Genomic DNA, 144,179 nt, shown 5'->3' on the forward strand with positions numbered 1-144,179 from the left:
CCAGGGCCCCAGTGAAAGGCCGGTGTTGCTCAGCACTGTGTCTCCAGGGGAGTCTAGGTGCTATAGGTAGAAATCCACCCAAATAGCTTAGTCCTGGGGCTGATCCAGCCCGCCTGCCTCTCCTGCTTTGCCAGGAGCTGAGACGGCCATGGCCGTGTGCCCAGCAGTGCAGGGCATGCCTGACCTCTGACCGCTGCCAGGAGCCGAGAGACAGGCAAGCCTAAGAGGTGTCCACACTCCACACATCACCACGATGTCCCTGTAACAAGAGTTAGAGGCTGGTGGCAGAAGACAAATGGTAAAAAACTCACAAGCCAAAAAAGGAAGAAACTGCCCACAATTACTAGCTAAAAAGGTGTTTTCCTCCCATTTTATTTGATAATACATTTTCACAGAAACATGATATTATTTACAAATATACAGGTAGGAGACTGCTGGTCAAAAATTTTAAACTGAAAATGTCATCAAAAATTAATTTACAAAACCCGCCAACTGTCCAAGGGAGCCGGGGAGGATGTGGGCGGGGCTCTGCGGTGGTCTGTGCAGAAGCGTGCTCCTCTGCTCCGCCGGCTTCTGGAACCTCCGACGCTGGGGCCCCAGGCCCAGCCCAGTCGCCCATGGCCCTGGCCGGGCTCAGGAGGCACTAGTCTGCATGTTTTTGGAAGCTGCGAGCATCGCTCTTACTTTGGCCATGAGGTCCTGTGCAGGGAGAGACAGGACATTTCCAGGGGCTCCGTTAAGACTCCGGAAGCAGATAATCCATGCAGTGAAGGCGTTTGCAGAAACGTTAGCAGCTAAAAACTGAGGAGACTTGGGGAAACATGTTGGGTGACTGGGAGCACGTCCAAGGGCGGGGCCGTTGCAAACCTCACTGTGGGGACCCAAGGAGGCTCAGAGGCAAGGCCTGGGGAATGAGGGGCGTGGCTCCAGGTCGCTCGGTTGGTCGCAGGGGACCGGCCACCCCAGGGCAAGACCCACACCACTGTCTCCAGGCGAGCAGCCCAGGACCCCGTCAATCCATGAGATGAGGGGCCAGGAAGTGAACTTAAGCCCTTTATAAAAAAAGGGCAGCGAAGAGAGGCCCACTCCCACTTTACCTGAGTGATTTTGCTCTGCACAGAAGAAACAATTGCCGAGGAGATCTGACCGTCTTTTTCCTGAGAAACTCCCCTAATGCAAGTAGAGACAGAGGTCAGGGGCTTCAAAAATACTTTAAAAAGCTGCTTTATTTTACTTGTTTCCAGTTTCTTTAGAAAATAAATCACCCTTATAAATACATTTTATGTTTATATTTTATGTAACACATTTGAAACATTTTAAGTTTTATAATTTATACATATGCTAACTCAAAAAATACTTTCAGATAAACACTATATAAGACACATTAAAAAAAAAAAAGAGAGAGATGGAAGAAAAAGACAAAAGCACCAGAAAGCTGGCACTGCACTCCCTGACTGGGATCACAGCCTGAGTGGCGCCTCCAGCTCACCCTGTGCACTTGTGGGGTGTGGACACCTCACACAGCTGACGGGGCCTGGATGAGTTAGGTGTCACCTTGAAAGAAGCCACATCTTACACCTGACCCACCTCAAGTGAGCTGTGGTTTCTGCTGCTGACATGCCTACAACTCCAGTCTTGCGGGGCGCCCGTGATTCACACTGATGGGAGCAAAGGTCTACAACCAGGAATGGGAGACCCTGATCCCCAGTGACCCTGTACCTGCCCAGGGTCTGGGTGGAGGGGGCTGTCTGGCAAAGCCTGTTGACAACACTGGCAGCCAGTCAACAGGGCAGACGTCCCACAGCCTGTGCAGCCTGGGAGGGAGGGCCTCACCCCGCACATCCGACTCTAGTGCCTGCCCCTCCCTCGATACCCGTGTCTCAGAACCATCCTCCATTTCCAGCTTCTGCTCCTTTAGAGCCCGAGTGACACATGGAGGAGGATGTGAGGAGCAGGGCCCAGGCTGGGGTGCTCCTAGCCCACCCCTCTCACCGGCCCCTAAGAAGGGTCCTGTGACCCAGAGGTCAGGGCAGGGTTACCTGGAGCGCTCCTGGCTGGAGCCCCGACTCTCCACAGGAGAGATGCTGGCCGAGTGCCGGCGTGCGGCCTGCTTGCTCGGGGAGGCTGGCTGAGAACCGGCCTTGGACTTGGTCCGCGACCGTGAGCGCCTCTTCTTCTTCTTCTCATGGGGGCTTCTGGAAGGAAAGCAGTTTTAGACAAAGGTACACCACTGACTCTGAAGGGCTCTCGGTGCTTTCCAAGGGATAAGCTGGAAACTTCACCTTTCTACACACATGAACTCCTTTCAAAAACTACACATTTTATTCAACTCAAAACTGATGGTAACAAAAGTCACACAGAAGTAAAATGGAGACCACCTTCTCAGCAGAAGTCCTGAAGTCAGATGCCTGTGGGGTTTAAAACACGATCAGCACTTCATGTGCATTTAAAATACCCAAATGCTGTTTGTATTGCTTGTTCATTTATGCTGACTTAATGGGAATTTCCAACAAGAAATGGAAAATTATTAAAATCCAGCATCATGTGCACAGAAGCTCAGTGCCCTTCTGGCCTGCAGCTGGCAGGCTGAGGCAGAATGAGTGGGTGCAGTCCCAGGCTGCCGGGTTCGGCCCCCCACCCCCATCCGGCCCCAACCCAGGCCTCACTGACCCTGAGATTTCACGTCAGGAACCCCCCACCCAGTTCCTTCTCCCCTCCAGACCCCCTGCTGCACTTCACCTGAGCCCAGCCGCCTACCCCCAAAGGAGCTGCCCTGAGCGTCCCGCAGGTGTCACTCCACACCTGCCCTAGAACAGCGAGGAGTGGCGCGTTGGTGGTAAAAGTGCTGAGGTGCAGATGTGTGCTGAGCCCTCCCCGATCTTGGCACCCTGAGGTCCCTCTTGAGAGGAACCACCTGTTACCTCCCCTTAGAGCTCCCACCCGCACACACAGCACGGGCGCCGAGGATGGTCTGCGCTTCTGCTTTAACTGAGTACCTCCTGGAGATTCCTTGCGGGGATGTGTCACCACTCATCTCGTGTTTCTCTTGCTTTCCCTCCCGTCCTCCTGGGCTACAAGTGCTGCAGCACCCAAAGGATGAATCCCCTGCCCCACTGTCCGCTGCAGGGTGAGGGCACAGGAACTGGCCTTGGGAGACACACCCTGGCCGTCAGAGCAAGGCTTGCCCTCCAGCGCTAGGTCTCCTGCAATACTTCTACTGCCCTAAGGCAGATGTCCTGAGCCTGCACAGCTCAGACTCCTCTAGCTCCTGGGGACTGAGGTGGCTGGCATGGCCCTTCCCAACTCGGAGATACCCCAGGGCCTGTCCATTTGACTGCTCATCCCCAAGACCAGTTGCCCTATCACTCCATCAGGGCATTTCCTTGGAGGCCCCGCTCCCCCCCACCCCCGCCCCCGCCTTGTCTGCAGCATGTGGGCTCTACACTGGGTGCCTTGCCCACCACCCAGCTCCAGTGCCGGCCTTGATGGAGGACGAGAGGCTCAGCAGGGCTGCCCAGGAGGCTGATGGGGGCTCCTACCTGGGTCTGGGCCCCTGGAATATCAGAGTGCTGGGCTAGAGAAGCAAGCTGATACCCCGGCCTGGCAGGGCCCAGCTTCCCAGCTCTGCCTTAACAACAAGAAGGACCTGGCCCCAGGGGCCAGCAGCTTGGTAACTTAAATTCTGCTGTGGTGAGTATCCCTGGTGAGCTGGGGCTGCTGGTGGGTGGCCCAGGGTGCAGGCCAGGATGGAGAAGGGAGGTCCATGAACAGAGAGGCTGTTCCCCCTGCTGAGTACAGAAAGGTAGAAACCACACGCAACAGACCTATTTCCTACATTCAGAAGTTTTGTGAATTTTTATGTCTGTAAACCATACAACTAGGATTTCAAAGGAAGCAGCAAATAAATATTTATAGCATGAGACATGTCCAAATGATTTCAGCCTCATATCTGGGTGAGTTCTTTAGGTTAGCAATCCTGAACTGTCAATCAGATTCAATTTCACTAATACTTGATCTCCCGACAAAATTTTTCAAGCATTTGCTGAAGAAATTAAGTACCCCTCCCTTTAAAAACTTTAAATTGAGGTGCACTTTACACCAGTGAAATGCAAATGTCTGTAGCACTGTTTGATGAGTTTTGGCAAGCTGCACAAAAGGTGATACCCAGACCCCTGTCACGATCAGGAACACTCTGTCACCCAAGAGGTTCCTCCATGGATGCTCATGGTTATCTAGACACCCCCAGCCTCCACCCCCCCAAGGTCCCCACTGCTCTGACTTTTATCACGTAAGTGAAACTTCAGATAAATGGGACCCTGCAGGCTCAGTCCTTTGTGGCTGGCTCCTTTTGCCCAACAGAATGCTTCTGGGGCTCTCCTGTGAGGTGCTGTATCACCAGGCTGCTGCTTCTCACTGCCAGGTACCATTACGCTGGGTGAACCAGCCATCAGTCGTTCAGGCTCTCCTTTGCTAATAGGCAGTTCCTGGCAATCACACATCAAGTTGCTTTGTGGTCAAACGTTTATGGTGCGTGAACGCCTGGGACTAGCACAGCTGGGCCATGGGGCAGTAGGTATTTAACTTGGCAAGAAACTACCAAGCTGTGCCCTAAGTGCTGGACCATCCTGCACACCCTCCAGCCATGTTTCGGGGTTACAGCAGCTTGCACGCTTGTCAACAGTACCACTTGTGTTGTTTACTTTGAGCTATTCTGGTCAGTGTAAGGAGCACCTCATTGTGGTATTTATTTTTTGCTTTTTAGGGCCACACTCGCAGCATATGGAAGTTCCTAAGCTAGGGGTCAAATCAGAGCTGCAGTGTTGGCCTACCCCACAGCAACAGCAATGTGGGATCCGGCCACCTGAACTACACTGCAGCTCATGGCAACACTGGATCCTTAACCCACTGAACGAGGCCAGGGATCGAACCCGCATCCTCATGGATGCTAGTTGGATTCACTTCCGCTGAGCCACAATGGAAACTCCCTCACTGTGGTTTTAACCTGCATTTCCCTGAGGGACAAGTCACGATGCTGAGCAGAATCTTAGCATAGGCTGTCTTCACTGGTTATTTAAATATACTCTCTTCTGAGTGTCTTTCAAGTCCACTGCCTCCTAACTGGGTTGTCTTTTTGGAATTGACACAGGCCTTTGTCAAAGATACACACTGCAAATCTCTCTCCCCATCTGGGGCCTGCCACTACACTTTCTTTTTTTTTTTTGGCTGTGCCTGTAGCATGTGAAAATTTCTGGGCCAGGGATCGAGCCCATACCACAGCAGTGACAATGCCAAATCACTAGGCCATCAAGGAACTCCCTCGTATACTTTTTTTTTTGGTCTTTTCTAGGGCCATACTCGCGGCATATGGAGGTTCCCAGGCTAGGGGTCCAATCTGAGCTGTAGCCGCCAGCCTACGCCACAGCCACAGCAATGCCAGATCCGATCTGTGTCTGCAACCTACACCACAGCTCACACAAACGCCAGAATCTTAACCCACTGAGCGAGGCCAGGGATCGAACCTGAAAACCTCATGGTTCCTAGTCAGATTTGTTAACCACTGTGCCATGACGGGAACTCCTTGTGTACTTTCTTAATTATGCCTTTTTAATGAAGTCTTTAATTTCCACAAAGTCAAATTTATTATTTTTTCTCTTGGGGGGGATTTCTGTGTCCTCAGAAATCTCTGCCACTTTCAAGGTCACAAGGGCACGCTCCTTTTCTTCAAAAAACTGACTGGTTCTAATTATCATGCTTGCGTCTGTGATCCATCCTGAGTTAAACCTGGCATATGGGGGTACAGATCACTTTTCTTTCTGACATCCAGGTGTTCATAAGTTTTGTTTAGAAAGACTTTCCTCAGTGCATTGTTTCAGCTCTCTGTCTTTTTAAGGTACAGCTCTCACACTGATTATTGGAGCTTTCCAGGAAGTCTTGCATCAGTAGTAAAAGTCCTCCAAGTTAGTTTTCAAGGTTGTTTGGACTGCTAGTCAGTTTGCCAATTTCTATAAGAAGTCCATGGAGTTTTGAACGGGACTGTATTGGATCTACAGATCAATCTGTGGAGCAAAGCCATTTGAATAATGCTGGGGCTTCGAATCCAAGAATATAGACTTTCTCTCCATTTACTTTTCTTAAACACTTTCTCTAAAATATTTTGCGGTTTTTAGGACAGAGATCTTGCACATATTTTCTTACCTTTATCCGTAAGTAGTTTGTTTTTTGATATTGTTATGCATGGCATTGTTTGTAACTTCATTTTTCAATTGTCCTAGGCTAACATATGGAAAGAAACTTAGAGAGTCCTGAAGATTTTACACAGTCATGTGAAGAGAGAGAGTTTTACGTTTTCCTTTGTGATCTTTATGCCTTCGACTTCTTTTTCTTGCCTTATGGTTGCACTATGAATTCCATTACAGAGCAGACACCCTGGCCTTGGCTCTGATCTCAGGGCAAGGCACCAGCAAGTGTAATGTTAGCTGTGGGTTTTTTAGAGATGCTCTTTATCAGGTGGAGAAGATTTCCTTCTAGTCTCGGTTTGTCAAGGCTTTCCCCTTCTTTTTCTTTTGAATGAATGGGTGATGAGTTGTGTCAAATGCCTTTTCTGCATCTACTGAGCTGTCGCATGATTTTCTTCATTTACTCTGTAAACACTGTGAATTACACAATGACTGGTTTTTGAATGTTAAAGAACCCTGCATTCCTGAGACAAACCCCATTTGGTGCTGATGTATTATCCTTTTAGTAAACTGCTGGACTCAGATCAGCTAATATTTTGTGAAGGATTTTTGCACTTACATTCCAGAGAGTATTAACTTGTGAATACCCACATGCATGTGCAAGTGCATCCACACACCTCCCAGCAAACACACCATACAGAAGTGGACGCAGCCACACACACTGCTGCCCATCTGCTCTAGGATGGTCACATGAGGTGAGCTGGGAGGTGTCCCTCTTCTATTTCCTTTGAAGTGTCTATAAGATTGGTGTCCCCCTTTTCTCGAATATTTGTAAGACTCTACTGATAAAAGCCATCAGAGTTTTGTGGCAAGTCTTTAAATTATAAATAAATTCAATGTCTTTTATGACTGCACCTGCAGTATATGAAAGGGATCAAATCAATCTTGGCCAGGGATCAAACCTGTGCCTCCACAGGGACCCAAGCCACTGCAGTCAGTCTTTTTTTTTTTTAAGGGTTGCACCCATGGCATATGGAAGTTCCCAGGCTAAGGGTTGAATCAGAGCTGCAGCTGCTGGCCTACACCACAGCTCAGGGCAATGTCAGATTCTGACCCCACTGAGTGAGGCCAGGGATTGAACCTGCATCTTCATGGATACTAGTCAGATTCGTAACCTGCTGAGCCTCAATGGGAACTCCTAGTAAAGCATTTTAAAGGTTCTCTTAAACATTCTCTTTTGGATTTTTAGTCTTTATTATTATTATTATTATTTTATAGTGGTTGCCCTTGAGAATTATGACAGGCACCCTTGATAGTCAAAGCCTACTGGAAATTAAGAACACTTTACATGTGATGTGCGAATCGTGTAAGAGCAGTATATATATATATATATATATATATATATATATATTTTTTTTTTTTTTTTGCTTTTCAGGGCTGCACCTGTGGCATATGGAGATTCCTAGGCTAGGGGTCCAACTGGAGCTAAAGCCGCCGGCCTACGCCACAGCCACGGCAATGCCAGATCTGAGACGTGTCTGCGACCTACATCACAGCTCGCTGCGACACTGGATCCTTAACTCACTGAGAGAGGCCAGGGATTGAACCCGCAAACTCATGGTTCCTAGTCGGATTGTTTCTGCTGAGCCACAACAGGAACTCCAAGCAGTATGTTCTCATTCAGTCACTCAATGAGCATTTACCGACATGTTCATCACAGTGCTAAGCAGTAGGAATTCAATGTTAAAAGTCCCATAACCAGTCATTTACTATTTAGTGTCAAAAAGTAACTGGGATTTCCTATTGGAGTGTATGATTTGGATAAACATTGTCATGAACTTTACTTTTAAAAATATTTATTACGGCCAGATCTGGATTTCCAAACACTAAAAGGAGCCAGGATTCCTAGGAGAAACGGCTGATCCCAGGTCTGGGGCAGGCAAACCACCAGCTACTCCTGGAATATCTTTTGCCAAAAGTGACAAAGTGCTCAGAGAACAATGGAGCCAGATGTGAGACAATGCCACCATCAAATAGAATATAATGGTAATAGATTGTTGAACCATGAATAAAAAACAAAGCCCTAAAACCCAAAGTCCACACTGATACTAAAACAGAGGGTGGGGGCGGAGGGTCTTGAGAGAAGAAATGAGGAGAAAGCTGCTGGCAACAGGACATTCACACTGTCCCAGTGCCACCCTATACAGATTACTTGTTAGTTCAAAGAGGAAGAGGTACAATTACACAGCAGATGCAACTTTAACCAAGCGATCAAACAGCATCACTGGCAATGGGACGAAAGAACACTGGTGTGTCTCCTGGTGTGATGCAATGGGAAATAAAACAACATCATCCATAGAGGATTTTTGCTAAAAAGTCTTGACAAGAACACAATCAAGGGGACACAGTAAGACAAATCCAAAGTGTGGGACCTTCAGCAATACAGCTGGCCTGGACCTGTCAAACTCATGAAACACACACCCAAAGGACACAGGGAAGAAGAGGAGGAGACAAAGAAAGGCAAATGTGGCAAAATGTTAACACCGTGAAAAGAGCTATAGATTTCATGCAGAGAGGTGTTCACTGTACTATTTTTAAACGGTAAGTTTAAAACTTTCTAATAAGTTTTAAAAAACCTTAAAAAAAAAAAAGTCAGTGAGAGCATCACTCAATGTTCAGCTTGTGGAAACAACCCTTCAACTCTGGCAGGAGGCACTTTCCCCTCAGTTGGGGTGATGTGATGGGGTGAAAGTGACTTGGTGGCTAGTCAGTCACCTGCTGCCACACTGAAGCAGAGACCCCACAGCTACTTTGCGTACCAGGGTGGAGGGAACAGCCTGATTGCTGGGTCAACAGAACTCATCTGCTAATAGAAGATATTCTGGAATTACAGACAACTATGGATTTATAATCTAGAGCACAAAAGTGACCGGTAATCGTGCACATGTTCACCACCACCGAGCTCCTCCTGAATCCACCACCGGCCTCAGCCCCTCAGAGTCAGGTCAGGGTGGCTCAGGCCTGCAGTATGTCAAGTCTTAACTTCTTTTGTGTGACTTATTAAGGTTCCAATGATAACACAAATGCTGATGAATCCTAATATGACCACCATCTTCTTTAGTGACATCTCTTTTAACGCAAAGGTTAATTTGAGGGCAAAGTAAGAACTCTTCTGTTAGGAGAGATTTTCTGCTACAAGGAATTAATTTTAGACCATGCCCTTCACATATACCAAATGTCAAACAATTACTTGCATAAGGAATAAAATTTTAAATGGACTTCAATTTTCCTTATATTATCCTGGAATAGTCCCGTATGCTTAGTGTGGGAGTTCTAAGGCACAAAGTGTAATTTATAAACAGATGGAGTAAGTTTGTACATGAAGCCTTTGCTGAAATCTATCAGCTTTACAGCTCCTTTGCTGATTTTTCTGTTTTACAGGAAAAAAAGATGACATTTTTATCAATTAATGGAACTACAGCCTAACTAGCCAGACTGCAGGAACATTTTTCAGTTAGAAACGCCTTTCAGAACTATTCCTGTTAAGGGCATTGCTGATGAAGGGGCATCTCTGAAGCAGGCTGGGGTGATGACTAGGTTCATTTGTCCACGAATGGTGGACACTTGGAATTCAGATCTGTCCCCGGAAGGTTCTGGAACCCTGAGTGTCCTTACACAAACACTCAGCAGTGTAATGTTATGAAATCTGAGATTACTATGTATGACAATTGCATCTTGTCCTTTTCTGGGCACCCAAGTCACTGGGAGAGCAATGCCCTTATCCACCTACCAGAGCCAGGCCTGCGTTGACTCTAGCGTGGGGACACAAAATTCAAGGAGCTCTCATTGTTGGAGGGAATGGAAACACACAAGCCAAGTGATGTAAGGTATTCAGGTGGCATCACCCATGCTAGGATGATCCCCATACAGTGCCCTTCGGCTGCGAAGGGGATGCCCACTGGTCCACCAGCCATGGTCCTGGTCTGGGTCCTTGTGTCTCCTCAAGTGAGTGGTGGTGCCAGGGCTTCTGGTGTGAGAGGTCAGCCTTGGCACTCTCCCGGGGTGGGGGAGCAGGGACCTTGCTCAGTGAGCTTCAGAGGCCCAGACTGGGCGCAACAGCCAGGCCTTCCCCTTTAAGAGGCCTGGGAGCCGGCCTCCCTCGTTCTAAACTGTACAAGTCTCTCCTAGTGGTCAAGAGATCAGAGGATGGACCCCCTCTCTGCTCTGAGGCCACACGAGGACCCTATCACCCTCTCCTGGGAGCTGCATCTGTGGCCTGACCATTCAGGCAGCAATAGGGATCCACTTGAGACTTGAACTCTGATATTCCTTGTTGCTCATCTCTACACCTCCTTTCCCTTCTCAACAGGTGACAGGTAAGGAGCTGAGTATAGGGGTACAGAGGGGCAGCTGGACCTGGGGGAAATGTGACCGCAAGGGGGGCGATTTGCTGCAAAGACAGAGGGCCCCCGATTCCAGCACAGTGGGGGTAGGGATCCTCCGCTTCTGAGCCCCAAAGCAGGACAACTCCAGACTGGCCAAAGCAGTTGCCTCTGACTACCCCCAGCCCTGTGCCGAAAGCTGAGCACAAACCTCTCTGCCTTTGCCACTGCAGCTTCTGCAGTATGAAGGCTCAGTGCCTACCTGGACCGGGTCCGCTTCCTGCTGACGCCAGGGCTGTTGCTCATCCGGTAGGCGGTGGGGACACTCCTGTCCTCCCGCCGTCGCTCGGGAGAGTGTGCTCGCCTCCGAGGGGACCGGGACCGGGACCTGGGAAGAGAGAGGCAGGCATGTCAATCCTGTGTCGGAAGGATGAGGAACACAGCCACCACGAGGCGGGCCGCCCCTGGCCTGGATTCCTGTTCAGAGGCAGATGCCTGTTACAGCGATGCTGAGCTTCTAACCGGACGGTCAGCAGCAGCCAGCCCCCTGGACTAGGTCCCTGCAGTTCATGGCCAACACAGGTCTGCTGCTTCTCCTCCTGCCTCCTCCATCTGATCGCCCTAACAATGTTCAGCTCATTGATATTTCCATCAAAATTAGTTGAGAAAGGCAGTGAGATTCAAGTCAGTTCTTCCTATTTGTTTTGAATACTGGCAAGAGGAAGAAACGATAAATTCACGAAACTGGAGGATTACCTGGAAATACCTCTTATTCACGCTAATCTTACGGACCTCTTAGCGAGAGGATCAGGCTGCAGGCCCACTGGCATGAAGCCTCTACCTTCAATCCAATTCAGACTGTGCCATTCCCATGGAAATTCTGGCTAAATGCTCTGCTAATGAGGTTTCTTGGACATAAAACTACCCACTGATATTTGATTCTTCCTTTTCGTGTGCCCGGCAAAGGACTACTTTCTTCACATAGGGCTGTGAGCAACATGGGCAGCCAAACCCACGGACACCAGCACTCGGAGCTCCAGCTTGAGACCCTCGCCCACAGGGTCAAGGTCTTTACCAAAGGCCCTATAACAATGGGTTTAGGACTCTTAGTTTTTTTGTTCATTCAGTGAAACTACTGTTTTGGGAAGACCTGAAATAAGCAGAAATCTGGGGAAAAAAATGGATGTCTTTTTGTTCTGTATCTATGACAACCCACTCAAAAACAATATAAAGAAGGGATGTTTGACTTTGCCATCTAAAAAAATTCTATACTGAATCATTTTAGCTACAATAAAATCCCCCAAACAGCACACGCTGCGGTTGGCAGAGATGAGTTTGTAATTACATGCCACCCTCTGCATCTCAGGAAAACCCCAAGTCATTCCTGAAAAACATCCCAGCCACCAAGTGAGCCTGCTCCGGGTGAACTGTCCTCTGCTCGGGGCTCCTCTCACAACCGCTTTTCAGCTTGGACAATGGTTTTGATTTTTTCCCCCGGACCTTTCCTAAGATTTAGGTAACAGATTTTAAAGGTGAGGTCAGTCAGACACCTTGACATTTTATGAGATTTTCCCTCAAAAGAGCTCTGGGAGTCAATCTGTTTGTGGTTGAAGCTGCCTGCTAACTGTCTCGCTCTGCTGCTGCCGAGCTGCTCTGATAAGGCTCTGTGCTTGGGGTTCCTGGGGAGGCTGTGGCTCTGGGATATGGAGCTGCACACCCCTCTTTCAGAATAAAACATGATGGGCTGGGCAGTTACTAGAACCCTGAAGAACGCTCTGCTTAATCAAAGCTACAGCACCTAAGGCATGCTTAACCGCAGGACCCTACAATGAACTCAATAATCAGGAAAAATAAATTACTTCTTAATGTCTGCAAATTCATAGCTTTGAAACACAATACCATTTTGCAGTGGCTATTAGATTAGATTTCTTTAAAGTGAAGTGGCTGTTACCAGTAGAGTTCAAGTTATCTGGGAAAAAAGCCCATCTCAGAATTAAGGGTTCTAAGCTACATCAGATAATATTTAGGTTTTATTTTAATTAAAGAAGCTCTAATGCTTTTATTCTGTTAATTAGGCTCTTAATATTGCTACCATGACACAGTGCAAGAAACAGGAATTCCATTTCATGAGTAAATCATCTGTATAATGTGGCCAGAGGCCTTCTTATAAAGAAGATGAAATAGCCTGAATTAAAAAAAATTTTAAGCATAATGCAACTCAGATATGTTTTTCTTGAGTAATCTTAATGGCTGGCTTTCAAATAAAGGCATAATGAAACTTTTCATCTGAATAATGGTGATATTTACAAACAGCTTCTTTCCACTGACATTGAACCATGTCATCGAAGCCGCACCCTCCCTTCCTCTTACTTTACTGCTCTCGGTCCTCAGGGAACTGCTGCCCCGAAAGCCTGAACACCAAGAGGCTCCTGACTCCATCTAGTTCCTCTCAAGCCTGACCTGTGGAGCCAACTTTACCCCTAGTGCCCCCTCCTCTCTGGAGGGGCCAATACCTCCTGCAGCCCCCCACCGACCTCCCACACTGTGCTGTCAGTGTGTGGCTCTGGGGTTATGATTTACTCCTTGGATGCCAGCGTGCAAACGTCACCTCGTGAGAAATGGCAAGCGTCCTGACCTTTTTAAGGATCATGATCTGGAAATTAAACCAATTGTAAACATGACTGGTTTGCTGTGCAGTTTATCAAGGTGGAAGCATGAGGAATTACAAATTCCAAACTAAACTACCACCAAATTTTGCCCGCCTGAATTCTTTCTGAACATTAAATATAACTATTAGAAATGCCACATTAACCCCCAGCTCTCATGCCCCTCCCCGAGTGAAAGCCTCAAAACGCGGGGGTACAAAGATCCACCTAGAACCTCCCCTCTTTAGACACCAACTAACCAATGAAGAGACACCAAAGGTGATCTTAGCAGGAACTTTCAAAGTTAACTGAATTTCAAGCTTTTTAAAATGCCTAAACTGTTAAAACTCAATTTTAATTTTAAGCAGTAAACTGTATGAGTACATCTTCATCACATTAAATAAAACCTATTGTGATATAAAAGCAGAATAAGCAGAGAAAGAAATCTTATACTTTAATCAATGTTGACTTAAAAGACACTGAATACTTCCTTGTGTTAATCACTATGCTTTCTGAGAAGCAACAGACTGATTTCCAAAACCAAAGATTTTTCTATGACTAATTCATCACTGGAGAGCCAGAGTCATCTGTAATGTAGACATATTAGGTAAATGGGACCTCGACTGTGTGAACATTAATATATAAACATAAAAATTAGTCATGATATAAAAGGGCTTTCTAATCTTAACTTTCTATATTTTATATAGGACTTTAGTAATTTAATATGCAAAAGAAAATATATTTCAACTGCAGTATCCCATGACAAGTAGAAATAACAAAAGTCATTTTACTTGGAGCTGGTAACAGTCTTTGTTCTTTTTGGCTGCACCTGTGGCATATGGAAGTTTCCAGGTTAGGGATCAAATCTGAGCCATAGCTGAGATCTATGCTACAGCTGTGGCAACACCAGAGCCTTAACCCACTGTGCCAGGCTGTGGATTGGATCCATGCCAGCAGAGAGACAATACCAGATCGATTTTAACCTGCTGTGTCATGGCAGGAACTCCTGGTAACAGTCTTTTTAAAACAATCAATTAAGTTGTGTCAGGCCCAATAAACAAGTCTGATACATTCTATGTAGATCTTACATCTGTAATGGGGTTTTTCTATCTGAAAAGATAGATAAAGAAAGAATTATGGGAGTTCCTGTCGTGGCTCAGCAGAAACGAATATGACTAGGAACCATGAGGTTGTGGGTTCGATCCTTGGCCTCGCTCAGTGGGTTAAGGATCCAGCATTACTGTGAGCTGTGGTATAGGTCACAGATGCGGCTTGGATCTGCCACATTGCTGTGGCTATGGTGTAGGTCGGCAGCTACAGCTCCGGCTAGACCCCCTAGCCTGAAAACCTCCCTATGCTGCAGGTACGGCCCTAAAAAGACCAAAAAAAAAAAAAAAAAAAAAAAAAAAAAGAAAGAAAGAAAGAAAGAATTATGACAGCATCATTAGCAACTTCAATATTTTGGCTATGTAGTTCCCAGTGTGGCTCACCAGAAACAAATCCGACTAGGAACCATGAGGTTGCCGGTTCAATCCCTGGCCTCTCTCAGTGGGTTAAGGATCTGGTGTTGCTGTGAGCTGTGGTGTAGGTAGCAGACTCAGCTTGGATCTGGCATTGCTGCGGCCTGGGTGTAGGCCAGCGGCTACAGCTTTGATTCGACCCCTAGCCTGGGAACCTTCATATGCCATGGGTACGGCCTTAAAAAAAAAAGCAAAAGAAAAAAAATTTTTTGGGCTAAAATTTAATTTTTTTTTTTTTACACTTCAAACAATTCTTATTACTGAGAACACCAACCTCTCATTTTATAACTGCTTCATTCTTTTTTTTTTTTTTTTTTTTTTTTTTTTTTTGTCTTTTTGCTATTTCTTGGGCCACTCCCGCAGCATATGGAGAGTCCCAGGCTAGGGGTCTAATCAGAGCTGTAGCCACCAGCCTACACCAGAGCCACAGCAACACGTGATCCGAGCCGCGCCTGCAACCTGCACCACAGCTCACGGCAACGCCGGATCATCAACCCACTGAGCAAGGGCAGGGACCGAACCCGCAACCTCATGGTTCCTAGTCGGATTCGTTAACCACTGCGCCACGACGGGAACTCCCTATAACTGCTTCATTCTAAATCCAGTTGGATCCCTAGAAATTATTAGTACCACCTTGGACTGAGAAAGTGGGCCTATAACCAGCTTAGAAAAATAAAACTGACTCTGACTCTTCAAATAAAAGTGTTATCAAATAAAACTCACTCTTCTCCAAAATGAAAGCTGAGGCAGGATTCTACATAGCGAAAATGACTTATCTGACTTACGTCCCCAGAACCCAGAGACAAACCACAGGACAGCTGGCCTCTGCTCCAAACCTCTGATCAGAGACCTACAACCCATCCCTGGCCCTGAGCTCAGACGGGGTGTGATTTCAAGGAGCATCACTACCACGTATTACCTCTTAAAGCAAAACTTCCTGGACAAATACTCTAAAGGTTTTGCTTCTTCTTCGTGTTATTTTTTAGGGCTGTACCTATGGCATATAGAAGTTCCCAGGCTAGGGTTTGAATCAGAGCTGCAGCCGGAGCCTACATCACAGCCATAGCAACACCAGATCCGAACCATGTATGCGACCTACACCACAGCTGACCTACACCACAGCTCACGGCAACACTGGAGCCTTAACCCACTGGGCGAGGCTAGGGATTGAACCCACATTCTCATGGATACTAGTCAGCTTCAAAACCCACTGAGCCACAAAGGGAACTCCCATATTAGTTTAAAAAAAAATGTTGTAAGTTGCATTTTGTCTTGATATCTTAAACTGCAAAACACAAAGATCTGTCCTGTTTAGTGAGCTTAAGTCAGCTGACTTAACTAAGATTAGAAGTAACACATAGATACTACTGAGATTTAAAAAAAATTCTGAGTTATAAAAATGCTCAGCTCTCTTTGCATAAAATATTCAAATTAAGGTAAGATTGGTGGTTTGCCATCACAGAACTCATACTGAAGATTTTCTAACTTAATTTTTTTCTTTTAACAGAAAATTGCAAACTAAGGATTAGGATTTTGCTTCTTGCAGTTGTCAGCAATGAATATATGAAAACAATACAAAATATACTTGTATATAAAAAACACACCTCTAAATCTATTCTAAAATAAAAAATTATTTAAAAAGTATTAAAATAATATATAAAATGACTTACTCTATTATATAGTCAATAAAAAGCACATAAATCCTGGAAAGTTAAAATTCCAAATATTTCATGAACACTTCATGAAAATTCTGAAAGACCAATCTGGGGAAAAGTCTGTGGCCCTTACCTCATTCCTTTTCACAGAAGAGATGGCTACATTTCACCAGATAACAGTGTCTACTGTATTTGCTGAACACTCAGCATTAAAATGAAACTCACTTGTTACACTAAAGAAATGATCTAAGGAGGCTTTATACTTACTAGCTCCCCCAGATGGCAATTTATGAATGAATTATACTTTCTTTTGTTTGAGCCCTGTAATAAAGGACAATTGGGAAGAATTTTACTGGGTATATAATTACTCCGAGGGCTTGTATAGGCCTACATTATTTATCTTTGCTATATATCATAAGAGATTTTTCAAATAAGAAACTTTAAAAATGTTTTGATATATACATCTGAGTTTCTGGGGACTTTCAAAAACTGAAAATATGTCAGCAAAGTTGTTCATTCAATTAAATCGCAACAAAGGGTGTGTATGTGTGTATGTGTATGTGTGTAATGATGGAACTTCTAAAGAACTACCAAAATGGGAGTTCCCATTGTAGCGCAGTGGAAATAAATCTGACTAGTATCCATGAGGACTCAAGATCGATCCCTGGCCTTGCTCAGTTGGTCAGCGATCCAGTGTTGCTGTGAGCTGTGGTGCAGGTCGAAAACTGGCGTGGATTTGGTGTTGCTGTGGGTGTGGTGCAGGCCTGCAGCTGTAGCTCTGATTTGACTCTTGGCCTGGGAACCTCCATATTCCTCGGGTATGGCCCTAAAAAGCAGAAACAAACAAACAAATAAAACGAAAAAAACCTAGCAAAAATGTAACTAGCCAAAGATGAGATTTATCTATCATGGAGGCAAATCTAATTTCCTTGTCTGTAAGTGTTCACTGTAGACTTGTCAAGCTTTTAAGGTCTGGTCTGGGCAAAAATAGGGAAAGCATGCTGTTTCAGGATATATTCAGAGAGGCATATGTGTACACATGTATACTTTTTTCCCCCCTTTTTAGGGCCACACCTGAGGCATATGGAGGTTCCCAGGCTAGGGGTCAAATTAGAGCTACAGCTATTGGTCTATTCCAGAGCAACGCCAGATCCAAGCTGCGTCTGCAACTTATACCACAGCTCATGGCAACGCCGGATCCTTAACCCACTGAGCAAGGCCAAGGATTGAACCTACAACCTCACAGTTCCTAGTTGGGTTTGTTAACCACTGAGCCACAAAGGGAACTCCTACTATGACTTTTTCTAAAAAAACTAAAAAAATAAAAAGTACAGGGCATATGCACTCTCCCCATGGAAAAGAGAGAACTAACTGTGGAAGAAAACTAGATCGATTCAAGTGCTACACTAAAGAGAAACAGAAAAGTCCAGTCAACATTTAATAATAAATCAGAAGGTATGACGTAAGTTTTAAAACCTGAAACTTGCTTTTCTGAACCTCCTGTAAGCCAGGTGCTTAAACAAAACAAAACAAAACAAAACAAAACACCAAACTGCTTTACTAAGCAGTAAATTCTGTGATTTCCTAAAGGTTTTCATTTTTATTACGTCCATTGTCTGAAATGTTAAGTTGCTTTCTGAAAAGCTGGCTCCTCGTGAAGGTGGCTTTTGGCTGAACAATGACTCTTAGTGGGAGGTTTGGAGAGGCAAGCTAAATTGAGAAAACAGGTTTGTGCCACTGTGTTTCCTTTTTTCCACGCTCTTATAAGTGCTGTGCCAGGAAGCTGAGCATGGCCACAGAACAGATTTCTTCTGTTTTGGTGTTCATGCATTCAAGACGAATTAGCCCGGGCAAGTCTACTCATTCAAACCAAAGACCCCCAACCCTGTGAATTTTTTCACACATTTCAGCAAATACACCATTCTTGCTTCCAAAATCAGTTTAACATTTAGATACATCTATTAAAAAAAAAAAAACCTGGCAGTAGTTGATGAGTTTTAAAAAGTTAAGTTTAAATATTTTGAAAAGATCTTATTTCGGTTTGCAGGATGCATCTCTGCACAAACACATGGGGGAGCATGGGTCTGTGTTTACGGGGAGCTGTGCCCACACCAGACGCATGGCCGTCAGGGCGCCCTGCACACCCACCTGGAGCGCCGCGCTGTTCGATAGGCACTGGGAAGACAATGCTTTGCTTTTGAGTGGGATCTGGACCTGGACTTGGACGACGACGAGTGGTACTTGGGAGACCGTGATCTTGTTCGAGACCGTTTTTTGTGCTTTTTCTTTTTCTTCTCTCTCTCCTCTTCCCTTGACAGGTCTTTGCTTTTGCTGGAGGGCCCCTCTGGAGGCTTAATGTCTAACGTGGGCAGAGGTCTGCCTCCGGCCAGTAGAGGACAGGACACAGCACTGGCTTCCTGGGGACAGAAGCACATGTCTGGATGTCAACAGGGAAAGCTTGACATTTAAAAATGTGTATTTGTGAAATTTCGACTTTGGGGCCCTCTTACCAATAATGTATCAACATCCCAGAGAGTGGACCGTACCTCTTTCTGTGACTCTGAAACAATCACCCTGGCATCTCAGGGAGGATGGCTCCTGAGGGACCACAGCATGAACGGTGGCCAAGCCTTCCAGTGCAGCCTCTCTCCCAAGCCTGCGCACTGTGGTGGCTGGATCTGATAGAAGGACTGTGGCATTACAGGGTGTGCATCAGAAAGAGAGCCACGCCTGTTCTTTCATAAATAACTGCTGACTTCCTACTGAAAAGGTGATTTCTCAAACCTCCAGCACTAGGTTTTTATGAATCTCTCTGTGTTGCCTGAACTAAAAGGTTCCTCTTTGATGTTTAAAAAATCTTGTCACAAGAAAAACACATTTGTTTTTTTCTTTTTTTAGGGCCACACTTGCAGCATATGGAACTTCCCAAGCTAGGAGTCGAATCGGAGCTGCAGCTGCTGGCCTACCCCACAGCTCCAGCAACACCGGATCCTTAACCCACGGATTGAGGCCAGGGATCGAACACATCCTCATGGATACTAGCTGGGTTCATTACCGCTGAGGCACAGTGGGAACTCCCAGAAAACACATTTCTTTCGTTCTTTTTTTCTTTGTAGCTATATGAGGTGATGGATTTTTTTTTTTTTTTATTTAAAAAAATTTTTTTTTATTTTATTTTCCCACTGTACAGTAAGGGGGTCAGGTTATCCTTAGATGTATACATTGCAGTTACAGTTTTTTCCCCCACCCTTTCTTCTGTTGCAACATGAGTATCTAGACATAGTTCTCAATGCTATTCAGCAGGATCTCCTTGTAAATCTATTCTAGGCTGTGTCTGATGAGGTGATGGATATTAACTTACTGTGGCAGTTATTTTGCAATACATGTAAGGCAAACCATGCTGTGCATTTTAAATATGCAGTGCTTTGTGTCACCTGCTAACTCAAAACTGTCACTTGCCATCTGCTTCTACAAGGATGAAGTCACCAGCCACTGCAGCTGCTGACCTTCAACACCCCCTGGAGTTCAGGGTGGAGATCAGGAGTGAGGCTCTCTGTGCTCTGGGAAAAACCAGCAGAACAGGCCTTCAGACATTTTCAGAAGACTTTATGAGCCCAATTTCTTGCATTTTCTCTCATCTAGAAAATCACCAACATGGTTAACGGAAACATCTGCTCCTGGTGACGAGCAGCATAAAAGGTGAGCTTAGTTGCATGCATCGTCCTTCACCAAAATCACACCCACACTGCCCCCCTGCCCGCACATCTCCGGAGCAGTTCCTATCTGAGAGGCTGTCTCCTAGTCCTCATTTTGCCTCAAATTCACAGCTCTCGCACTGTACATTTTTTTTTTTTTCAGTCAAAGTGGGTATATCTCAGTGATACTGAAGGGGAAAAAAGCCACTAACGGGAATCATCAACAAGATAATCCTATCAGCACATAACAGCTTTACTCTGCATATATTAATTCAGCACAGTACTGCACTTAGTAAGTATCGGTCATCATAAAAAAAAACCCTCTTTATCCGACTATAATAGACACACAGAAGAGTGCAACAGGACACTGCCTACTGAATTTTCACAATGGAACACCAGCACACAGACCAAAGAACTGCCACCCTCGCTCGGCACTGTGTGTCATCCAGAGCAATCCCATCCCTAGGAATTTATTTTAGGAATTTATTTTAAAGAGACAGTCAGGTAAATGTGCAAGGTGCACGCCCCAGGACCACATCACACTTTATGATGAAGAATTACAAACTGCCTGAATGACCAGCAAAAGGGTCCTCCTGAATCAACACGGTCCATGCAGGCAGTGAGTTAGAACTCGACTGTGGAAAATGATGTGGTCATCCTATTTTTACTGACACTGACATTTGTCCATGTCACTCTGGAAAACGAAAAAATGAATTTACAAAAAAAGAAGAGAAAAACCCTAACAACCCCCCAAATTCCAAGAAACCATCACCACTATTTTATAGCTGTGGCTGCAGCCACCCACCTTCCCCTCGTCCTGAGAAAGGCCATTTCCTTGATTCACTTTATTAAAAAAATTTTTTATTATAGTTGATTTACAATGTTCTGTCAATTTCTGCTGTACAGCAAAATGACCCAGTTATAGACTTCTATACATCCTTTTTCTCACATTATCCTCCATCATGTTCCATCACAAGTGATTAGACAGAGTTCCCTGCGCTATACAGCAGGATCTCATTGCTCTTCCACTCTAAATGTAATAGTTTGCATCTACTAACCCCAAACTTCCAGTCCACCTTGATTCACTTTAAATGAATTTTAACTACAACCAGTAAATACCACACTTTGTAATATACTGAGAAATTGGCAATTTCATTTTGTGCCTCAGAGGCTTCAGCTGTAAGGTTTATGGAAGACAAGTCTAGGCAGGGGCTGTGGTGTCAGTGCTGGCTGCTGGCAGGGTTGGGCTCCAGCGGGACGGCCTCCCCTCTCCCAGGGTCCGTGTGATGAGGCCAACTGCACAAGGGAAAGCAGTGCTCTGAGGTTTGACAGAACAGCGGTGGGGCTCTCACGGGGCGGGCTCCAAATGAAGATGCTCCCCTCAGTCAGGGGCTGTGACTATAGAGCAATTTCTCCATCTTCCTGCCGTTTACAATGACTACACACCTGTTGTACATCCTTCACTCACTGTGAACTGAGGCTCAAAGGCAGTGAGAGGCAGCAGGGCTGAGAATTGCTCTAGAACATGCCTGTTCCCAAAGCAGCTGATTTCCACATAAATACCCCTAGTGACCCGCACCCCTGTGGAAGGGTGTACAGACACCTAGTGCTCCTGTCTGGCCTCCATGTCCACGCTGCCCAGCTCACTTCTAAGGCTCTGCCAAACTGTCTTCAGGGGACCCATTTCATTGCGAGATAGTTTTTATCAAAAAGGTCTTTCTCGCTTCAAGCGATATTTTCCAGGTTAAAAAATTAAAGTAATTGGCTATTAAACAGTTTTAACATGTAGAAAGCAACCTTTATCTAAGAAGACCGAATTCCCACTCTGGCGCTCCATAAGCATACATACTAAATGATATTTTAAGTTGAGACTAAAATAAATCAAGTGCAGTGAGCTTCTTAGCTTTAGCTAGAGGAAGGGAAAGGCTGGCTGCTCCCTGGGTGTGGGCACAGCCCACTCAGCTGGCTGGTAGGGAGCTCTGCTGTAGCTGGAAAAACCAGCTTTTAGTGCATTAAAAAAATCCCAATAACCGTGGCCTCTAAATTAGGAATATACAGTGCATGAAAAAAGGAGATGGAATTGGGGGTAAAAAGGTGCCACTGAGCATTTTTGTGCAGCACGCATGGGCCTCCGCGAATGCAGTCAGGACCCCATGAACTACAGGGCAGTCAGGGCTGCTGCGGATAATTTCTGCAACCAGGCCTGGGGAATCCCAACGAGAGAGCCCATTTTGGAAAAACTGAGACATATCTTCCATCCTTTAGGTGATTGGAAATACAGGATGGCTGGCTTTCTCCCTTGGGTTCTCACGGCCTCCACACTCAAACAAAACCCTGGCACTAATCAGGGATAATGTGCAACAGTCAAAGGTGAGAGATGGGAAAACATGTCCCCGGAGGACACCCCCCTAAGGACAAGAACCAGGTTGGGGGGGCAGTATGGGCGGCCGGCCCAGGACAACGGGAGATGGTGAGTGGCAGCTCAGTAGACAAGTTCCTATTTATACTGTGTCGCCAACCTGGTAATTTTATCTCTGAACTTTACTACTGCCTCCTTCGCCTTTATCCTTAGGCCTGTCATTAGTAATAACTTATGTCACCACTGCAGTTACAGCTTAGTTCTCCCTTTTGAGGCAAGGGGATAAGCGAATCAATATTTTCAAAATACAACTTGTAGTCAAGTTATGGGGTCGATTTATTCTAATAAAATGATCGATTACCATTCACTATTACAGTGAAAATCAGCAAGTGAGAAGAGCCTTTGCTGGGCTGAGTTAAGATGATGCATTGTGATGACCTCATGTTTTTTTTTTTTTTTTTGTCTTTTTGTCTTTTGTTGTTGTTGTTGTTGTTGCTGCTATCTCTTGGGCCGCTCCCATAGCATATGGAGGTTCCCAGGCTAGGGGTTGAATCGGAGCTGTAGCCACCGGCCTACGCCAGAGCCACAGCAACTCGGGATCCGAGCCGCGTCTGCAACCTACACCACAGCTCACGGCAACGCCGGATCGTTAACCCACTGAGCAAGGGCAGGGACCGAACCTGCGACCTCATGGTTCCTAGTCGGATTCGTTAACCACTGCGCCACGACGGGAACTCCCCATGTTTTTTTCAGCTTAAAATACTAAGAGTATACTAAAAACTCCAGCAGTTAAACTAGAGGATTAAAAAAAAGGATAACTCATGCCCCATGCCCAGTCGTAGCCCCCGACAGTGACTCCAGCAGGCTGTCTGTGCCAGCATGTCCCCACTTCTGAGAAACTCCTTGGCTCATCCTATACCCCAGGGCATGCTCTTAACACAGTCAGCGCCAAGAGGAAAGAGGCTCAGGTGAGCCCCTCACATGGGGTTATGGCGGAGCAGGGAGGAGCCGAGCTGCCCGCGTCCAGAGAGCAAGTGCTGGCACAAGAAGCCTGTGAAAATGCAGACCCAGAGATTTCTAGGCCAGCCTTCACTGCCTGGACAGGATGGTCAAATGCTGGAGTTCTAACCAAACACACGTGGAAGGGCAGGCTGCCCGGGGCCACAGAGCTGCTCAGGGTAGGGCGTCCACCACCTCCAATCTCGGGGTTCAGCCCAGCTCCTGGGACACGGGGGGGACGGGAGTGCACCCTGGCCTCTCCTCCTATACTGTTCACAGCTGTAGGCAGGAGGAGGTGGACTCAAGCAACACCAAGGGACAGGCTCAAGTGTAGAAAGCATTTGTCATGGCTATTTATTACACGAGCCATAGAACTATTTCAGGAACACATAAACAGACTGTTTAGAAAAGCACAGGGGACACTGCTCTCTCTGCAGTCTGGCCCCTCCCCTCTCCACACGTGAACCCTGGAAGAAGCTCTCCACCTGAGTAGTCATCTATTGAGGCAGATGAACCAGGACCTTCCACTCTCCCCGGCCACCCTCAGGCTACTCTGGGGGAAGGGCACACGACCCAAGTCAGCAAGATTCAACCCCAGGACTTGTGCTGAGCAGGGCCAGGGCGGGGCTGCAGAACGATGGGGTGACTGGGGCTGGAGGGAGCAGAGCTGGAGGACGCAGCCAGCCAGGGCAAAGCTGAGCCTGAGGCCGGATCCTTGAGAGCTTGTGAGCCCCACACAGGTGGTGCCACCCTCACCACTAGAGTGTGAGCCTAATCAGTTACTGGTTTTGCTCGAGCCCATAAGGGCGGTGCGTAGGTTTCGAACATGTGTAATCAAAGTAATCAAAGCCCTGACCGATATAGTATCTGGACTTTCAAACTACTGGATGAAAAAAAAAAAAAAAAGAATTAATACCCAACTAGCTCTTTAATCCAGACCTTGCTGCAATGACGGACATTCTGTTTCTGCACTGCCCACTGCAGTCAGCTACTAGCCATACGTGGCTGCTGAGCCCTTGAAATGTGGTTACGTGTGACTGAGGACCTGAATTCTGAATTGGAGTGAGGTTAAACTGAAATTGCCACATGTGGCTAGTAGCTACTATAGCACACAGTACATATCCTGAAAGATAACCACTGTCAATGTAAATGCTGTTTCTGGCTTATCTAGAGCCAACTGTCCTGCTAATTTATATTATAAATTATACAAATGACCTGGAAGACAGACCGTCACTGCCGAGTCAAGAGCTCCCCTCCAGTCCCACACCTTCCGTCTGGATTCTGAGGGTGCCCGGCTGAGCCCCTGCACATAGTGACCCGTGAGCAGCTACCTGTGATGCCTGCAGAAGGCATGGCAACAGAACCGTGTGTCAAGCAGTGGCCAACAAGCAGAGTGGTCTTTTGGGAGTGGAATAATATTAAATTATTACTATTACTATTCCAGCAAAAATGATCTGAGCACAAATCATCATGGGGGAGGGGAGCACATGCGCAGGTATGAGTAGTGAATGGGTGAAATCAGAAAGGAACTTTGGTGAAATCAGTCATTTATAAGAGTATTTAAAACTTGCGGTCCCTACTTTGGTAATGCTGGAAACTACTCTTTATCAGTCTTTGATCACAATGAAGTATTGGCCAACAAATTAGCAAACTAACTAGCAACTACTATTTCCTGCCATGGGAAAATGAATTGCTCAAAAACAGATTAACATATAGTTTAAAATGAAATCTTATTTCTGAAGTAACACATAAACTGTGAAATGGAATAATTATACAAAAGACTCAGGTTTTTACATTTGAAATCAGACTTTGAAAACTGCATCCTCTAAAACTGCATTTTTGAAATCTCCACCCATGCATGTCATTCTCGAGTCACCCAGGCATGACCTCCCAAGGCCTTGCGACTACCCAGATCTGACTGCCGCCACCTTTTCCAGATGACTGCAGTTCCACTCTGCGGCATGCTCTCCTCCCACCTAATCAGCTGTGCCCACGTGGAGTGCTATTGCTGGCCTTTCTGCCTCCACCATTCTATCTGACAGGAGGCCATTCTATCTGTTCTTTCCGTGGAGATGCTGCTTTGACCTGTCCAGCAGTTCAGCCTCTCCCAACCTGCTCTGCATGGCCATTCTGGCTTTCCTTCCCCTCCAGAGACACTTCAGTGCGCGGTGGCACTAATCACTGCTCCACAACTTGTGGGGTCTCTGGCCCTTGAAGGCCTGGCTATTCTGTCACCTCTCCAAAAGGTTCCTAAAGGCCTGGCTCCAAGCCCTGCCCCCTACCAGAAGCCCCGGGGGCCATCGCTCACATGCTCCAGAGCTGCTCTGTGCCCACAGGGCCCGTCCTGGTGGAAATGTTCATGTGCAGACGCCAACTGCACAAATGTGATTTCACGGTCAAAGGATAAGAAACAGCCTTCTAATTCACATCCCAAAGTGCCCTGAATTATAACAGAGGCTCAACAAACATGGGTTGATTTTTGTTCCCATTTCCTTTTCAAACTCTTGTTGGACTGTAATTAGGCAGGGCTGTTAACTTGAAAAAATTACTGTTATCTAAACAAATGTCCTGAAGTCTGTTGTTACCACATAAAGGATGACGTAATTCAATACGGGTTCAATTCAAGACTTCTGTTATCTCTTCAACTTGAATTAAGAGCTCACACACACAAACTCACACCAAAAATGGGATGGCATATATACGGATTCCTAAGTACTAACTGTGTATATGCTTTTACATATTTTATATACTGCTTAAAAACTTAACATCCTGTTAACATCTGTTCATGTCAATAAACACACTTTAAGATATCATTTAAAGTTATACCAGAATATGTAAGATCATCTCCCCAACCAACAGATCAATAGAACTGAACAGATAAGAACGTGGAAACAGGAGTTCCCTTGTGGCAGTGGGTTATGGATCTGGTGTTGTAACTGCAATGGCTCGGGCTGCTGCTGTGGCATGGGTTTGACCCCTAGCCTGGGAACTTTCACAGGCTGTGGGTGTGGCCCTCCCTCCAAAAGAATGCAGAAATAGGGTAAATACAACTAGGAATTTGGTATATAATAAAGGAGGCCCTTTAAGCTACTGGGAAAAGATGGGTGATTTAGAACATTGTGCTGTGTCTAGCTACATGCTCCTCAAACGGAAATAAATTCCATATGAGGAAGATTAAAAGGACAAAGAAGAAAATGTTAGTAATACTGGTGACACAGAGCTAACAGAAAATGGCAGAGACAAAGATGGGGAGAAAAGTAAAGGCCATGGAGGTAGTTCACAGCTGGGGAATAAAAAGGCCATGAAACCAGAGTAAAGTTACTCAGTATCATCTGTAATTAAAATAGTTAAGTTAAACTTCACAGATGCCATTTTCTTCCACTTATCAGACTCGTAAGAATTAAAGGCTGATGATAATCAATGCTGGCAGGGGCATGACGAAATTATATTCATACACCATGGAGACAAAAAACTAAAACAAAACTCCCCCCGAACTGCTATCATCATCTTAGGGGCTAATTTAGCAGTAAATTAAATTTAAAAATTTTAAATCTGGAACTTAAAAAGCAATTCCAAGGTCAGGGATTTTCCCTGTGGACACACTCACTGCAGTGAGTTCATAAGACACAGGAACCAGGCTTAAAGCAGCACTGTGGGAAAAATAAAACCCTGGGAATGCCTTGTATTTCCATCAGAAGGGAGGGATGAGCAAGCCACAGTATGTGCAGACAGGGCTTGATTTAAGGGCTGGTACACGAAAGGACTGATAGTCACTCATCCAATAAATATTTGCCAAATGTCTATTACATGTCAAGCATTACTCTGATGTTGATATGGAAAGATCTCCAGTATAAGTGAAAAAATCGAGATATCAGAATAATGTGTAGTGTATAATCCTATTATTGTAATATTTAAAATCTATATGTGGATAGTCTTTTCCCCCCCGAGAATGCACAAGACACAGAATGTGGGGTGTGTGTGTACATATACGCATGTGTGTATATATATATTTTCAATGGAGTATTATTCACCTTAAAAGGGAGAACATTCTGTAACACGAAATAAGCTGGTCACAAGAGGACAAACACTCTATGATTCCACTTATGAGGTCCCCAGAGTGATAACATCAGAGACAGAAGCAGGCAGGTGGGTATCAAGGGATGGGGGGGGTGTTTAATGGGGACAGCGTTTCAGTTTTGGGAAGATGAAGAAGTCCTGGAGAGGGATGGTGGTGATGGATGGATGTAATGTCCTGAACTTCGTGCCTTAAAGGGTTAAAATGGTAACCTGTATGCATGTCTATTTTACAAAATAAATAAGTAAATTAAATAATAAGTAAATTATGGAGGTATTTACTGATACTTCCATAGGAATGAAGACATTCTATACCTTTCTCTAGCATCTGAACTTTAACTATTCCATGTAGACACCGCCTCTACAGAAAGCAAAGTGAAAACAGAATGTGCCTCTCTCTGAGGCAGATCAACTGCGAAGTGACAGCAAAATCCTGCCAGGTTCTGAGCCAGGCCTTCTGAACAGCATCCTCAAGCATCTCCTTAGATGGATCTGGGGTGCCACCCCTCCACTCCCCACTAGGCCAACCCCACTGAATGGCAAGTCCCTTGACACTAAAATTCTACATCTGTGCAGTGGAGCCAGGGTGCCTGCGCCTGCAAGTCAGTGCACAAACAACAGTCAATGAAGGCAGGCTCCCCAATTCCAGAAGCTGCTCTAGGCTGAAAATATTTGCAAGTGTGAACCTCATCTATGATAATGGCCAATTTAACTCAAGTGTTTCTGTTTCAAAGCAATTAAAGACATTTATCACCATCTGCTCCTGCCACTCCCTTTTTGTTGAAGCAGTTAAGTAGCTACAATCTTTCCCACCAGGTAACCAGGAAGACTGACCCAGTGATTTAAACAAGCACACTCATTTCTGTGTTACAGATTTAAAATACATGTTTGAAAAGAAGAAAAGTGGGAGATGCCAGGTTTAAAGACAAACAGGATCACAGTGTAAGCTGCAGTCTATTTTGTGTTTCAAAGGAAGTGATTCTGGTACTTGTGATGAGGCAATACAGTAGACTGAGAAAAACTGTGGGTTAATGGTGAATGATTCTGGCTGTGACTGAAGTTTCATTAAAACACAATTTTATTAGAAAATATAGATGCAAAGATGTACTATAATTGGTTAAGTATCTATATGCATATGTCTTTTAATTAAGCCCTTTATTCACTGCACAAATGACATCAAGGCAATAAAGGAAATTAAAAAAAGCCCACTCACACCCCTTCCACTGTGGCAGCTCCCTTGCTTTAAGTTCCCTGCCCCACCCCCCACTATATGTATAATCTTTATAGCTGCGACCATAAAAGTGGAGCTATTCCATATGCTGTCTCTTCCCCTTTTTATATCTGAAGTGTTTTTCTCTGTTAGTGATTAGTTTTAGCTGCTGTGTGTTTTAGTCCTGGACTGCCACAGAGGTCCTTGCAAAGCCAGGCCATGACTGCAGGTGCTTTTCTGGGCACCTGCATGAGCACCTGTTGGCCTTGGAGTGGGGGGCCCTCCCCAGGCAGGCCACCTCTGAATCGCCTCAGGGACGCATGGAGGCAGCGTGGCCTGGTGGGGCGCACACCCTGAGGCTGGTGGGTGCTCACACAGGTGCCTGGGGCCCTGGGGGACAGGTAGCAGCGCCCAGTCCACCAGAGGCAGCCCCCAGTCAATAAGCTCTCACAGAAGATGACACTCTCTGCACTCCCTGGTGTACCCCAGCTCTATTTCTCAGGCCTCCTGCCAGATGTGACAAAATTTCACACTGATTCCTGACACGAGCAAGCTGATTCGACCTCCAACAGAATGCTGAAAATCTGAACTCAGAATGCTGCTTTCTGCGCAGAAAAACAAGCCAAGTGGCTACATGCAGCAAAAATCAGTTTTGAATAATGGCTCTAGACTATTAGAAATGTCAACATAATTAAAGTTTAAAAAAAAAAGCACAGGGCTCGTTCTACATTATAGGGAAAAGGCAGCTGCAAAAGACACATTGGGTATACTTGGAGAACCAGTGCTGGCCCAGTTTTGAGCAGTCCATCCCTCCCACTTTGGGGAAGAAACTGGCAGGGGCAGAGATGACTAAGTCCTGGTCCCATAGCGTAGGAAAGAGCTGGGGGGATCTAACCTGACCCCTTTAAAAGAAGATGGTGGTGACTATACCTTCCTTTTCTCTTTGAAGCACAGACACCAACAGACACCAACCATGGGTGCGAGCTCCAGGGCGGCTGTGCCATAGGAGCATCAGTGCTCTGTGAGTCTATCCTGGGCCCACGTGGTCAGAAACCTGTTTCTGAAGCAGTCCCCGGTATTTGCTGTCTATGTGCACTTATGGGGAGTCCTCATCAGATGCTTTCTGATCCCAGCTGTACAGTATGGGCACAGCTCATCTTAGTCTACTTCACAGACACTGAGTCTTTGACAAACTGAAGGTTCGTGGCAACCCTGCATCGAGCAAGTCTATGGGTGCCATCTTTCCAACAGCACTGCTCACTCGTGTCTCTGTCACATTTCGGTACTTCTCATAACGTTTCAAACTTTTTCATTATTAGATCTTTAATCAGTGATGTTACTATTGCAAAAAAAGACTGTAACTTGCTGAAGGCTCAAATGACGGTTAGCCTTTTTTTTTAAGCAATAAAGGATTTTTTAAATTAAGGTGTACATTTTTTAGACATAATATTATTGCATACATAATAAGACTATAGAACAGTGTAAACATAGCCTTTCTATGCACTGGGAAACCAAGAAATGTGACAGATTCGCTTCCCTGCCATGGTCTAGAACTGAATCCATCATGTCCCCAAGGCCTGTCTGGCACACATCCCACTGGGAGAGGGGCGGGCAGGTCTGCTCACAGCCCTGATGCAGGCTGAGGGCCGAGTGGCCAGAGGAATCCACACTCAGGTACTTTCACCAATTGTGCTTCGACCAGGACACTGATGTGGGCCTTTTTTTTTTAGGCCACTCCTGCTGCATATGAAGTTCCCGGGCTAGCGGTCGAATCAGAGCTGCAGCTGTGCCATAGGAGCATCAGTGCTCTGTGAGTCACCACAGCCACAGCAACACCAGATCCTTAACCCACCTAAGAGAGGCCAAGGATCGAACCTGCATCCTCACAGATACTAGGCAGGTTTGTTACCACTGAGCTACAACGGGAACTCCTGATGTGGACCTCTTTACACTTACCTCTGCATTGAAAGTACTCTCCTCAGCTTTCCCGACTTCTGCTTCTGGCAGAGGATTTTTTAAGGTTTGTAAAAATAAAGCTGCTTTCCTTTTACGTTCTGCTTGAAGCTGTTTCTCCTTTGATTCCTTAGATGCTTGGGCCAGCTTTTCCCTGGCAGCAGCTGCCAGTCGGTCCTCCAGCTTTTGCTTTGCTTAAGGAATAAACAAAGAAAAAAGTGACGTTTAGAGCAAGCAGTACTTTATAAATATCTATCTTAATTTTCACAGGCAGCAAAAGGGTCATGAAATACAATGCAGTTATTTTAAAAGATAAATATGATATAAATTTCAGGAAAGGAAAATAAAACTGGGCAAACAGAAGTCTGAGAGAATTAGTTTATAAGGTTTATTATTAGTACTTTTCATATTTGACTTTCAAAATTGAAGTCAGAAAGTTGATGGGATTCCATACCAGTGAAACCTGGAATGATGAAAACCTCAGAATGGTTCTCATAAACATGTGCCCCAAATAGTCACACCAGGTGATGAACACTCTATGAGAAGTGTTTTACTCCAAATAACCCGACACACTGTTTAGTTTACAGGCAGTAAATGCAGATTCAGATACACATGCATGAACACAAGTGTGCCTGGGGAGAGCGACTACAGCACATCAGCACAATGCAGGTTCCCGAGAGCGAGGCATCCTTTGGTTAAATAATTACCTTCTATAAATGTTGCTTGATCTGTGTGTGTATGTTCAGAAAAAGTAATTCACAAAAACCAGTTAGCACAGATAAAAACTGCAAACGCAATTGTTAATCAACTACTTTAGAGCAGAATATAACTTATTTTGGAGGAGGGGTAGCACGCGACAAGATGTCCCCCACAAACGCTGGGGCTGCGAGTCAGAGGCAAGCGGTGGCCACGCCATGACCCGTGAAGATAAGCCGCAGCCTGGAAACCGGCTTGGGCCCCGTCATCTTCAAGGGTCCGACAGTCCTGCAGGGAGAGAGCCTCACAGAAGGGCATCTCCAAGCTCGGTACATTAGCCCGAGCTGGGACATGCTGAGCGCTTGCCCCAGGGCTGCCATTAAAGCACTCTCAGCCAACTCTCAGCTCCTTCTCGGAAAACAAATTGCCAAGGGCGCTGCAGCTGAGCTTAATGAAGAGCAGTGCTCCTCACTCCGCGGAGAACTTCTCAAATGAGCAAAAACATCGCACAGCTCCCAAATGGGTCTGATTTCCAAAGGCTGGAGATTCTAGTTGGCAGTCTCAGTATTTCCGGCTTAGTAGGTTAATCTTTTATTTATGTACTTTTTTCTTTCAAGAAGTTTAAAACATATTGACAAACCTTGCTTTGCTTCTAGCTCCTCCTGGGTAAGTTGAGGCCGCTTCTCCTCAACAACTACACAGGGTGGGGCAACTGCCGGGTTAGTGTTTGTAGCACTACTAGAACTTTCTTGGCCTTCTTTGCTTTCTTCATCATCATCACTGTCATCATCTAGCTTAACACGATTTTTTTCCAGGGGAAGTAGATCATTTTCTTTGGCCTTGATTGCAAAGCTTATTGGAGCAAATGAGGCTATTGAGAAAAGGTGAAAATGGTAACATTTTTAGGTAACCGGAAGCACAGAGCAGAAACCCTCATGGGCCCCACCATCCACATGAGCCGCAGCTGGTGGGAGTAACGTCTGAGTGGAGCCACATCTTACGCAGAGGGAGGTTCTAGGGGCAGCAGGTAGTGTCTGTGACGTCAGAGGGGCTGGTCCAAAGCCCGTCACATGTGCTGAGCCTGAGGGAGGGGGCCACACAGTGCTGGCTCCATCCCAGGCCAGGGCAGGGTGCATGCACTGAGTGCAAGCTGGAGTCACTACTTGAGTAAATGGTCAATTTTCGTTGGTGTTTTCCTTCTTTTTTGGGGCTCAGCATATAGCTGAATTTGTGTAAGTAAGCATATGATGCGACTCCACAATTAAAAGGTACTTCTAGAAAATCCCAACTATATAAAGTTGCCTTTTCTAACAAAGCAGAAGTTACAGAGTCTGTTCCTTTGATTAGCAAACATTGGACTGGGGGCCTACTTTGTGCTAGGCATTATGTCAGATAATTCTCTACAGCTCTAAGAAAAATTTAAACCTAGTATAACAAAAATTTTGGTGGTTCAATTTTTCTCTCCAAGCGTATTTGGAAATTTTAATTTACGAGAACTACAAAGGCCCCAAAGGAAACAATCTTCTTCCCCTTCCCCCAACCACTTAGCACTCACTCACTGAGTCCCCTTCTCAGACACTACGGTAAAAGGCTCTAAACAACACCTAACTGGTTGTAAGAAGACACTTTATAAAAAAAAACCATGAGTTATTACTTATGAAAAATATTCATGTAAACCACAATGAAGGGCAACTCTAAGAGAAGTGCAAACCAGCTGACTCTGACAAAGGAGGTGGATTCTGAGTTGTTGACAAAGGTGGGTTCTGGAAGAGGCTGGGAGTGTGTGGGTGAGCAGACCTGGCTGGCCCCAATGTTTCCCCACCGACTGTTCCAAACCCAAGTGTGACTTGAAGCTTGTAAATAACCCAGATCTTTGAAATGTAACAGTCTCTTGTCAGTAATCACCTCAAGCTACATAGTGCACCCCAAGATGTTAAATGCTGGTAAAGTGGTCTTTTATTTATTATTTATTTATTTTTTGCTTTTTAGGGTGCACCTGAGGTATATGGAGGTTTCCCAGGCTAGGGATGGAATTGGAGCTGTAGCTGCCAGCCTACACCACAGCCACAGCAACAAAGGATCCAAGCTGCATCTGTGATCTATACCAGCTCATGGTAACACCAAATCCTTAACCCACTAAACAAGGCCAGAGATTGAACCTGCATCCTCATGGATACTATTTGGATTCGTTTCCGCCGTGCCACCATGGGAACTCCAAATGCTGGTAAAGTGATATTTTATAAGATAAGTCAAAATGACAGGGGAGCAAAATCAGTCTCTGTATTGATTATACAACATCATGCACCTGCACACTGAGGCACCGAGGTCTACCTTTATAACAACCCCTCAAAGATTCAACATGGGATTAAAAAGATGCTTTGCTGGGAGTCAGTATTGACATTTTTACTGTGATTATGTTAAGAGCAGTCCTTATCTTTTGGAAATACCTGCTATCACCCTGATGGATAAAATGCCATGATTTTGGGATCTGTTTCAGAATATTCTTGGGGTGGGCTGGAGTGAGACTTATAGATGAGATTAGCCCTGAGGTTGGCCATGGGGCTGGATGCTGAGCTCTTGCTTGTGGGGTGGGATGTGATTATTATACCATGCTCTGTTTTCGTACTTTTGTAATTTTCCATAGGAAAAAAATTTCATAATATTAACCCTTTATTGCCTTTAGAAATATGGTCTCTTGAATAGAGTCAAAGCAACGTTTAAAAGGAGAGAAAAATCCAGTGAAACAAAATTACTCAAGATAACTTGGGCCAAAGTATTATATCACAAAATAATTGTAAAATTATTACTCCTAAACAATCTCTTCCTCCAAAAAAAGCATGCAACCAACAAATATATTAAATGAGAACTTCTGGAACACAGTGCAATGCACACCAACTACAGTGCCAAAGAGCACCATTAAATGATATATACTTTTTTTTTTTTTTTTTTTTTGGTCTTTTTTTAGGGCCACACCCTTGGCATATGGAAGTTCCCAGGCTAGGGGTCGAATCAGAGCTGCAGCTGCAGATCTACACCACAGCCACAGCAATGTGGGATCCTAGCCGCATCTGTGACATATGCCACAGCTGAAGGCAATGCCGGATCCTTAACCCACTAAGCAAGGCCGAGGGTCAAACCCGCAACCTCATGGATACTAGTCAGGTTTGTTAACTGCTAAGCCATGATGGGAACTCCAATAAATACTTTAAAGTGATTTAACAAAAAACTGATATGCAGAGTCTACAGGTCTCACCTCACTTAGCATTTGCAACCCCAGGAGGAGACTAATACTATTAGGCCTCCCCATTTACAGTTAAGGAAACAAAGGCTAAAAAGGGCAAGTAACTCCCAGTGTAGCTCAGTGAGAAAGCAGGGGATTTGGATTATTTCCTTTGTATAATTTTTTAGTTATACCACTACTGCTTCTACCTAGAATCTTATTTGAAAATCACATCACAACACAGTAAAAGCACTTCCTAAGCCTTCAACCATTTCCCATGGTGTTAAGGATGAAGCCCAAGTCCTGGCCCTGCCCTTTGCCTGGAGCCTTCGCCCTCTTCTTAGGCCTGGACTTTCTCCCTCGTGGAGTCTCATCTAGATGAAGCCTCTCCCCAGGCAGGCTCTGCAGGACTAGCCAGCTGATGGGGCCAGGCCAAGGGGGACTGATGTTCAGGGAATAACTGTGACTAGTCCTACATCTTCCCCACCAAATATACTTCCATTCTTAAGGGATTGAGTTTTATTACTTCTAACTTCTAAAGTGATATATGCTCTCTACAGAAATTTTATTTTCCACAGCTCATCATGCAAACTTTATTTTTTTCCTACGGGAAATTGTAGAAACATAAGGGAGCAAAATGAAAGACCAACTGCAATTCAGATACGGGGAAAAAATGATCTGAACATAATCAGGAGATTCCAAGACATGGACCAGTGCGTGTGTACAAGACACGAGAAATGGGACCATGCTTTACAGTTTTAGAGCCTACTGTTTTCACTTAATAAGCAACATCTTTCCATGTCAACATGGATCATTTTAATAAACGGCAGTATTATTTTTTAGTATGGACAAGCCAATTTATTTCAGTCTCCATCGCTGTTCCCAATTTTATGTATTTTTTTCTTTTCTTTTTCCTTCTTTTTAGGGCTGCACCTGTAGCATATGGAAGTTTCCAGCCTATGGGTTGAAGTGTAGCTACAGACCTATGCCACAGCCACACCAGGTCCTTCACTCACTGGGTGAAGCCAGGGATGGAACCCACATCCTCAAGAACACTATGTCAAGTTCTTAACCTGCTGAGCCACAACAGGAAGTCCCCAACTTTATATTTTTAAAAGCTTGTAAGCCTTGTGATGAATGAATACTTGGTGGAGACACCAAGGTGAGCCAGATGTTTCTAGGAGCAGGGGGGTGTGTACATTTAGTTTGGTACTCTCATCGGGCTGCCTCCTCTAAAGAGGCCTTGCCAACAACCCACAAAGACGGATGTGTGAGGGTCCTGCTGCCCACACCCTATTACTTTAAAAAATTTTCATAGACCATCTACTTTTCATCTTGTGTGAACTATCTTTTCATGTCCTCTGTTTTTCTGCTGCAGTGGATTTTTTTTCTTACTGATTTTTAAGAACTCTTTCTATAGCAAGGATTTTGACCTTCTGTTATATTAGCAATCACTGCCATTCTGACATCTGTCTTTCAACTTTATACAGGCCCAGCTCCCATCAGACCTATTAATCGTTCTTTATCATTTACGGCTTCAATTCTTAGAAAGTCCTTTCCAATTCCAAGACTAGAAAAAAATTACTTTAATTTCTTCTACTTTTAGTGTTTTATTTTTTGCATTTAAATACTTTATCTGGAATCATTACTATTGTCAGATGTGATGTAACAGTCTTATTTTTTTCAAAATGGAGAGCCTGTTTTCCCAACATCAAATGCTTGTCATACTATAGAGCCTTTATCATAAACATCTCAGGAAATGCTGATGCTCTTCCAGCATCTGTTAACAAGACCGACTGTGATGGGAAGTTTTCTGGTGGGATGCTGTGTGGGGGCTGCTGGAAGAAGCCCACCCGCTCATCCCTGCTATCACTATCTTTCTAAACTGGCTTCAATCTCAGGTACTAACATCTTAATTTCTCAGTGACTGTGGCCTGTGGAGGCAAAGCTTTGTGGGGTTAAGGTACTGGGGCTCAAGAGCCTCCTAACTTTCTACCTGTAGGCTCTAGAGCAGCTTTAATCACACAGGCTTTTTCTCTTTCTTGAGGAAAATTACCTTCACCATGACTGTCCTGGCCTGCCTGGTTTTCAGAGGTATTTCACTGACCAATATTTTCTCAATTCTTTCAGGCCTACAGGTCTGTCATTTTACTGTCTCTTTAGAGACAATTTTACCAATTTATATTTTCTTAAACAATTTTTTCAGTTATTTTCAAGTTTATTCAAATTCAGTTATGTATATTATCCTTGTGTACTTTAAAATACCTGTTTTTTCTTTCATTCATCATGTTGTGTATTTGTATTTGCTTTTTTTCTATAGTAAACTTGTACAACGATAGTATGTTTTACTAGTCTTGTATTATCTTCTCACTAATTTCTGCTTTTTTACTGATTCTCCTCTCCTGCTTTCCTTAGATGCATTTTATAGTTTCTTCCTAGGTTCTTAAGTTGAATGCTTGTTTTGTTTTTATTTTTCTTTACCAACTTAAGAATATAAGGATGTACTAGGTTTTTCTTTTAAGTTTTCACTGCATTTGATAATTTTTTAATAAGAAATAATCTCACTGTCCTCACTTTCTTTAATTATTTCAGAGTGTCGACGTGTCTACAACAATCTTTTTGCTCCAGCATTTAGAATATTTTCATTCAAAAATTCAGGCAGACCTTCATTACCTGGCATTTAATGCAAGAGATGTAAGTCTGATGTGCCAACCTGCTTTTTCTCCCCTGTGGAGGACAACCTGCCTATTTTTCTATCTGGATGCTTTTTCTTCCATCTCTATCCCTTTCCTTGGAAATCTGAGGAAAACGTTGAACTTGTCTTCTCATCCAACTAAATTTTAGTGCTTTCATTATATTTTAAAAGTTGGCAGTCTTTTTCTGAATAGTCTTTTCCAGATGTCAGACTATCGGCTACACTAATTTCATATCTTTAATTCTGTGAGAAGACAAATTGGAGATTAACAAAATTCTCCTGGAACTTGGTCACCCTATTTCTAAGGGGCCCATGTGCTCCAAGGCTCAGAAGTACATCCCTCTGAATCCTTGCCTCTTGGCAGGTGCTGTGACTCTGCCTCCTCAGCTTGATAGAAGATGTGCAGCCCTCAGGTGTCGCAGGCACAGACAGCAGGAGGAGGGTGGCCCTATTGCTGTTTCAGCTGCCTACTCAGAGGAAGGTCATGGGAGTGTGGAGGGAGCTCTAGTGTGGCCACAGCCCTGGCTGAGAAGCTGGCCCATTGCACCATCCACACCCTGTGGGGGTCCTGATGCTCCCTGGCTGCTCCTGACTTTCCTGACCTTCTGCCCACCCCCTTCTCTGGCTGACAGTGGGTTCCCCAGGAGGTCACTGCCACTGAGTTCCCGAATGTCTTTCTCTCCCATGTGGGAAGAGAACTAAATTCCAGGGGGGCTGGCTTGTCCTTCTGAACATGAAGAGTGCCTCTCCCGTTTCTGTTCTGTCTGCTATTCCTTCAGTTATTTCACTGAGAGTCTGAAGGTGGCTGGGAAGGGTGAGAGTAAATATGTGCTCAGGTAACTCCTGGACTGAGAGGCTCAAAGATACTTTGATGCTTTCCTAAAACAATGAAGTTTGCTAGTCATTCACCTGGGCCATAGGAATTATTCCTCATCACTATCTACCAAAAAAAGGCATCTCTATGCAAAGAAAAGGGCTTCTCACACACAACCTCAGCCCATCCCTCATGATGCTGCATCTCCGCTGCCTTCCCTTTACCCTGGGTGCTTGTCCTGCAGCACCGGACAGTACTGCCCCTTTCCTGTCACAGCTCTGCTTCAGGCCTTCTGCTCCACCCAAAACCTCACACATGGTTCCTTGGCCTCATCCCTTCACACTCTCACCAGACTGGATAAGGTGGTTCCTCTGATCTAACCTGTAAGGTGTGTAGTTCCCCTGCTGGAAGCCCCAAGACCCGCTGGGAGGGCAAATCCCCCATGAACTGGTCACAGCAACCTTTGCATGTGCACCCCACTTCACACCAACTGAGTCCCTCAGGCCACTTCCTGTCTCTGAACTTGCCACTTGGCTCAGATTGCACCACCTCAGCTTGGGAACACGTCTGTCTCTGGCTCAGACCTCTGCCCTGCATGGCTGTTCCTGTTCCCGCCAGGGGACTTGTGTTCCTATACATGTCCTACTATATGGCTCTCCGACAGCATGCCTGTGTCAGCTTTTCTTCCTTTCTGTTTACGTTTGCTGTTTTCATGTATGTCCGTCCTGGTGGATGACACTCCCCCCAGGAACACAAAAGGTAACTGAAATGCAGCAGCGAGTGAAGTGCTACCTTGTAGAGTGAAGTACAACCTGAAGGGACTTGCTTTAATAAATAAAGAAAACTAATTCCATTGATACAACAGTTTGCATACAGTTTCAGAAGTCCGAGGGGGTCCGAACATTATTTGAAAAATTATAAACACTCCCATTAAAATTGCTACAACAGGCTGTTAAACAAACGTATACCTAGATAAGCTGATAACCAAATGACCTCAAACTGGAAATTAGGAAAGGACTATGCAGTAAGCAAGTTTGGTTACAGCACCTTAAAAGGGGCAGCCCTTCCCTCCTGCCATGTGGTTAAAGGCAACTGACCTCAAGGGGTCCAGAGGTCTTCCTTGCTAATCTGAAGTGCCACCTACAAGGTACAAGGTCAAGACTGGAACTCAGCAGCAAGGGCAGCGTACCTTTCACCAGCTTCCCGTCCGGGACAGCTTTGCTAGTAGATGATGCCTCCTTCTTCCCCGAGGAGCTGCTTCTGCCCCCTGCATCGGCCACGTCTTCAGACACAGCATCCTCCCCAGTGTCACTCGGCTTTTCAGGGGCAGACTCTGCAGGAGCCTCTTCTGGTGCTGACACAGACTGCAGAGAGGAAACATGACTGAGCTGTCCCATGGGAGATCATGCAGAGTTTGTCAGAAAGGATGTGCAGGACACATACAAGCCTACGTCACTCTCTACCAAAATAGGTTTTAAAAAAATATTAGAGGAGTTCCCGTCATGGCACAAAGGAAATGAATCCGACTAGGAACCATGAGGTTTCAGGTTTGATCCCTGGCCTTGCTCAGTGGATTAAGGATCTGGTGTTGCTATGAGCTGTGGTGTAGGTCACAGACGTGGCTCGGATCTGGTGTTGCTATGGCTCTGGTGCAGGCCAGCAGCTAAAGCTCCGATTAGACCCCTAGCCTGGGAATCTCCATATGCCGTGGGTACGGACCTAAAAAGATAAAAGACAAAAGAAAAAAGACCAAAAAAAAAAAAAGTGTCCAGGTAATGAGAAGATGAGAATACAGGCAGAAGAAAGGATTATAAGGACTGCAAGCAATGCTTCTAACAGGTACCTAGGAACCAAGTGTAAGGAAATGTGCAAGGAAGAAAGACGTTGGGGGAGCTGTTGGCAGGCAGTGCTAGAGGACAAAAGTTGGACAAGTACAGGACAAATGGTGCAGCATCAGCACATCAGCAGGGAGCTCCCATGGGCACACTTTCTGCATTTAAGTACATGTTAATACAACAGAATTATAGGATGCGGCTTCCTTCAAAGGGAGTCAAAAATTAATACCCAACCAAAACATCAAATACTTGAAGAGACAGGGTTTGGTTTTTTGTTTTTTTTTGCTTAGAGCATGTTGGACAAATGATTATCAATGAACTATGAATATGGGTCAAAGATTTCAACAGATCTAAAGCAAGAGAGACAGGGAAAGTTAAATTCAGCAAGTATAGGACATATATTACACCTAAAAGCAACAAGCCCTATTATTACACACACTGCAAATAGACAGTTCTTCCCAGACAAGTACCTGTGCGCTCTCACCCCCTTCTTTCTGGAGGAAGAACTGCTTCTTAAACTCATAATAGGCATTATACTGGTGCCAGGGCTGCAGGAACTCGAACCTGGGAACAGAAAAGGGGATAGGTCAGCTAACAAGACATACTCGCCTGCTGCAACACACCTCGGCTCCGAGTGACCGTGCCTGCTGCTAGCAAGACGCTGCTCTAACTCTTCAGTGACCAGCCCTAATGGTCTCAACAATCTCTCGCAGGAGCTACGACCACCCTTGCCATGTAATAGGCCTCAGAGACTGAAGTGGGGAGGTCAGAGCGCTGGTCCTCGGTCACACATTTCACGCTGCAACCCTAGCATGAACATTCTTTGATTAAAAAAACAAAGTGAAGTGTGTATCTGAATTTCCAGTCTGCTTGAAAAGCATGAATTTCAGCCTTTTATTTTAGGTAGCTTCAACATTTAAAAAAAACCAAAGCAAAACCAACTATACAAACAAAAAACAGGAAACACCAACCAAAAAAAAAAAAAAAAAAAAACCCCACCAGCTCAGCACTCTTTTAACATAAGAGTTAAAAATATTTTTAAAAAGAAAAGAATTATGAGGCTCAATTAACCCACATAAAATCCTTTACCTCACCTTTGATCATTCTTGGCACGAACGCTGGTCTCAAATTTAAGGCCGTTCCTGGCCACGTACTCAGCCAGCTTGTCAATCACGGGCTGGATGTCGGGGGGCGGGGGGATGATGGCAGCCACAGGAGCAAGTGCACTGCAGAGAAGAGCTTGGTCACACCGGCAGCACCAGGCCCTCTTCCAGATCCCCGCAGGCAGGGGGTCGGGCCAGTGGCTGCTGCAGGGGGCCCTCACTGTCTCAGTTCATGCTAGCACGTAAATCACACACAGACAGGGAAGCTCTTTATCCGAGAGGACTTGTGCTATAGAAAACTAATCAAAGTCAGTCTATTTGAAACAGGGACCGAAACATCATTGCCAATGGTGAAAACAGTGGCTTTACTCAAAATGACAAGTAAGGACATGAAAACAGGTTCATCTTTGTCTTCCTCACATTTCCCTCCAATTGCTAATTCTTAGAAGCAACCAAGAATAAATCAAGTGTGGGCTGTTGTCATATAAAAAAAGAAAAAAAAAAAAAAAAAAAAAAAAAAGAATGCTGGCTAGCATGATTCATCACCCTTCGTTTCACATTTGACTTTCTCAGCCTGAACAGAAAGTAGGTCATTTTTGCAGATGCCCACGTGTCCTGTCTTAACTTCTTGAGCATCTTTGCAGCTGCAGACAGTCCAGTGCCTCTGAAGTGCTCAACACCCAGAAACTCAGAGCCCAACTCCATGCCACCCAGGGCAGGTGCCAGGGGTCCAGTTCTGGCCTTGCTGGCTCTGACATTCAGTGTTAGCTGGGTTGATGGCCAGATCTCCATCTGCCAACAGCTTATGAGATTCACTTGCATCAATTTTATGAAATCCTGCATTTTTTTGCAAATAACTTGGCTTCACTTCACACTGCTTTTGCCTGCTCTGCCCAACTGAGATGTCAACACAGCATAAGAACAGATGAGGGAAGCACTGAGGGAAATGGTGCAGGGCGCTAACTGGGCATGAATTTTCTAAGTGGGTAGACTCACTGCTGCAAGTGTTTATGTCATGACCATTTCTGTTGCCCTATTAGCCCTGTAACCTAGATAATAAATATTCAGAGAGATAACAGATGCCCTCTCTGTAACCCACATTACAAAGATGTGGGTATCTGCAAACCACAAACACAGGTATGCAGGTGACCACAGAAGTGACATTGTTGTACCTTGTGGTGATGGTGGTGGAGGTCACCCCACTACTCGTCTCCGCTGTGGTTGGGGGCGGCGGTGGTGTGGTCCCTGGGGGGGGCGGGGCAGTGGCTGTCACTCCGGCAGAGCTGGACACGGCCACCCCAGCGGGCAGGGTGCTATAGTAAGTGGCCACATCAACCCCCGGAGGGGGAGGTGCCAGGCAGTAGGTGCCGTCTGGCAGCATGTAGTAGCTGTAGTACATGGCGGCCACCGTTGCTGTGAAAAGACACATTTGGGGAGCGTGAGTGTGGCACATGACAGGCTAGTTGGTGAGCATCCACAATGCAATGAGAAGGGACACATTTCTGAGTGCAATGCCACTTCTGTCCGTGGTCAACCACATCATTTTCTATATCTTTCTGATATAAGAACAGCTGCCCAGGTGACCCACAATTTGGAAGAATCAGCCAATGTCCAGACACACACCCAGGGACACGGGAAAGTGCACGGGGACACTCAAAGCAGCCCAGTCTGGACCTGCCAACACAAATGGATGTCCTCCCTAACTTCAGCATGTGCAGATCAGGACTAAGTACCCTCCCTGTTCAGCAGCCCCAGCTTCCCCTTCTGTGTGGCCTGTGAGGTGATCTGAGTTGAGGACTAAACACTGTTTGCTGGTTTCCCCATTTGACACCAACACTCCATTCTCTACGCCCCTACTTTTCTCATTTAAACATTCATCTTGGCATAAGTTGTAGCAATGTTTTTTTGATGTCAGTCTCCCAAGACAATAGAAATAAAAGCAAAAATAAACTCATGGGTCCTAATCAACTTACAGGCTTTTGCAAAACAAAGGAAGCCACTAACAAAATGAAGAGACAACCTGCACACTCAGCGAAAATATTTGTAATTGATGTGATTGACGAGGGCTTCGTTTCCAACCTATACAAAGACGTCATACAACTGAATTAACGAAAACAAACAACCTAATCAAAAAATGGGCAGAAGACCTAAATGGACATTTCTTCAAGGAAGACATACAGATGGCCAACAAGCACATGAAAAGATACTCAACATGATTAATTATCAGAGAAATGCAAAAACTACAATGAGGGATCACCTCACTCCAGTCAGAATGGCCATGATCAAAAAGTCTACAAATAACAAATGCTGGAGAGGGTGTGGAGAAAAGAGAGTCCTCCTACACTGTTGATGGCAAGGTAAACTGGTGCAGTTGCTATGGAAAACAGTAGGGAGGTTCCTTTAAAAACTAAAAATAGAACTACCATGTGATCCAGTAATCCCCCTCCTGGGCATCTATCCAGAGAAAACTATAATTTGAGGAGATCCATGCACCCCTAGTCACAACAGCCAAGACACAGAAGCAACCTCAATGTCCATCAATAGATGATTGGATAAAGATGTGGTTCATCTATACAATGGAATATGTAGCCATAAAAAGAATGAAATAATGCCAACTGCAGCAACATGGATGGACCTAGAGATTATCATACTAAGTGAAGTTAAGTCAAAGAACAATAACCATATGATTTTTGCCCATATGCCTCTGCCCAAGGGGTGAGAAGAAAGACCCCGGGAACTTGGTTATCTGAGGGTCTGGATGGGAGCAGTGACTCCATTCTTCCCTTATGTATGGAATCTAAAATATACAAATGAACTTTTAACAAAACAGAAACATACGTCGTGGCTCAGTGGTTAATGAACCCAACTTGTATCCATAAGGATGCGGGTTCAATCCTTGGCCTCGCTCAGTGGGTTAAGGATCTGACACTGGCATGAACTGTGGTGTAGATTGCAGATGTGGCTCAGATCCCACGTTGCTACCGCTGTGCTGTAAGCCGGTGGCTGTGTTGTAAGCCAGCAGCTGCAGCTCCAATTTGACCCCTAGCCTGGGAACCTCCATAAGTGGCAGGTGTGGCCCTAAAAAGACAAAAAACAAAAACAACCCCCCCAAATTAGATATACAAATGAACTTTATGCAAAACAGAAACATACTAACAGACATAGAAAACAAGTTTATGGTTACCAAAGAGGATAGTAAGGGGCAGAGGGGGATAAATTAGGAGTTTGGGATTAGGAGATACAAACTATTATATACAAAATAGACAACAAGGTCCTACTGTGCAGCATGGGGACTATATTCGGTATCTTATAATAAACCATAAAGGAAAGGAATATGAGAAAGAATATATATAACACATATATTAAGTGAATTTGATATATGCAATATAAATACATACATACATATATAATAAATATCTGTATCACTCTGTTATACACCTGAAACTAATATAATCAACTAAGCTTCATTAAAAAAATAAACAAATATTCACCTTGGACATCACCACATCTACAAAGCTGTGCTGCTCTGTAACCATGCACGCCCCCACCTCAGCATGCAGATGTACTGCAATTTATTTAAACACCACCTGGAGTTCCCTGGTGGTACAGCGGGTTAAGGATCTGGTGCTGCCATTGCTGTGCCCAGGGTCTGATCCCTGGCCTGGGAACTTCTGCCTGTTGAGATGCAGCCAAAAAAAGAAAGGGGAAAAAAGTCTCGATGGATTCTGAAATCGTTTTGGGACTTTATTAACAGTGAAGTACAATAACTTCCTATATGTTTTGTGCACATACGCAAATGTCTGTAGGATGAAGCTCATTTTTTTAAACAATCAAAAGTTGTCTAAGTTTACTTATTTTTTATTTTTGGGAATCAAACCCAACAAAATCATGGATGATCCACTGATCTAGTTAAGAATTTAAATATCTGATCCTGTTGTAGATAAGCAACTGGTTCTGATGACTGAGATTTATTTTCTTCTTCATTAGAGGATGGTGAAAGATTTTTCTAATTAAGGAATTTAATTTTGATTTCGATTTACTTTGAAACAAAAGCATTTACAAACAATGAAAGCTCTGCACTGACCATGGTTTCTGGTAATGCATGCCATGTGGGGGAGGTATCATCAGCACAGAAACTTAAAATTTCTCATTAACAGCCAGTTCCCGTTGGAATGACTGCATAGCTCACATGTGCTGCAGGCACATCCACAGCTGCCAACGACTCAGTTTGCATTAATTATGCATGTCTGAAGTCCCAAGTTGTGACTCTGGCTCCATGCTGTGCCCTGACCACCATTACACATGAACAACATCATCCCACATTTTCAAAGGAAGATATGTGGCCTCAACATCCTCTCTATGTGATCTTGGGCACAGAAACATTCAGATCATATCTCTGAAGGTGGCAGAGATGAGACCGTGTGAGAAGGCAGGAGGCTGCCATCAGGAAAGGCAGTAACCCCAGCACTTAGCACGCAGAATCTACCGGCTAGGGTGGGGGAACAACTGATACGATGGTTCAGATAATAGCCTTTCCTGCCCTAATAAATTAGGCATTCAAATATGAGCAGAGGCCTCTGAGAGATCCCACATCATCCCTGGAGGAATGAAATCACTATTTCCACCCAGCCCCTTCAGATAACCAAGCTCCTGGGGTCTTTCTCCTCACCCTCCTGGCAGGGGCACCCCCCGCCAAAGGGAGGAGGAAACAAGGTGGCATCAGCAAGAGCAGAGTGTGACCCTGACCTTCCACAGAGAGCCTCCCCCCCACCCAAGTCCAAGTCCCAGGAGAGGGAAGAGCAAGTGCTGCCACTGGCCAAAGGGTCACAGCTCAAGGAAGGACCAATACTCCACATCCTGGCCTGGACTGGCAGCCTTTTCAAAAAACAGCCCAAATAAATTTAAAAACTGTAGCCACAACTGAAACATATGAATTCAAAAACAATGCAGTTTACAATTAAGTTTCAACTAATACTATGCATTATGCAACTGCAATTTAGTGCATTCTTCTATATAACAGAAGTGAATACATTATTTTCAAAATTGAGTATCACTCCTCTGAAAATACGAACATGCAGATTAACCATCAGTCTATGGCATTTCTGAACTCCCATCACATTAAATAAAACAAAGTGCTAAAAATAGCCCTGCCAGCAAGACAGCAGATTTAACTCAGCTCACCCATTAAAAATATCTAAAAGCATTTGCTGAAACAGAAAAAAAAGTTAAAAATGCACAGCTGAGCTCACAAAAAGAAAAGGCTCCTTCTCCTAAGCCTTGAGCCACGTCTTAGGTGGAAAGCAGGGATTTCCAAGATAGAGACAGAGGTGTGAGGGGAGAGACACATGGACGGATGGAATACACAAGACGCCTTCTCCCCTCTTACCCACGTGCTCTGAGTCCCTTCCAATAAATTCTAATTACACCCGGCAAAGGTGAGTAAGAATTGGAAAGTGACCCTGAAGGCAATGAAATAGCCATGGCCTGATGAGCTTAGAATGCAGACATCCTGCTGCAAGGCACAAGCAGGGCACCACTGTAGCTGGGGACCCAGCGGCGAACCAGTTACCTTCCCTGTTTCTCCCAGGTCTCATGTCATGTGTGGAATGGCACAGATGAAAAGATCTCATGGAGAAGGTTCTTTCTGTCCTTTTCCCCAGATATGGAGGCCCGAGGTGGATGTGACAGTGACAGAGCCAACCTTAACCTGAGACCCAGCCTGGCCTGCATCCCTCCACCACCCCATCAATGGTAAGTAATGCTGTGCCCCCTCATTTTCCACCCTGGCACCTCCAGACAGTGTCTTCTGCTCCGTGAAGCCCCTAAGTTTTACTTCCAACAAACAACAAATGCCGGTGAGGGTATGGAGAAAAAGGACCCTCATACACTGGTGGTGGGAATGTAAATGGGTACGGCCACTGTGGAGGTTGGTATGGAGGCTTCTTAGAAAACTAAAAATAAATATATACCCAAAAGAAATGAAAACACTCACTTGAAAAAGTATGTGCACCTTAATGTTCATAGTAGCGCTATTTACAGTAGCCAAGGCATGGAAGCAACCTAAAGTGGCCATCAACAGAGGAATGGATAAAGATGTGGTATGAATGTACAGTGGAATATAGTATTTTTTTTTTTTTGTCTTTTTGCTATTTCTTGGGCCGCTCCCGCGGCTTATGGAGGCTCCCAGGCTAGGGGTCGAATCGGAGCTGTAGCCACCCGGCCTACGCCAGAGCCACAGCAACGCAGGATCCGAGCCGCGTCTGCAACCTACACCACAGCTCACGGCAACGCCGGATCGTTAACCCACTGAGCAAGGGCAGGGACCGAACCCGCAACCTCATGGTTCCTAGTCGGATTCGTTAACCACTGCGCCACGATGGGAACTCCGGAATATAGTATTAATGGAACACTACATTGTAGTAGTAGTGGAATACTACTCAGCCATAACAAAGAATGAATAATGCCATTTGCAGCAGCATGGATGGAGCTGGGGGTATTACCCTTAGTGACTTAAATCGGAGAAAAACAAATATTGTATGATACCACTTATACATGGAATCTAAAAAATAAAATGAACTAGTAAATATAACAAAAAAAGAAATGGACTCAGATACAGAGAACAAACCAGTGGTTAGCAGTGGGGAGAGGGAAGGGGGGAGCGGGGAGAGGCAAGACAGGGGTAGGAGATTAAGAGGTACAAACTACTATGTATAAAATACATAGGCTACAAGTATATATAATACAGGGAATACAGCCAATGTTTTATAATCACTATAAAGGGAGTATAAACTTTAGAAATTGTGACTCACTATGCTGTACACCTGTAACTTATATAATATTGTATAGCAACTATACTACAATTTTAGAAGTTTTAACCTCTAGTGCTGTCTTGCAGCTCCTGCAGGCGTGCATACACCCTGGGGCAGTTCTCTGCAAACAGGGCACAGCTACTGCCCCGAGGGCAAAGCATCTTAAAAACAGTGACAGGTAACCTGCACAGCTCCCAGGAAAGAGCAGGCAATAGCTAAGTGTTAACAAGTGTAGCCAGCAGACAGCAAGGGGCTAGGTCTTCTAACACCCAGGTGCTGAGATATTCTGCAAGAACAGGAGCTGACACGCCCACACTACCTATCAGGGACCCGCTCTGAAGGGGTGCACTTGTCACTGCAGTGGGGCCTCTTGAAATCCTTGAATTGGAAACCCTTAAAATGATCACCAACTAGCATATCTGTGTTTTTGACGTCAGCTCCCAACTCAGAAATTCTCAAAAATACTAAGTTTTGAGGACTCCTGGACCAGACAGAGGAAAGGACAGGCAGGGGTCTGGTTTTCCTGAGTTCACCACTGAATCCCAGACATGATGGGGGGGGGGTGATGTGTGTGTGCCCCCGCGCGCACGTGCATGCGTGCAGTGTCTAAAGGCACCTGTGGTTCCGTCTTCCACTGGGCATCCATGACATAATACTCCTGACTAGGTATGTCACTGTTCTTAGGGTTTTCTGTTGAGGATCTTCTGAGAGGGGACTGGGTTTTACATTAAGTGAAATGATGATGTGACCTTTTTTTGGTTATTTTTTTTGGCCACGGCTTGCAGAACTTACCAGGCCAGGGACTGAACCCACGCCACAGCAGGGACCTGAGCCACAGCATGGCAATGCCAGATCCTTAAATGCTGACTCCAGATAAATCCAAGAGAGAAATTTCAACAGGAACATACACTGCCTAAGGGAGGCACAGGTGTATAGAGAAATCAAGCTGCTTAAAAAGCACAAGGCACATCCTTAAACACCATCCCAATACTGTGTGTACAATGGGAGGTCAAGCCTGCCTAATTACCTTCCAAAGCCCTTCTATTCAACTGGTTTCTTGCAAAAACCAGAGCCAATTTACTGATATTTCTATGCGATCTTAATCTCATGTACATCTAACTCTCAGTTGAGACTAAGAGCACTGAAAGGGGTCCTGGAGACTAGAGGGCTGGTGGCAATCTCCCTTGTCAATCCAGGGAAGATAAACATGTGTTTGCATTAAGAATGAAAATAACTGAGTTCTGTGGAGAAAAATAAGTATACTCTTTAAAAAATGGATCTATTTTATTCACAGGAGACGGTGAAGAAAGAAGGTGGCAGGGCCACTAGCTGGGCAGAGCTGGGGAGCAGTGAGGCCCACTTCCTGCCTCTGTCTGCCTGTATCCCTGGGACTCTTCTAATAAGTCTGATGGCTTTAAATCTTATTTATATTTGATGACTCTAGAACTGCTACCTCCTGCTCTGAGCTGAACTTGTATATCAACTGCCTACTCAACATACACACTGGGACATCTCAAAACGTTTCAAATGGATCGTGCCCAGAACAGAGCTGTCCCCACACACCCGCTGTCTCCCGGCAAGTCCTGCCGTCTCACACCCCGCCTCCTCACAGTGAGTCCGCCTGGGCATTGTGGTTTCTCTCAGTTCCATAGCCGACTCCCTGGAATCAGCTCCCCTCTGACCATCGCCCTAGAAGCTCCAGCACCCCCTTCCTAGGCCACACACCGTCATCCTTCTGCCAGGAACCCTCCTGCCTCAGGTCCTAGCCTCGTTCCCATTCTGTAGGCACCTGCCTCGTATGCCATCGCCCCCACCCCTCCCTCCAATGGGACTCGGCCTCCCTGTCTATGGCCACCAGCTCTGCTGACCGCCCACAGACTCTTGTCATTTCTGCGATGCCCTACAATGGAAGCATCTCTGTTCACAGCTATTCCCAGCATGGGATTACGGCAATGCCAGTCTGCTGAATGAATGTACAAGTCACGCTCAGAAGAACGGGAACTGCAATGGCATAGGACTTCTAAGAGGTGGTGGCCTAGAACCTTCCAAAATCTGAGGGACCACTATTCTGGGCCCACCCAAATTACCTACCATGCCCGAGGGCAGAATTAGGGCATTTTCAGACATTCTAGGATTTTAAAAAACGGTCTTCCTGCATACCCTTTCTTGGCAAACTCCTGGAGGATGCGCTTAGGCAAAACACAGGAGTAAACCAATCAGAAGACCTGGCACTAACACAGGTCAGCAAGGAACAGAAGTCAGCAGAAAACCCTGGGCCGTATGCTGGGAACAAAGCCGCTCCAGACTGGTGCCAGAGGCAGAAAGCTCAAGAGTCACAGCTGTCAGTCACCAAGACGCAGACTGTGAACGCAACAACCCATTTAACAGAGAAGCCTGCCTCAGTGGTAAACGTGAAGACCTGCTTAGAAAGGTGGCACTGTTCAAAGGAGCCCAAGTCATCCACGTCTCTGCAGATGCTAAGCTAGAAGCAAAAGCAGTTCTGTCTGGGTGACTGCGTGGGCACCTGACAGCTGGACCCCTCTGACTCAGGTCATAACAGACAAGTTCACAACCTTACAGAGGGATCTAATCGGTGCACAAGACTCATGAATCAACTACTTCTATACTGTTCCCTTTTGAATTTTGATTACAAAACAGAGGCTGAAATATATTAAAGTTAAGAAACTAAATATGTAAAATAAGCAAAATCTGAGGGATGAGAACTGGCTTAGTAAGGATGAAAGTGAGCTGAATATCACCTGTTACAGCAGGAAGATGTCAGAGTAAACCTAAAGTCAATAAATCTAGAGTAGTACAAACACATTCTTCAGAGGTATGGAGGTAATCCGCAAAAACTCAAAGACAAAACAGTTAACAGCAAACAGGAATCACGAAAAGTTTATTTGACTTAAAAATATATGCATTACTTTGATTACTATACATATATATTTTTTTCTTTTTAGGGCCACACCTGCAACATATGGCAGTTCCCAGCTAGGGGTCCAACTGGAGATTCATCCACCAGCCTACACCACAGCCACAGCAACATGAGATCAGAGCCGTGTCTGTGACCTACACCACAGCTCACGGCAACAGCAGATCCTTAACCTACTAAGCGAGGCCAGGGATTGAACCCATGTCTTCATGGATACTGGTCAGATTTGTGACTGCTGAGCCACAACGGGAACTCCCTGATTACAATAATTTTTAACAGTACCCTAATCAAAGAGATAATGAGTAACTTATCCTATTTATTATAGTTTGAATTCAGGGCAAGGAGTTCAGAGAAAGAGTATTCACGCTCCTCGTTAACACATAAACCTTTATTTTTAAAAAGTTAACCTTTTCTACAAAGCTGTTTGGAAACACTCTTACAACTTGGGTGGTTGGTCATTTCAAAAATATGTCTACAGCATGGAAAAGGTATAGAATTATGTCCTTAATCCCATCCTTATTTGGATTTTCCTGGCTTCTCTTCCATTCTTCATCCACACGTACGTGCATTTCTCAGACACAAGGTGGGTTCTAGTGAGAGGATGGATGCACCCTCCTGCCTTCCCGGACACTCACGTAGGATCTTGCCTCCAACTCAGGTTAACAGGCAACCAATAAACGTTCTCTGTCAAGCTAGGCACAGAACATGCAATACTGTGGCAAATGGCCCAAACCACAAGTTCTATTTATTAATCTCTATCTCATTGTAAAGCCAGACTCTAGGAGGAAGACACCAAGCAGAATATACTGCACACAGCCCGGTGACTGCCTGGTCACTGCTTGACACTGCTAGGAACTGCCTGCTCTGAAGCAAGGCCTGCAGCCAGGAGCTGCCACTGCTCATAAGTTCATGTGGCTGACAGACCAACGTCAGAGTGACTCATTTTTAAGAGTCATTTCACTAGCTAATGTAAAGCTCTGTGGCTGAAAATAAAGTTTAGTAAAGGTTTCATTAGATCCCTGAGCTTGGTATTAATGCTTCAGGCCCTTCAAACAACAGCAGTCTACTTGGTTTGCGAATTTTTTTCTGCCTATGGTTACAGTTAGGCTTTCTTCATAACAAAGACCTTTACCTGAAATAGGTCAAGTTACTGGACTTTAAATATGAGGTACCAAGAACACAGTTCCAGGGTAAGTGATCATCACTGAATTCTGCATTTTTAAGAGGGAGCAAAGTGCCCAACATAAACGAACCAGTTTTATTTATCTATTTATTTTGCTCTTTAGGGCCGAATGTGCGGCACATGGAGGTTCCTGGGCTAGTGGTCTAATCGGAGCTACAGCTGCTGGCCTGCGCCACAGCCACAGCCACGCCACATCTGAGCCACACCTGCAACCCACACCACAGCTGAAGGCAATGCTGGATCCTTAACCCACTGAGCAAGGCCAGGGATCGAACTCGTAACCTCATGGTTCCTAGTCGGATTCGTTAACCACTGAGCCACGATGGGAACACCCACAAATGAATCAGTTTTAGACGCATGAACGTGTGACTTGGGAACTTTTAAGGCCTTGAAGAGTGACTGCTCTTTTTTGCAAATAAAACTTACTTCTTGAAAAGCCTTGTCTCTAAGCATCACTTAAACTCTTCATCAGTGACCCTCAAGCAAAGTTTTGAATTTTTAATACTGTCTAGAGTTTTTGGAGGCAAGTTACACAAAAGCAGGTTCTGAGGAGTCTGTGTGAATCGCCCAGGAGCCCAAGGCATGTGTGGAGGTAGGGGAGGGGGCCTACAGCTGGGGATAGGACATCTGCTCTGTGGCCTTTTTAGGCTTGTACCAAGAAAGCAGGGAACAGAGTCTCCAGAGGAGCTGCATGTGGATGGAAGACAAGACGTGCGGAGCCAGTGAGAACAGCGCTGGGAGGGGAGGTCTGGGCACAGCAGGGCCAAAGGAGCAAGGAAGCCAGCGAGACATGCCACAAAGACAGCAATGAACTGAGGCCGGAAGGAAAGAGGACCCAAGTGACCTCTGAGTTTTTTGGGACACAGGCAAATCTGGAGAGACAGGAATTCAACTGAGCACAAATGGAAGGAATAAAATGGGCAATGAGATGGAAGGGATCATGCTGAGCAGGGTCGGTAATGGCCTGTTTACCTGCTTTGCACAGCCCAGGAGAGCTCGGAAGGGTTCTACGTTTTTAAATGCTTCCAACCACCCCCCCCCCCCACACACACACACAATGAAACAATATTTCATGATGTAAACATTCTATGAAACTCAAACTGGGTCCCTAAATCAAGTTCTAATAGGGCCAAGTCACATACACCACTTGTTCATCAACAGAGGGGAACAGCCGCCATGCTGGAAACACTCACATCTGGACCTTTATAGAAAAGGTTTTCAAACCCTGTGGTAGAGCTCAGAACACAAACTGAGGACCAAAACACCACTGTTACTGAGCTGGTGCATTTAAATTGTAAACAGCTGGAAGAAATCAAGTCACGGAAAGGAGAAGATGGACAGAAGGCGGACATAATCATGCTGAACGCCAAAGAGGAACAAAGATTAAAACAAAAAGAGAGGACTTCTGGTTTTGGCTCAGCAGTAATGAACCCGACGAGTAACCATGAGGATGTGGGTTCAATCCCTGGCCTCACTCAATGGGTTAAGGATCTAATCAGGGTGAGCTGTTGTGTAGGTCACAGCCGTGACTCGGATCCCTTGTTGCTATAGCAGTGGTGTAGGCTGGAGGCTGCAGCTCTGATTCAACCCCTAGCCTGGGAACTTCCATATGCTGCAGGTGCAGCCCTAAAGAGCAACAGACAAACAAACAAACAAAATCCAAATGAGAAAATGGTAGACATAGAAGAAAGAGATAATCCAAAATAAGGAAACTGACATCTTTTAAAAGATATTCAGAGATACAAGAGAAAATAATTTCTCTGAAATGAATCTTTTTTTTTTTTTTTTTTTTTTGCTGACCCACAGCATATGGAGTTCCTAGGCCAGGGATCAGATCCCAGCCACAGTTGTGACACGTGCTGCAACTGCAACAATGCCAGAGCCTTAACCCACTGTGCTGGGTCAGGGACTGAACCTGCATCCCAGTGCTCTAGAGACCCCATCAATCCGTTGCACCATAGGCCACAGCGGGAACTCTGAGGACTGAATCTTTGACTGAAAGAGTATATAATAAATTCCAGGAAAACTAGTGGCTTTTTATGCTGATTAGGTTATTAAAATTTAAGAGCAAAGAAAGAATTCTTTAGGTATGCAGTTGGAAACAGCGAGCTCAAGGCAGTGAGGGTGGGGAGGATGGAGCTGGCTTCCTCCTTTCACAACAACACTGAGCAATGCTTCCACATCCCAGAAAGGGCGACACAGAGTAATATTCCCTGCCAAGTTGCTATTTATGTCAAAGGTCATCACAGGCATTCTCAAACATGAGACATCTCAGAGAAGAGCACCCAGGAGCAATTAATGAAAAATGATCGACACACTCACCCAACTAGTTGGTGGCCAAAGTCACCTGAGTCAGGTTTCTCTGGTAAAAAGGAAATCTAGTTTACAAAGATCTAAGAGAAAGAAAATGCAACCCAAGAATTTCAGACCCAAATGAGTTTTCCTTTCTACATGAGGGTCGAAAGCAGGCAGTTTTCAGGTATGCCAGAATTCATGAAATAAAACCCTTGTAAAAATTTGCTTATGAAATCAAATAACCAAGAGACAAATCAAATAAAGAACTCAACTAGAGATGCTTTGATTAAAAAAAATTAATCCACAGAACTAAGGCTAATCAAACAGGGAATTATGGTTATAGAACAGGATGTAATTGTTACTTTTAACTCTGACAATCTAAACATAGCATTTCTTAAATAAAAAACCCAGGAGTTGGGTGGTAGTGAAGGAAAGGTATTTTAATGAGCATTTAATTTCCTCCAGTGTTTAAGTTGAATAATAAGATCTAAGATAAACATACATCTTAAAAAAACCCCTACAATTCCAACCTCTTTGATGTTCTAACCTTTAGAAGAGAATTCTTGAGGTATGGAAGAAGTTGAAGTTCAAGAATTACATCATTTTGATTTCGATGATAGGTTCTTCAGTCAAATTCAAGTAAAATTATAAAGCTTATTTCCATTTTAACAGAAGTATTTCTATTAATACATCGACTTTTTAATCCATATCTCTGAATAAAAATTATCTCTGTATTCTACAGAGATGAGCTGCTTCTCCACATTATTCACTACAATTATCTATTATAGTCTTTTCCACTGTGTCAGTGGTGTTCACCTAATGCTAAAAATGGCTTTTTTTCTGGATGTTGGCATCTTGGGTAATATTTTCACTTTTTCCCTTCTACTTATCCTGAATTACAATAAAGCCATTTCTAAAGAGTTTGGAGGAAAGTAAATCATTTCAAGGTCGTGACTTTGTACAAAAAAGAGAAAATACTAAAAACAGCAAAACCACATTTAAAAAAACTGAGAAGAAAATATCTACTGCAGCCGCATGATGTGGTTTAATTTCACTTAAGCTATTTATAGAATGAAACTTTTTAAAAAAACTGAGTTGGCATTTTATTTTTAAAAAACCACATGCTTTTAACAGTGGGTAGTATTTTAGCATTATTGTTTCCTGCATAATTAATGTTATTTATTATGCTCTTTTGCAAGGATTTATAGCCACATTACAGAAGACAACTAAATAATAACAGAAAATAGCATGGAAGACAGTTTACTGTCAGGCTAATAAATGAAAGAGACTGTTTAAGTTTCACATTCTATATTTAAGGAGCTTCTAAAAAATTCCTTTAGGAGCTCCTGTTGTGGCTCAACGGATTAAGAACCCAACATAGTGTCTGTGAGGATGCAGGCTCAATCCCTGGCCTTGCTCGGGGGTTAAGGATCCGGATTTGCCGCAATCTGCGGCCTAGGTCGCAGATGCAGCTTGGATCTGGTGTTGCTGTAGTGTAGGCCGAGAGCTCCAGCTCTGATTGGATCCCTAGCCGGAGAACTTTCATGTGCTGCAGGTACAGTCTTAAAAACAGAACAAAACAAAACCTTTAAAATAAAAATGGATGCTTTTCTTCCTAGACTGCTAAGTATAAAAAAGCTCTGATCAGTAGAAAGTAGCTGACAAAGGATGACTGATAGACAAAGTACACAATAAGGTGATTATTAAGTACCAAGTGGGGTTCCTACGGCTGCATAATGGGTTAAAAATCCGACTGCAGTGGCTTGGGTCACTGCGGAGGCTCGGGTTCAATCCATACACCACAGGTGCGGCCTTAAAACAAACAAACACCAAGCAATATAAGACGATGGGAAAGCTCAGTGACCCAAGCCACCGAGATAGGCCTCAGCAAGCCCTTTATGAGGGATAAAGGCTGTCACAGGGACTGCTTCAGCCTCAATAGGATATAGGGAGAGCTGACCAAACAGTCTTGACATTAAAATCACAGAATTTCGAAGAATTAACTCAGGATACTAGTGCTTCAAAAGAAGCATGGCACAATCTGCCTTTCTCCTGAGAAGGCTCACAGCACTCCTCTCGCCATCCCGAGTGCTCCGCTAGTACCAGTTTCTTACCTGTCCCTCCACTTCTGAGCCGAAGCAGATGGTCCACACCCCACCAGCTCCTTCCCCACTCCAAGTGCCCCGGGCAGTGCCTCCAGTGCCCTCTCTGACCCCAGCAGCTGGCTGACAATAACAATAACGACCACTCACTCCATCAGTCCTCTGCCGGAGGGGAGAGAGGGCATCTCAGTGTTTTGCTGCTAACAGAAATCTAACTTACAATGAACATTCTTGTAGCTCAATCTTGACACATATATTTGTGGCTCAAAGTAGAGTTGCTGGGTCAAAGGTACGTGCATTTTAGGTTCTGGTCTGTGTGCAAATCTACACTCCCACCAGAACACGTGGGTGGGCCTGTCGACCTTTTCCTTCTTTGCTGATGTGACAGCTGAAATGCGGCATGTCACTGAAGGTGCTATGTGTATCTCTTTCATTTAATCCCTAAGATTATTAAGAAATTCAAACACATGTATGTGAAATAACATGTTCATAGCCCAGAAACCTCCACTTCATCCTAAGACTTACAGCTTCTAAGTGTTCCAGTGAGCCTATGAATGCGTATTTTTCTGCTGTAACAAAATGTCTTAGATTCTTCACATATTTGCTGCAGCCTGGTTGAAAGGAAACACTGGATTTTATTTTCCATGAGGTTAGACACAGTGCCACTGGAGTGGGCAGCAAGGGTAAATAAACTTTAAAAAAAATTGGATGGCTATTTTAGCCTTTGTGAATTACTCATACTGTAGCTCATTTTTTCTCCTGGGCTCTAAGTTTGTTTTTTTTTTTTTTTCCTATTTGACTGTAAAAGCTGTTTGTACGTTAGGTTTTTCTGCTTTCTCAATGGTTTTATTTTTTCCATTAGTTGAATGTAATGTCTGTTGGCTTGAAATAGATGATTCTTTATCTGTTAAAGTATCCCTACTTTCCTGAGAATGTTCACATCTGGCACTTACATCTGGAAGTGATTTTGCTGTTGGATAAAAAGGCCAGGCTCTAGTGGGATCCGTTTTCCAGACAGCTTTTTCCTGACACTGTTCTTCTCAGAAGCCAGCCCTTCCCTGTGTGTCTGAATTTGTCTCTGGGGGCTCATTCATCCTTTCCCTCTGAAGAGTTTCCTGGGTTCTGTGCTGGGGAAGCTGCCTGAGGAACCAAAACACCAGGCCCAGAGGCTCCTCTTTAGAAGGCTGGGCCTTCTGCTTTTACCAGAAGTTTTTTTTTTTTTTTTTTTTAAATTTAATTTTTATTTTTTAGCTTTTTAGGGCTACATCTGCAGCACATGGAAGTTCTCAGGCTGGGGGTCAAATCTGAGCTGCAGCTGCCAGCCTACACCACAGCCACAGCAACGCCAGATCTCAGCTGCGTCTGAGACCTACACTGCAGCTCACAGCAACACTCATGGCAGCGCCAGATCCTTAACCCACTGTTTGAGGGATCAAATCAAGTCCTTGTGGATACTAGTTGGGTTTGCTACCACTGAACCACAACAGGAACTCCTACCAGCAGAATTTTTCACTTCAACTTTTACCAGTTAAACATACTGCAATTACGTATTTAATTAAAACTTATGCAAACAGAGGAAATCTGAATGAGAAAAGAGAATTACTGTTTCTGTGAAATTGACAGAATCCTTTGTAAAGATCAGATAAAATTCCAATTGCTTAAAAACAAAACCAAAAACCAAAAACCAAAAAATAGACAAAAACACCCAAACTGCTGTGGACCCCAAGGAGAGAGGAAGAACAGTGAAAGCCCTGCAGTAAGACACTATAAGCCTGGGTTTTGCTCTGGGCCAGCTGGCATACACCTCGCTTCACGGAACCCAGCTGACTCACAAAGGCAAAGCCATGGCCCACGTCGAAAGTGGGCCAACAGCAGCACATTTTCACCTTCCAAATTAAAAGATGTTTCAGGCCTGTTTTAATCACATATTTTGTATAACCCTCCAATTATTTAGGCCTCCCAAGGACTTCTACTGCAACATCTCATTTTATTATCTGAAGGGCCATGTCTCCCTTTACTGTGCCTCTTTTAAATTCTTGCTTGCTACTTTTTAAGATAACCATAGACTCTAACCACAAATAAAACGTACATGCTTGAGAATCTGGGTACAGATGTCTGCATTTGTTTCTTCTGGGTCTTCTCCTGATCTGAATCCAAATTCTAGTCCATGGCTCTTCCTGGGAACACCTAGGCCACCCTATATAACTCCTGGATGCAAGATGGGCTGTTGTCATGGCAACCCAAGGGTTTGGAAGGGGGCTCTCCATGGAGCCAATTCTCCACTGGGCGCCCCCCTCCCCCCTCCCAGCCAAGCTTCACAAAGGGGTGCTGCTCAGGTCTCCCTTTCTACATCACCCACTGGTGGAACCTGGCTTCCGTCCTCCCCAAGTTGATGACATTGCACTCACTTCCTGGGACGACGTATGTTTATAGTGAAATCTGAAAGACACCTTAGAGCCCCTTCCCTGGCCTCTGGGCAGAGCTGACCACTGCTGAGCATGGCCTCCACAGAGCAGCTCTGCAATGTCCCTCTGTCCACTGCCCATGACCCCTCCAGCAGCCACGGGAGAGGCTGGATATGGGCCCCTATGAGGAACATCTGCTTTGCCAGGTTTGGTTGGACTGCTTCATCTTTTCACAAAACATGAATTCACTGCTGACACCTGTAAGTTGAAATGTTTCAACTAAACAGTCTAGCTTCCTTGCTTCTTTGGAAAACCTGGAACTTGGTTCCTGCCCTCTGGTGGCTGAAATCCAGGTCTAATTAGCCACACGGTCTGTCAGCACTGATTCCTTCATCTCTGCTGGCCTGGACATGACCCCAAACACCCTATCCTACTCAGGCCTGTCACTCTTGCATGAGTGAAATGGAAGTAGACCGTCAGAACAACTATTTTATTGACAGGAAGAGGTGGTTACAAACTGCCCCCCCCATCTCTGGTTGGGGTCATGGATCAGGCCTGTGGACTGGCCTGCAGAGTTTGCACAGACCAAGGATGGGATCCCCCCATTCCCAGGGGCAGAGGATTCTGTGGGGCCTCTTAGCTTCTGAGGCCCCTGCTGGGCTTCAGGAGGGACTGAAGTCAATGGGGCTCTAGGTAACTTGCAGTGAGATCCCTGGGAACTACCCACCCCTCTCACCTTCCATCCCTCTGTTGCTTGGCCCAGGTCATGGTCAAGGATCAGACCATGGTATCTGGGAGTAAAACCCCAAGTCACAGAGCAGCCTCTACTGGGCACTCTCCTGCCCAGTCCTGCAGGGTCTGCAGACTTTCAGCCATTCCGACCTCAGAGTTAACTGGATTACACTAGCGACAAGCAGCTCTAATAACCAGGGCACAGTGCAGGAAAGAATCTAATGGATGAGCACAGACACTGCACTTAACCTGTGGAAATTCAATGACAGGTCTGAAGGAGGAAAGCCAGGAAGCTAGAGAGATGTCCCACTCAGCGAACTTATACCTGTGTGGCTGTCCACATGACAAGCCCCACCAGGAGGCATTATGGATTACTTAGAGTGTCACCTGCCTATTAATGCATGTTCATCACACACCGACTCGTTAAGAGAAAACATACCTGATCCACTCTGATTCGAACGTTTAAAGAAATCTGATTTAACTTGATTTAATAAGCACTAAAGAAATTATCTGAGTTCTCTAAGAGGTTTCACATTAAACCCACTTAAGTAACTGATTTTTGAAGTCTAGAAATGTTAATTTAGCACATCACATTTACACATTACTGCCTGCCAGTGCGAGACGGGAAGTGAAAAAGGACACCATTATCATTTTTAACAAAAGCTTGATCCCAAAGTAACAAGCAGCAGCTCACATTTTAAGAGAATTAACCTCAAACTGACCCTTCAATCACTAACTGAGGGTGACAAGCCCTACAGATGGATTCAGTGTTATCAGGCGTCTGTGTGAAGCAGGCTGACAGAATTCCTGCGGCTTTGCTAAAGGTTCTTCTCTCATTCAATGCTTAACCCCGAATAAAATAAGTTTTTAAAAGACCTGATAATGAGACCAAGGTTAAATACTTTCAAATGATTTCTTGACTAGAACTTCAAGATTTCGTTCTATTAATAACTTTTAAGTAATTAAAAGAGAAAAGAGTAGCAATCAGTGAGAACAGTAGCAGCTGTAATCACTGGTGAGGTGCACATTATATGCCATCTTAAGCTGCATGTCTTTTTTAGGACAGCAGCCACGGCAGAGAATACCACACATCCACCAATCTCCACTCTCCCAGTTCCTCTTAAGAGAACTTTGATTTGGTTTAGGGCACCGATGCATCCAAATGAAAGCCCACAGGATGACCATGGGACCCCGTTCTGGTCCATGAGAGTTAAAGAAAGTCATCAGGCATGGCTCTGGGGAGGCCTCTGAAGAGGGGCAGAGGTCCCAGCACCTGCTCTCTGCTCTCGCCCTTCTTCATTCTCCCTGGAATGCGGGGCTAATGCTGCTGACAGAGTAGCCATCTTCCCAACACGAAGTGACAAGCAAAAGGATGAGGCCACACGCTAAAGACGCTGAGCATGAAGGCTCCTCAGGCCCCTCTAGCAGACCTGTGTGCCTGTCTCCACAGCTCCCCTTCCCTGCTGGTTAAGGCGCTCGGCGAGGTACTCACAGTCAGTGCTGTACTCCACCTGGGAGGGCTGCACGGCCGCCCCATCTGTTGTGGGCGGGGTGGGGGTGGGACTGTCAGCCTGGGCTTTACGGACCAGCGCCGCCAGGGGGTGATCCGGGTCCACCACCTTCAAAGGCTGCAGATAGAGAGGATTTGAGGTCACATTTCCTGTATTCTGAGTCATGCAGAACTCTGCTCGACTTTAGAAGTGTCTGTGCCGCAGAAAACCCTCAGCACACACATGCACGTACCACACCCACGTGTGTGGGCACACACACGGAGGTCCTGCTAATTGTGGCTGAGAGCTCTAGCTGCTTGTGAGTCCCAGAGAACTGAATAAATGAACTGCTTCAACAATGAAGGAAAGGAAGGAGGGATGATCAGGACTAGTCTGCTACTGAGAAGAGTGTGAACCTCCAGGTTCAAGCAAAACACTGTCCATCCCCAAAGCATTTTCTGATTTTAATCACCAAGAGCTTTTAGAGTCCAGTCAAGCAGCCATGCTGATGACTGCTGAAATGATACCCTTAGGTCTGCTGAACCCCTGTTTCTCACATCACAAATGGTGGAATGAGTGCTGAGGATTAACTCCTTTATAATATGGATGAGGAGAAGATGAGGAAAAACATTTATGTTGTCAGGTAACACATCTTGTTACCTGTGACTGTAACAGATGATTTCAAGGAGCATACTCTGGACACCTATCAAATTTAATCCTGCTATAATAAAATCTCCATGAAAAGACAATTTCCAATCTTAACCAACTGTTTTCCTTATCTTAAATACTCCAAGTGGTAAAGTTAGACAAAATGAAAATGATTTGCCTGTGATTTTATACAATGTGCTATAAGGAAGGAAATCCTTTGCCACCAAGCCAAAACAAAAAGGCAAAATGTACTTCGCAGATAATAAAATACAGCTTTCACACAAAAGAAATGCTTGCTTAATAATTTTCCAAAATGACAAGGGCAATTTTGCTACAGTACAAAAACACAGTCAACAAGGCGCTCAGCACCTTCATCAGCTCCTCTAGGCGGCTGCACTTCTTGGAAGCAAAGAGGGACGGGTGCAGGTAGCTCCCATCCTCTTCATCGTCCTCATCTTCATTGTCAGAGCTGACTCCTGGCTCTGAAAACAAACACATTTCAGGACTTCAAGGTACAGAAGAATTACGTAGGAACTCAGAAGAAGCAAAGGCAGAAATGTATGCAGGCGTTTTTGGTTATCTGTGCACCTTTGGAAAATACTCCCTACACTGCTGTTGCCCAAGAAGTTCCGCAGAAAGCCAGGCAGCAAGGAGCATGACCTCAGCCTGGCTGCCACTTTCCCCCGAGCATTTATTAGTTCAGAGTCACTGCTTTTTTGTTGTTGTAGATGATAATGGTTTGTTTGTTTGTTTTTGCTTTTTAGGGCCAAACCCACGGCATATGGAAGTTCCTGGACTAGGGGTCAAATCGGAGCTACAGCTGCTGGCCTATACCACAGCCACAGCAACGTAGGATCCTTAACCCACTGAGTGAGGCCAGGGATCAAACCTGAATACTTGTGGATACTAGTTGGGTTTGTTACTGCTGAGCCAGGATGGGAACGCCCAGAGTTGCTGTATTTTTCTAAATTTTTTAAGAAAAAGGCAAAAAGTCTCAATGATTTATGAAGGTAATCTAACAGCCACAGATTTTTTAAAAAAACTACAGCAAACAAACACATATGGAGAAGACAAGATCTGTATTAAGATTTATAAAACCAATTTTGAAAATCTCATTTCAGCTGAAAGAAAAATTCAACAGCAGACTTATATACTGTTGTCTCGGGATGTTACTCAAAGTATCTGATTGGCCTTTGTAGTAAGGATTCCAAATTTAGACACTTATAAAAATAGCTTAAAAAAAAAAAGGAGAAAGAGTAAGATTAATCATTTCATTTTTGTGGACATGTGTAATTTCACCTTGGGTCCTAACATGGTGTGGACCCAGGAAACTGGAGGATAGCTGTGAGATGCTCAACAGGCAAAGTGAGAGGAAACGTTTCCAACCTACATGGGTATGCTCTGATAGCATCGATATTTAATTTGATTTCAACCATATATAAAAATATTAAGAATACGTTTTCAAGACTTATCGAGAACAGCTTCACACGATACCACGGTGTACCAGCAGGCTTCATCACTGTGCCTTAGTGGCAGGATTTCACAAATATCTGAAGGTTTGCAGTGCAGGCGGCAACCACGCATCCCTAAGGATGACTATCCCTGTACCTTCCCAGATCACCCCGCCCCCAGCCCAACACCAGACAGAAACAGTTTCACATACTCTTTTTCTCTTCACTTTTGTTTTCTGCCAGTACTGTATACCGTCCTTCTTTCATAGCTTTCTGGATGAATTTGTAGTAGGGGTTGAGGTAGTGATCAAAGCGTAGAAAGTCGAATTGAGAGTTTCGGGCCTGTTTGGCCTTCAGCATTATTTCAAACTGTGCACCCTGTTTGCACACGAAATTGGCTGTGCGCTCAATGATGGCATGCATTTTGGCTGTTGGTGGCTGCAAGAAAACACACACATTCATGTTATCAGTTTGTCCCCGTTTCCACTGACCATGTGACTTAAACAGAGATGCAACCCTGCTTTTACTTCCAACTCTAAGAAATAAGAGACATTTCCATTGGAAGAGTCCAGTCTAAAAAGACTCTGGCACTGGCCCCCATTACACAATAGTCAAGTTTCTGAATTTTGCAGTATTTTGTGGGGAGAAAACCCACCTGCTGAGGCAGGCCATTCTAGCTTTGTACTGAATGGACAGGAGGCAATTTTTCCCACCAATCAGATGTTCCCATAGATCAGGAGTTCCATGAGAGGGATCGGGGGTTGTGAATCCTCTGGGAAGCTGTACGCAGACTCTGTACACACACATGATTTCTCTAGGTAGAGGGGCTCATGTTACAGCAAGTTTCTCAGGGACCTAAGAATCATTTCTCCTCCTTTTTCTTAGCTGGGACTAGTTTTTAAAGCTTGGAAAACATCCCTTTTGTACCTCCACAGAAAGCCATGTGCTTGCGCCAAGCTTTTTCCCTGTGCATCTCAATAACCTCCTTCACCACCTTCTTCCTTCCTATTCCCTGGAAGTCATGCCTCATGTCTCCCGTTCATCGATGTTCCCATTTGGGGTTCCAAACTGCAGTCCGTCTCGGTGTGGTCTGGTCAGATAGAGAGGGCTGCACGCAGATTTACTGGGTGAGTCATCTTGTTGCCATACAGCGAGTTTACTACTAGGAAGCAAACCCGGCTCTGCCCTGCTCGTGCTAAGTGACTTCCACTGCACCACAAGCTGAGCAATTCCTACCCAAACATTGAGATCCTCAGCCCAGGGCTGGAAGCCACACATCTCAAACACTCTTAGTATCAGTGAAGAGATTAACACTAGGAAACTACATGCAAATAATGTGGGAAATTATTCTCATTAAAAATGGGCAGGAAGTTCCCGTTGTGGCTCAGGGAAAAATGAATCCAACTAGAGATCATGAAGTTTTGGGTTCGATCCCTGGCCTCGCTTGGTGGCTTAAGGATCCGGCATTGCCATGAGCTGTGGTGTAGGTCACAGATGTGGCTCAGATCCTGCATTGCTGTGGCTGTGATGCAGGCCTGCAGCTGTGATTCTGATTTGACCCCTAGCCCAGGAACTTCTAAATGCTGTGGGTGCGGCACTAAAAAGAAAAAAGAGCAGTTAAGAATTCAAGATGGGAGTTCCCGTCGTGGCGCAGTGGTTAACGAATCCGACTAAGAACCATGAGGTTGCGGGTTCGGTCCCTGCCCTTGCTCAGTGGGTTAAGGATCCGGCGTTGCCATGAGCTCTGGTGTAGGTTGCAGACGCGGCTCAGATCCCGAGTTGCTGTGGCTCTGGCATAGGCTGGCAGCTACAGCTCCGATTAGACCCCTAGGCTGGGAACCTCCATATGCCGCGGGAGCGGCCCAAGTAATGGCAAAAAGACAAAAAAAAAAAAAAAAAAAAAAAAAAATTCAAGATGCACTTTAATTTCAGGGCTTAATCCTTCATAAAACATAAGAGGCCTTAACTCTCAAATGTGATTCTTGAACTAATGAAGTCCTTCATACTGCAATAGGATAAATGTCTACTGTTATTTGCTGATCCCATGATAAACCAGAGTTCATGTTAAAGGGCCATGCACTGAAGTATGGACCCTAATGTACATTTTCACTAGCTTTGGCTCAATAGATTAACTTTTTTTTTTTTTTTTTTTTTGCTTTTTAGGGCTGCACCCGAGGCGTATGGAAATTCCCAGGCTAGGGGTTGAATCAGAACTGCAGCTGCCGACCTGTGCCCCAGCCACAGCAACGCAGGATCTGAGCCGCATCTGCAACCTACACCACAGCTCACGGCAATGCTGGATTGTTAACCCACTGAGTGAGGCCAGGGATCAAACCCACATGGTTATTGGTTGGGTTTGTTACCACAATGGGAACTCCCAGAAAGATTATTTTTTGAATTAGCGTATTCCATATATGTGACAGCTATTAATGATCACTTCAGAACAATGATCTTTAAAGGAAAATATACCCACCCCACCCCACGCCAAGGAGAGACATTCTCTGTTGACCAAACCAACCAGCTGGTCTAAAATTTCTTAAAAGCAGGCTTGGATAGGTAATCTCACAAAGTGATAATGATTATAGAAAAATGAAGCACCTTGTGAATATCCTTCAAGATCTGCTACCACACCAAGTGATCATGAGATAAACACTTGGTTTGGAGAAAGTTATTCTTTCCTCTTTATCACGTAAGCTTCAGAAAAAAATCTTTCTCTTTCTCTCTTTTTTTTTCTTTTTTTAGGGCCACACCTACAGCATATGGAAGTTCCCAGGCTAGGGGTCATGATCATTCCTGCCATAAAATGAGATTTTAAAGATATAGCCAATGTGTAAATATGTATGTGTTACAAGACTGACTGATTTGGGGCGGGGCGGGGGAGGGGAATGCTTTTCTAATTTAAAGAAGCCTTTTCAGAAAGCAACTGAACTCCAGAAGGGGGAGGGAATAATAACACCTTGCAGATCCCTCCCCCCAATCCCATTAACATGGCTCTAAAAACTCCAGAGCAGGCCTCGGGAAATGGGAGAAAGAGGTAAGAAAGCCTGCACCACAGTCAGGTTTCCCAAGAGCTGTGGAAAGTGCTGGAGTTCAGATCACTGGAGCAGGGTGGGTGGGGGTCAGGTCGGGAGGCAGGTGGGGTGAATGAGCCAAGAATCCCAGGAACTGCTGGGCTGGCCCTCTCCTCTATAACAAATACCAGATCGAGTCACAATTCAACTGTAAAAAAACAAAACTAAGGAAGCCCAAAATAAATACCAGATCGAGTCACAATTCAATTGTGAAAAAACAAAACTAAGGAAGAAACAGCAGGAAATACAAGAAAATATTTAAAAATTGTTTGAGGTGAAAAGGTCTTCCAAAACAAGATTCAGAATCCCAAAGCCATGAAGGAATATGGAGACATGATTTCATAAATACTTTTAAGTCCCACATAAAAAGACAAACAGCTGAAAGACAAAGTGACAGGAGAACAGAATCATGGCACATACTGGACCAGGGTTCAACACACAGCACATGTGAAAAGTCCTCACCAACCTCCCAGAAAAACCAAGAACTCCAGGAGGCAGGGGTAAATCGCATTTCTTTTTCCTCCCCACCCCACCCCATGGCAACACAGCACCTGAATTTATGGCGAGAAATACGTTCAGAACGATGTTCAATAAAGCTCCAAGCTCTGGAGTCCGCTCTGGGCTGGAATGCAGGCGGGGCACTCACGGGCTGCCTGGGGGTGGCTCTGGCTGGGTCCCCTTCACGGAGGTGCTGCCAATGTGAGGGCTGGGCTCCCAGCAAGCAAAGCGCCTGCACTGGGCACACGTTCAGCGAACAGGCAGGATGGCTGCTGTCAGGAATCTAACAGACTCCTGCCTCTCGCCCATAAAATCTGTTCAACAAGCACATTTCCCTTAGGAATACTCAAACAGAAGTCTGCCCAGTGCACTGCCTCTGGTCCCTGTGGCTGACCGGAGGGTAATGCCAGGTGTTACGGAACAGGTGGGCCCAGGGACGGTCGTGTGCACCTGCAGACAGCATTTGTGGAAACCTCACTTGGGTTCAGAACTTAACTATGGAGTCTCAGGTGGATGACAGGCCTTCCACCTTCCCCGTAGAACAAGACAGGACAGCAGGACCAGGAAGGGGCCTGTGCCTGTCTAGAATCTGGGAGGTGGCAAGGACTGTCTGGTCCCGGGGAAAGGGATGGGTACCTGAAAACACAATGTCAGGACAAATGATGCTGGGCTACATATTCTGGAGAAGGTAGGTCCTTACTTCCCAAGAAACAGAAAAATCGATACGTGGAGTAGATTCACACAAACCTCAGAGACCTTGCCATCCAAAGGCCTAGTATAAAAGTCCCTAGAGCACTTGCTCTCTTTACCAAGTGCCATCCCCTGCCTGTCCCCATAGTCCCTGCCTACTAAGGCATCAAAGTGTCCACCTAAACCCAAACCAGCAGTCTCAGCGTTTAGTCACCAAGGTGTAAGGTAAGATGCAGATACCTGTCTTCTACACATTTTCTCCACTAACATGGACGCGATGATGTATAACTTACAAAAATGAACCACTGCCCCAATTCACTGTAATTAAGAAGAATAAAATACTGACGCCGCCACAAAGGAAAAGCAAGCCATCCTCAGTGACCCGGTAAAGCACTCACTCACAGATTCCACACAATCAGAGTCATTCCTACCCAAGAGACCACTTCATAATAACATCAGAAGAGATTACTCAAAGACAGCAAATCACTACACGCTAAAGCTTACTGTACACTCCAGTGGGGAGCAAACACTTTTAGTTCTGGCAGACCATTAAACAGCTTAGTGATGCTTACTTTGGGAATGTGTACAGCCATTAAACGCTTCAATAGGAATTAAACATGGCAACAAAACCAATTACACCAGTATATTCGCATAACAGTTTAAAAATGATCTTTTACACCAAAAATTAATAAAGTTCTTCATAGTCAACCTTAAATAAAAGCTTTTAGCATTAAATACGGGTAAGGAAGCAAATGTTTTTAATAGGTCTCTCATGTAGAACAGCATATTCCAGAACAAGCAGGAATACAATACATAATGATACATAAAAACAATACAAGTCTCAGGACATCAAATCTTCACATAACATTTTCAGTTTCAATTGTAGATGCTACTGATCAACAGTGGAAATAAGAAATCAAACTTGGAGTTCCCGTTGTGGCGCAGTGGTTAACGAACCCGACTAGGAACCATGAGGTTGCGGGTTCGATCCCTGGCCTTGCTCAGTGGGTTAACGATCCGGCGTTGCCGTGAGCTGTGGTGTAGGTTGCAGACGCGGCTCGGATCCAGTGTTGCTGTGGCTCTGGCGTAGGCTGGCGGCTACAGCTCCGATTCGACCCCTAGCCTGGGAACCTCCACATGCCGCGGGAGCGGCCCAAGAAAATGGCAAAAAAAAAAAAAAAAAAAGACAAAAAACAAAACGCATTACAAACTTAAGTAATAACTCCGTATGGCAAAACCCAAAGAAATTTTGGCCCATATTTGTATGGAAAAGAGAAAGAGAGGATTTATAAATGAGTAAGTAAAGGAAGGAATGAGATGGAGGCAGGAATTAAAGGGCTATGCTTTAAAAAAAAAAAAAAAAAAAAAAGGGCTATGCTATTATGATACCTCCCAGTGTCATCTCAAAACGAAGGGCAAGAACCATCAGATTCATGCTGCACTAAGGGAGGCAGCAAGCACTAGTGCAGAGAACAGAAGAGATGCTCTGTTCTCTTTCAGAGGAACAGATGATCCGCATCCTCTGTACATCCGGTAATGCCGCAGGGCACAAGCAAGAACCTGAATACCCATGGCCATGGTGCCTGCAACCCAGTTAGAAGATGCCAAAAAACAAACTTTACACTGAGCACAAATTGCGCTTCCAACTATGTACATGCAACAGAAGTATTTTAAACATACCCAACAGAAGTCTGAGAGTCCCATACAGCATGGCAACTCATGATGGCCTAAAAGTTCAGGCCATGGGTCCTGACTGCCACGTGTGACCTGAATTTCTCACTTTTTTCATCTATGAAAGGGAGATAGTAACAGGGAGCTACCTTATAGGGTTATTAGCATTAAAGAAGATAAAACAGAGAAACCTCTCAATGAGGCCTGTTATGATGTAGCTATAAGCAGATGTAGCTGAAATAGCGAGGTGAGGTCAATGTGAACTAGAGGCCCAGCTCCGCAGTGACCAGGTGCAGAGCACACAGGTCAAGAGGACGACACCACAGGGCCCTGATCATAAAAGAGGAAAACTGGGGGGAAGAGTGCTGGGAGAGAACGTCAAGGTGAAGGCACATGCCTTAAGCGCACACAAAGCCGCTCCATGGGAAGCCAGAACAGAGTGACTTTCCTGAAAGCCACGCTGCCTTGAGCGAGCCGGTTTTTACATCTAAACGTGGCTAACACTCTCCTCGCCACTAATTTTGACTCGGGTTTTCCAGGCTGGTAAAATCTGTGGATTCAACCATAGGATCTCTTAGAGGGAGCCAGCTCCTCAAGTTTCTGATGCTCTGGTCCAGAGATTCTGCTACCATTTCTCGCTCTTTCTTTAGAGGAAAATAACTGATTTTTTTTCTCTGTTAGCTCACAGATAATTTTGAACATCACACACCTATATGATAACGCAGTTGTGGCTGTGGCTAGGATCTCACTCTTGACTTCCTAACAAACAATACTGATGGTTAAAAGTGCTGGAAAGTCCAAAGACACCTACCAGCTCCACATCAGGCGGCACGTTCAATCCTAAAGGGGCAATGAAAGGCTCCTCGTTTTCCTCTAAATTTTCAGCCTCATTTTTTTCTGTGTAAAAAGAGAACATAAAACTTCAGAACAATGACCTGGGAAGAAGGCACCCACCAAGAGTAAGCAAAGATGCAGGGGGAGCGGCGAGTGGCTTCACCTGGCTCTGCACTGTTCTGGCCTGTGTCATCCCTGCTGGAAGCACTGCCTGGTTTCCTGGTCACACCACCTGTACAGCCAAGACAACTTTACCCAATCCCAAGGGGTGGGATGGTGCAGCAAGAGTCCATGCCTCTCGAGCTGTCTGCTCCCTCCTGGGTACACACCCGGTGGCAGCATCACTCCAGGAACATGGTGAGGTCGAAGGGGGACAATGCAAGCCCGGTGCTCTCTGCACAGCAGGCGCATGATACATGCTCAGTTCTCCTCCTTTCCAGCCTCTCCCATCTGCCAAGACCGCCCTCCAAACCCTCTGTGGATTCGCAGGGTGTCAAGCATGGCACAAGGTGCTCAATTCCAAGACAGCTACTTTCACCATCGAACTGTAAAACCTCTGCATGTAACTGCCGAGACTTCTCCACCCAAGGAAACCACTTCTCTTCTCACAAATAACCAGATGTATTTCCATTTCTTCTTCAAGTTCACTGAACAAACCTCTGTCTACTGTACGTTAGACAAGGCACAACACATTGTAACTTTTTAAGTAACTGCATACATCTCAATCATTCAGATGATCAATTTAGGAGGATACAGTGAAATGTACAAAAACATAAAATTTATAAAAATTTTTAAGGATTTCAATATCTACTTAGCTTTTTCTTTCCAAAAGGTTGACATCAAATAAACAAACATTAAATCTTCATCAAAAACAAATGCTTCCACCATATATGATGGAGATGATCTTGGAGAGATGGTCTCCTACTATACCTAACTCTTCTGTGAAGGAGGCTGGGGATTTTAAACAAGCTTCATAGTACAAAGAAATCTGGGTACTAGAGTCTGATGAGACATGGATTGATAATAAGTTCCTATTAAGTAAGAGTTAGTATTTAACACTGTTCCACAAGCTCAGGCACCCCTGACTCTCTCCCAAGAACTAAAGATTTACTATGGCCTGAAAGCGCCCTGTAATCAGCAACTCCCACGTTCAGATCCAGAAACTGGCAGATAATAGAAACAATGGTTTGCAACATGGCAGGTAACAGCTTAAACTCCCCAAACTCCTTTGGGAATGAGGTCAAGGTGTTTTTATAAAATACAACTTCTACTGTATCTCACAACAAAGTGATGGAAACTTTGCACAGCCTTCCCTGGTGGCCTAGCAGTTAAGGATCCAGCACTGCTGAAGCTGTGGCTTAGGTCACAGCTGCGACTCAGATCCGATCCCTGGCCTGGGAACCTGCGTATGCTGTGGGCACAGCCATTAAAAAAAAAGAAAAAAAAAAAGGAAGATATATAATAATGATGAAAAACTATGAAAATCTAAAGGATAGGAACTGGACTGAAAACAGTAAACTGCAAAAATAGAGAGAGAAGTGCAGTTACACAGAAATAAAAGTGCCATCAAATGCTTTTGGTTACTGTCACAAGGTTATAAAGTTTAAAAACGCCAGGACAACACAGTCATCCGTTGGTATCTGCAGGGGGTACCAAATTCTGTGGGTGCTCAAGCCCCAGAGTTGGCCCTCCATATCTGTGGTTCCACATCTGTGAACTCTTCCAACAATGCTGCACTGTCTTTACAGAAAACAAAAATCCAAGAATAAGTAGTTCAAGGGTCAACTGTATAACAATTCTGAAAATCAAGGAATATTTAGACCTGTGGGTGATTCAAGAAAACAAACAAAAATGAAATTTTCATATTTTAAGATAATGCAACAGTAAAGTAAAAAACCTGGTTGCTGGAGTTCCCATCGTGGCTCAGTGGAAACGAATCCGACTAGGAACCACGAGGTTGTGGGTTCGAACCCTGGCCTTGCCCAGCGGGTTAAGGATCTGGCATTGCCGTGAGCTGTGGTGTAGGTCACAGATGCAGCTCGGATCTGGCATTGCTCTGGTTGTGGTGCAGGCCAGCAGCTACAGCTCCAATTCTACCCCTAGCCTGGGAACCTCCATATGCCATAGGTTCAGCCCTAAAAAGACAAAACAAACAAACAAACAAAAACTTGGTTATTAGAGGTTGCACCAAACTGAAATCTATCTAAAAAATGTGTGTCAATGTTGTTTATTTGTATATATGGCATTTTACGTATATCAGTGTAAATTAGACATAAGAAGTTTTACATAGGCCCAACTTCCATAAAAGAAAATTTTAATCGGCACGCAAAGTTCCAACAGCATGTTTACAGTAGGAAACATTTTAAACACAGAGAACTTTACCTTAAAGAGAAAGCATATTAAAATTTGGAAGAGAAATTAAGTCACAGTGAAGTTCTTTTTCTTTTTTTTTCTGGTCTTTTTAGGGCTGCACCAGCAGCATATCGAATTGAGTCAGAGCTGTAGCCACTAGCCTATGCCACAGCCAGAGCAATGCCAGATCCGAGCGGCATCTGCAACCTACACCACAACTCAAGGCAACGCCAGATCCCTAACCTATTGGCAAGGCCAGGGATCAAACCTGCATCCTAATGGACACTAATCAGATTTTGTTGCTGCTGAGCCACAACAGCAACTCCTGAAGTTCTTAAAATGTAAGAATCAGAAGAAAGTTTAATGTCAGCCCATTAATTACACCAAGACAACTGCCCAACACCTAGAACAGGGGCTGGCAACCTCTTTCTGTTAAATGCCGGATGGTAAATATTTCTGGCTCTCTGGACTATATGGTCTGTCTCAGCTACTCAGCCCTGCTATTGAAAGGCAAAAGCCACACAAAGCATGGGCCAGTTTCCAATAAAACTTCACAGAAAACAAGCCAACTGAGCCTTTGGTTGGTTTGTTGATCCCTAATCTAAAACGTTAAGGAGTTATTATTACAGATTTTTCCAAAGACAGGTGATTGATTTTGCAAGACATCTGGCCATTAGAAATCGCAATTCTTCACTTGTGAAATGCTGCCAGTACACATTCCTTCCTTCTGATCAAACGCTACACATTTAAAACATATGTAACATATATGGTTCAGGTATGACAATAAAATAGGAACTATCCAGAATCCTAAAATGGGTAATATGTTCTGGATAAAGGATGAGTATTTACTTCTTAAACCTGTAAGAACATGTCCATGTCCACTGCACCTTATCTTCTGAAGTATGGTCAGATCTAAAAGTCAATGCAAGAATGTGTTTAATACCTTAACTAGGCTTTAACTCAATACAGTTAAAATCATATCTGGGAAATCTCTTTAGAAGCTCACGGAACAGGGAGTTCCTATTGTGGCCCAGCAGTTAATGAACCCAGCTAGGAGCCATGAGGATGTGGGTTTGATCCCTGGCCTCGCTCAGTGGGTTAAAGGATCCAGTGTTGCCATAAGCTGTGGTGCAGGTCGAAGACAAGGCTCTGATCCCGAGTTGCTGTGGTTGTGGTGTAAACCGGCGGCTGCAGTTCCGATTTGACTCCTAGACTGGGAACTTCTATATGCTGCAGATGTGGCCCTAAAAAGGCAAAAAAAAAAAAAAAAAAAAAAAAAGCAGCAGCAGCTCACAGAAAAGAGCAGTGCAATACTGACTCTTAGGCTGACAAAGTAATGAGCAGAATAAAAGGAAGGACAAGGCAACAAGTCTGCCCCACATCCTGTGGTGAAGGGCGGGGACAGCCCCAGCGCAGCCTCACCATGCAGGGGAGACGGCATTTAATATTTAACGTGCCAAAACTACTTCGTAGTTGTCAGGAGGATTGTTACTTAAGGAGAAACCAAGTAAATCCTAAATGTCAGGTTCACTTAGTTCTAAAACTAAATCCTTTTGTGGCAGGATTCCAGTTCATCATTCTCAACATCTCAGTTGGGTTTCCGAAGTTCTCCTTCTCTTTAAACAGGTATCCTGAATATAGTCACCCATCCGTAATGTTTCAGGTCTGTGCTATCATTACTGATAATTCATGACTCATCAGTGTGCAGGGCTGTACTGAAAGTGCTCTCGGCTTATCAAGGTGGCTACGGATATATTTGTTCCTGAACTGCATGTATCCACATTTTTTTAGTAGCACTAATTTTTTAAAAAAAATCTTCAAAGTTCTCAGAGTTAATCCAGAAAGGCATAAATTTGACTATCTTTGGTTTTATGTAAATATTATTTTAAAATATCATGGTAAATCTGTCCTAGAGCCTATTCAAGCCCAACCAGGACACCCTGTGCTGTGCTCTTTTAATAACTGACTTCATGGGTATCCTTCCATGTGAAATCTGTCATTATTTCAGTCGTGGAGGGGATCTGAAGAAGCAGGTTAGCAGAAAGGTGGTTAATGACCGTCCTTTTGATGCCCCGAGAATGAGTCACTGTAGATTTAGACACACAGACTGTTTGCCTAACTTCCTATTCCCTGGAAAAGGCAATCAGACCCAGGCAGAAAACTATAAAGTCTGAATTCACTCTCCATCTCCATTAGGAATTCGTTTTCTAGCCTCTAGCTTTGCTCTAGCCTAAGAAGGAACACCAATAATGTCCTTTCTGCCCCGGTGGTGCTGTAATTATCTGGTGGAACTATCGTGAAGACTTCACAGCCACACAAGCCGTACCCGCCCAACACCACCATCCAGGCAGTTTCCCTCTCACCTCTCTGTTTAGAGGGTTCCTCTTCCTCTGTTGGCTCGGACGGGTCATAGTAATCACTACCATAAGTGAATCCCACCGCGTTATAGCTCCCATCCTCTGCCAGGGCTTCACTCAACCGCTTGTATTCTTCCTCTTGAATAAAAATGAGAACTTTGTTAACAAAAGCAGAAGTTTACTGGGGAAAATTATATACATTTCTAAAGTTGTAGCTATCAGTAAAGCATACAACACACTTTTTTTTCCAACCTCTTTGTGAGGCAAAACTCTTTTTAAAAATTCACACTTCACATCTATCAATATGTACTTTTGCCAGTACATGTTTACCACAGAGAGCAGAATACACATCTTTTGTGGAATATTTCTTCCTGCTGAGAAACTTGGGGATTAAGAACTGTATTAAAGATTGTTACGGCAAAGACAAGAACATCGATTTTAATTTATACGATACTGTTAAAGAAGAACAATTAAAAGAGTTTGGTTTTTGTTTTTTCAAATCCCAGTCTGCCCTCAAAAGCTGGGAAAATTCTTTGTGGCTCTATATATAAACTATCCTGAGGTCCTCTCAGAACGCAAAGACTCCTGTTTTTCCAATCCACTGGGTACTGTCAAGATAATATCAGAAAGAGTGAGTATAAAAAAATGAATGGGAGTAAATTTTTAAATACTTAAAAATTTTTAAAAAGTTTGTTGCTTAAGTAAGTTTTTCTTGAGCAGTACCTTGCCTTGCCTCCTCCTCAAGCAAGTCCGTATGCAAGGCTAAATACCTCTCTTCATCACACAGGGCCTCTATTCGTGCCTCCTCTTCAGAGAGCTGGTAATCTCTGTTCCATGTGGAATACTCAGCATCGTACTCAGAAAGGTCATGCAGGTGACCGCGCCCATCATATCTGTAATGTGAACACGCTGGTCAATGGAAGGAAATTAACGTCTGGGTTGGTTTGTGTGTGATGCTTTATACATATACTTACCGATTAAAATAAAGTTAAGAAAAATATTGAAACAAACATAAAAACTCTTCTCAGACTTATATTTAATTTGGCTAGTCACATCTCACCTACTTTTAAACTCAAGTTATCTTAAAGTCTAAATGCCTTTCTATAATATGATAAAACTTATAATTAAAGGTAAACAATCCTTTAATAGCATAAATGGTATCCACGTCAGTGGCAGTTCTTACCGTTTATGGTTTGGTTAACCATTCAATGCCATTTGCCAAAAAAAAAAAAGAAAAAAAAAAAAGAAATTTTTTTTTCTGAAAAGTCAAATATCATAGCTTACATTCACACAAACCGAATACATAAATACCTATCCGTAAGAACCAAACGGTCGAAATTTCCTCGCTTCTTTCTGCTAGTCCCGAACGCTCAGGAGAGATCTTCACCAAACAAACTTGCGTCCATTGGAGGTAAAATCTTGGCTAGGCTCGCCCCCTAGCCACTTGGCTGAGGAAATAAGTGCTGGGTTATGTGATAGAGAGACACACATACATAGGAACAGTGACATATACATGCAGTTTAAGGAGGTTCACTGGAAACAGAGCGAAAACTATTAGCGGATGCAGTATGAATACTTTTTTCTACACTCTATGCCCCCAGGATACAACATACATGAAGACACATCCACGTGTACTCGCATGGGCCAATAGGTACTTTAGCCAAATTACAAAGAGCACTTTCTGCTATGCTTTGATCATAAAAGAGACCATGACGATGCTGTTAATGTGCAACTCTCAGGTAATGAGTGAATTAGTAAATTTTACTTAAAACACTCAGATTTAGGGTTGCAAAAATAAATGGAGAGAGACAAACAAAAGTCTGCCCAATTTTTAAATGCTGACTTTTGTAATGAGAACCAAGGACTAATAAAGGAAAAGGAAAAAGACATTTACAAGGAAAAAGGCCGAAAATTTCAGGGTAGCCAGGTTACCGCATTTTATTAAATTTGAAAGTTATTTCTACTTTGACGTAAACCTCCTTAACTTACAAATGTAGATCATCATTAAAATATTACACATGTACATGTGCAGCGTTTGCTCCCCGCTAGTTTTAGAAGATGTAACATTATGTACAGAATGATATGAAAAACTACAAAAGTTCAGACTTCCTCACTTATCAAACTTTAATAATGAATACCAGAAGTAACACTTTGGAGAGGGAAGCTGCCTGACAACTCAGGCAACATCATTTGATCGAAACCATGGTTTAAAGATACAACATGCTTGAGCAGGGCGTGGGGACCCTCAGGTCCAGACCTGAGCTGGCAATCCTCCCTCCACGAGTCCTTCTTGTCTAGATCTAACTCCACATGGAAACGTTGGGCATGGAAAAAGGCGTCTGGTAATTATTGTGTCCATTCTGGCCAGCTCAGAGGTCATCCCTACAGTCATGTTCCAAGGCTCTGCAGAATCCAGTTTTAATTGTCTCAAACGATGGGCTTCCTTCACTCGGAGGGACTATTCCACAGTTTAATGGTTGGTCATGGTTACTTTTCAGTCCGGGCCCCAGAAGTAGAGTTGCCAAATCGGTACAAACCAAACCAACAAACAAAACTCCCAAGAAGGAACAGAGGGGGGACTGAAAACATGGGAGGGGAGGGGAGCAAACAACCTACATCATGTAACTGTCATCCTTTTCAAATCAAACATCTTTAGAAATCCCAGTCTTGGGACCCCTCTGCCCAAAGTGACTAAACACCCTCTAGGGTGATTACCTAAGACATGTTTGATTTGAAAAGAACACATCTGTATCCCAGGTCCACCCTTCAGTTTTAAGAGACAGTGAAACCAGCCCTAAGAACGCTACCTCTAAGAGCAAGGCCAGGGTCTGCACGAAGTCAACTGGCCTCCAACTGATTGGCAACTTCACCTCCAGCCTGTATCTGTCAAACTCATCCGATTAACACAGGATAGGGGAGGAGTCTGGGGCGGGGGATGGGGGGGAGTCAAGCCGGCAAAATACTGGCGCTCCACACAGACCGCTGGGGGTATAGAACTCTTGGGGTCCAAGAAGTTCCTAACTGCGGCATCAGCGTGCGGCGTTTCGGGCTGCCCTCCCACCACACCGAACTGTGGGAGCGCGGAGGGCCCAGAGACCTGGTCAGGAGAGGCCCAGGGCCCGGGCAGCCCCCATTGCCCAGGGTGGCAACTGCAACCCAGCGACAAGGGTGAGAGGTCGCGGGGCGCTGCGGGAGCAGAGACGGTTACCTCCGGCGACAGACGCGGCACGCAGCTCCAGCCAGTGCCTTAGGGCAGGTTTCACCATCCCCCCCCCACAAAAGCCAGGAGGATGCGGGGACAGGGGAGGGGGGGTGTCCCCCAGATCCCCGATGGCTCCAGAAAACCCCTTTTCAGTCCTGGCCATCAAGTCAACATCAGACGAAATCAAGCGGGCGAGGGAAGGGGAGGACCGGCGGGTGGGGGGTGGAACCGACCTGTCGATGAGGATCTTGTGGTCCCCCATCCAGGGGATGAGGTGCTGTCCCTGTTCCTGGGCCAGGGCCCGCTCGTCATCTCGGAACAGTTTGCAGGCATAGCCGAAGACCAGCAGCTCCACTCGGTTCCCCCCACCGCCGGCACCGCCGGGCCCGGCCTCCTCCTTCACGCCGCTTTTCCTCTCGGTTTTGGCGCGGCCTCCACTAGCGCCGTACATGACAGCGTCCCCGGCGTCCAGGCTGGTTGTCTTCTGCGCCGCGCCGATATCCCCGATGCCTCCGCCTGGCCTACCCCCTCAGTCAAAAGCGCCGCATCCCGGCCCCAACCTCGACACCGCCGCCATAGCGGGCAACAAAATGGAGGGAGCGCAACTTCCGGAGAGGGGCGTCCCTACTTCCGGCGAGCAGACTCGGCAGATTCGCTCTCTCACCGGAGCCGTTTGCGCCGCTAGAAAATATTTGTCTTGAGCCTTTCGCATTCGGAGGCGCCACCACGTTAGGGGCTGTTGTTATCAGGGAAGAGCGGGTTTTTAGTGTTGATTTTCTCAGACGGCCGTCCGGAGCGGTAGCGAAAGCGCGGCGTCGGATTCCGCGCCGCCTGCAACCGGGCAGGTCCCCGCGCTGGGCGGAAGGAGGATGGGTGTTTAGGACCCGTGAGCGGCTTGGTGGGGCGGATACTCTCCGCTCCTGGGCGAGGTTTCCTGTTCCCTGCCGCCGGCTCCGGCCCTGGACCCATGCGCGCTGGGGCGGGGGTGTTATTTCGGGTGCCCTGGGGCCTTGGGGCCGTGAGGATGGGGGCTCTGGGGCCCAGAGGCCGTGGGGTCTGGGGCTCTGGGGCCGGGGTACCATGGGATCGGGTGCTCTGGGGGCTGGAGGCCGTGGGGTCGGGGGCTCTGGAGCCCAGGGCACCGACAAGGCCCTGGGATGAGTCACATGGCTTTTCTAAGCCCTGGTCCTGGGGGTCACGCTCCCTGTCTCGCTTCCCTCGGAAGGTTTCCTGAGTGTAAGTCAGAAAGCTTAGTAAGTCGTGAAGCTCCTCGTGGTGATGGATCTTGGGGTCCTGGGACCCCCATGGGAGAAAAGTGTTGAGGGGAGGTGGTGGGGACCCAGTTCTTTGATGCCAGTCAGTTGGATGCCGGGTGACTTGGCTAGGTAGTTCCTCTTTGGCGTCGGTTTTCTTCTATTTTCTTTTTGCTTTTTTTATTTGTATTTTTAGGGCCACACCTGCAGCTTATGGCGGTTCTCATGCCAGGGGTGGAATCGGAGCTGTAGCCTCCAGCCTACGCTGCTGCCTCAGCAACGCCAGATCTGAGCCGCGTCTGCAATCAAACCACAGCTCTTGGCAAGACTGGATCCTTAACCCACTGAGCGAGGCCAGGGATAGAACCTGCATCCTCGTAGATACTAGTCAGATTCCTTTCCTCTGAGCCACAACGGGAACGCTTGGCCTCGGTTTTCCACCTGCGGTTCCATTAGGAGCTTTCCAGCTCTTTTAGCTCAGCCTCCAAAGTTCGGCCTCAGTCAAGGGGCCAGCTTGCAAAGGCACTGACTTAGGGACCAGAGCTCCATTTCTACTCTGGGGCCAAAATCTCTGGGGGTGAGATAGTCATTTGCCTTTGCGGGCCATGTTCCTTCTCCATAAAATAATGACACGCCTTTCTGCTAGTAAGGTTGAACTGAGATAAGGTATATAATAAACGTTAATAGGTTTTAAAAGATTAAGCCACAGGTGGTTTCCTCTCTAGGGGCCTTCCCTCTTCTGATTTCTCTGGCTGGGTCACCCTTCTGGCTTTTCATGTGACAGGCTCTTCATCCAGATCCAGCTGTTAACTCAGACTGGCTGTAGCTGTCTACGCTATATAGAGTTTTCCTTCACTGTTTCTCTCTGCCTTTGCAGCACTCCCCAGCACCCCTGTTACACACTGCGAGTAGCCCCTCGTTAGGATTAGCTTCAGGGGAGCAGGGTTTTGTTGGGATCACCCGAGCATCCCCAGTGTCTAGAAAAGCCTGGCACACAATGGGCCAAATACTGATCCATATCTGTAGAATAAGTGGCCCAGGAGCTGAGCATGACCAGGCAAATGTCTTCCACCGAGGAGATCTGCTGTACCTCCCTTGGTTACTTGATAAGCCCCCCTCTTGGTTACTCCTGAACATGTGCTGATCTTGGGGTTGCTAGGCTCACCTGGCAATTTCCTTGGTTTCCGGAAGTGGGATAAGGCCCTGAGTTAACTCCCAGTCCTCTTCTCTTTCTGAGTCTCAGTTTTCTCATCTGTAAAATGAGGATAGTTCAGCATTCTCTGCTTCAGAAGGCTGTTGGAGATCTTGAATCTAATTATGTATGCCAGGGTGTCTAGTGATCTACCCCAACTGTGTTTCTAGGGGGTTCCCCTGTGGCACAGCAGGTTCAATATCTGGCATTGTCACTACAGTGGCTCAAGTCACTGCTGTGGCTTGAGTTTGATCCCTGGCCTGGGAACTTCCATGTGCCATGAGCATGGCCCAAAAGAAAAACAAAATTGTTTTTTTAGACCATAGCAATGGAAGGATATAGGATGGAGTAAGTCTAATCTGGTGGATAGATGACCAGCTGAGAGGGTATATAAGCAGCCAGGGAGAGGGTGGGAGCCAGGCCAAGGGTGGGCTGATCTCTAAGTAGAGGCCTGGGGTGAGATAAAGCAGAGCATTTTCAAGGAGTCAGATTCAGTTCAGTGGCTGGAGCACAGAAGTAGCAGAGGAGGGGAGTGGTAGCAAGAATTAAGGCTGGAAAGCACAGTTCCTTCTTTGGCTCAGCAGTGACACTGACTACTGTCCATGAGGATGCCATTCAATCCCAGGCCTTGCTCAGTGGGTTAAGAATCTGGCTTTGCTATGACCTACAATGTAGGTCGCAGACACAGCTTGGATGCGCTGTGGCTGTGGCTGTGGCCGGCAGCTACAGCTCCCGTTCAACCCCCTAGCCTGGGAACTTGCATATACTGCAGGTGCAGCCCTAAGAAAACCAAAAACAAAAAAACAAAAAAACAAAAAAAACAAAACCTGGGAGGCAGGCAGGGCAAAATCATGTAGACTTTGGGGAGGAGTGTGGACTTGCTTCTAAGGGCAGTGGGAGCCATGGAAGCTTGGTTGTTGGGAGGAGTAGGAGGTGGGGGAGGGGGAATCAGGTGTTGGGCTAGCTCAGTGATTTTTGAACTGTGGGTTGCAGTCTAGTAGTGGTTATAAAATCAATTTAGAGGCTCATAAACAGCACAAAAACATGAAGAGAAAATAGACTGGTTCTTTGCATTCTGAGATGAATTTTAGGGTTAGCTTGTCAAATTGTTGTCTGAAACCTTCAAGTGTTTTGGGTGGGGTTACTTGGGAATAGTTGACGTCGCAGTATTTGCCCTTCCACTCTACTAAAATCTCATAGTTTTCTGATATCCTCTGTAAAGATCATACACACGTTTTGTTAGATTTATTTTTTATTTTTTTGATGCCATTATTATCTGTTTTAAAATTCCACTTGCAAATTGTTTGTTGCTAGGAATACAAATTTAAAAGACATTTTGGGAGTTCCCATTGTGGCTTGGTGGTAACAAACCCTATGGATATGGGTTTGATCCCTGGCCTCACTCAGTGGGTTAAGGATCTAGTATTGCTGTGAGCTGTGGTGTAGGTTGCAGACGCAGCTAGGATCTGGCGTTGCTGTGGCTGTGTGGTGGTGTAGGATGGCACATGCAGCTCAGATCAGACCCCTAGCCTGGGAACTTCCATATGCCACACATGCAGCCCTAAAAAGCCAAAAATAAAAGTAAAAAAATTTTGTTTCAGCTGCCTTGCTCAATTTCATTACTTCTAGTTATCTGTAGGTTGGTTCGGACTTTCAACATATACAATCATGGTTTGTACGTAATACCCACATCATTCCTCCTTTTTAATCCCTGCAATTTCTCTCTCTCCCTTTCTGGTCCTTATTACTTTTTTTTCACTTTCTCCTTTCCTGCTGTTAACACCTCTGGCCCAATGGAGAAAGCACGCTGTAGTTGTAGGCACTCTTGCCTACTCCTGGTCTCATTGTGAAAGTTCCCACCTCTGCCATTCAGGGCATGGTGTGTGGTATAGGTTCTTAGAGAAATAACCTTCATCAGATTAAGAATATACCCCTGGGAAGAGGTAAAATTGTCATTATATGCAGATAACATGATTCTATATATAGAAGGCCCCCAAGACTCCACAACAAAAACTACCAGAACTGATAAACTAATTCAGTCAGGTAGCAAGGTATAAGATTAATGTACAGAAATTGGTTGCATTTCTTTAACAATGAAATATCAGAAAAGGAACGTTAAAAAAAAAAAAAAAAAAAAACCAAAAAAACCAGAGTTCCTGTCGTGGTGTAGTGGTTAACGAATCCGACTAGGAACCATGAGGCTGCGGGTTCGATACCTGCCCTTGCTCAGTGGGTTGATGATCCGGCGTTGCCGTGAGCTGTGGTGTAGGTTGCAGAAGCGGCTCGGATCCCGCGTTGCTGTGGCTCTGGTGTAGGCCAGTGGCTACAGCTCCTATTGGACCCCTAGCCTGGGAACCCCCATATGCCGTGGGAGCGGCCCAAGAAATAGCAAAAAAGACAAAAACAAACAAAAACAAAAAACAACCCTCTTAAAATTGCACCCCCCAAAAAATCCTTAGGAATAAACCTAAGGAGGCAAAAAACTTATATCCCGAGAACTATAAAACATTAATGAAGGAAATTGAAGATGATTCAAAGAAATGGGAAGATATCCCATGCTCTTAGATTGAAAGAATTAATACTATTAAAATGGCTATACAATCCAAAGCAATCTACAGATTTAATGTAATCCCTATAAAATTACCCATGACAGGAGTTACCGTTGTGGCTTGGTGGTTAACGAATCTGACTAGGAATCATGAGGTTGAGGGTTTGATCCCTGACCTCGCTCAGTGGGTTAAGGATCTGGTGTTGCCATGAGCTGTGGTGTAGGTCACAGACACAGCTCAGATCCCACATTGCTGTGGCTCTGGTGTAGGCCGGCAGCTACAGCTCCTATTTGACCCCTAGTCTAGGAACCTCCATATGCTGCAGGTGTGGCCCTCGAAAAGACAAACAAAAAAACCCATGATATTTTCCACAGAACTAGAATAAATAATCCAAAAACTTAAATGGAACCATAAAAACCCACAGTGACCAGAGCAATCCTGAGGAAAAAACAAAGAAGGAGGCATAACCCTCTCAGACTTCAGACAGTACTACAAAGCTACATGAATCAAAACAGTGTGGTGCTGGCACAAAAATGGACATGCATCAATGTAACAGAGAGCCCAGAAATAAACCCATACACCTACAATCAATCTGTGACAAAGGAGGCAAGAATATGCAATGGAGAAAAGACAGTTGCTTCAGGAATTGGTGCTGGGAAAGTTGGACAGCTGCATGTAAATAAATGAAACTAGAACACACCCTCATACCATACACAAAAATAAACTCAAGATGGCTTAAAGACTTAAGGCATGATGCTATAAGACTCAGAAAATAACAGGCAAAACATTCTCTGACATAAATTGTACTGATGTTTTTTTAGGTCGGTCTCCTAAGACAATAGAAATAAAAGCAAAAATAAACAAGTGGGACCTACTGAAACTTTCAAGCACAGTGAAGGAAACCATAAAATGAAAGGGCAACCTATGGACTAAGAAAAAAATATTTGCAAATGATTAAATTAAGCCTGACAAGGGCTTAATGTCCAAAATATGCAAATGGCTTATACAACTTAACAACAAAATAACCCAATTGAAAAATGAGCAGAAAACCTACATAGACATTTCTCCAAAACAGAAACACAGATGGCCAATAGGCACATGAAAAGCTGCTCAACATTGATAATTATTAGAGATATGGAGATCAAAACTACAATGAGGGGAGTTCCCATCATGGCTCAGCAGAAACGAATCCAACTATTATCTAGGACTCAGGTTCAATCCCTGGCTTTGCTCAGTGGGTTAAGGATCCAGCGTTGGCATGGGCTGTGGTGTAGGTCCTAGATGCAGCCTTGGATCCTGAGTTGCTGTGGCTATGGGGAAGGCCAGTGGCTATAGCTCTGATTCAACCCCTAGCCTGAGAACGCCCATATGATGCGGGTGTGGCTCTAAAAACAAAAAGACTAAAAACCTCCCCAAACTACAGTGAGGTACTACCTCACATCAGTCAGAATGGCCATCATCAAAAACTCTACAAATAAATGCTGGAGAGGGTGTGGAGAAAAGGGAACCCTCCTACACTGTTGGGAATGTAAATTGGTGTAGTCACTATGGAAGACAGTATGGAGCTTCCTAAAAAAAAAAAAAAAAAAAAAAAAAGGAAGTATTGCCATAAGATCCTGCAATCCCACTCCTGGGCATATATCCAGACAAAATTATAATTTGAAATATACATGCACCCCAATGTTCGTTACAGCACTATTTACAGTAGCCAAGACATAGAAATAACCTAAATGTCCATTGGCAGATGGGTGGAGATGCCTTAAAAAACGAAATGTAGGACTACCAGAGTTCCCGTCATGGCTCAGTGTAAATGAACCCGACTAGCATCCATGAGGACTCTGGTTCCATCTTGCTCAGTGGGTTAAAGATCCAGCGTTGCAGTGACCTGTGGTGTAGGTCACAGACTTGGCTTGGATCCCAAGTTGCTGTGGCTGTGGCATAGGATGGCAGCTATAGCTCCAGCTGGACCCCTAGCCTGGGAACTTCCATATATGGTGATTGCGGCCTTAAAAAGACAAAACAAACAAACCCAAGCAAACAAACAAAAGAAGAACTGCCATATGACCCAGCAATCCCGTTCCTGGGCATATGTCTGGAGAAAACCATAATCTGAAAAGACAAATGCACCCAATGTTCACTGCAGCACTACTTACAACAGCCAAGACATGGAAGCAACCTAAATGTCCATCAACAGAAGACTGGATAAAGATGTGGTACATAAATACAACAGAGTATTACTCAGCCATAAAAAAGCATGAAATAATGCCATTTGCAGCAATGTGGATAGACCTAGAGATTATTGTACTAAGTGAAGTTAGCCAGTGAAAGAAAACATCATATGAGATCACTAACATGTAGATAGATAATGAAAGGAAGAAATGATACAGTAGAACTAATAGAAGTGATACAATAGAACTTACAAAACAGAAACAAATTCAAAGATTTCAAAACCAAATTTATCTTTACCAAAAGGGAAACATGAGGGGAGGATAAGTTAGGGGGTTGTGACTGATATATACACACTACTGTATATAAAATAGCTATGTAGGAGTTCCCGTCGTGGCGCAGTGGTTAACGAATCCGACTAGGAACCATGAGGTTGCGGGTTCGGTCCCTGCCCTTGCTCAGTGGGTTAACGATCCGGCGTTGCCGTGAGCTGTGGTGTAGGTTGCAGATGTGGCTCGGATCCCGCGTTGCTGTGGCTCTGGCGTAGGCCGGTGGCTACAGCTCTGATTCAACCTCTAGCCTGGGAACCTCCATATGCCGTGGGAGCGGCCCAAGAAATATCAACAATAACAACAACAACAACAACAAAAAAGACAAAAGACAAAAAAAAAAAATAGCTATGTAACAAGGACCTAGTTTATAGCACTGGGGAATTTCTCAATACAGTGTGATAACCTGTACAGAAAAAGTATCTGAAAAGTAGTGGATATATGTATATGTATAAATTATTTACTTTGCTGTATGTCAGAAATTAACTTTGTAAGTCAACTGTATTCCAATAAATTCTATTTTTATTATTTTTTTTGAGGTTTAGTGTTTTTGGAACTTTTTATTTATTTATTTATTTTTACTGTACCGCGTGGTGACCCAGTTACACATACATTTCATGTAAACATTCTTTTTTCTCACATTCTCATGCTCCATCATAAGTGACTAGACACAGTTTCCAGCGCTATGCAGCAGGATCTCATTGCTAATCCACCAATACATTTTTAAAAATCATTTTAGATATGTTAAGTATATAAGAAGTCATTAAATATGAAAATTTTAAAAATAAAAAATAAATAAAAGATAAAAGTAGGCTTTTGATGAAATAGAAATGTAAATAACAATAAACACATGGGAAGTATTTTAATTTCATTTGTTGTCAGGGAGATGTAGATTAAAACTGCAGTGGGCGAGTTCCTATCATGGCTCAGTGGTAATGACCCCGACTAGGATCCATGAGGATGCGGGATTGATCCCCGGCCTTGATCAGTGGGTTAAGGATCTGGCATTGCCTTGAACTGTGATGTAGGCTGAAGACCTGGCTTGGATCCCAGATCCCGTTGTAGTGTAGGCCAGCAGCTACATCTCTGATTCAGTGCTTAGCCTGGGAACTTCCACATGCTGCTGGTGTGGCCCCAAAATGATAGATAAATAAATAAAACTGCAATGGGATATTATTTGCCACTGGTTAAATGGGCAGAAATGTACGTTGACATCAGTAAGAATGGATGAGGGTTGGAGCAATGTACACCCTTGCAAATTTGTACAGCCACTTTTTTGGTTTTTTTCATTTCTTATTCTATTTATTTAGTTTGTTTATTAGTACAACCACTTTTGGCTTTGGTTTTGTTTTGTCTTTTTCTTTTTGCTGAGCCTGTGGCAGGTGGAAGCTCCAAGGCCAGGATCGAAACCATGCTTCAGGAGCAACCTGAGCCACAGCAGTGATAACACTAGATCCTTAACCCACTGAGCCACCAGGGAACTCCCTAATGGTACAACCGCTTCTGAAAACTGTCCCTGTCTAGTGAAGTTGAACACACTTACCAACACCCAGCAGTTCCCTCATGTGATGTCCCAAGTGCAGTAGGTCTGGACACAAGCATCTTTGAGTGGAGGCAAACTGGAAACAGTCCAAGTGTCTATCAAGAAAGGCATGCTTAGGAGTTCCCGTCGTGGCACAGTGGTTAACGAATCCGACTAGGAACCATGAGGTTGCGGGTTCGGTCCCTGCCCTTGCTCAGTGGGTTAACGATCCGACGTTGCCGTGAGCTGTGGTGTAGGCTGCAGACGCGGCTCGGATCCCGAGTTGCTGTGGCTTTGGCATAGGCCGGTGGCTACAGCTCCGATTCAACCCCTAGCCGCCTGGGAACCTCCATATGCCGCGGGAGCGGCCCAAGAAATAGCAACAATAACAACAACAACAAAGACAAAAGACAAAAAAAAAAAAAAAAAAAAAAAAAGGCATGCTTAAAGAAATTGCAGTGTATTTATATACACAATGGAATCTAGCATAATGAAACTGAATGAGCGGCAATTATAAGCAAGAGCGTGGATGAATTGGAAATAATTTTGAGGAAACGAAGCAAGATAGAAAAGTACCAATAGTACTTTCGTATGTTTATCATTCCAATTCTAAAATTCAAACAGGCAAAATTAAGCTCTAATGCCGAAGTGGTCAAAGTTTAAAGTAAAGCAAAGCAGTGTTAAAAGAGATGATTACCAGGACCGCGCGCGGGGGGTTTGGGGTGGGGTGGGGGTGGGGATTAGGATCAGTAAAGGCTATCTAAGTGTCCTCTGGGGTGCTGCAAATATCCTATTTGTTGAGCTGGGTCATGACGTACGTTTTTAAGGTTTTTAGGTTTTTTTAAAAGTAAAAAGGAGTTCCCATTCTGGCTTGGTGGGTTAAGAACCTGACACTGTTTCCTTGAGGATTCAGGTTTGATCCCTGACCCCACTCAGTGGGTTAAGGATCTGGTGTGGCCGCAAGCTGTGGTGTTGGTCACAGATGTGGCTCGGATCCGGTGTTCTCTTGGCTATGCTGCTACAGCTTTGATTTGACCTCTAGCCTGGGGGACCACATGCTGCAGATGAGGCCTAAACAAAAAGGATTTATCAGGTGTAAATTTTTACTATCTTCCTTTTTAAATTTTATATTTATTTTTTTATATTTTTAAATTGTTACTATTTCCTGATATTTTTATTTTCGCTTCCCACACAGATGGTCATGTTGTAAGATGTATTTCTTGTGGATCACAGTAAAAAAGCTTGAAAGCTGCTTACATTACCTGGAATCCCTTCCTACTCTGTAATTTGAAATGGCCAATAGGTTACATTAGCATTCTTCCACACAGGATTTGGGGGGGGGGGAGCGTAAGACTAGCCAGCAGCATGTGGAAGTTCCTGGGCCAGGAATCAAACTCACCCCACAGCAGGGACCCAAGCCCCTGCAGTGACAACACCAGATCCTTAACCCCCTGAGTTCCCCCCAGGGCGATTTCCCCCCCCCCCCCCACCCCGGCCAGCATCACAAGGGAATTCCAGGAATATGTGTTTTCAACGCAACTGGAATCTTAAAATGTGGGTGGGTTGGACTTCTGCTCCTAAAGGGAAGTAACCTTGCAATAACCAACCCATTTTATTTTATTTTTGTCTCGTATAACATCCTCATGGAGGCTACTTAGGTTCGTTACTGCAGCGCCACAATGGAAACTCCTGCATTTTGTTTTTTTGGAGATTCCTTCAAATCTCCAAAAAAGATTTGTGTGCCCCTGCCCACAAAAGCAGCACCCTGCCCACAGCTGAAGGTGCTGTTCTCAGTGCTGGAAGTAAGAGAGCGGATGGTCTCTGTCTTTGAGAGGCTCGGGGTCAAGTTGGGGAGACAGACATTTAAAAAGAAATCTGTTCTGTTGGGATATTTTGTAAGTAGGAATTTGTTAGGAAGACGTTTTCTTGCTCTGCACGCAGTGAACATAGCCTTTCCCAGCCAGCCTCTGCTGTTATGTTCTTGATGTAAAAGCATCTTGCACTGTGACCCAGGCTTATCTCTTTCAACTTGGTATTTTAACAATCTAGTTTGAAGATGGAAAAAAAAAAAAATAGTGTCGTGCCAAGTACAATAATATGTGCATTGGTTGGTGAAAGGAATTTTGTTTTTATTGTAAAGACAGAAAAATATACATTTAACCCTTAGCAAGTGATCCTTTTTCTAAAAAGTATAGTCGATTTACAATGTTGTGTCAAATTCTGCAGTATGGCAAAGAGATTCAGTTATACATATACATACATTCTTTTAAAATATTTTTTCCGGAGTTCCTGTTGTGGCGCGGTGGTTAACAAATCGGACTAGGAACCATGAGGTTGCAGGTTCGGTCCCTGGCCTTGCTCAGTGGGTTAAAGATCCAGCGTTGCTGTGAGCTGTGGTGTAGGCCGGTGGCTACCGCTCTGATTAGACCCCTAGCCTGGGAACCTCCACATGCCACGGAAGCGGCTCTAGAAAAAGCAGAAAGACAAAATATATATATATATATATATATATATTTTTTTTTTCATCATGATCTATCTCAGAAGATTGGATATAGTTCCCTGTGCTGTGCCTCCACCCTCTTGAACTTCCACTTCATCTTTCCTGGCGTCAGAACACACACATTCCATTCACTGTGAATGTGGCCTCCTGTGGCCTGAGGGACTTTGCAGATGGGATTAAGTTAAGGATCTTGCCGGGGAGATGATCCCAGATCATCTGTGTGGGCACAGTGTGATCACAAGGACCCTTGCGAAATGGAGGTGGGAGTCTGGGGAGCTGGCCTTGAACTTGGAAGGATATTGGGGCCATGCAGGCACCTCTGGAAGCTGAAAAAGGCCAGAAACAGGTTCTCCCCTGGCGCCTCCACATGGAACCAGCCCTGCGGTCACCTTGATTTTAGCCCCTTTAAGACTCTGGACTCCTAACCTCCAGAGCCATAAGAAAATACATTTGTGTTGTTCCAGGCCACTAAGCTTTTGATCATTTTTTACAGCAGCAGTAGAAACTTAATGCATATGGTGGAAGTTCCCACTGCAGTGTGGTAGGTTAAGGATCTGGAGTTGCCACAGCTGCGACCTATGCCACAGCTTCGGCATAGGTCACAGCTGTGGCTGAGATTTTTTTCAGCTGAGAGTTGACCCTTGGCCCAGGAACTTCCATATGCCCTAGGTACAGCTATTATATATATGTGCACACACACACACACACACACACACACACACACACACACACACACACACATATACAGTAGGAGTTCCCATTATGGGAAAGCAGAAATGAATCTGATTAGTATCCATGAGGATGCTGGTTCAATCCCTGGCTCATTCAGTGGGTTAAGAATCTGGTGTTGGAGTTCCCGTCGTGGTGCAGTGGTTAACGAATCCGACTAGGAACCATGAGGTTGCGGGTTTGATCCCTGGCCTTGCTCAGTGGGTTAAGGATCCGGCGTTGCCGTGAGCTGTGGTGTAGGTTGTAGATGCAGCTCGGATCCCGCGTTGCTGTGGCTCTGGCGTAGGCCGGTGGCTACAGCTCCGATTCGACCCCTAGCCTGGGAACCTCCATATGCCGCGAGAGTGGCCCAAGAAATGGCAAAAAGACCAAAAAAAAAAAAAAAAAAAAGCCAAAAAAAAAGAATCTGGTGTTGATGTGGCTGTGTAGCCCTAATTTGACCTCTAGCCTGGGAACTTCCATACGCCATGGATGTGCCCCTAAAAAAAAAAAAACAATAACTCTGTATTTAACTTTTGGGGAACTGCCATTTGTTTTCCAAATGGCTATACCATTTTCTATTACTCATTAGCACCTGGTATGGCCAATCTTTTTAATTTTAGGAGTTCTAATGTGTGTATACCTCATTGTGGCTTAATTTGCTTTTCCCTAAGGACTGATAATGTTTAGTGTGTTTTTCATGTGCTTATTAGCTGTTCAGATATAGTCTTTGGTGAAGGGGTCTATTAAAATCTCTTACCCATGTAAATATCATGGTTTTCTCCATCTGTCATGATACACTGATTTGCTTTTTTTTTTTTTTTTTTTTTTTTTTTTGCTTTTTAGGGCAGCACCTGCCAGATACCTACCCACTGAGTGGGGCTAGGGGTCAAACCCGAGTCCTCATGGATACTAGTAGGGTTCATTTCTGCTGAGTCCCAGCGGGAACCCCCTGTTTCCTTTTTAAAGACAGCTATTCCCTGATGTTTATCGGTCATGGTAGATGGGTTTGGCCTGTTTACGCTTTAGGTGAATGGAATGAGGTAGAATGTGGTTATCTATATTCATTATCTCACTCATCATTATTTTGTAAGTCATCCATATCAGAGTGGGTTTTTCTAGTTTTTTCAATCTCACTGCTGAATGTTATCCTGCTGTGATCAACCACCATTTATCTATCCATTCTACTGTTTATGGCATTTGAATAGCTTCCGTTTGGGCCTGTGCTGCTATGACCATGCTCCTGTGTGACTTTTGGTGCCCGTGGTTACACATCGTTGCACTGAAATTGACAGATAAATACCAAGGCATGGGATTGATGGGTTACAGAGCACTAAGCTGGAGAAAGTGCTGCCAAGCTTTCCTATTGGAGATGTACGGATCTGGACCAGGTTTTTGTGTTTGTCTTAGGGCCACACCACAGCATATGGAAGTTCCCAGGCTAGGGGGTCAATGGATCCAAACGATGTCTGCAACCTACACCACAGCTCACGGCAATGCGGGATCCTTAACCTGCTGAATCAAGGCCAGGGATTGAGTCCTCATGGATACTAGTGGGATTCATTACTGCTGAGCCACAACGGAAACTCCTAGATCAGATTTTTTTTTGGTCGTTAGGCATTTTCACTGTGGGGGCCACACCCAGGTGACACTTGCTGAGCAGTGCAGCCCACACTGTCATCTTTGGGCTGTGGAAGAACAGGTGAGTGTTGGAAGCCAGGACTGGGCAGGGGAGAGACTACGGTTGGTATAGAGACAAGTTAATAAGCATCTATTTATTTATTTATTGTCTTTTTGCCTTTTTTTTTTTTTTTTTTTTTTTTTTTTGCCTTTTCTAGGGCCGCTTCTGCGGCATATGGAGGTTCCCAGGCTAGGGGTTGAATCAGAGCCGTAGCCATCAGCCTATGCCAGAGCCACAGCAATGCAGGATCCAAGCTGCATCTGCAACCTTCACCACAGCTCACAGCAACACTGGGTCCTTAACCCACTGAGCAAGGCCAGGGATCGAACCCGCAACCTCATGGTTCCTAGTCGGATTCGTTAACCACTGAGCCACAACGGGAACTCCAATAAGCATCTATTTAGTCCCTACTCTGAGCCCAGCATCACTGCAGAAAGCATCCAACCCCGCCCGATGTTGGGGAATTTAATTTAGGGGCATATATTAATGATTTAAGTGTGTGTGCATACACTGGTGGTTTGGTGTGAAGGCATGTAGTATATTCTGCTGTGGCTAAGTTACATCCTTAGACATCTGTCAAATGAGCCTGGAAAGAGTGAAAATGGTGACATCAAACTGTCCTCGGGATTTCCCGCTGTGGCGCAATGGGATTGGTGAGCTGTAGGTCTCTGGAGCACTGGGATGCTGGTCTGATCCCCATCCCAGCACTGCGTTAAGGACCCAGTGTTGCGGCAGCTGTGGCTTAGGTCACAACTGCCTCTCAGATCTGATCCCTGGCCTGGTAACTCCATATACCTTGGGTACGACCGAAACGGAAAACAAACAAACAAAACCTGGTGACATCCAGGACCGTGTTCTTCACCCAAGACTCTTCTCTAAACTGGAGGCAGAAACCAAGCGGAAACACATTTTCTGTCCCTGAGACACAGAGCTCAACTCTCAGTGGATTTCCTTCCACAAGGAGCAAGTGGTCTTGGCAACCCAGATATGGACCACTGACCTCTCCTGGGTGCGGTCTCCTTTTTCTAAGCCTCAGAAGTCTTACCTCCTCCTTAAAACATCCTGGCGCTTTAAGAGTCCCCAAATGGTCCTTTCCTCTATATGGGGAATATCAAAGAGGCTGGGCATGTTAGGCCAATGAGCATGACACAGCTCTGGAAGGGGACACTGGCTACCCCCTGCTCCGACCCCAGCCCAGGGACACGGAGGAGCAGCTGAAATGCTGGGATATTTTTGGGAAGGGGGGGAACTGCACCTGTGCCATGGGGAAGTTCCAGGACTAGAGATCAAACCTATGCTATAGATACAACCTATGCAGAAGCTGTGGCAACGCCAGATACTTTAACCCACTGCACTGGGCCAGGGATTGCACTGGTACCTCTGCAGCCACCCGAGCCGCTGCAGTTGGATCCTTAACCCACTATGCCACAGCAGGGAAGTCTTTATTTATTTATTTATTTATTTATTTTATAAAGATCCAGAAGACTTACTTTATTTTTATTTATTTATTTATTTTTTTGGTCTTTTTGCTATTTCTTGGGCCGATCCTGTGGCATATGGAGGTTCCCAGGCTAGGGGTCGAATCGGAGCTGTAGCCACCGGCCTACACCAGAGCCACAGCAACTCGGGATCCGAGCCGCGTCTGCAACCTACACCACAGCTCACGGCAACACCGGATCGTTAACCCACTGAGCAAGGGCAGGAACCGAACCTGCAACCTCATGGTTCCTAGTCGGATTCGTTAACCACTGCGCCACGACGGGAACTCCGGAAGTCTTTATTTTTAATTAAAAAAATTTTTGGCTGTACCCACAGCATGCAGATGTTCTCCAGGCTGGGATCAAACCCACGCCACAGCAGTGACAATGCTGGATTCTTAACCCACTGAGCCACCAGGGAGCTCTACAAAGTTTATTATTATAAACAGCACTTGTGGGAGAGCACAGGGGGAAGCACTTTAGAAGCAAAAGAGCACACTCTGAGAGAGGAAGTTAGTGGGAAGTGTGCCAAAGGGGTGATTTAAATCACCTATATAGGGGCAGTTTTTCTGGGTCTTTGTTTCCCTCTGGCCAATTACTTTGTTTTGTTTCTCACACCTGATCAAACTCAGGGCTCTCCTCGATATATGTGTGCATCTTTTAGCAGAGATGGAATTCCAACGTGGGCATCTATGGGAAGATTGACAATAGCTATTATAGGGTAGCACTCCCTCCCCCCCCCCCTTTTTTGGTCTTTTTAGGGCTGCACCTGTGGCATATGGAGGTCCCCGGGCTAGGGGTTGAATTGGAGCTGTAGCCCCTGGCCTACACCACAGCCAGAGCAATGCCAGATCTGAGCCACACCACAGCTCACAGCAACACTGGATCCTGAACCTACTGAGTGAGGCCAGGGATCGAACCTGCGTCCTCATGGACACTAGTCAGATTCACTTCTGCTGAGCCACAACAGGAATTCTCTCCCTCCGTTTTTGACCCCCAAGGAGGCTTTTTGCCCATGTGTCGTCAGGGTCTCCCTGACCCCAAGGAGGAGAAATATGTAACCTCTTGACCTTTTACCCAAGCAGGGCTTAGCCCCTCTCTGCCCCCTGCCATTGCCATTATTTTAAAGTGTCCACTGGAGACAACGTCCAGCTATTTACCCTGTTCCTGTCATTCCTTCTATCTCAAAGGATAAACAGGAGGCTAGTTATAAGCCTGAAGCCCATTTATCTCCTGCATGAATCTGACAGATGATCCATCCAGAGAAGGTAGGGGGGTTGTGCCACCTGCAGGGACAGTATCCACAGTTTGGGCTGCCTCTGGGTTCCCAGAGCCTGAGGTCAGGTGAGGTCCGTGGGAACCATCGTCTTCCTGCCTCAGAGGCTGGCAGCCAGGTGTGCGAAGGGCCGCTCAGCTAGGCCAGCCTCATAGTGGGTGAGCAGTGGGGTGTGGGCTGAATCAGGAAAATCTGATTTAGGAAGCCTTGAGGCGTGACTTCAGTGCTGGGACCAGGCGCAGAAGTGCCTGCTGCAGCAGAGCAGTCCTAAGTGGCTGGACGGGCTGATTAGCATATAAATGGTGGCGAGTGAATAGCATATAAAGGACGGTGGCCAAAGGTGTTTTGTTCCCAGAAAGTTAAGCCTCAGGGATCACAATCCTTTTGTCAAACCTGTCTAGGATTTTGCAGCCCTGGGACCCAGGGTCACCAGAGCAGGCGGGGGGTGGGGGGGTGGGGGGGGCAGGTGTGGAATGTCTCTGCGACAAAACCCACCTGGGCGCACCCTGTCAATGTCCCCAAGTGGCCAAGCTCCGCCTGGCTTCCAGGTTTGAATCCCCTGGGACCCCATGTGTAAATAAATGGTAGTGGATTTAGGGGACCTGAAGGTTTGCAGAATTTGGGGGTGTGGGCAGTGGTGAGTTTTGGAGCAGGAGGGTCTCTGTGCCACTTGGGGTCTGCATTCAGTCTGGGACAGGTCAAGCTTGGGTCCACAGAAGGTCTCTGAGAATCCAGCTGAAACACAGTCCCCCGTGATGGACTCTGGGTGAACCAGGAGGAGAGGTCCTTTCTGTACAGCCCCAAGCCAGCCTCAGGAGACAGAGCTGGCTTATGGATCTGGAGACCACAGTTGTCACAGGGAAAGCTTCTGTCCATGGAGCCCCATTGGGGCTGTGAGCTCCCGCGGCAGAGACGGCTTCTGCACTGCCACGTCCTTCCTCCCACAGCGCTCTGTCCAGACGCCGACACCCCACCCTGGGGTGGGCATGACCAGGGGTCCTGCAGACTGAGCTCAGAGGGAGCCCTTAGGCCAGTCCATCCACTCCCTTGTTGGAGGCAGGGACTTCCTCATTGTCCCCACCACCATCCCTCTCTGCTGCCCAGGCCCCACCCTCCATTCTGGGGTTCACAGGCTCCCAGGACCATGGGACAGGGATGGTCCACATGGGGCAATTATTGGGGCTGGGCAAACCCTCGGGACCCAGGCGGGCATCACTCAGCTGTCGACCGGCAGGGGAATCAGTGCCTGCTGTTGGTGGATAATCCCAGGGACTGTCAACAGAAGAACGATCTCACTGTCCCTCATCCTGGGCGATGCACAGGGTCACATGAATGAGATGGGACAGTCATTGGCACTGATCCTAGTCCCTGGGTTCTGGTGCCTCAGTGGGTGGTTTCACTCAGGGGGCTTCCCTGACCTTAAGACTCTTCCTCTGACAACTCAGCCAGGGCCCTGCCAGCACCTCCAGTGCCTTTGTGCAGACTGGAAAAGTTACCTGCTCCAGGGGACACCTGGATACCTGGGGAGTGGGCCAGGGGCTCCTCCTCAGCCCCCTCCTGCTCCCTCCTGGAACCTCTGAGCAGTGTGCAACATGTACCACCAGACAGGGCAGCCCTGACTCAGGCCTTAGGAAATGAGCTTGAAGCAGTTGTAAGGCTGAAATGTGTTTGCCCAGCACTTCCTGCTGGAAATTCACCCCAGGGAAGTATTCAGGCTGTGTGTCAAGATTTACGATCATAGCAGTTTATGATGGTGGAAAAATGGGACACCATCTAAATATTTAAAAATAAGGATCCAATGGGAGTTCCCTTGTGGCTCATTGGGTTAAGGTTTGGTGTTGTCACTGCTGTGTCTTGAGTTGCTGCTGTGGTACAGTTTTGATCCCTGCCCCAGGAGCGTCTGCATGCTGTGGGTGTGGCCAAAAAAATAAGGATCCAGCACATAAATTATTGTGCAGTAGTCTCACAGCTCTCTAAGCAGGCATAAAAAACAGTGCTGTGGGTGTTCCTGTTGTGGCTCAGCAGGTTAAGAATCCAACATAGTGTCCATGAGGATGCAGGTTCGATCCTCAGCCTTGCTCAGTGGGTTAAGGATCTGGTGTTACTGTGGCTGTGGTGTAGGCTGGCAGCTGCAGCCCTGATTTAACCCCTAGTCTGGGAACTTCCATATGCCACAGGTGCAGCCTTAATAAGAAAAAAAAAATAGTGTTGTGATGCACACAAGGGCGTCTGTGCCAGGAGGTTCACTGCAGGCTCGTCCGATGTAACAAAGTGTCTGCTGATAGGGAACCACTTCTGTAAGTAGTGGGCATCTGTATGACGGGGCGCTCTGCAGACTTTAACCACAGTGAGGGGTGCGGTAGTTCCGACAATTTAGAAGAATCTTTGAGATTTTTTGTTCATTGAGAAAGGCAAGGTCATATTGTATAAAAAATGCGTATGTGTGCTACCATTTGTGGACCAACCTGCATATAGAAAAACAAATATATGTATAGATGTTCCTGTTTGGATCCCTCTTGTGAGGCCAATAGGAGGCTTTGTGGCCAAAGCAACAAAGAAGAAACTCCCTCCACTGGATCCCATTCTATACTCCACATATTTTAACCACAGCATGAACCTCAATTTGGGGAAGAAGTAGACAAAGCACAACCTAACATATGGTCTAATGAGCTGAGGGCACCTTGGTGGTCTTGGGGAAAATGAGCAGACCTGCCTGACCTGAGGTTCTCGTGTCAACATCCAACCTTGCACTGGAAATGAAATTCAAGGGCCATGGATCCGCATCTGTTTTCACAATCCTGGGGCCCATTCTGTATATATTCATGTAATTAAAAAATATTTATTTATTTTGGCAGTGGCATGCAGCTGCTTGATGTGGGATCTCAGTTCCCAGACCAGGGATTGAACAGGGTTTCAGTGGTGAAAGTGTAAATCCTAACCATTAGACCACCAGGGAACCCTCCGCCAGGGAACTCTCCATATAATTTTTTTTTTTTTTTTTTTTAGGGCTGCACCTGTGGCATATGGAAGTTCCACGGCCACAGCAACACCAGATCCTAGCTGTGTCTTTGACCTACACCACAGCTTAAGGCAATGCCAGATCCTTAACCCACTGAGCAGGGCCAGGGATCAAACCCACATCCTCATAGATACTAGTCGGGTTTGTTACTGCTGAGCCATGCTGGGAACTCCTACACTTTAAATTTTAGAATAGTTTTAGGTATGTAGAATTATTGCAAAGACAGTACAGATACACCCCATGTATTCCAAACCTAACTTCTGCAATTATTAACATCTTACATTTGGCACCATCGATGAACCTACACTGATGCATTATTAACTGAAGTACCTCCTAACCCTAACCCAAAGTGAGAGCAGCCTCATGTCTTTTAGACAGGGAGAGTGCGTTGGGCAGCTCACCACAAGATGTGGACAATTCCCGGATCATAAAAAGGTGTTCTGGAGTTCCCCTTGTGGCTCAGTGGTAACGAATCTGACTAGTATTCATGAAGATGCAGATTTGATCCCTGGCTTCACTCATTGGGTTAAGGACCCGGCGTTGCTGTGAGCTGTGGTGTAGGTCGAAGACGCAGCTCAGATCTGATGCTGCTGTGGCTGTGGTGTAGGCTGGCAGCTGCAGTACCGATTCGACCCCTAGCCTGGGAATTTCCATATGCTGCGGGTGTGGCCCTAAAAAGACAAAAAGACAAAAAAGGTGTTCAGTATCACAAGCATGCCCAGAGGGAAGATGTGGTTCCAGGACCCCTGGCAGGTCTTTTGAGGGACATAAGTGTTTTCTTGTGCAGACTCGGTTACTGGGCACAGACAGAGGGCAAGCTTCCCCCTAGAGAAGGTACATGACCTGGAGCACCCCTTCCCATCCCCACAGCTGCCTCTCAGCCCTCTCCTGCAGGGCCTCAAGAAAACACCTGTCCAGCCTCCATTCTGTCCTAGGCAGGGGCCCCTGGCTGGGGGCGGGGGTGCAGTGTTCACGTGTGTCCAGCATTCGGGGAACGGGGAGGTTACTTGAGGAAGAGGGCTTTGTGGCCCGCAACCATTTCTCTCTTTGATCTCAGCCAAGATTCCACCCAGAGGGAGGGAAGCACATCCCTGAGGGCAAGGTTTGGAGGCAGGGAGGTGAAAGTTTCAGGTGGAGACTCTGGAAGGGCTTCATCCTGCTGCACCTGCCCTTCTGCCTGGGTTCCGTTCCAAGGACAGGGCCATTTTCTGCAATTGCACATTTTTTTTTTCTGTCACATTTCCTTGATCACGTATAAATATTCCCGCATTCGAGCACATTTCAAGATCTATTTAAAGTGTGATATGGATGAAAAGAGCTTCCACGTGTGCAAGGCAGGAATGACTATGAGGGCACACATACCATGAGTGATCTCGGTGCTTTCCTGTCCAGGAATGGGGGGTGGGTGGGATGAGTGGGGGAGACCCCCATCTGAATGACCCGTCATTAAATGATGCAGCTTATGGTGGTGCTTCGACCAGTGGAAGGAACAATTACTGTTCCTGTGTTTTATGCTCTCACCCAAGGACCCTCCTGCTTTCCACTTGACTGTCTCTATCCAGAAGCCCCTGCAGGTGCCACATGGTCCATCTCTCAGGTGATTAAGCCCAGGTATGCTGGGAGGAGGTATCAGGAATGGGCATGGGCTGCCCACTGCAGGAATTCATTTGCAGGGAGGATATTGGGTAGGTTCTGTCATCAAGGACCCAGCCCTTTGGAGCCTCCCCACCCCAGTCCTGGCTTAGGGCACCATCCAAGGGAGCCTCTACATGTGCATTGTAATCAGCAGGCAAGTGGAGGGGCACAGAATCTTCCCATTAGAGACACTTTTTTTTTTTTTTGACCGCGCTTAAGGCATGTGGAAGTTCCCAGGGCCAGTGACTGACTCCCGTCCCCACCACAGAGCAGTGACAACATCAGATCCTTAGCCTATTGAGCCACCAGGGAACTCCTGAGAGACACATCTTAAAAACCCCACTCTTTATGGCAGAAACATCCCACTTTCAGCTCTGCCCATAACTTAGAACATGGCCATGCCTGGCTGCAAGGGAGGGTGGAGGCTTGCCATCCTTCACCTGGGGGGCATTGCTGCCTTCGATAAAATCAGGGTTCCCTCACAGGGAAGGGGGAACAAGGATGTTTGATACAGATGACACAGTTCCCGAGAGTGTCAGGGTCCAGGGGTAGTTCTGGTTCTGTGCAGCTGTTCTTCTTTTTCTATCTTTTTTTTTTTTTCTCTTTTGGCCGCCCCAAGTCATATGGAAGGTCCTGGGCCAGGGATCAGAACCAAGCTGCAGTTTTGACCTACATTGCAGCTATAGCAACAACGAATCCTTAACCCAGCCAGGCTGGGATCGAACCTACTTCCTGCAACAGACCTTGTTGCACCACAGTGGTAACTCTTCTGTGTAGCTGTTCTTTTTGTTAAAATGAATTTTATTACATTTACAGTTGTACAATGATTGTCACATCCCAATTTTGTAGCATTTCCATCCCAAATCCCCAGTGCATCCTCCCACCCCCCAACCTGTTTCCTTTGGAAACTATAAGTTTTTCAAAAATCTGTGAGTCAGTATCTGTTCTGTAAAGAAGTTCATTGTGTTCTTTTTCTAGATTCCACATGTAAGTGATAGCATATGATGTTGGTGTCTCATTTTCTGACTGACTTCACTTAGCATGATAATTTCTAGGTAAATCCATGTTGCTGCAGATGCTGATATTTCTTTCCTTTTAATGGCTGCGTTATATTCCATTGTGTATATGTACCACATCTTCTGGATCCACTCCTCTGTCGATGGACATTTAGGTTGTTTCCATGTTTTGCCTATTGCAAATAGTGCTGCAATGAACATTGGAGTATATGTATCTTTTCGAATCATGGTTTACTCTGAATAGATGCCTGGGAGTGGAATTGCTGGATCAAATGGTAATTCTATTTTTAGTTTTCTGAGGAATCTCCATACTGTTTTCCACAGTGGTTGCACCAATTTACATTCCTGTGCAGCTGTTCTTATATCTGCTGCTATACCACACCATTGTGTCACTATGTTCCCCCTGCGGGGTTTCACAAGCAATTTTTTATAAATGCCAAAGTGTCAGAGATTGGGAATTTTTTAGTTTTTAACATGTAAAGGGAATTTCTAGAGTAACTGACATTTGGTCACTTGGCTCTCATTAGTTGCATACTAGTGTAGTCTGGGGCGGGTGGGGGGTTGGCGTTCCAGCCACTGTGACATCTATTTACAACCCTGAGGTTAGTTATGGGGCATGAACCAGCTGGGGACAGTTTCTGGGGAAAGCACCAGAAGCCCTGATTCTAACTAGTATGTAGAGGGAATTTGTCGGCTCGAAGAACAAAGGAGTCTATGTATTTTTCCTGGACGAAGATGTGGCTGTGTTCATGTCTCTGAAGGCACCATCAAGACGTTTTCCCTCTTTCCCTCTAAGCTCTGCCCTCCTCTCTGTCAGTTTCAACCTCAGGCCCCACACAGTGTCCCCTGACAGCCCTTGGACTCCCTCCGGCTGTGATCTCATCAATGCCACAGGACTTCCAACCTCACCTGCTCTCAGAAAAGAGAATTTGACTTCCCCAATAGTGCCTGCCACAGCCCAGCTACTATGCTGATTGGTCCAGATTAGGTCACACGCCCAAACCTCCAGCTGTGGCTGGGGATGCTGTGCATTTATTATGAGGACCCAAGTCACGTGATTCGCATGTAGGAAAAGGCCAGGGCCCCATCTGGATCATAGGGACTCACCGTGGGGAAAGTCAACCCATAAAGGAAAGCCATCCTAAAGGGAGGGGGAGGGATGCTGGGGAGGAAAACCTCAAAGCCAACCGTAGAGAATGACCTTTACTGAAGGTCATCAAGCGTTCAGGAGCTGTTGTTTCCTCTCGCTGCCCTGCAGAAACTTTCTGGGTTTGTCAGATTCTAGAGAAGCTGCGCATCTGAACAACATCCATCATGTTCACACCGTGGGTAAAAGGGTGAGAGCTCTGCCTATTTTATCCCTGAGTGACAAATTAAGTTGTCAGTCCCCAAGCACTCTGGGTGCAGAGCGATGGCTCAGGATGCCGAGTCTTGACAAAGCTTCATCTGAGCCATTACTCAGGGCCCCACTGCCTGAGATGGAGCTGGGGCACGTCCTCATTTCCTGGCCATGTGTTTGTGGAGGGTTATGGTCCCAGGACCCAAGCAGAAGCTGTTTTCCTGTTTGTGGTTTAGCTCCTGCAAAGGCTGAGTCACAAAGGTCCTTACTGAGCACCATCCAAAGTGGCTCTTTATTTCTTTTTTCTTTTTTTTTTTTCTTCCTTTTTTTTAGGGCTGCATCTGCAGCATATGGAAGTTCCCAGGCTAGGGGTTGAATCGGAGCTGCAGCTGCCGGCCTACATCACAGCCGCAGCGACACCAAATCCAAACCGCATCTGTGACCTATGCTGCAGCTTGTGGCAATGCCAGATCCTTAACCTACTGAGTGAGGCCAGGGATTGAACCCTCATCCTCATGGATACCAGTCAGATTCATTTCTGCTGTCCCACAATGGGAATTCCTCTGAGGTGGCTTTGACCCATATCATGACCTGCTGCCCGGGGTCTGCCCCTATGCTCAGGATGGCGGGTGCGGGGGAGGGGGGTACCGCATCCATGCTCCTGCGGGGGAGAGGAAGGAAACGTAGGACATTAGCTGGCGGGGAAGGGTCTGGGACTCTGGAGAGGAGGTCCCAGGGTCGCCATTCACCAGGGGCTCCGGGAGGGGCTGGCAGGATGCCAGCCCCTGGGCAGGAGGAGGTGCTGAGCAGAGCCTCAGAGGTCTGGTGATCTGAGCTCAAGGCATCCTTGCAGCCGAGTGAGGCAGGACAATGATGTCACCACTCAGACTCAGTTTGCCCGGCTGTAAATGGGGACTATTGTCGTGTGTGTGTCATGGAGTTGTGAGGATTAAGGGACAATTCTGTTAAGGCAGTACAGACACCACAGCATTCCATGGAGGTGGGGTGGGGGGGCTCCTTCCCTCTCTCACATCCTGGGGCCCCTCCCCCAGGGCTCATCTCAGCACTACTTCCCCGGGCTGCATCTTCTGCTCCTTCTAGAACAGAGCTAAGACCCTCCTCCCAAGACTCATCTGGTCACCCCAGAGTCAGGCCCTCCGACCCCACCCCAGCTGGGCCCCCACCTCCCAGTGGAGGGCCTGTTAGTCCAGCCACGTCTTGCATGTTGATGAAGCGGGTACCATGGTTCACGCGGCTCAGCAGCGGCATCGCATCCATGAGGGAAACAGGAAAAGCCCACCTTGTAGAGACCACACTGCAATGAGCTCACACACAGAAGGTGGTCCTCAGCCTCTCCCTGGGGACCCTCCCAGGAGCAGGAGAGGGGCTCTGGCTCAGGCAGAGTCTGAAGCAAACCTGGTCAGGAGGTGCTGTCACAGCCAGGTTCACTCTGGAGCAGCGCATTTTGATCTGCAGGGTCTCAGGGGTCATTGGACCGTCCAGCTATGGCCCCAGCCTGGTGGGAGTGAATCCGTGGCCTGGCTCTGAGGTCAGTCAGCTGGCTAGCTCCTGAATCTTGGGGGATGAGGGGAGCTGTACATCTCCTTAAGGAGCCCCAGATTATCTGGGGAGGACACAGAGGGGGTGGGGGGCAACTGTCACGCCTGTGGATCCAAGCATTCTGGACTGGGGAAGGCTCACCTCCCTCTGGCCCCGAAAGACCTTCCCCACCCTCCCCTCTTCACCCTCCCCCTCCTCCACCCCCCCCCCCGCCTTCCCCTCCACCATAGCCCTCACCTCTGTCTGCCCAGAGGGCCTGGCGGGACTCCTCTGGGGTCTGTTTCCTTGTGTTGCCATCACAGGTCAGAGACTAGACAGGTGGGAGGGGAGGCTTCACTGTGCACCTCATTCTGTGGTATCTTTTTTTTTTTTTTTTTTTTTGCTTTTTAGGGCACAACTTACGGCATATGGAGGTTTCCAAGCTAGGAGTCAAATCAGAGCTGCAGCCGCTGGCCTACACCACAGCCACAGCAACTCGGGATCTGAGCCGCATCTGTGACCTACAACACAGCTCGTGGCAGTGCCAGATCCTTAACCCACTGAGCGAGGCCAGGGATTGAACCTGCACCCTCATGGATACTATCAGGTTCATTACTGCTGAGCCACAATGGGAACTTTCTCTCTGGTGTCTTTTGATAACATCCAGCCAGAGGGCATGTGCTGGTGTCTTTGCGAGTTTGAGACGGTGAATGAGTGTTTTTGTTCACATGCTCTGGTTGACAGAATACCCATTTCAAGCACTTTTACTGATCCTACAATGAGTAATGACAATGACACCTTATGTGGCTCTTGCTGTCTGTCAGGTGCTGTGCTAAGCATAGGTAGATAGAAGGATAGATCAGAGATGAAGAGACAGGATAGATTCATTTATCATCTCAACAACCCATAGTGTTCATAGAACCATTGTTCACAGAAGAAAGAAACAAATGTGTGGAATGAAGAGCCATGGAGGGGATGATAAATTATGCTATGTATAATTCTATGCAGTGATCAAAATGCATACATAGACTGAGGCTCAAAAGTTTAAGTTGAATGAACACAATAAGCCAGTCACAGGTGATCAGGGCTGGAGGCTTGCATCATGTGACTGTGCAGAGTGACAACAATCTGTGTTGTCAACATTTGTGCATGACAGATGCGTGAAGAGGGGTTAAAGCATAAATAAAAGCAAGGGGGAGTTTCCTGGTAGCTCAGTGGGTTAAGGAATCAGCATTGTCACTGCTGGGGCTAAGGTCACTGCTGTGGCGTGGGTTCAATCCCTGTCCCGGAACTTCCGCTTGCTGTGGGTGAGGGCAAAAAAATAAATAAATAAAAGCAAGGGGGAGAGACAGGATTGAGGACTGTGGTTACCTCGGAGGAAGGGGGATGGAGGTTGGGAGGGATTCGGGGACACTGAGGTCCTGATGATGCTCCAGATGTGAACCCCCCAGCCTGTGAGATACTGGCCACAGGGAGTGTGTCAATGTAACCCACACCGTCAGCTCAGGTCACTCCACATCTTCCCATGGCCATGGACGTGGCAGTGATGGCAGACGGGAGGCATGGAGTTCAAGAGCAGGCTCCTTCCTGACTCACCGGTGACCTTGTCTCCTCTGTCCTCTTGTGATGGGTCCTGGATGGTCAAGGCCCTGCCTTCAAAGTGACTTTGGAGCTGACTCCCCAGGGCAATCATGCTACTAAATTAACCTAACCTCATTAATCCCACCTGCACTAGCTGGAGACAAGGGTGTGAGGGTTGCTATGGCACCATCACCATGGTACCTGGGCACCCAATGACTCACATCAATTGTGTGTCTGTGCAGGGGATGGGACAGCATCATTGTCAGCTGGGCAGGATGCCCGCGGGGCATGAACCTCTGCCTCACCTCTGTCCCCTGACCCCCTTCTTGGGGACATCCAGGTTCCCTAGCCTCCTCTCTACCTGTGCCTGGGGCCACAGGGTCAGGTGTGCAGAGCAGGATCTCCCTCCTCCTCTCTCCCTGGATCCTGCCTGGGGGCTCCCATGTCAGTCTGTCCACACGGAAAAGCTGCCTATGCTCCCTCTGGACCCCACAGACGGCTTCCACGGGCGGAGCAGAGAGCAGAGGAACCACTATGTCTCCCCCGCCAGCCCTTCCGAGCCCTGCTCACCTGAGGCCAGCCTGGTCCACAGCACCTGCCTCTGTCCACCTGTGGCCCTCCCCCATCCTGAGTCCTCCCTGGGCAGGAAGCCCCCCTTTCACCAGGTGGGGGGATGGGGAAGGCAGGTGGATGCTGGGGCCCAGAAACCTGTGGTTCCCGCCCTGGCTGCTCAGTCAGGATGGAGCATCCATTCTTCCTGGACCTGTCCTGGGCTCTTGGCCTTACATGAGGTGCTGGAGGTCAGACCTGGTTAGGGCCTACCTGGTCCCCACCCCCACCCCAAAGGTGTGTGATGAGGGTCCCCAGAAAGAGAGCTCTGGGTCCCAAGTCCAGAGCTCTTTCTGCTCCTTCTGGGGCAGGTGTGTCTTTGTGTGTGTGCACACGTGCACACATGAACATGTGTACATCTGCGTGTCTGTGCACCTGCCCAGCATCTCCTCGGAACCACAGCCCCATTCTCAGCCCCTTCATTCCAGGGGGCAGCCCCCACCTCCGAGCTCAGCAGGGGGCACGTTAGCCAGGCCTGGTCACTGGGGACACTCCGCTTCCCAGCCACAGTGAACCCTCCACAGTCCACAGCGAAGCAGGACCATGAGATGCCTCCTTTGCTGGTGCTCTCAGGAGAGAGGGGTCTGTCATTCAGAAACACGGGCACCGAGAACTGTGTGATCCTGAAGGTGCTGGGTGTCCCCCTCCCCCGCCACTATGTGACCACAAGGGGGACAACTGCCTGTGATGTCATGAGAGACACAGACCCAGACAGAGACAGGGAGAGATAGACAGGCAGACAGAATCCCTAATAGCACAGGTCAGGCATCAAACTCAAGGTCCACTGGGCCCAGTGCCTTCATCGGGTGAATGGCCCTAACATCTAAGCTAACAAAATCCTCTGCCCTTTTTGACTTAATTTTGATTAAATTTGTATTAAATTTGATTTCTCTCTTTGAATACTTAACGAAGCCCTTACTCAAACACTTTGAAGCTTTATCAGATAAACCACATAAGAAATCAGTGAATTCTGTTCTTCCAAGAGCAGTTCTGGCTCAGGCGATGCTGATGGGAGTCGCTTTCCTGCTCTGTCCCGGCTCCTGCTCTGTGGCCCAGATTCTGCCTCACTTCCCTTGATCTCCCAAAGCCACTAGCCCGGGCCAGGAAGGGCCAAAGTTGGAAGGGAGCAGAACGGGCTTCAGCCAAGTCCTCCTGAATCAATCGCCCCTTTCCTGTAGCCTCCTCTTCTTTCTGACGTTTTCATCATTTTTGTTAAGGACACACAGATTCACTCGCCGAAGATGCAGAGCCCGAGTCTGAACAGTGACACCAATAACCAGGCTGATAGGAGCCTCCTGCTGGGCACACAGCCATCCATCCCCCCACCGCCACCCCCACCCCACTCACCCCCACCCTCACCCAGCGGTTCCTTTGCAGCCTCTTTTAGGTGGAGCCTGACTCCGCCCCCTTCTCTAATCCTGTGAACCCTCTGCAGAAGGTCTGGTGCCCAAGGGGTCCGTCCAGAGGGCAGCTGAGGGGCGGGGAGAGCAGAGGAGCTGGAGGAAGAGCCTTTCTTGTCCTTGCTGCAGAGCGACCCCAGAGTGGGGGAGGGGGCCTGGCCAGGGGAGGGGTGGACACGAAGGGCTTTCCCTCCTTGTTTTGATCTCAGCTCCTCTTTCCCTGCTCTGATAAAACCTCTTTTGTTGTCATTTAAAGTTAAAACTTGCAAAGTGTCAGGAGTATTTGGTCTCAAGTCGCAGAACCACATCTCAGACCAGCTCAGTCCAGAGAGCTGCATTGTCTCTTGGAACTGACAAGTTCAGGGGCAGAGTGGCCTTGGGGTTGGACAGCAGCAGGTGGCCGTCCCTCCCATCTCATACTCTGGTCCACCTCCCCTGACTTGAGCTGACTGGCTGCTGCAGCTCTGGGCTGGCGTCCTGGCAGCTTCCAGTCCTGCAGAAAGCAGAGCCTCTGTGTGAGCAGAGTCCCAGGAGACATCCCTGGCAGGGTCTCACTGCACTGACTTGGGCCTTATATCTTGCCCTGAAACAAAGGTGGTGGCCAGGGTATGAGATGGGCACATGGCCATCCTGCCTCTGAGAGCAGGTGGCGGTCACGGGATGTCCCAGGAGTCACTGAGAGGTCAGCTGAGCTGGGGGCAGATGTGGTGGGAGCAGCTTTGCAGCCTGGTCTCCCCATGTGCCTCTTCTGCCTCCTGTGAGCTGGCTGGGTGCCAGGAGCCGTGGGGTCGCCTGTTCTGCATTTCCCCTGCTCCCCACCTTATGGTCTCCCTGGGGGGCAGAGAGGAAGTAGCCAGCTGGGCAGAGGCTGGGAGGCACCCACATCCAGAACCATCCTTGTAGAGGCCCCTGGGGACCCGAGTGGGAATTTTCAGCTCTGGCTGAACCTCCTCATGAAAGGAGCCCGGGGGCCCCTCTGTTCACTCCCCAAACGGCTCCCTCTAGACTTGCACAAGCCTCACTCTTTATGGCTTTCCTCCAACACAGCTTTGTGATTGTGGGCAATCGTTAACTAGAAGAGCAGGCCAGGGAAATTACAGGACGGGAGTTTCTGCAGAGCAGGGTGGAAACCAAGAATGGACACAGGTAATAAGAGTACGGGTTACAATTTTGAAGGGAAGATGTGAACAAGCTGCCCTTGAGGTGTAATGGGAGCTTGCACAGGGGTCTGGTCCTTCTTCCTTCAGGCAGAGTAGAGAACTGTGTGTGTGAATGTTGCCCCCTGGAAGTGTGCAGGGTCCCATCCCTGTGCTGACTCTGGGGCAGATGGGAAGCATTCCAGCTCTTTGAAGCCCTGGTGAGAACCCTCTCTGGGGGCAGACTCTGATTGGGCTTTGAGAGCAGGTGGATGACCCAGGGCTTGACTATGAGGGGACAGGGGCCCTGCCTAGCCCCTTGTGCTCAAGGAGCCTTTTAGGGACATCAGACACCATCAGTGCCACCACTGGCCTCAGCAACTTGGTTCACGAGGTCAGGCCAGCTCCACGCTGCCACATTTTTTAGCATCTCTGTGTGATCTCCTGGCAATGGAAGAACAGAGCCCCAACCAGGTGTGAGGGCTTACCTGTCTCCAAGGGACAGTGGACAGAGGATGTGTCACCAGCCCTGCCACCCAGGCTGAGAGGCCAGCACGTGAGGGGAGAGCTGACCTCTTAGACCTGACCAGTGAGCAGACAGAGAAATATGCATACACAAGAGGGAACAGAAATAAACAGAGCCCAGTTCACAGGGATAGTCCAGGGTGGGGACACCATCCAGATCAGGCATGGAGGGGGGGATCCCAGGATCTGAGACAATCAGAAGGTGAGTCATCAGGGAGCACGGGGTGCTGAGCTGGGAGGGGACCTTGTGCTCCAGGAGGGGAGGGGACAGGGTCCCCAGATGAGGCCGCAGAGAAGAGAGAGAATGTGACCAGTTAACAGTGTCGCTGGAAAACCTGGGTCCTGCCGTCTGGAAGCGGGACCCACCTGCCCTGCAGCTCCATGTCCAGCGCTATCCTGGGGCTCAGGACAGCTTGGGTGTGACTGTCGCTCATGACGGTCTTAGTGCTGATGAATACATCCATCTCCGTGTGAGCAAAACCCTTAGGATACACCTGGGAGGAGGGGACAGACCCCTGAGCTCAGTATTCCTTTGCTGGGAGGAGCAGAAAGGGGAGATTTTATCAACCTTTTCATCTTTCAAACAAAGAAGATGAGTAATATTCCATTCATCGTGTATATGTACCACATCTTCCATTTGCGGCAACGTGGACATAATGAGAGATTCTCATACTAAGTGAAGTAAGTCAAAAAGAGAAAGACAAATACCATATGCTATCATTTATGTGTGGAATCTCAAATATGGCACCGATGAGCATATCTACAGGACAGAAATAGACTCACAGATATGAAGAGCAGACTTGTAGTGGCCAAGGGGGAGGGGGGAGGGAGTGGGATGGACTGGGAGTTTGGGGTTGGTAGATGCAAACTATTCCATTTAGAATGGATAAGCAACGAGGTCCTACTGTATGGCACAGGGAACTATATTCAATCACTGTGATGGAACATGATGGAAGATAGCATGAAAAAAATAATGTATATATATGTATGATGGGGTCACTTTGCTGTACAGCAGAAATGGAAGGAACACTGTAAAACAACTATAATAAAAAACAACGCAATAAACAAATGAACAAACAAAAACAAGGAAGATGAGCTGCAGCTGCTTCAGGAGGTTTGCTGAGTCACCAGGTTGCAGTGGAGGTTAAGTTATCAGAACCTGACCCCATGAGATGGGATCAGCACCCCCTTCCTCCGATTAAGAAATGATCAGACATCGCCGTTCCCTGCCCACTTCTGCTGCTCAGGAACTTAATATTCAACACAAACATTTCATTCTCCAGAAGTCAAAACATTGGTCCAAACTTGAATTCTCACCAGCAGCGTCTCCGCACCTGTGCAGTTGTTCCAGCACTCATGTGATCACCTGTCTCAGCTGCTTTTCTTAGGCTTCACTTAACAGCATCATTGAGCTTGGGCAGCTGTACCCAGTGCATTTTCTAGAAACAGGAATCAGACAGGAACCTGCTTTGAGCGTCTCCCCTGGACCAAGCTCGAGAACCCTGAGTCCAATAGGGGCAGCACATGACTCAGTGACTGGGGTCCATGGGCTCTCCTGTCTCCTGGTGACCCTGGACAGGGCAGAGGGGAAGGAAGGAAGGAGAAATCATTCTTTCAATCATTCATTCATTTGTTCATTCAACACATTAATTGAGTCCCTACTTGGTGCCTGACAGTTTTATGCACTGGAAACCCAATCTATTTTCTTTTTTTTTTTTGCTGCGCCTGTGGTGTGTGGAAGTTCCCAAGCCAGGGAATGAACCTGATCCACAGCAGTGACCCAGACAGCTACAGTGAAAACTCGGGATGCTTAACTTGCTGTGCCACAAGGGAATTCCTGGAAACACAATCTTGAATAAAACAGACCAAATTCCCAGCCCTCCTGGAAGTTAGATTCAGGGGTGAGAAAGACATTTATTAGATAAAATGTACAATGTGGGCAGGTGATTGAGGTTCTGGGAGAGAATGAAGGAACAGGGAAGGCAGAGGAGGAGGAGGCAGGGCTGCCAGGTATGGTTGTCCAGGTTGTGCACTGCCCGATTCTAGCAGCACAGTTCATACCACAGTCATCCTAGAGTTATATAGACATGGGTGGTTTCCCAGCAGCAACGTGACTGAGGAAGCGTCCATTTCTAATTTACCCAAAGCCCTCTCCTGGGCTCACAGCCCTGGGAGGAGGAGGTGGGTCCTACCAAGATGACACAGAGTGTGGGACCCTCGATTCAATGCAGCCCAGCCTATCACACTGGGCTCTTAACCACAGCTCCATACCTCGAGGCCCACACACTGATGGACTCAAAATTTCTTAAGGCCCAGACAGGAACATGATGGGTGCAGGTGCCTGGAGGTGAGTAGTAGGGAAGAGTGGGGACTGCGGGGAACTCACTCCTCCTAAGGGCAGGCCACTCCTGTTCCACAAACAAACGAGTGCCGGCCACACATACCGTACAGGGGCTACTCCAGCCCTGCTCCCCGAGGGCACCCTGGGAAAAGGGAGAGGGCTCAGGGGTGCAGGGGGCCGTCGGGCCTGGACATCTGCCCTGGAGGGAGAGGTGTCTGCTCTTCAACATGTCCTGCTGAGAGAAGTGTGGGCTCAGGACTTGTTCCAGGCACATGATATTTATTTGAGGGAATAGCAGCTCTCCTGCTAGCTGGTGGGCGGAGGGTTCCATTTGGACAAGAGGCCCCCTCCCCGCACAACACAAGTTCAGGCCTGATGCTGGAGGTGAGCCAACACACCAGCAAGAAGGGTGGAGGTGTCAGTAATGGGTTAACAAGGCAAGGAAGCTTTGTGAGGATCAAAGAAGGAAACATGAGCCAAGCTGGGAAGGGGGATGTTCCTATCAGAGCTCTGGGGGTGGCACTGAGGATGCAGGAGGTGTGGTTTCCATGAGCACAGGTGGGCGAGTCCTCTCTGGCCTCAGGAATCCTGTTTGTACCAGCTGCCCTGTGTGCAAGGCTCAGGCACTGGCTGGACCACAACACGTGCTCAGACTCGGGATAGAGGCCAGAGTGATGGTGTTGGGGAGCTGATCTCTCACTCGCGCTCTCAGGAGCCGCCTTGAAAATGCAATTTACTGAAGGACAGGTGGCTGCAAAGCCTGATAATGGGCTTTGCCTAAAGGTAAATTCAGTTTTATATACTGAAAGTTAATATCCCTGCTCTGTGTGATAGGCTGTAAATGTCAATGGAAGCTGCCTTCCTGGATCCGCGGTATCAATCTCTAACCTCCAACTCTCCTCTGCTCGCCCTGGTGTCCCAGTTGGGCGTTGGGCCTCATAACCCACGTCCCCCTGCCAACCCAAGCCTCACCTTGATCCTTGACTGGGGCCCACGTTCCTTCATTCCACAAACATGTGTGGCAGCCCCTGCTGTGTGCCAGGCGCTATTCTGTGCTGGGGACATCATGGGACTGAACACATGGAGACACTGGCTCAGCCCACAGTGTGCAGGACTGAGACATGGAGAGAGCGCCAAGCTCCCTGGGAGGGGTGGGGAGAGGTCTCTACGGGGTCCTCTGGAGGCTCCCCTGAGGGAGACCTGCCGAGTGAGGAGGAGCCGGCTGACCACAGGGGGCAGGGCACTTCTGGAGGAGGGAAGAGCAGGTGCAAAGGCCCTGAGGCAGGGCCCCAGTGTCTCAGGGACAGGAGGCCAAAGTGGCTGGGAGTGGGGGAGGGGGAAGGGGGGGCGGGTCCTGGTTCACAGTCCTGGGAGGAGTTGGGGTTTTATTCTCAAGCATATCTTGGTGTTGGGATCTCCTTGTTAAGGCTTCAGTGCTGCTGTGGGGGACTGATGGGGGAGGGGCAGGAAGCATCTCATGTCTCCCCTTGTTTTCCCTACTTAACACCTTATGAAAGTCCCTCCAAGGCCAGCGATGCAGAGCTGCTGATTGTATTTAATGGATACACTATGGATACAGTTCACCCCGTCTACACAGGGAGGTAGATGAGCAGCTCCTGACAATGATGTGCAAATTCTCAGGCACAGACTGCAGGAGTCTCCTCTGAAGCCAGTTCCAGGGGTGGGAGTTCCCTGCAATGTGAGCAGCCACAGTGGGAAAGGAGCAAGACTCCTTTCATTACGGTATTTGTTTATACCCAGGCTTATTACAGAAAATCTAAACAGTCGGGCTTTTTTCCCACGGATGGGACATTGTCCCTACTCCACTCTGATAATGGGCTTTAAAGAGCTCATGCTCGCTGTCATTATGAAGGAGAACATGGTTTACTGGGCAGAATTTGTTCATGAGTTGCAAAAATCCCCGAGGTGATGAGGTGGCACTCCAGCCACAGCTGCCCAGGGTCGGGGCGGGGGGTGGAGGGGGGTACGAGAGCACATCTGCATCCCCAGGTTCCATGTGAATATCAGTGGAATCTGACAGACCTCAGTGGGCCACGGGCCATCTCCAGAAGCTGTCCTGGTGGCCAGAGGCTGAGCCCTCACTGCTCAGGCCTGAGTCATGGGGCTGCTTGGACCCGAGAATCGAGGTCCACCATGAACTGGGGGGGGGAGTGCAGCACCTGGAAGGGGCCTCTCTGCTCGGCCCCGAAGGACTCCCCACCCACCAGCTCGGCCCCCATCTGTGTCCTCCTCTCTGGCCTGGGTCACCCCTACCCTCCCTCCAGCCCCCAGCAGGATGCTGCTCAGCTACAGCATTGCTCTGGCCCACAGCCTGAGCCAGGAGCGGTCCCGTCCACCCCTCCCTGGCCCGCTCCCTGCTAACTCCTGGTCCCGTTGTCCACCTAAGGGACGGATTCCCCAAAAGAGATGCCAGCCAGGGAGATGCAGATGGGAGTCAGGGGACTGTGAGGGACAGTTTTATGTGTCAACCTGGCTAGGCTATGGCGCTTTTTGATCCATGTTCTGGGAGGGTGTTTCTAGATGAGACTGACACTTAGATCAGGGCCCGGGGAGTAAAGCCAATTGTCCTCCTTAGTGAGGATGGGCCTCGTCCAATCAGGGGACAGCCTGAATAGAACAAAAGACTGACCTCCCAAGGTCAAGGGGGAATTGTGCAGCAGATGGCCTTCAGACTGGAACTACACCCTCTGCTCTCCAGGGTCTGCAGCCAGCTAGCCCTCCCTTGCAGATTTTGGATGCATCGGCTTCTATAATCACCTGAGTCAATTCCTCAGAATAAATCTTTCTGTAAGCGTTTCTGCTGTGGCTCAGTATGTTAGGAACCCAGCGGTCAAAATGAAGATGCAGGTTTGATCCCTCACCTCACGCAGAGGGTTAAGCATCCACTTTGCCACGTATGTTACAGATGCTGCTCAGAGCCTGTGTTGCTGTGGCTGTGGTGTAGGCCAGCAGCTGCAGGTCTGATTCAACCCCCAGCCTCGGAACTTCCATATGACGCAAGTGCAGCTGTAAAAAGGAAAAACGAACACACATAAACAAGTAAATACATCTTTTGTGGATACACATCCTCTTGGTCCTGTTGCTCTGAGAATCCTGACAACCCAGGCTCCAAGCCTATACCTCTGGACGGGCACTCAGGATGACAACAGAAGTGATGTGGGGGCTCCCCCAGAAGGTGTGGGAACAGCCTGGCCTGCACGTGGCAGGGGGGCACCCACAAAGGGAAGACTGGGCACCCCCTTTCCTGGTTCTCTGGTGGGTGAGCCCTAACCTTCATCAACACTGCTCTTCCTACCACTTCTCCTCTGGCTTCTGCACGAGGGACGAGCTGGTCCATGGAGGTGGGGTTCCAGGGGCCTCATAACCACCACCCAGCTCAGCCCTGGGGCTGTCAGGGAGCTTGATACCGAAGGTCCTGAGGCAGAAGACTAACTCAGGGAGTCAGTGTAGGAGCAAGGGCTTCCATGCATTCTTTCATATGGCTATTGATTAACATTTGTGGTTTAAGGGCTCCAGAGAGTAATTCCCCACAGGCGTTTTTTTATTATAGGAAGTGTAAGTGTACCTTCCCTGCAGGCTTTATTTACTGCAGGAAATGTACCCCCCACCTCCGCGCCATGGACCTTAATCTCTAACCCACTCAACTGATAAAAAAGGAGTGAGAGGAATGGTGACTGAGTCTAAGCGAAGAGAAGGACAGAGAAATCGTAAAACTTATGGGACATTTCCACCCCTAAAACCCCTATTGGACAAGGACTGATAGAGGTAACTAGGCAAGGCCAGTGGGAGCAAACCACATCTTTCTGGACCTCACCTTGGTAGCCTCCTATCTTTAAGGGATAAAAACCCTTAAAGAATAGATTAGGACAATAGAGAGTGTGGGCTCTTCTCCTTTAATAAAGACTTTGCTTGCCTGCTGCCTGTGTGTTCTCGGAGTTCATTCTTCCACTATGTGAATAAGAACCTGGATTCCGGTCACATTTTTTGGCATCAGTCTCATTCGACCCCATGGGTGACAGTCCCTGGGCCTCTTTAGGGGCCGAGGTAGGGTCTGTCCCAGCTGAAAGAGCCTGTGCTTTTGTGACACAGCTGTGACAGCAGAGGACGTTTCTGAAGCTGGCTCGTCTTTGACAAAATCCCTTTCCAAAAAGTTATGAGCCTGAGCAGCGCATTCATTCCCGTGGCTCAGAATGAAATAAGGCCACATTTTCCACTTTCTTTTCTAATTCATTGGACACCATGTGCAGGGCTCCTCAGCTTGTCAGAGTATTTAAATTCATGAATTTGTTCTTGAAAAGTGTGTGACTGGCAGGAAGCTGACAGGGTGGCCCCTCCTGGGAGTATCTTGGGTGATTATTCCCATTTGTCCCTGAGTGACCATCCTGGGGACAGACCAGCACAGACCCCAGCATAGATGCTGCCAGCTTCTCTGCACACCTGTGTCCCCAGACCTGGGCTTCTGGCTGCCCTAGGCTCAGAGGCCTTCAGGAGAGGGGTGTCCTTGGCAGGGGGAGGGACAGTCTGTCAGGGGTCCCCAAGTGCCTCCCCCACTCCCTGCAGGACCCCCATCATCCAGGGACCTGCAGTCCTGGGGCCACAGAGGCCTCACCATGAGGAGTGGGGGGTGGAGGGGCCCCCAAATATCCCCCAGCCCTGTGTTCCAAGACCCCCCCAGTCACCTGGTCCCCAGCCCCTCGTCCACCCTGCGGGTCACACCTGTCCCCCAGAAGCAGAGATTGTCCCCAGCAACCTGGATGTGCTCCCACCCACACAGTCAGCACAATAGCCTCAGAGAAGCTGGGTCTCCAGGACACAGGCCTGTGCAGGCCTGAGATGAGGTGACCCTGGGGACAGGACGCAGCCCCCCTGAGGGCCTCTCACATGGCAGCCAAGGGCATGGTTTGTGGGCCGAACTCTCAGAATGAAATGCAGAGCCCCTTGTTCCAAAATCAGGAAAAAGCCTGTTAATGACCCTAAAATATGAGCTCTTTCTTTCTTTCTTCCATGGTCTCTCTAGACTTGCTCTGAGCTTTTTCATTTTCTGTTTAATGTTCTATGTAAATAAAATTAAAAATTTAAGTTGTTAGCATAAATTTTACCACTGGTTGTTTTATTTACAACAATAGCTTAAATGCAAATGTGAATGTTTAACTCGTTTGGAAATCACCGGAAATGGCACTTGTCATATTTGAGGCTGCCCAACCCCCAAGCTGCCTGAAGGTGGCTGGCCCAGGGTGGGTGCATGCAGGAGAGTCCCCCCGCCATGGACCAGGAGCAGTCTGAGGTGCAGGTGAAACTGACAGCATTAACAGCCTGAACCTAGCCAGAACACAGACAGGGACTCGAAGCCATGTGCCGGGACTCGATCACAGCCTAAATCCAGATTGGGACTTCAACCCATGGTTTTAAATTAGAATCACTTGGAGTTCCCACCGTGGCTCAGTGGTTAATGAGTCCAACTAGGATCCATTAGGTTTTGGGTTCGATCCCTGGCCCCACTTGCCGTGAGCTGTGGTGTAGGTCCCAGACACGGCTCGGATCCCGCGTTGCTGTGGCTGTGGTGTAGGCCGGAGGCTACAGCTCCGATAAGACCTCTAGCCTGGGACCCTCCATATGCCGCGGGTGTGGCCCTAGAAAAGACAAAAAAAAAAAAAAAATTAGAATTGCTTACCCTATGTCTGGACTCACTGAGGCTCTGGTTCTTCATGTCTCCACACAGAAGGATTTCAGCAGGAGACAAAGTGAAGGGCAAGAAATAGATTTATGAGGATAGGACGCTTGTGAGAGATGCAAGCAGGCAGGTATGGAAGCTCTGCCCTGAGGATCCGGTGGGCTACAGTTTTATCCTCCAAGGGGAGTGAGGGGTCAGAAAAGCCCGCCTCGTCCTCTCTGGGAGGAGCAGCTCCTCAAAGGTGGGTCCTCAAACTCCAGCCCTTGGTCTGAATCTGAATGCAGCCCTCATCCCATCCGCCAGCCAATGACCTGAGGCCATTCTCACACCTCCACTAGGCAAGCAAGCCTGCCTTGTGCTGATGGCTGTCGTGAGCAGTTATTAACTCACAGTTGTGGAAAGTAACATAATGTCTTTTCTATCAAAGGAAATCCTGGTTACTCCATTTTGCTCTGGTTTCGGCTGAACCGCCTTCCTGTGACCCCCCTCCTCTTTCCCTCTTCTCCCAGTAAGAATTTGTTTCCAATTAGCCAAGTGAGAAGAATGCGCACCCTGACCTGACCCATGGGAAGGGGACAGGTACATCACCTGCGTTCAGGATAAATAGGGAGGGTCTTTTCTTCTTTGTGGGTGCTTTTTGAGCACCCGCGCCCTTCTGCAGAAGTAAAGAGCCTTGTCGAGATCTCCCCGTGTTCACGTGTCTCATTTTCTGACGCTGACGATCCGAGCCATCTCCCCAACACAGTGATCTCCCAGTGTCCCCTAAATTTTCCTCTTTAGTTATGGTCCTTTATCGGGACTTCTACAACTACCTGTGCCTACTCCATCCCTATCACAGGGACCCCCACGGGTGAGGCAGCCCCCAGTGTGCACCCACACTCACTAAACAGCCACTGGGCTCCCCTGCTCTGCTGGACCCAGGACACGACCCCCGCCCTCCCAGCACCCACAGGGAGCCCAGGTCACAGCTGCTCTGTCAGGGTCCCTAATGAGCACGTGGGGAGTGAACCCCTCACAGCCCAGGACGAGGGCTCCGCCTTCAGCACTCAGCACACTATAGGACAGGGGCTCAGGCCAGAGGGGCAAGGGCTGCTGCTGCCTTAGGAGCAACCTGGATGCTGAGACCACCCCCCCCAGATCCCTCCATGCACAGTGGCTGCTCCCCCAGACCCAGACCCCTACGGCAGGGTCTCAGGGGAGGGCTGCCTGGAGCAGCTAAGCCACTGCCCAGAAAACAACTTGGGGCTGGCTGCGGGGCTGCCCCTAAACGCTACAGCTCTGACCTTCTCAGAGCCTATGTGCCCTGGGGGTTCATCACAGAGCTTCCCAAACTCCGCCCTCCCAGCCCTTCATCCTGGCTATGAAGGGCTGCAGGACCCCCCCGGGGGGGGGGGCACAGCCTCTGGGCCAAGATCAGCCTGGTTACAAACACCTCCAGCCTGACCCAGTCTCCCTGGGAAACCTGTCAACCCTGCCAGGAACATTATCTTATTTAGACTTTCTTTTCCTGATGCGTCTCTGGTTTTACTACGTCTTGCCCCGAACTCAGCTGAGGTGAGAAGTCCCACTGGTTTCTGGAGAGAGCAGGGTGGAGACTCAGGTGAGAGGACATTTCAGAGCCTGTGATTAACCAGAGAACGCGGAGCAAAAACACTGACCGCCGCACAGGAGGGGAAAGACCAAGGGCAGACGGGGACCGACGTCTGCTCCACGTTCACAGACAAAGGTCTGGGGTGTGAACCGCCCAAAGGGCTTCACAGGTCAGTAATGAGCAGAGAAACCCGCCTGGAAAGTGGGCAGACATGGCCAGTAGACATTCACAGAAAAGGAGCAGAAAACCCAATTCAACACGAGGAAGGAGTCCCACCCCACTAACCAGCAGGGCATGGACTGCAGCGGGTCTGTGACACCTCCGCCTCCCAGTCCTGCTCATGTGCTTTGGAGTGTGGACACCAGCCAGGGACACCACTCCCTCCTTGCAGTGGCCACTCTGCTGCCTCTTCTGGGAGCCTCTCCCCTCTGGAGCTGGGCATGTCAGCTTCAATAGCAAAGCGACCCCCTGTCTGCACCATGGGGATGCCACTGATCATAGTGCCATGGGCAGGAGATGGCTTTCTGTTCATGAGCCTGCCAGGATTCCAGGCACAGTGGGGCCTGGGTACAGGGATGGGGGACCTACCTGTGTCCCCTCCTCACCTGGGGGACACTTATGCCTTCTACAGGGAACAACTGCTGAGGACAAGCTGGGAAGGGAGGTTTACAAAAGGGGAGCTCATCTCCTGCCTTATAACCAGGGGCCCAGGACAGGAGGCGGCAGCTCCACTTCAAGGAGATATTAATAATAATATTAGTAGCAACCGTAACAGTGGGCAGAGTTTACGGAGCATCTGCCACGAGCCCGGGTCTGCTCCCAGCCCTGCCATCCCCTCATTACATCTCCTCCTCTCCCTGCAAGAGGCGGCATCCTCACCACCATCCTCACCACTGTCGTCGCCACCACCATCGCCGTCAGTATTGTCATCACCACCGTCACGTCCTCACCCCTGTCGTCACCCTCATCCCCAGCAGCAGCAGCAGCACCATCATACTTATCACCAGATGATCATTATCACCACCACCGTCACCACCACCACCGTCATCACTGTCATCACCACCATCATCGAGGGCTGTGGTGGCCCGTGGGCAAGATGCGCTCACACCAGGGACCAGGAACCTCGGCCTTCAGCCCGCGTCCCTCCACTCATCCTGAGGTCAAAGGTCACCACCATCACCATGCTCAGCAGCAGCATCACCAGCATCATCCCTATTTCACAGCTGAGGAAGCCCAGCCACAGGGAGCTATGTGATTGCCCCACGGTAAAGACACTACATTTCTCCGAAGCTCACAATTCCCCCTTTCCCCTGAGTCCTTCTGGGCCCAGATAAGCAGCTGACCCACGCTGACCAGGACCCATTCAGCCAATGGGGATAAATGACAGGGACAGGCTCTCTCTAGCCTCTCAGGACAGGACCCAGAAGTTGCTCCCTTGACCTCTGCTCACAGCACATCAGTCAGGCCGCACATCCACTGGTCCTGTGGTCCCTGAGGCTGCAGAGGAAATGTAGTTTTGCTGGGGTGGCAGAATGCCCCGAGCCTGCTCGGAGTTCTAATTTACTCAAGGAGCAGATGTGGAGGGACGTGCCTGGGAATCTGCATTGAGAACAAGTCCTGGTGACGCTGATGCGGCTGGTCCGTGGACCCCAGTCTATTGGCAAAGCTTTAGTGGCTCAAAACCCCCTGTGTCCTTCTCTGTGGGAGCACCTGCTCAGGACCCTGTGTGTGGGGGGGGTCCCACTCAGTCCTGTAGCCCATCACCCCCAGGGTCCTCTCCGCAGAGCCTCCTGATGGGCCCTGAGGACAGACATCGTGGTTTCCCCGCTAATCAGTGCAGCTGCTTCCCGCGGTGAACCTTCCCCCAGACGCATCTAGGCGCCTGTGTTTCCCAGCATTGACCTGATGCGCATGCGCATAATGAGAGCACAGCGCTGGCTCAGCGGAGGGGAGCTTTCTCCTGTGACATTCACCACACACAGCGCATCCCCAGTCCTGCTCATTAAAATTTCAACTGCATTCAGAGGTGGGAACCTAAAGATACACCCCCGTCTCCCTCTGTCTCAAACTTCCCAGGGGATGCATGTGAGGCCCAAGACTGTCAGGAGGAGACACTGAGACCCAAACCAGGGAAGGGGACCCCAAAACAGGGGAGGAGACCCCGTGTCACCCTGGGCAGGAAGCAGGTCTTCAATGTGCAGAGGGTACGGGCATGACAGGCAGCCCATGGGCAGGACGCCCTAGCATCAGGGTCCAGGAGCTGCGTCCCCTTGGCCTCCAGCCCACATCACTCCACTCATTCTGAGGTCAAAGGTCAGCTAATCCCCTGAAGGATGAGAGACCCTGTAAACCTAATCTCACAGGAAGCGGGGCTGTGCCAACAATGACAAGCCAGGGCCCCGCCCTGCGCAGGAAGGGCAGGAGCTGGTTCCCTAAGTTTCCCCCCTCCGCCCTGTGGAGACCCCCTTGAGGGACTTCCAGACCCCCTCGACCCACCTCCCTGCATCACAGCGGGGGCAGCTGCAGCCCCTCCACTGTAACCACACTGCTCCCTGTGCTGTTTTACAGGCCAGAACCCCCCTTCCCAGCTTCCAAGACCCCACGGGTGAACTGTAACCACCAGATTCCTCTCCATCGAATCAAATCTCCACTGCAAGATGCTAAAGTTTTTTCCTCCAAGGTCTATCTAGCAAACGTGGTGGATGCGCTCATTCCTGCCTCCTTGGCACAAATGTGGGCGTTTCTCCAGATCAACCTGAGAATTGGAGAAGCCAGGGCACCCGCAGCCTTTGTGCCAATAGATGCGCCCAGATTCCTCTCCACTGAAGACCTTTCAAACCAATGCTCACCAAGTGCAGGAATCCTTCCCCCAGTCTCTGCTGACACTCGCTGTGACCAGCCCTGCTCCTGTCTGCCAATCAAGGAGGTGAGAAAGGGCACCTTGTTTTAACTTGTTCTCCCCTCCTTCCTCCTGGGTTGAGCATTTTTCATGTTTCTTGGCCATTTGTAATGTCTCTGCCATGAATTGTGTGTTTATATCCTTTGCCTGCATTTCTGCTGGTTGTTGATCTTTCGCATATCACTACAGGAACGCGGTGACATGTTCTAGCGGGGAATCGCTTATTATGGATGGTGTGGATGACTCCTCCAAGCCTGTGGGCAGTTCTTAACTGTACCTTGAGTCACACAGGGATTTAAAAAATTTCAAGGTAGTCAAGCTTATGTGTTCTTTATTTTAGCCTTCTACGGTTTTTGTATCTTTTTTAAGGTTTTTTTCTCTCCATGTTACATTTTCTCACATTTTTTGTCAATGTTTTTATAGTTTTGTTTTATATTTAGGTCTTCAATCCACCTGAAATTACTTTGGGAAATGGTGTGGAAATTAATTTTATTTTATCTTCCACGACAGTACCATTTATGGCCATCAATCCCTGAGGATTTGAAAGACTTCCTTTCTCATATATTAATTTCATATACACTCATGTCTCCGTTTCTGGACTTTTCATTATGTTCTATTGATCTATTTTCTCTTCTGACGTCAGTTCTGCCCTGTTTCATACTCATTCATTATGTGCCAACATCAGGAGATCACTGGGTCCTCCTCCCCTCCCTCCTCCTTTACTCTCCCCCCTCTTCCTCTCTCCCTTTATCTCCTCCCTCCTCCTCCTCATTTTCTTTTTTCTTTCCTTTTTCTCTTTGGTTCCTGCCTGAAGCATGTGGAAGTTCCCTGGCCAGGGACTGAACCCGAGCCACAGCAGGGACCCAAGCCACTGCAGTAGCATGCCAGATCCTTAACCAGCTGTACCACAAGGGAACTCCCTATTCCTCCTTTTGCATTTTTACTGTTCTTGCCCTTTCTCTTCAAGATGGACTGTAGAATCCCTTTGTCAAGATCTCTGAAAATTTGGGTGGGGTTTTTGATTGGTTTTGCACTGAATGTGCAGAATTGTTTATTTATTTATTTTTATCCTTTTAGGGCCACACCCATGGCATATGGAGGTTCCCAGGATAGGGGTTGAATTGGAGCTGTAGCTGCTGGCCTATGCCACAGCCACAGCAATGCTGCACCCCAGCTGCATCTGGGACCTACACCACAGCTCACGGCAACACTGGATCATTAACCCACTGAGCAAGGCCAGGGTTCGCACCCACGTTCTCAAGGATACCAGTCTGGTTCATTAACTGCTGAGTCAAGACAGGAACACTGAATGTGTAGATTTTTTTGTGTGTGCGTGTGTATTTTCTAGGGCCGCACCTGCAGCATATGGAGGTTCCCAGGCTAGGGGTGTGATCAGAGCTGTAGCCACTGGCCTTCACCACAGCCACAGCAATGCCAGATCCGAGCCACGTCTTTGACCTACACCATAGCTCACTGGCAACGCCAGATCCTTAACCCACTGAGCAAGGCCAGGGATTGAACTCGAAACCTCATGGTTCCCAGTCGGATTCGTTAACCAATGAGCCATGAAGGGAACTCCCCAAATGTGTAGATTTAAATGGGAGAAAGTTGGCCACATAGTTTTGAGGCTCCCTGTTTAAGAACACAGCACATCTCTGATCCCTTCTGTGAGGGCTTTTGCAGGGGATGTTGAATGGTTATCTTCATAAAAGAGCTCATGCGTTAATTAGGCTCATCCACATATGCTAAATTTTCACTGCTATTGTCAATAGAAAGTTACTTCTTCTGTTGAATTTTCTGATAAGTAGGACAATTTGGATTTTTTTGTCTTGAATTTTTCTTTATATCCTTATGATTTTTGATGCTGGTTATTGAGTTTTCTATGTAGACAGTTATATACTCTGCAAATATGAATGATGGCATCTCTTCCTTTTCTGCATTTGTACTGCTGTGTTCCTTGTCCTGTGCATTATCCAGATCCTCCAGCAAATGTCATCCATGCCAATGATACCAGGCACCTTTAACCTTTTCCTGACTAGTGGGAAAGCGCTGATATTTCATCCTGAGCTATAACAGTAAATGACTTTCTCTCAGTTCCTTGAATTTGGCATGTTTACAGTATACTGTTTAGCAGTCCTGATTAATGCCCCAAAATATTTTAAAAACCGTAAATCCAAATCGTGGGTAGATGAAAAGGATGTTGGAACAAAACCAACAGGGGCTGCTGTCCTAGAGTCCCAGCCAGGTTCCTGCCTCTGGGCGGGTACAGGTGGTCTTTTCTTCTGGGGAAATGGACCAAGAGAGACCCCGGATGGCCTCTGAGCTCCTGCAGACTCCATGACACTCAGGCCAGAGCCGTGGGGAACGGCAATGGGATCTACCCAACACTGCTCAGCCTCTGCCTCTCTAAGCCTCAGCACAGCCCCTGAGCTGAGTGCTGTGATGTCATTGATTAGAGGAAGCCTGAATCTTATCAGTTTGGATGGTTTGACCAAGACTCACGGCAGGTGGGGCTTGCCAATGGAACCCATGTGTATCTGGCATGGTTTCCCAGTGTGGAAAGTATAAAAAAGTTTTTTTTTTTTTTTTTTTTTTTTTTTAGGAGCGTACCTGTGGTACATGGAAGTTCCCAGGCTAGGGGTTGAATCAGAGCTGCAGCTGCTCGCCTACACCATAGCCACAGCAACACCAGACCGAGCTGTGTCAAAGACCTGCTGACAGCAACGCTGAATCCTCAACCCACTGATTGGGGCCGGGGATTGAACCCTCATCCTCATGAACCCTAGTTGGACTTGTTTCTGTTGCACCACAACGGGAACTCCATTGACAGCATTTATACAAAATAAGTGAGTATTATGAATACAAGAAAATAATTCAGCCTGCAGAGTGTAGACAAGGATGGCTTATGCAGAGTTCCCGCTGTGTCACAGTGGGATTGGCAGTGTCTTGGGATTGGCTGGAATGCTTGGCTAGCACAGTGGGTTAAGGATCCAGCATTGCCGCAGCTGCAGCTTAGGTCGAAAATGCAGCTCAGATCTGATCCCTCGCCTGGGAACTCCGTATGCCGTGGGGCAGCCAAAAAAGAAAGAAAGTAAAAAGGATGGCTTATGCATTTCACAAACCAACCCTGTACAAGGTTGGCCAAAGCCACTGTTCAGTCAAGAGGAAATGTACATCTTCTAGAGATAATGGGCCTAGCAGCTCCTGTGCTGCCCCCTACAGGTGAATACCCCATTCTAAATCCCCCCACCAAATAGCAGAGAATTGGGACAGAAAGGGTGGTCCCATGATGCTCAGTCATAAGTCTACCACTCTTTATGTCGAATAGCAAGTAACACACTTTAACTTAGTGCTCTAGAGAAATATTACACCAAGTATTATGATTTGAATTAAACAAAAAATAAGACTTGGGGGTTCCATTGTGGCTCAGTTGTAATGAACCCGACTAGTGTCTATGAGGATGTGGGTTTGATCCCTGGTCTCACTCAGTGGGTTAAGGATTGGGCGTTGCCGTAAGCTGTGGCATAGTTCAAAACGAAACTCGGATCTGGTGTTGCTGTGGCTGTGAGGTAGGCTGGCAACTACAGCTCTGATTCAGTCCCTAGCCTGGGAACTTCCGTATGCTAAGGTGCGGCCCTAAAAAGACAAAAAAAAAAAAAAAAAAAAAAAAAAAAAAGACTCGCAAACTTTTCAGCTTTACAACTTCACGTGCTTCATTGCAGATGAGCTGCCTGCCTCAAAGAAAGTCTGCAGTCATTGCAAGACCTTTCCACATGATCATCCTAGTTACCTTTTACCACCTGCATCCCCCAGGAAGAAGCGGTGTCTCATGGACATCTTGGGGAATCTTATACCACAAGAGTGGGGGGGGGGCATTGCCAAAGTCTCCATCATGCATAGTCCCATTATGTATGGGTCATCAATAAGGATTCTTATCTGGTCCATACAGGACTGTGGATACAGGGCAGTAGCAATATCTAGTCCCATTCTCCAGAGAAAGCTAGAGGTAAAGAAAGACACTGTTTAAGTCCCAAACTCCAGGTCTGAGCCAGGAACAAGCCTTGGAAAAGTCAGGTGGAAAACCATGATAAAAAGAACCAACCTGCCCATGTGGTGTTGCAGTGATGTTCACCAGCTATATCCACCTATCGCTTCTGCAAACCTGGAAAGATTGCACTTCCAGGCCCCTTGTGGTTGGTGGCACAGTGACCGGTTCTAGCCAATGAGTTTAGAATGGGAATGACACAAGCCATATCTAATCAAAGCATTTAATTGCCAATGTGAGACTCTCAGGGATGCAATCTCAGCAATGTGGGGTCCTAGCCACGGCTGTGACCTACACCATAGCTTGTGACAATCCCGGATTCTTATCCCACTGAGCGAGGCTGGGGATCAGACCCACATCCTCATGGATACTGGTTGGGTTCGTTACCACTGAGCTACAACAGGAACTCCCTCTCTTTCTTTTTGATATAGCAACTGGCAGCATTTAAGATGATGGACATGAAGCATGAGTGATGAGTAATTCTTTAGACTTTTAAGCCCCTGAAGATTTGTTATTGTTCCTGCAGCACAGTTCAGCCTCTTATGACTATTGTACATCTCATTTCTTACCTACAAATGTAGCACATAGTATTTCCTTGCATATAATAGGAGCTTGATTAATATGGCTGGCTGGCTGGATGGATGGATGGATGGCTGGATGGAAGGCTGAATGAATGAATGGGTGGATGGATGGATGGATAAATGAATGGATGAGTGGATGGATGGATGATGTATGATTGTTGGATGGATGCATGGATGAATGGATAGTTTCATGATGGATGGATGTATGGATGGATGGCTGGAGAGGGTAATGGTGCCACAGCCCTCTCAAGATTCAGCTGTATTCAGCCTCATGGTCCTAGAAAACTGGGCATTAGCAGAACTCAGAACTTTCTCTTCACTGAAATCATGCATATGAATGTTCTGTTCCCTTTCAGGTGCCATCATCACATATGCAGGACCAGCTTTGTGTAGGGAACATAAGTTATAGCCCAAGTAGTGTGATGCTGAAAGAGAAGGAGGACCTAACTCCTGATGCAAATGATCCTCTCCTTGTCCATCCCGTAGCCTTCCACTCTTAGAAGGCCATTCCTTTGAACTAAGTATTGACTTGTTCAGGATCCTTAACAAAACCTGCAGCCGAGTCAAGCTCAATGTGCGGGAATGGATTGGCTCCTTTCCTCCAGGTGGAAACATGACATAGTGCCTGAACCCAGACTTTGTGAGATGTGAGGAGGGAAAAATGCATGTTCAAAAGGAAGGGGAACCAAGGATATTGAGGTGACTTCTCAAAGGTGACTGTGGTTTTTTGGGAGCATGTGTATGTATATTTGAGTGTGTGTGATTGTGGTGTGTGTATGTGTGTTTGAGTAAGCATATTTGGTGCAAAGTCACCTTTCCTCCCCAAAGGTAGGAGTCACACACTTTGTCTCCTCTTGAGACAGAAACATATGGTGAGCAGTTTTTCATTAGACATGGTTGACGCTATTTATTCCACTGCAACCCATGAAAACATATAAGGAGATTTCAAATAAGCTATCAATTTACATGCTAAAGGCAGATGAACAATCTTAGAGGAGAATTTTGAGTGCATGTAGGAAACACCATTATGGAGAAACGTGACCTTCAAGGGTCCTAGGAAGATCACAGAAAGCAGAAGTTTCTTAACTGTGATTTGTTGTCACCAGTGGCACGGAAGGCAGATGACATTAAGAATCAGACTTGGGGAGTTCCCGCAGTGACTCTGCAGGTTAAGAATCCAACTAGTATCCATGAGGATGTGGGTTCAATCCCTGGCCTCTCTCAGTGGATTAAGGATCCAGCATTGCCATGAGCTGTGTTGTAGATCAGCAGCTGTAGCTCTGATTTGACCCCTTGCCTGGAAACTGCCATATGCTGTGGGTATAGCCCGAAGAAAAAAAAAAGAATCAGACTTGGATTAGAATCTCAGCCCCACACTTAGGGGGTGAATCCACATGGAAAACTGATTTCTTCTCTCTAAATATCAATTTCTTCTCTTGCAAAATTGAGGTACTTGGCAATAGTGTTTTAAGAATGATACAGGATAGGAGTTCCCATCATGACTCAGTGGTTAACGAATCTGAGTAGCATCTATGAAGACTCAGGTTCAATCCCTGGCCTCGCTCAGTGGGTTAAGGATCTGGCGTTGCCGTGAGGTGTGGTGTAGGTTGCAGACGCAGCTCAAATCCTGCATTATTGTGGCTGTGGTGTAGGCCGGCGGCTACAGTTCCGCATGGACCCTAGCCTGGGAACCTCCATATGCTGCCAGTGTGGCCCTAAAAGACAAAAAGACCAAAAAAAAAAAAAAAAAAAAAAAAAAAAAAAAGAGGAATGAAACAGGATGTTATGTGTAAAACTCCTGGGACAGGGGACTATGTAGGTGTCCAATGAAATGTCATTAATGCAGATGACATTTATTAACCAGTATTCCCAGAACAGTAAGAGACCACTTCATCCCATTTTGGAAGATGCTTCTCCTAAACATGGAATTCCACCCTCCTCAACTGACTCCCTTTCCCAGCCATGGTAATTGGTCTAATGCTGGGCTGCTGACACCTACTGGACCAAACAGAGACCTTTGAGCCAGAATCATAGAGGGAAGGATCTTATCTAGTATATAATTACATATTTTATCGGAAGTGTGAGTCTCTATGGCAGTGGTGTGTGGGGTCCGTGGGGCAGAGCCAGTGTGAGGTAAAAAGATCACGGTTTGCACATAGATAGAAACAGAAGATTGAGGGAGGAGAGCGAGAGAGGGAGGGAGACAGAGAGAGACAAGAGGTTGTTACTTGAAAGTGAAACTGAGCGTTAAATAACACAATTTCCTTATTTTCTTGAGATTTGCTGTTATTTTTTTATTATTCTTTGTTTTTTTGTTGAAGTATAATTGACTCACGATATTATGTTAGTTTCAGATGTGCAACATAGGGATTTGATGCTTTCGTATGCTACAAAATGTTCACCTTGATAAGTCTATTTACAACCTGTCACCATTAAGTCATTACAACATTATTGACTATATTCCCTATGCTGTGCATCGTATCTCTCTGACTCACGTCTTTGATGACTGGAAGTTTATACCTCAGTCTCCCACACCTATTTCATTCATCCCCCCACCCTCTCCTCTGGAAACAGGTTTGTTCTCTGTATCTGTCTGTCTGTTTCTGTTTTGTTATGTTTGTTCTTTTTAAAATTTGCTTATTTATTTATTTATTTATTTTGCTTTTTAGGGCTGCAGCCACAGCATATGGAAGTTCCCAGGCTAGGGGTTGAATGGAGCCGAAGCTACTGGCCTACACCACAGGCACAGCCACACAGGATCCAAGCCTCAAAACAAAATTTTTGTTTTTTCTCTTTTGCTTTTTAGGGCCACACCTACAGCATATGGAAGTTCCCAGGCTAGGGGTTGAATTGGAACTACCAGCCTATGAAATGCAGGATCCGAGCTGCGACTGTGACCTACACCACAGCTCATGGCAATGCGGATCCTTAACCCACTGAGGGAGGCCAGGGATTGAATCCTCACCCTTCTGTTACCGCTGAGCCATGACAGGAACTCCTGCATTTACATATGAATTTTAAAAATCGGTTTGTCTGGGAGTTCATGTCCTGGCACAGTGGAAACGAATCCAAGTAGGAACCATGATTTGCAGGTTTAATCCCTGGCCTCGATCAGTGGGTTTAAGGATCCAGCATTGCAGTGAGCTGTGGTGTAGGTTGCAGGTGCAGCTCGGATCTGGCATTGCTATGGCTGTGGAGTAGGCTGGCAGCTACAGCTCCCATTCCACCCCTAGCCTGGGAACTTCCATATGCCATGAAGAGAGAAAAAGAGAAAAAAAAAAAAGGGCAGTTCAGAGTTTGGTAGGGATTACACTGAGTTTGTAGATTGCTTTGGGGATTGTTGCTGTTTTAAGAACAGTAAATTCCAGCAAGTAGTCTTCTCTCTCTTGATACTAACAGCTAAGCGAATGTTACAGCAGCTGAAACACGACCCTCACTTACAATAAAGAATGGGCCTTTGGGGAGGCCCAGAGATTAATTTCCAGGAAAAAATGGCTCATGCCCGATGGCTAGGCATCTGCGTTTGAGGAATCTGTAAATTAAGGGACATTTAATTGCTCCATTTGGGTATTCAGCAGAGTATTGGATCACCAGAAAGGAGCATAGACCGATCAGAAAGGAGTATGTATGATCCACAGAGAATGGAGCATGAACCAATCAGAATGGAATAAGAACCACAGAGAATGGACCATGGGCCAATGGGCAGAGCTAAGGTTTGACCTCAGGCCAGCTGCTCCTAGGCCCCCACCCCCCACTCACCATGTAGGGAGCTCATGGACCAAGCTACTGGACTGGCTTTTCCGAATGGAAGGGGACAGGATTCAGAATCTGGAAGTGGTTGGAGCCGGGGGAGGAAGGGGAGTGGGAAGAAGGTGGAACTGAGCTACCACTTTGCAGGTTATCAGTCCTGCCATCTGGGCATCTGCACAACTTCCTTACTTGTCTGTAAGTATGTGCCACGCTTCCAGGGGTCCCTGTGAGGATGTGGAAGCAGGGACTGCTCTCCCATTTGTTACATGGGGACCCTGAGGCCCAGAGAGAGGCACAGTGATGTGTTTGATGGATACGTAGAGGGATGGCCTGGGAAAGAGGAGGAGGCGGGTGGAAAGGAGGGCAGCGCCTAGATCTTTGCTCCACAATACTGAGCACTGGCCGCTGTGTAAATTTAAATTAATCACATTAAATAATATTCAATCTCAGGTCCTCAGTCACACTGCCTTCTTTTAATTTCTTAGCAGCACACATATAGCATAGGTGGGGATCCTGGAGAGTTTGGGACAGAGAGACAGGGACATGGTCTGACATATGGGAAAAATGACCCCCAGGCTGCTGCATGGGGAGCTGACTGCAAGGGTCTAGGTGGAAGCAGAAGCCAGTGGACCTCGTGCAGGCTCCAGACAAGAGGTAATGGTCCTATGTGAGAATCACCATGTGGGGCAGGAAGGCGGCTGGATGGTAGAGATACTCTAAAGATAGAACAATAAGGATTTTCTGAAAGTTTGCATACAGAGTTCAAGGCTTTGGCTTAACCAACTGGAAGGGTGGATATGTCCTTCTCTTGGCTGGCAAAGGACATGAGTGGGTGGATTGTACATGAAATCACATCTCAACCCATGACCATCAGGCAGGGGCTTGGTGTGGATGCTTGTGGCTCAGGAGGAGCAGAGCTTATCAGAGAGGAGGGTCAGAGGAAGAAAGACACAGGAATATTCTGAGCCTCAGGTTATCCATCTTCAAAGTGGGCAGAATAATTTCTGACCCTTCCTCCCTAGCAAGAATTTGATGGGAAGTTAAAGAAGAAATAATGTAGAAAGACTTGGAGGCTTAGCTGAAATAAGGCATGAGATAACTCCAAGGTAAGATTATTATCTTAATTGGGTGTAATCCAGTTCAGCTTTTTATTTTAATGATTTGGATTTGAGGATGAAGTATTAAGCTATGAATCATCTGTGGTTATACCTTCCTGATGAAGACTCCCTTAATTACCTGTAACCACCATGATTGATGAGCCAACAGCGGGGGTGGGAGGGATGTAACGGCAGGCATCACTTAATCACCTGTCTTTGTAAATACTTCAGGGACTGGGGCCACTTCTAAGGTTGGAGCACAGTTACCTTTGCCTACTGTGGTGCGTAGTTCCTGTCTCTGTACGAGACAGAGATGAAGCCCAAAAGCAGGAGACAGGAGGAGAAGGTGCTGGCACCAGGAGGTCCTGCTTCCAAGCCTCTGTCTCTGCAGGTTGAGCCTCACCCTCTGTTCAGCCCAGAAGGACTTTGTCATCTTTCTTCCTTCCTTCCTTCCTTCCTTCCTTCCTTCCTTCCTTCCTTCCTTCCTTCCTTCCTTTCTTTCCTTCTTTTTTTTTTTGCCTTTTAGGGTTGCACCTACCACATATGGAAGTTCCCAGGCTAGGGGGTTGAATCAGAGCTACAGTCACCATTCTATACCACAGCTCATGGCACTGGGCCACATCTGCAACCTACACCACAGCTATACCGATGCTGGATCCTTAACCTACTGAGTGAGGCCAGGAATTGAACCCACATCCTCATGGATACTAGTTGGGTTCTTAACCCACTGAGCCACAACAGGAACTCCAACATTGCCATTTTTCTAAACACTTGGGGCCAACAGAGAGCTGGAGTGCATCCGCTCCACTTTCCTCTTGGAATGCAGCAGGGTGGATGCATTCAACACATTCCACTGTCGAAGTTCCCATTGTTGCTCAGTGGAAATGAATCCAACTAGTATCCATGAGGATTAGGGTTTGGTCCCTGGCCTTGCTGAGTAGGTTAAGGATCCAGTGTTACCGTGAGCTGCGATGTAGATTGCAGATGCAGCTTGGATCTGGTGTTGCTGTGGCTGTGGCGTAGGCCAACAGCTGTAGCTCTGATTCGACCTCTAGCCTGGGGACTTTCTATATGCCATGGTTGCCAAGGGGTTGGGGGAGGAAGGGATAGAAGAGTTGGGAATTTGGGATTAACAGATGTAAACTAGAATATACAGAATGGATAAACAACAAGGTCCTACTGCATAGCCCGGGGAACTCTACTTAATATCCTGTGATAAACATAATGGAACAGAATATGAAAAAGAACATATGTGTGTGTGTGTGTATATATATATATATATATATGAGTCACCTGGTTGTACAGCAGAAATTAGCAAACATTGTAAATCAGCTATACTTCAAAAAATTAATTAAAAAAGCAAGCAATCTGAAGCACGTATAATGCAAGATTCCCCAGCGGATGCCCTTCGGCCACTTCTTTCCCGGAACCTTTTCTGTCCTCCTGCCTCTCTCAGAAAAAGTCCTATCATTCACCTGCTGACTTCATTACTCTGTTTCCCCTTCATCTCACCAGGTGGACTCTTCCTTACCAGCTCCCTCCAAGACTGAGTAGCTTACCAAGCCAGGTTCCAAGGTGCTGAAACTGCTTGGGACACCAGGCTGGAGACCATGTGAGGATAAAGTGACAGAACTAGGTGTGATTTTAATTTTTCCTTCATGCCTTAACTCCAACAGGTAACAGCTTGAAAATATATGATTGAGAGATTTTCTGTCTAAAAAGATGCTTCTGAGCTGAAGCCTGGGGAGATAGTGGCTTTATCTTGAATAGCCCTGAAAATACAGATTCCGAGATACACAATCTCTAAATCCATTCAGATGTGTGCAGACTGTAAGACAGATGAGAGTGAAAATCATGTTAACGTGGTTACCAATCAACTCAGCAAATGCTTATCCAACCCCTTCTGATCAACACTGTGCTGGGCATTTGGGTGCTTATAAAGAGATGTGAGGAGCGGTTTTAAATCTGGAGAGTTCTAGATATATGAGGAGTCAACATTAAATACAAGAATATGAAAGATGAAATTGGAGAAGCTGTAGGATTCAAAATCAACATACAGAAATCTGTTGTGTTTCTATACAGTGATAATAAACTAACAGAAACAGAAATTAAGAAAACAATCTCAGGGAGTTCCCATCATGGCTCAGCGAGAACGAACCTGACTAGTATTCTTGAGGACATGGGTCTGATCCCTGGCCTCACTCAGTGGGTTAAGAATACAGTGTTGCAGCAAGCTGTGGTGTAGGTCACAGATGCAGCTCAGATCCTGCATTGCTGTGGCTGTGGTGCAGACTGGCAGCTGCAGCTCTGATTTGATGCCTAGCCTGGGAACTTCCACATGCCATGTGTGTGGCCCTAAAAACAAGACAAAAATAAATAAATAAATAAATAAAAGGAAACAATCTCAGAGTTCCCATTGTGGCTCAGCGGGTTAAGAACCCAGCATAGCATCTGTGAGGATGCAGGTACAATTCCTGGCCTCACTCACTGGGTTAAGGATCCAGTATTAAGGTAAGCTGTGGCGTAGGTCACAGATGCAGTTCAGATCCTCTGTTGCTATGGCTGTGGTATAGGCCGGCAGCTGCAGCTCTGATTCAATCCTTAGCCTGGGAACTTCCATATGCTGCAGGTGCAGCCATAAAAAGGAAAAAAAAAAAAAAAAACTCATGTGTAATTGCACCAAAAAGAATAAAATACCTAGGAATAAATTAATCCAAGAGGTAAAAGACCTGTACTCAGAGGACTATTAGACACTGATTTTAAAAAAAGTGAAGACAACACAAATAGAAAGATATATCAAATTTATGGATCGAAAAAAATCAATATTGTTAAAATGACCATACTGGCCAAAGCAACTTGGAGATTCAATGCAATCTTGACCAAAATATCAATAGCATTTTTCACAGAACCAGAACAAATAATTCTAAAGTTTGTATGGGAATGCAAAAGACCTTGAATAGCCCAAACGATCCTGAGCAACAAGAACAAAGTGAGAGGTATCATATTCCCTGATTTCAAACTATACTATGGAGCTACAGTAGTAAAAACAATGTAGTACTGGCATAAAAACAGACAGATAGATGAATGGAACAGAATAGAGAGCCCAGAAATAAACCCACACACATATGTTAATTAATCTATGACAAAGGAGGAAAGAATACAGATAAAGAATATAGATAGGGAAAAGAGAGCCTCTTAAATGGTTTTGGGAAAACTGGACAGCTGCATGCAAAAGAATCAAACTGGACCACCTTCTTACATCATATGCAAAATAAGAACTCAAAATGGATTAAAGATTTAAATGTGAGATCTGAAGCCATAAAACTCCTAGAACAAAATAGGCAGTATGCTCTTTGACATTGGTCTTAGCAATATTTTTTTTTTGGATATGTCTCACAAGAGAAATCAAAGCAAGATAAATGGGACTGCATCAAACTGAAAAGCTTTTGCACGGTGAAGGAAACCCAACAAAATAAAAAGGCAGTCTACCAAATAGGAGAAGATATTTGCAAATGACATATCAAATAAGGAGTTAATATCCACAATATACAAAGAGGACTTACTGTTGTGGCTCATTGGTAATGAACCTGACTAATACTCATGAGGATGCAGGTTTGATCCCTGGTCTCACTCAGTGAGTTAAGGATCCGGCATTGCCATGGATTGTGATGTTGGTTACAGATGCAGCTTGGATCCTGCTTTGCTGTGGCTGTAACACTGGCCTGAAGCTGCAGCTCCAATTCAACCCCTAGCCTGGCAACTTCCATAGGCCCCATGTGTGTCCCCCCAAAAAAAAACCCAAAAAAGTACACACACACACACACAAATAATTTATACAATTCAACATTAAAAAAACCCCAACATTTGGGGGGAGTTCCCATTGTGGCTCAGCAGGATGTGGGTTCAATTTCTAGCCTTGCTCAGTGGGTTAAGGATCTGGCATTGCTGTGAGCTGTGGTGTAGGTTGCAGATATGTCTCAGATCCCATGTTGCTGCAGCTATGGCATAGGCAGGCAGCTGTAGCTCTGATTCGACCCCTAGCCTGGGAACGTCTATATGTCACAGGTGCAGCCCTAAACCCACACACACATGTTTTTAAAATGGGCAAAGCACCTGAATATATATTTTTTCCAAAGAAGACATGTAGATGGCCAACAGACATATAAAAAGATGTTCAGCGTCAGAGAAATACAAATCAAAAACACCATGAGATATCACTTATGCTTGGCAGAATGGCTGTCATCAAAAGTTGATGTGGATTTGGAGAAAATGGAGTCCTCATGCACTGTTATCAGGAATGTAAATTGGAGCAGCCACTATGGAAAACAGTAAGGAGGTTCCTCAAAAAATTAAAAGTAGAACTTCTGTATGATCCACTAATTCCACTTATGAATATTTTTCCAAAGAAACAAAAACTTTAGCTTGAAATATATATATAGCCCAACATTCATAGCAGCATTATTTATAATAGCCAAGGTATGGAAGGAACTGAATTGTCCATCAAACAGATGAATGGATAAAGAAGCTGTGGTACATACATATAATGGAATACAACTCAACCATAAAAAAGAATGAAATCTTGCCATTTACAACAACATGGATAGACCTAGTATTGTGCTAATCGAAATAAGTCAGGCGGAGAAAGACAACCATATGATTTCACTTACATGTGGAATCTAACAAACAACTTCTAGGGAGTTCCCATTGTGCTATACTCAAAATGAATCTGACTAGTATCCATGAAGATGCAGGTTAGATCCCTGGCCTTAGTGGGTTAAAGATTCGAATTGCCATGAGCTGTGGTATAGGTCCCAGATGCAGCTCGGATTCCTTGTTGCATAGGCCAGTAGCTGCAGCTCCAATTCAACCCCTAGCCTGGGAACTTCCATATGCTGTAGGTGTAGCCCTAAAAAACAAAAACAGAACAAAACAAAATGAAAATTCTCATATGGAGATGCACATGAATGGTGGTGAGTCTGGAGTGGGACTTCCTGGGGAGTGAGGATTTGGTACCTGGAGGGGAATCTTGCAGTGAGAATGGACCTGAACATAAAGCACAGAGCTATGAGTGGAAGCTGTGAGTGGGTGGGGACATGCAGGGCAGTGGGCAGCACTGATTCTCAGGAACAGAAATAGGGGTGGATGGGTCACGTGACTTGGGTGGGCCCACGTGAGGGGGAGGGTCCAAAGGGGAGGCGGGGCCAAAGAAGTGGACATAGTCAAGTGAGACAGGGTGTGTGACGGGGGTTGGGGGCTGGGGTGTGCGTGTCACTGTGATTGGGCATAGCCAGGTGAGGTGGGCGGGGCCTCTGTGGTCCCTTCTCCCCTCTGCCCCCTGTCCTCCCCTCCCCAGGATTCCAGTTATGACTGCAGACTCTCAGGGGTTCTCTCCTCCTGGCAGGTTCTCTCATGGTGTCCTCTGGGACCATCACAGAAGCTCTTCCCTGTATCCCTGACCATATCACAGGGACCCCTGCTCATGTCTCCAGGACACATCACAGTGACCCCAACATCATTACTGCTTCATATCATTACCTGTGTGCGAAATGACAGGTCCTGCTTCTTCAGGACGCTCTGGGGGTTCATTTTGGGCAGAGGGAGGAGCAGCCAGAGGCCACCATGAAAGGTTTTCCATGTACATCCAGGGATGTGGCTCCCCCAGGCGGTCCTGCCCCAACTTCTACGCTGACAAGAGCTCTCACAGCTGCTCTGGTCTCACATACTCCTGCCTCTTTTTTGCTAGTTTCCTCCTCCTCGCTCCGCCTTCCCTGTGACCCATCTCTGCTCTCTGAGCCGTCGCAGCTGTAAACGCAAAGTGCAGCAGCAGGACTGGCCCGTCTAGCCTGTGTCCGCGCATTTTCCCCCGAGACCTGAGACCTTCCTGACTCGTGTTACCTGGGCCACGGGGACGATTTGAAAACACTTGCTGTGCAATTTTGAGGCAGGCTGTGGTAACTCCAGATCCCCCTGTAACTTCACAGGGTTTTTTCCTTTGTTTTGAGCTGGAAGCAGCCCAGCAGCCTCCACTCTGTGTGTTTCCCTCACCTGCCCTGCAGGTTTACACGCTGAATAGAAACCCTGAGCTGAGCATGAGATCCGGAGCCGGCAGGTCCCGTTCCTCTCCAGCTGGGCCCGTGAGGTTTAACAGAGGAGGGAGGATGTGGGAGACCACGGAGGGAGCGTGTTTAGAATTTAATTCCCTTTCTGTCACCACCCACCCCTGGGCTCAGCACCCCACTAGTGAAGGTGGAGTAATTAATTTCCTGCAAGTATGGGGATGCGGTGGTCCCCAGGCCCCTAGATGGGGGTCGGGGGGTCTGGGGGAGTGCGTCTCTGACCCAGTCCCAGTGGCCGTGGGAGAGCTGATGTGTCCTGCACAAGACCCCTCCCGGTGTCTCCGGCTGAACGTGGAGGGAAGAGGCAGGTGGGGAGGCCGGGGCTCATCTGGGGAGGCCGGGGCTCATCTGGGGCTGAGGTCCCACCCTTATCTAAGGATGAGGACAACACATGTCAGCCTCACACAGGGCCATCTGTGCACCATGTGATCAGGGTGTGTCTGTCCACACTTAAGCCGAAATAGGCCACTATCAGCTCATGGGCCTGGAGAGGCCAGTGGAGGTGAGGACAAGGGAGAGGGTGTGGGGGCCATGGGTCAGGGCCTTGGGGGTGTCCTGGGATGACCTGAATCACACTCTGAGGCTCCAGAAGCAGCCTGGGGTGAAATGGGATGTTTCAAGGGTCTGAGGGCAGCGCCTGGGCATCCTCGGTGCCTGGTATGGCCACCTCTCTACCACCCACAAATGTTACACAAGTGACTGTGTTCCATCTTGGGGAAGTTCTGGGCTTCCTTTTTTTTTTTGCTTTTTCTTTCTTATGGCCACACCTGAGGCATGTGAAAATTCCTGGGCTAAGGGTCAACTGGGGGCTGCCACTGTGATCCGTGACACAGCCACAGCAGATTCAAGCCACATCTGCAATCTACAATGCCAGATCGTTTACCCACTGGCCAGGGATTGAACCCACATCCTCTTAGACACTATGTTGGTTCTTAACCCACTGAGCCACAACAGGAACTCCTAGGCTTCCTTTTTTTGAGAAGTGATGCTCCTTTTAGTGGGTCAGGTGTGGGGGTTTTTTCTCCCACTGCTGCTGTCAGGTACCCAGAGCCCACTCAGTGTCTGGCTGGATCATGAGAGCTCAGAGTCCTGGAGTGGGGACTGTGTTCCCAGGCAAATTTGAAGGCTGAGATGAGCATCCGGGGTGTGCCCCGTGCAAGGATGCACTTGAGCTGGGGACAGGGACGATGGGCAGGAGGCTGCTCTCCACTGGGGCTCTGTCAGGGAGGCGGGGAGATGGGTGACAGCTGTGTCCTCACCAGTCACAGTCCTCATGCAGACTGTGGTGGAAGCAGCCTCCCTGCCCCCTCCTGACTGTCTCCGAGCCCCACCCCACACCCCAGCCTGTAGGGTCCTTGGTGGAGATGGGAGTGGGCAGGACAATGTCTCTGAAGGGCAAGTCTGCCTCTTCCTGTCACACACACACACACACACACACACACTCAACACAACTCAACACACATTCACTCTCACACATACTCAGTCTCACAACACTCACTCACACTCTCACACACTCAAGGCACACCCACTGTCACACACTCACTCACACTCACAGTTACACACACACACCATACACATTCAATACAACTCAACACACACACATACCCATTCACTTCTGCATACTCTCATACACACTCAACACACTCTCACACATACACAGACACACTCACACACACCATGGTTCCTGAGGTTAATAGCTGCCATCTTCAGTTCTCTTCCTGTCTGAGCACGGAGGTGGGGTGGGGTGAGGGAGACCCCCAGAGTGCCATTGGAGGAATTTATGAGCAAAGACGGGCCTAATTACACCCAAGTCATACTCAGAATGCACCTTACCCTGAGCTGTGAGGACGCTCTGCCCACACGGCTGTCCTCGGAAAGGGTGACTTTTTCTTCCAGGGCTCTCGTGAGCTGTGCGGAAAGGATTGGGTACCAGGCTCTGGGCTGTGTTGGGGTCACACAGAACTGTGTTGCCTCCTGTGTGTGTTGGGCGTCCCTGGGCTGAGCACGGCTCCCCCTGCAGGGGCCGTCAGCTCAGCGCACAGGAGGGAATGGGCCCCTGGGTGTGGGTGAGCTGGGTCTGGTCCTTGGCTTTTTCTGGGCTCAACTCTCTCCACACACGTGTGCTCTCTGTCTGTGTCCCTGTGAAGAACGAGCACTGCCAAAGTATCTGGAGATGAGTCTCAACTCAGGCTCTGCAGCTGTTATTCTGGAACATTCTGCCACCTGTGTCCTGGAGTGCTGGTGGCTGCAGGATGTCCTGGGTTCCTTGAGTCTGATGTCATTTACCTCTGCAACACTCAGGTGGCATCATGTCCTTGTGTGACGATGACCGTGAGACGGGATGACCTTTGAGCAGAGCTTCCTCCTCCGGCTCCACCACACGCTGAGAACCAAAGACCAAGCTGTCTTCCTCTGTGATGTGGATTGGTCTTTTGGGGGAGTGGGAGTGGATAGAGGGGGGTAGAAGTTGCATAGGAAATGTGTTTGTGAGCATGTTGGGGAGAAGGAGGAAGTACAGTGGTTCACTCCACAAGTTTGAAAAAAATGAAGTCACAGAGTCGTTTCTGATTAACTATAACTTTTTCTCCAAATGTGTCACCACTCAATGTAGGTGACACCAGATTTAGACAGTCTGTGGGTGTCTTTGGGGAACAAATCACATCCCTTCGTTGCCGGGAAAGGTTGATTTGAAAATGGATTGAAATTATCTATGCTAAAAATGAACATTTCATGAACAGTCATGTGAGTGAGTGACAGCCTGATCACACGCCCACCTCTTTTTGGAGAGGGCTGGGGACACGATGATGGACAGCACCTGCAGCTGTGTCCAGGGGAGGACGGTCACTTCTCCCAAAGGAAATCTGGGGGCGGAGGGAAACAAACAGAACAGGGAGGCAGTGGAGAGCCCACAGGAAAGGGCAGCTGGTCCTAGAAGTGGGGTGGCTCAGTGCTGGAGCCACAGAAACAAAATCAGTGCTTTTTTTTTTTTTTTTTTTTTTTTAGGGTAGCACCCATGGCATACGGAAGTTCCAAGCTAAAGGTTGAATCAGAGCTGCAGCTGCCGGCCTGTGTGACAGCCACAGCCACTTGGGATCTGAGCCACATCTGTGATCTACACCACAGCTCACAGCAACACCAGATTCTTAACCCACTGAGCGAAGCCAGGGATTGAACCCGCATCCTCATGGATACTAGTCAAGCTCTTAACCTGCCGAGCCACAATGGGAACTCTGAGAACTGTGTATGTTTGATGTCTGTGTTTAATGACCAAATGGAACAGTTTGTTCAGTGACTCCAAACAGGAAACCGAAGTATCAAGTAAACATTTTTATCCCCACAGTTAGCAAACTGGTGAATATGCTAAGAATAGGACTTGGGGTATCCAATAGAAATCATGTTGTCTCTGGGTTTGAAACTGAGCAGGACACTGTGGGGGTCTTCCTGGGGACAGAATCCCTGTCCTGTGCCCCCTGCCTCTTGTTTGTAGAAAAATTTTAGTCTCCTAGGCCTTCCCTGAGTTCCAAAGAGCAAATTTAATCAGAGAAGGGAGAAAATGCAGAAACAAAGGTAAACAATTAAGTAGGACAAAAACATTAATAATAGTTTAGCCATTAAACAAAGTTAAGGACATTTAGTTCCTCCTCAAGGGCCGCAGATAATATCCTTGAGTTGTCTTGCTGGTACTAAAACCTCTGCCAGGTGGAGGAAGTAGCTGCACATTGACCACCAGCACATAGACCCTAGACCAACTGGAACCAGAAGGGGAACGAGGCTGACTCGTGGTTATCTCAACATCAACCATTCAGAAGGATGTCCACCAGCTGATTACATACCTGCCACACTCTCCCTCACTTTGCCTTTAAAAACCTTGCCCTGACAGCCATGGGGGGAGTTTTGGTCTTTTGAGCATGAGCAGATGAAACATTCTCCTTGCTTGGTCCTGCAATAGATGCCATTTTCCCTGGCCACAACCGAGGGTCAGTGGCTTTGCTGCTGGAGGGACCAGTAGACTAAGTTTGGGTCAGTAACAGGTTTCCATCTTTAATTTTTTTCTTTTTCTTTTTTCTCCTTTTAAAAGATTTCCTCCCTCCCCCTCCGCTTCCCCTCCTCTCATCTTCTCATCCCCCATATCCTCCCAAGCAGTACCCTTTTCTGGACCCACGTGGACATAGGCGCAATTCCTATGCATTCTCTCTCCCTGCCCTCATATCCGTGGCCTCCCTCACGTCTAAACTAAACATGAGTTACCCAGTCCTGGCCAGCCTTCCCTGTCTTTCCTAAGCATGACTCCTGGTCCTGATCACAGGCTGCAGGACCCATGTGGCTCCAAAACCCCAGGCTGGCTTACTCCTTCAAAAGACAGCTTGGCTCACCTCAGAACCCACACTATTGGACTGGGAAGGTCACGTGCCCCCCCCATCCTGTTGCAGGGGTAGAAACATTTATGCTGATTGGCTGGGCCTGATTCCCCCTCTCCTGAACCAATCACTGTTCACCAGTGGGAGGGCGGGGGCGGTCTGATGCGGTGACTGGCAACTGCCTCAGTCAAGTACCCCATTCAAATCACTCAGCCTAGAGAGGCAAAACTTGACTTTCCAGAAAGAAGAAGGCCATGTGACCAGAAAGCGTCTTCAGAAAATACGTGCGAGAATGAACAACCGCCTGCTCACATTCTGAACTTACGCCCTGTGCCATTGCTTTGATCCTAGACCCTGTGCCAGGTGCTGGCCGTGCTCCTGCACCACTTCTTCCGGAGTCTTTGCGTGGATGCTGGTGGAAGGGTTGCATCTCTACAGCATGGTGATTAAGGTCTTTGGATCAGAGGACAGCAAGCACCGCTACTACTACAGGATAGGATGGGGCAGGTGGGGATAGGATAGCATGGGGTGGGCTGGGGTAGGGCGGGATGGAACAGGTTGGATGGGGATAAGATGGGATGGGGCAGATGTACCTACATCTTTAGGTTCTTCTTGGCACCCTTCTGCCCCCAGAAGAGCAGGAGGGGAAGGAGAGCATTGTTCCACGATTGATGGCAAAGACCTCTTGATTTGTTTACCTTTGTTCTTGTCCCTCCTGAGGCCTCCTTTCCTGCAGGGGGGTTGGGTTGTGTAATTGACATCTGGCATTCTGGCACTTGCCATAAGAGGTTGGAAACCTGCTGTTTGTTTCTGCGTTTCTCTGAATAGTTTTAACTTTCATTGTTCTCATTATGGAAGAACATAACAGGTTTGTTTTTTGCTTTGAATTGGCAAATACAATTTCTCTGGTGAAGACCTGGAGGCAAAATAAACACACCCCCCTCCCACTGGTTTTCCTGGAGTGACCTGTTTCATTACTCCTTTAGGAAGATGGAAGAGGGAGAACTTAGATTGCAAGGAACAGCTGGGAGGCGGGGGTTCCTGGAGGAGAGGCTACTAAAGGGAGGGTGAAACTCCTGGGAAGAAGGGAGGGACGAATAGATACCGGCAGACAAATTGTCTCTGCCCCATCCTGCATTACCTAATTACTTAAAGTTTTATACCTTTTATTGAAAATTTAAATCTTCCTTTATGCAGTAGATTTGCTCCTGACAAGGAAGGGCAATTTTTTCTTTTTTTAGCAGTTGTATGGTAATGAGGATGGAGCAGAGTTATGAAGATGAGGGCTCTGTACATCCTACTTTGTTGGTCACTTCACCTTAGGACTGACTTTTAGGGCTTACAAACCCCCATGTCCACTGAGACCAAACAGGAAAATGACTGGGTGAAGGACAGGCCCGGTGACCCAAAAGGATGCATATTAAAAAAAAAAAAAAAGAAAAAAGAAAAAGGAGTTCCCATCGGGGCTCAGTGGTTAATGAATCCGACTAGGAACCATGAGGTTGTGGGCTTGATCCCTGGCCTCACTCAGTGGGTTAAGGATCTGGCATTGCCATGAGCTGTGGTGTAGGTTGCAGACACAGTTCTGATCCAGCGTTGCTGTGGCTCTGGCATAGGCCGTCGTCTACAGCTCCGATTAGACCCCTAGCCTGGGAATCTCCATATGCCTCAGGTGTGGCCCTAGAGGAGCCAGAAAAAAAAAAAAAAAAAAAAAAAAAAAAGAAAGAAAAGAAAAAAGAAAGGTCGAGACTTATGTTGAGTCCACATAGAGCAGTGTTGAGGGCTAGCCCCAGCGCCCCAGCAGTCTGCTGACCCACCCTCATTTCTGTGCCATGACAGCCTGGTTTTCTAAACCCCACAACTTACACACTCATGCAAAAAGGAGATGTTTTATAAATGGAAGCACTCACAGGTGGCAATGCAGATAACCAACCCTTAGGTTTATTTATTTCATAAGTTCCAATTTTAATTTTCTCAGCGGAGGCCCCAGAAACCTTCTGTAAATCTCTCTTTCCAAGCGAGGTCTGTGGGAAGCGTCAGCATTTCCAGCCCACTCCTTGGTTCCCTCACCTCCGTCATCAACCCCAGGGCCATGAATCACAGGTCCTGGGGTCAGAGCAGCACAGACTTAGGAGCTGGGGCGGGTGGAACACTGGATGATGCTGTGTTAATGCTGAGCTCAGGAGGGACATGGGTGATCACAGAACATGCTGGAACTCCCCCGGCAAGGAGCCGAACTTGGTGAAGTTGACAGACTTCGGTCTGGGTTAGGATCGCCTGAGACAAACACATGGAGATAAATGGAACCTGACCTTGAAGTCACTTCCTCTCTGGTTCACCTCACTTGGGAGTCATGGCCAGCTCTGCGGGGGTCCCTCAGGGTGACCCCCACAGGCATCACCCTGAGATGAGACGGGGGTTTAGGGAATATGGGCCCCTCCCCTACCCCACACGCACCACAAGCCTCAGCAGATTCAGTTAAACTGAGCTGGGCGCCTTCATGAGACTCACTGCCCTGGTCTCTATGGTGAGGGGCACCCACTTCTCACAGCCCGTAAAACAAGGTCACAGAGAAGGACCCGCCAGCTCAGTCCTGCCTGTTGGATTTCGTCCACACAGCATTTGACAAGCAGCTGGATTAAGTGTGGATGCTTAGCATTTGGTTTTCCTTAAGCTTTTTTAAGACCTGACACCCTGCACTCCTGTCCCTTCCTGATGGCACTGGGCTGGAGCTGGGCAGCCCGTGTCACCACCATGGCCCTTGCATGAAGGGGACCCTGAGCCTGCAGGCAGGGATGCGAACTCTATGCAGCCAGAGCACTGGCTGGGCTCCAGTACCTGCAGCCTCCATCCATCTTCCCATCAGCTTCCCCTCATTTCACTTCATCAGCAGCTCATGGACTGTGTCCTCTCTTTTGATGGGGTTAGAATTGGCTCTGGGCCTGACCATCTGCAGGTGGCCGGGCCTCTATCTGCAGTTACTGATGGAGAAGGAGGAGGAGGCGGACCCAGGGCACCGGGAAGTCATGCATCAGGGCGGGCTCCCCAGGGAGGCCACTTCCCTGTAGATTTCCACCTGCTCCTACCCGCCCCGAAAACCACTGGAGGCTGCTGGGAATGGAGCCAAAGGAACACCTTCCGCTGACTGTCCTTCAGATGCCGGGCCTCGTGTGAGGGAGTGTGCAGTGAGTGGAGGTGGATGACAATAAACCTGTCTTCTAAAAGTCCATGAGGAAGCCAGGAGAGGACAGCGGTGATGAGCTCCCGAGAGCTTCAATACCAGCAGAGTGGACACGGACCTCAGATCTCATTTGGGGATGGAGGAAATGTGTTTGCTTTATTTATTTATTTATTTTTTATGATGTTAGCTGATTTCTTCCAGGAGCTCCTATTCAACTGGAAGGTGGAATTTAATCAGCCCGTCCTGGACCCCACGAGGAAGATTTATTCCACTGTACCAAGATACCTCCAGGTGCGCCCCAGGCTGTATTGTGCTGCAA

The 144,179-nt window shown here is 46.9% G+C and overlaps 1 protein-coding gene across 12 annotated transcripts; it reads right to left on the bottom strand.

Moving 5' to 3' along the window:
- Window positions 1-340: 340 nt before the first annotated feature.
- SFSWAP (splicing factor SWAP) lies at window positions 341-78,348 on the bottom strand. Of its 12 annotated transcripts, none has more exons than XM_084993521.1 (18): window positions 77,990-78,348; window positions 75,325-75,447; window positions 74,561-74,692; window positions 69,823-69,908; window positions 63,294-63,519; window positions 62,000-62,112; window positions 60,985-61,120; window positions 42,204-42,444; window positions 41,023-41,154; window positions 40,399-40,492; window positions 39,283-39,457; window positions 32,005-32,235; window positions 30,672-30,862; window positions 18,527-18,795; window positions 10,821-10,946; window positions 2,040-2,192; window positions 1,098-1,170; window positions 341-699 (listed from the first exon to the last, which is right to left on the bottom strand). In XM_084993521.1, the coding sequence occupies exons 2-18, from the start codon at window positions 75,332-75,334 to the stop codon at window positions 634-636; spliced, it is 2,454 nt and encodes an 817-aa protein (XP_084849647.1). In that variant the 5' UTR covers window positions 75,335-75,447; window positions 77,990-78,348; the 3' UTR covers window positions 341-633. The 12 variants fall into 12 exon arrangements, with proteins under 12 accessions (XP_084849647.1, XP_005670587.1, XP_020929639.1 ...); XM_005670530.4 differs by having other exon boundaries at window positions 2,040-2,195; XM_021073980.2 differs by having other exon boundaries at window positions 75,278-75,447.
- Between the last annotated feature and the right edge of the window lie 65,831 nt (window positions 78,349-144,179).

Source organism: Sus scrofa, chromosome 14, assembly GCF_054392235.1.
Source record: "Sus scrofa isolate SSC_HxYL_T2T_F1_AM1 chromosome 14, Sscrofa_HxYL_maternal_Yorkshire_Landrace_v2.0, whole genome shotgun sequence".
NCBI classification, from domain to species: Eukaryota; Metazoa; Chordata; class Mammalia; order Artiodactyla; family Suidae; genus Sus; species Sus scrofa.

What these genes read in the sequence shown, in the direction of transcription:
- SFSWAP (XM_003132856.5), bottom strand. Translation starts at nt 78,207, where the DNA reads ATGTACGGCGCTAGTGGAGGCCGCGCCAAAACCGAGAGGAAAAGCGGC. An exon ending in TGAGGAGGAGGCAAGGCAAG is followed by an intron (nt 74,693 to 75,277) that starts GTACTGCTCAAG and finishes TTTTTATTCAAG; the next exon opens with AGGAAGAATACAAGCGGTTG. An exon ending in GGTGGAGTACAGCACTGACT is followed by an intron (nt 42,445 to 60,984) that starts GTGAGTACCTCG and finishes GTCTTTTCACAG; the next exon opens with CAACGGTGGCCGCCATGTAC.